At 45.3% G+C, this 144179-nt stretch overlaps 4 protein-coding genes, 1 long non-coding RNA gene, 1 other non-coding gene and 1 pseudogene across 9 annotated transcripts; 3 read left to right on the top strand and 4 right to left on the bottom strand.

The window, feature by feature from the left end:
- The first annotated feature begins 59102 nt into the window (after positions 1 to 59102).
- Positions 59103 to 64075, top strand: LOC125519484 (uncharacterized). 4 transcript variants are annotated; one of them, XR_015612173.1, is made up of 8 exons: positions 59103 to 59332; positions 59424 to 60208; positions 60318 to 61079; positions 61162 to 61314; positions 61526 to 61765; positions 61860 to 62058; positions 62167 to 62235; positions 62319 to 62603. XR_015612173.1 is itself a non-coding variant. In XM_048684277.2 (8 exons), exons 3-8 carry the CDS (start codon positions 62599 to 62601, stop codon positions 63896 to 63898), a joined length of 864 nt encoding a protein of 287 aa, XP_048540234.2. In that variant the 5' UTR covers positions 61860 to 62058; positions 62167 to 62235; positions 62319 to 62598; the 3' UTR covers positions 63899 to 64075. The 4 variants fall into 4 exon arrangements, 2 of the variants coding, with proteins under 2 accessions (XP_048540234.2, XP_048540233.2); XM_048684277.2 differs by lacking the exons at positions 59103 to 59332; positions 59424 to 60208; positions 60318 to 61079; positions 61162 to 61314; positions 61526 to 61765 and adding exons at positions 62771 to 62966; positions 63057 to 63155; positions 63245 to 63501; positions 63597 to 63672; positions 63758 to 64075 and having other exon boundaries at positions 62319 to 62693; XM_048684276.2 differs by lacking the exons at positions 59103 to 59332; positions 59424 to 60208; positions 60318 to 61079; positions 61162 to 61314; positions 61526 to 61765 and adding exons at positions 62771 to 62966; positions 63057 to 63155; positions 63245 to 63501; positions 63583 to 63672; positions 63758 to 64075 and having other exon boundaries at positions 62319 to 62693.
- Positions 64076 to 64554: 479 nt separating this feature from the next.
- Positions 64555 to 69510, bottom strand: LOC125519485 (uncharacterized). Its single transcript, XR_015610127.1, has 14 exons — positions 68581 to 69510; positions 68303 to 68499; positions 68109 to 68186; positions 67775 to 68036; positions 67439 to 67690; positions 67276 to 67350; positions 66548 to 66696; positions 66391 to 66444; positions 66221 to 66306; positions 65937 to 66119; positions 65647 to 65839; positions 65464 to 65568; positions 65122 to 65375; positions 64555 to 65023 (listed from the first exon to the last, which is right to left on the bottom strand). It is a non-coding gene; the product is annotated as an uncharacterized LOC125519485 (transcript).
- Positions 69511 to 71711: 2201 nt separating this feature from the next.
- On the bottom strand, positions 71712 to 80480 carry LOC125524744 (protein FAR1-RELATED SEQUENCE 11-like). Its single transcript, XM_048689778.2, has 8 exons — positions 80308 to 80480; positions 79957 to 80175; positions 79113 to 79377; positions 78754 to 79011; positions 73312 to 73744; positions 72752 to 73209; positions 72389 to 72676; positions 71712 to 72289 (listed from the first exon to the last, which is right to left on the bottom strand). The coding sequence occupies exons 1-8, from the start codon at positions 80403 to 80405 to the stop codon at positions 71846 to 71848; spliced, it is 2463 nt and encodes an 820-aa protein (XP_048545735.2). The 5' UTR covers positions 80406 to 80480; the 3' UTR covers positions 71712 to 71845.
- LOC147961146 (uncharacterized) lies at positions 74319 to 78424 on the bottom strand. The gene is made up of 3 exons (XM_087537567.1): positions 77379 to 78424; positions 75882 to 76048; positions 74319 to 75484 (listed from the first exon to the last, which is right to left on the bottom strand). Exons 1-3 carry the CDS (start codon positions 78422 to 78424, stop codon positions 74319 to 74321), a joined length of 2379 nt encoding a protein of 792 aa, XP_087393693.1.
- Positions 80481 to 84121: 3641 nt separating the features above from the next.
- LOC147961145 (uncharacterized) lies at positions 84122 to 85999 on the bottom strand (annotated as a pseudogene).
- A 3925-nt stretch (positions 86000 to 89924) lies between these two features.
- On the top strand, positions 89925 to 90627 carry LOC147961144 (uncharacterized). Its single transcript, XM_087533694.1, has 2 exons — positions 89925 to 90490; positions 90603 to 90627. Exons 1-2 carry the CDS (start codon positions 89928 to 89930, stop codon positions 90625 to 90627), a joined length of 588 nt encoding a protein of 195 aa, XP_087389820.1. The 5' UTR covers positions 89925 to 89927.
- Positions 90628 to 97228: 6601 nt separating this feature from the next.
- On the top strand, positions 97229 to 98019 carry LOC147961143 (uncharacterized). Its single transcript, XR_015612357.1, has 2 exons — positions 97229 to 97393; positions 97682 to 98019. It is a non-coding gene; the product is annotated as an uncharacterized LOC147961143 (long non-coding RNA).
- Positions 98020 to 144179: the final 46160 nt, after the last annotated feature.

The raw sequence follows: 144179 nt of genomic DNA, 5'->3' as shown, positions 1-144179 counted from the left end.
AGCTTATGAACCTATATTAAAGTTGTCACCAATTGTCAATTTGAATTGAGATAATTATCATGTACTCATCTAACTGTTATTGAGTTGAGATAGTATTTTTTGTCAAATGTGCTATAGATGAATGTAAAATTGTGAATAACTTGTTTATTATTTGATCTACCCGTTGGGTACCCAATGGGTATGGCTACCCATCGGGTATCGGTACAGGTAAAGGTTCATACCCATGGGTACGGGTATGGGTAGAATTTTATACCCATTGATTACATGGGTATGGGTATGATATTGCTCTACCCGCTCCATACCCTACCCATTGCCATCCTTAGAGCTTGCTTTCGATTGCTTACCCTTCATGCCGAATTGCCATTATTTCCTAAATGCACATTTATGTCTTTGTTTGAGGATAACATGGAGCAAGAACAACTAACACCTAGCTACATATACTTACACTATTGTAAAATATATTCTTACACTAAAAAACTTGCTATATATGAATGAGATTGAATAACCTGCTACCGGACCAACCTAGGGTTAAAATAGCAAAACAATTTCTGTAGCCACTAAAAATCAATATTACCCCACAAATGAGAGGTTTGACCAATTTCACCATTGATGCACGTGCATACCAATATTCATATTTGGTAAATATTGCTCAACAGTATCTCAAGTTTTTGAATCATGGCATGTTGGATAGCAAAATAATTGGGCATTCAGTTATTCACCATAATCACCACCAAAGTCTTCCATAAGCATTCAATCTGTGCTAAGATTGCTTTGAGGGAAATGTGATATTGATGAGATCAGATGCAAAACATGCATTCTAAAAGGTAATTAAACCAGACTCTGCATAATTACAATTTTTTTATGAGTGCTCCACCAACATTGTCCCACAAAATAGGGGAGGTTGTCCCCAAAGGGCCCCCCTCACTAGCCACATCACCTTGGGGGGACACCCCAAGCCCCCCCCTCTCCACCCAACACTTCACATATATAGGTGGGGGCAGCGCTCCATAGGCGCCCCCTACAACACAACCCAAAAAATAGGGAGGGGGTTGTACACTTTGTCCTTTTTAAAATTTTATTTTCCTAATATTTACATATACATTGTGATTTTTAAATTCTTAATTTCCTAATATTTACATTCTTGAATTGAGTCATTACCAAGCAAGCACAACACAAAGAACAAGAGGGCCGGGTGAATCGATTCGGTTTTTAGTGGGAGGGAGAAAAAACCAGCACAGAGAGGGGTGGTGGGAGGTATGGCGAAACTAAACCGATGAGGTGAGACTACCAAATCCAATTAATAGTAGAGACTCCTCCACACCCTCTTTAGGGTGAAATGATTTGCAGAGCAGGAGGGGCCCTGGGGCATATTTGTTTGTAAACAACACTCCTTTGGACCAACCTTCATTGAGTATCGACCTGCGGGCACTCGACAAACTCTTGTCCCTCGTAGAAAGTATTCCGTTTGCCGTCCGTCGAGCCACTTTATGCTGCCGAGCATTCTGTTTGGGCACCTAAAGGACCGATGAGAAAATTTTGTTTTTGCCACTCTTACTTTTGCCCACATTGATTATGTCATTCTAGAATTTGACATCTCATTTTTGCCACTCTTAACTTTTGACAATGTATCATAAATGCCATTATGTGGCAAAAGCAAAATGTTTTATTTCACCTTTTCTATTCTCAGCTTTTGACAATGTATCACAATTGCCATCCAAATATTTTGCTTTTGCCACAGAATCACAATTGTGATGTATTATCAAAAGCTAAGAGTAGCAAAAGTGAAGAGTTAATTGCAAGGAAGTACTACACTTGGAGCAGTTGTAACGGATCAATACCATTATTCAGATTTTTTGCAAGTCAGTACCATGTTTGAGGCTAATCATTACAAAACGGGCTAAGTGCCGTATAACGATGTATTGACGCTGTACCTGACAGCGCGGCCCCACCTGTCAGGTGACAGGTGGCATATTGTTTTTGCAGATAAGACCCCCGCATTGCACTTAATCACACAAATGCTTCCGCGACGTAAAAAAAAGGAAGTTGCAGGTGGCAGGGATTCGCGCCCTCCCGATTTTGAGGGAGAGGCCGTACCACTACGCTAGGCACAGTCAGTTGCTCAGTGAGGATACTATGTTCTTATATTATTAGACCGTTAAATAAATAAAACAAACAAAAAAGTAGCGATCCCACAGAGGGCGCGCCGCGGCCGGGATTCAAACCTGCGACGAGGGCGACGCAGCGCGCGCTCACTTCCTCTGTTTACGTAGCACACGTAAATGTTTTATACTATGCTTCATTCTCTTTTTCATACGGTAACAAAAAAGATAAATAGCGCACGCTGTACATAGTGTATGTATTGTATATTGATAAAAAATTACATTGTATACAAAAAATGTAATTTATAAATTTTAAAAAGTACATTGTATATTAAAAAAAGTTCAATGTATATAACAAAATTGTTCATGTATATTATACAATAATGTTCAATGTATTTTTATAGAATAATGTTCAGTGTGTATTTACAACCTTTTTTGCATACTAAACCTATATAAAAAACTGTAAAAAATTGAAAACATGAAAATCCGAAGAATACCAAAGATCTGAAAAAGATAAAAGAAATCAGAAACAAAAAAAACACGTACAAAAAAAGGAATTTATGCATTTTTTTCAAAAGTTCATCGTATATTTATGTTCAGTGTGTATAACAAAATTGTTCATAGTACATTTTACAAGAATGTTCAGTGTGTATTTATATAATAATGTTTAGTTTGTATTTACAAAAAATATTGCATACTAAGCCTATATAAAAAAGAAATGCGAAACAAAAAAACATAATAAAAAAATGAAAAAAAGACCAGGACGTGTCCAAACTAGATAAATGTAAGAATGCCACTAGTCTAACGTGGGCATCTCTCTAGTGTAGTGGCTGGCTCGTTCTTTCTTTCACTCCCAGACGCAGGTTCGAATCAGCCCAATCGCGAGTTTTTCCCGTTTGTTTTATTTATTTAACGGTCACATAGTATTACAACAGACAACATGAACGAGCGTAGTGGCAGTTTCTCTCTGTATAAACCGGGAGGGCGCGGGTTCCAATCCTGACTTTATGGGGGCATTTGCGTCATTAAGTGCAATGTTGGGGTCTTTTCTGCAAAAATAATATGCCACGTGCCACCTGACAGGTGGGGCTGCATGGTCAGATACAGCAAAGTGGGTAAAAGCTAGAATGACAAAAACAAAAAAAATTCTATGCCGACCCCCTTTGCCAAGTGCAACACCGGAAAAAGTCATTACCTAGTGCAAATGGACCTTCGCCGAGTGCACTAGGTACTCGTCAAAAATGTGGGCTCCGAGTGTTTGGGCCAGGGGAGGTAGTTCACTGGACAAACCTGTGTTGGGGGGATAACTCCTTGGAGCTACCGTGGAGCCCGATGAGGCACCTTGGTCATTGAAAGCACCTAGTCATGCCTCGGTCAAAATCATGGTGAGTTATGAGTTATGACCCCATCGAGATCAAGGTGATCCTGTGGCATTTTTTTTGAACAGTGATCTTATGGCAATTGGTTGGGCCATTTTCTATCGACTGGCTAAGGCCAACTCCAACTGAGAGACCCATTTGATCCGGTTGTGCCTGTTTGGGTCCACAAGGTCTAGTGCAAATATGGGCCTGGCTTGTGTCAAGATGCAAATGCCGCGCGTCCTCTCGTTCTCTGTCTTAGGCCCACCTGTTGGTCACTCAACAAACTCCCACCGGCCTCATTTAATGTCACGCATAAGTCAGGCCCCGCACGTCAGCCGCCCAGCCCTTCATGCCGACCCTTTTTAATGTCACATGTGCGAGTGAATGGTCAAGTCAAACTTCCCCTAGTCTTCTTCTCCTCCCTCTACCCCGTAGATTGTTGATAAGCCCTAGTCACCACCGCCCATCGCAGCCCGCCGACCAAGATAGTGTTTACTCCCGAGGAAGCATGACCACGAGGCCGACTCATCATCTGGGTCGTCAGGGCAGTGCAACCGCAACACGCCAAGCTTCACCATCACGCCGCACGTGGCACCGCGCCAACGAGTGTACACCAGCGTCGAGATCTGCGAGTGGTACTGGTAGGAGGGTGCACTACTACCATGGCCGGATGTGCACCTCCAAACGGGTGGCACCTGAACCCGGAGAGGGTGCTGGTGCTTGCCGTTTCGGCCTCTGGCCGACAGCCTGATGGAGATACACCGCTGATGAGAGTAGTTTCCCGAGGACCTCTATCGCGACCCTAGGTACGTCGTCAACTCGCCATTGTGGGACACCTGGTTCTGCAACGAGAACGACCTGAGGCACCGGTCCTTCTTCGCCGCTCAGGCGCGTGCTCCTAGCCCACCGCAGGAGCGTTGGCGTGGGTATGCACATCCGCCCTCGCCGCCCCGTCGCGCGCCACCAGCTCAGACCAACGAAGAGGAGGACGAGCACCTTCGCATGGCAATCGAGCAATCTGAGCTCGCCCATCTCATTGAATGGGACGGCTTGGCGGTGCAGCTAGCCTTATCGGCCGCAGGCGACATCCCCATCCCCGAGCGAGAGGAGACCGAGCCGGAGGAGTGGGAGATGGTGGAGGAGGTGCCATTTGCGGCGGCCATAGGGCAATAGTGGTCGTAGATGACCATAATGCCATGCATGTCGGAGATGGTGTCCGCGCCTGCCGTCTGGGTGGGCACGGAGATGTTGTCACCTCAGTGAAAGACGGTGGTGCAGCAGCAGCCCAAGCCAGAGCCGGTGCCGCTCGCTACAACAACATCACACACGTCGGCATGACTTGTTCCATGGCCGTTCTCATGGCAGCCTTCGCCCTTCGTCGACCTCACCTCGGATGACAACGATACCGGCTGCGACAACCAGGAGTAGATCTAGGGGTTCTGCTTTTTATAAAGGTTAAGTTAAAATGTTGAAATTCTGAGACTTTGGTTTAAGTTAAGTTATGTACTTTGGTGGCAATGTGAAACATTTGATGTTTCAAAATTTCTTTTAAATATCAAAATGTTGAAATGAGTCGGCTGCGTTGAGCGCATCTACGACCTAGCGGACCCAAACGGACGCTGGTGTCTGTCTTACCGACCTAAACAGACGAAGATGAGACAAAAAAACGTGTCCGTTTAGGTCCTTGTGTTGGAGTTGACCTAAACTCTCAAAAGGCAGAGGACACCCGACGAGAAATGCTGGCTTTTGTGGAGAACCATGATCACATATTTTTTTCTCCTGTCTGTCAGCTAAATTCGTGTGAGGCTGTGCTCGTGAACTTCTTCACTATGTGAGCGGAGCCCTTGTAGCTTTGGGCAAATTTCTGCGCTAATTCAGTGGCCTTCGCGGCGGCTGTGCCGAGCGGTTGGTTTTGCTTCGCAGCCCAGCCCATCGAGTTGGCATCGGCGAGGAGGGATCGATGAAGGACAAAACGCTATGACAAGCAAATGCATGTACGACTAGTCAACCCCAAAAGAAATAAGCTCAACAATTATACAAGCTCACGGCGATCTCACACATACACGAACTAAGCATGCATATCCAAACTGTGCCCCATAAGACTGATTGTAATGGGAGTATCATAACTAGTATCATGCATATCAACTAGGTAATTTAAATGATGTGACATAGAATTAAATGAAGAAAGGGAAGGTTGAGTATCATATTATGATACCGTATCATAATAAATGCTACACTACTATATGTCATGCATGGCAATAAATAAAATCATCTATGATACTACTATATAATACTATGCATTAACGAGGTAGTATTATACACTAGTATCATATGCATGATACTAACTTATGATACTACCCATTACAAGCAGCCTAACTATCTGCAGCACTTACTAATTGTCTCAAATCTAAGAACATTGGTTAGGTAGTACTTCTAATAATTGTCTCTCAAATCTAAGAATATAGGTTAGGTAGTACTACCTGTTCTGCTCCGGTGGGCCGGGCACTCACTGGATTAGGTTGTAGTAGTGACCTGCACCGCCATCTTCACCGGCCGGCTGCAGCTCCACGCCATTGTCGCCGGCGAGCCGCTCTACTCTCCGGCATGGTTGAGGACTCGAGGTGCGCTGGCTTCTTGCACGCCCGATACACCAGCGGCTGCGCCATGAGCGTGATGGCGAGCACCGCGCACAGAGCGACGGGCAGCTGGAAAGCGAGACCGAGCAGTGGCGGAGACAGGGGGTGCCAGCCAAGGCCCTGCCCCCCTAACATCAGTGATTTAAGCCTATAATGAATAGTAATAGTGATTTGCTTTTGCTAAAATTGGTGTTTTTTCATGGATTGGCCCTCTCTAATAAGATTTAACAGTAGTTGCCCTCCCTTGTCCGAATTTTCTGGCTCCGCCACTGAGACCGAGCCGCGGCACGTAGCCCCGCACCACAGCCCGCATGGCCACCCCAGACACGACGCAGGCATAGAGCGGGAAGAAGGTGAACACCGACCCCAAGAAGAAGAACATGGTGCAGGGGACGGGCACGCGGCCCCTCCACAGGCCACCGAGGAGCCCGGCGTCCTCGAGCACCCAGACCACGCAGGCCAGCTGGCACGCGACGGCGACGCACCCGGCGCTGGCGGCGTACAGGGCCCCGCCCAACAGCTGCAAATCCTCCCGAGCGTCGAGCTGCCGAAGCGTGATCCAGGCGGCGCAGGTGTAGGATGCGAGCACGGGGACCGCGAGGGACAAGAAGGCTCCGAGGAGCCGGGTGAGCGGGTCGGCTCAGGCGCGACGGGCGGCGCTGCCGCGGGGGGAATAGACCCTGCCGCAGTAGAGAAGGGCGACCAGGAAGATGTAGCCGTGGATGCAGTCGACCGTGAACTGGAGGGAGAGGACGACATAGACGAGGAAGTGGAGTGATGAGGAATCCCAGTTCGCGGCGAGACGGAGGAGAAGGGCGGTCACAAGCATGAAGGGCAGAGGGTGGCCAAAGGTGATGTCGCTGCAGGTGAGGATGGCGCGGAGGAGTCGGGAGCGGGTGCTCCTGGTGATGCCGGTCGGGGCAAGGGTGAGCTCGAGCTCGAGCTCGAGATCCTGCTGCTCCGGCTCCCACCACTCCATGGTTGGAGCACAGATGTGTGGTGGAGGTGTGTCACTAGTAGGAAAAGGGGCTTTCGTTCGGGCCTGGCCAGCCCATTAGTTCCGGTTCTTCCACGAACCGGGACCAATGGATGCATTCGTCTCGGTTCGTGAGCTCAGGGGGCTGGTCGGGGCCTCATGGGCATTGGTCCCGATTCGCATGGACCCATTTGTCCCGGTTCCGGGCACGAACCAGAACCAATGGGCCTCGCTCCTGGCCCACAAACATTGGTCCCGGTTCTTGGCTCGAACCGGGACAAAAGGCTGGGCTTTAGTCCCGGTTCTAGCCATGAACCGGGACAAATGAGTTGCCTACATATACCCCGTCGCTGCAGCAGAGCACTCCACAGTGCTTTGTTTTTTCTGGCCGGCGAGGAGAGGGCATTTCGGTGCTCTAGCTCACCTCCTATGCACACGAGGTGTTCGATGAAATGCCCAAGCCACGCTAGTTAAGCTTTCTCCTCTCGAAGCTCGACCTCCAAGCTCCATTTTCCCCGAGATTTGTCTAGGTTTAGCGGTCCGCCACGTCCCGTCCCCGTCTTCATCGCCGTCGATCGCCCGTGCCAATCTCGTCGCCTGCACAACTGTGGTGAGCCTGTTATCTTCTTCTGAAAGAAAAAAAATTCTTACTTTAGATAGATACTTGTCTAATTTTCTTACTTTTATTATTGCTTGTGCTTATATAGTGTGTTGGTTTTGGTATCCGTCCCCGTCGGCCCTCGTCCTAGCTATGATTCAAATGTGGTATATATTATCTTTTATAACTATTTGGTTCATTTATTGTTTATAACAATTATGCCCATCAAGTTGACATAGATTTTATTTATGTAGGAGGTAGTTGAACCGGAAATTCCAACTGACCCTATTGTCGAGAGGTTAAATTTAGTTGAAGAAGAAAACAATTACTTGAAGGAAAAAATAAAAAAATTGAGGAGGAGAAGATGATATTGGAGTTGCATGTTGCGGATGTCGTCGATGATCACAAGATCATGATGGATGCAATGCGGTTGAAGATGAGAAAGATTAGAAAATATGCTCCGCCCAGCAGCTGCAGATCCTCCCGAGCGTCGAGCTGCCGGAGCGCGACCAAGGCGGCGCAGGTGTAGGATGCGAGCACGGGGACCGCGAGGGACAGGAAGGCTCTGCGGAGCCGGGTGAGCGGGTCGGCTCGGGCGGCGCGGGGGGGGGGGGATAGACCCCGCCGCAGTAGAGAAGGGCGACCAGGGAGACGTAGTCATGGATGCAATCGACCGTGAACTGGAGGGAGAGGACTGTTGGGGAACGTAGTAATTTCAAAAAAATTCCTACGCACACGCAAGATCATGGTGATGCATAGCAACGAGAGGGGAGAGTATTGTCCACGTATCCTTGTAGACCGAAAGCGGAAGCGTTAGCACAACGCGGTTGATGTAGTCGTACGTCTTCACGATCCGACCGATCAAGTACCAAACGCACGGCACCTCCGAGTTCAGCACACATTCAGCCTGATGACGTCCCTCGAACTCCGATCCAGCCGAGTGTTGAGGGAGAGTTTTGTCAGCACGACGGCGTGGTGACAATGATGATGTTCTACCGACGCAGGGCTTCGCCTAAGCACCGCTACAGTATTATCGAGGTGGACTATGGTGGAGGGGGGCACCGCACACGGCTAAAAGATCAAACGGTCAATTGTTGTGTCTTTGGGTTCCCTGTAACACCCCGGTGTAATGATGCTACAGTAACTGTTGGGGTTAAGCTAATCATTTTGCTAAACAAGTGTTTGGTCATCATTGTCTTCTATCTCTTTCATTATTTCAGTTAAATTCAAATTCAAATTCTAAGTGAATTTCAAAATTGCTCAAACATGAAAACTAAAATGTTCGTCATGTGTAAAATATTCTTCTGGTAATATTGGTGGTGAACCAACATTTTCACAAAGTGTTTAAGTGCACTAAATTAGCTAACACAGTGCTTATAACATTTGTTTAAATGCTAACCTGTTTTATTTAAGTGCTAAACTAATTGTGGTAGTAGCCTAAAACATAATGATATTTTAGGTGTAAGTTTTATAATTTATAAAACTGATTTGGTTCTGAAAAGTTTGGAAAACAGAAAGTTTAAAAGGAAAAGAAAACGGTTAGAGAAAACAAAAGAGAGAGAGAGAGAGAGACATCAACCCCACCGTGGACCTAACCCACCTGGGCCGGCCCACCATTGCCCACCCGAGCCAGCCGAGATCCCCCCTGCCCATCCCCTTCCCTGTTCCCCCGACCGGGGTCGGAACAGGGGCGTAGCCCCGTCGAACCCACTCGCCGTCGCCGGCGAGAGAGGGATAAGACCCCCCCGACGCCTCGGGCTCCCTCCCCACTCGCCCACTTGCTCTCTCTGCCTCTCCCTCTCCCCACCAGAGCCCCCGCTCGCTTCCTCTCCCCCGGTTCCCCATCCACGCCCGAACGCGCCAGTCGTCGTCCACCTTGCTCCGACGTGGCCACCGGCCACCATGCGCGTCACCGCCATGACGTAGATCCTCGCCGTCATCCGCTTCACCCCCTGGTGCCATTCACATGAGCTCGGAGGCGCTAGAGCGCCGTCACGCCGTCATCTTCAACCTCCGTTCGCCTGGGATCACCGCCGCCGTACGTCGCCGTCGAGCTCCCTCCGGCTCCCTCGTCCGCTTCCCTATACCCGCAGTGAGCAGCCGCTTCGATCTCCCCTCTCCTCGGCCTCTCCTAGTAGCCGTAGCCGCCGTTCCCGCCGCCGCCCGAACACAGCTCCGCCGCGAGGCTCGCCGCCGACATTGTGGTCGTTGACCTGCTCGTCCAAGCACTCGAACATGCTCAGGTCCCCTCACTGCGGCCGCTCGTGCCGCTAGATCCCCTCCCCGTGCCCTCTGTCGCCATTGGCGGAGATGGCCGAACTCCGGCGTCCGCCTCGCCGCGTGTCGTCGTCGTTTTAGGTCTTCCCGAGGCCAACCGTTAGCGCCACGCGACGCGCCTCGCTCCCCTCTTTCGAACGCCACCTTGCGCGCGCAAAACGGTGGCCGGAGCGCTTTTTCTGACGAGTCCCGAGGCCTCCGCCGCATTCTGGCGTCGCCGCCGACGAGTCGCCGGCCCCGCTGATCTGGCGCCGTGTGGGACCCACCCACGATTGCTGACATGTGGGCCCCTGCGCCCTTTTGACCGTGTTGACCAAAGTCAACGCAGGGCACTGTTCATCCCTCTCGCTGACATGTGGACCCCCCTCTGTTATATTAGTCTAATAACGTTTTATAAATAAAAATGATTAGTTAACCTAAGTCACTCACTGACGCCCGGGGCCTACTCCCCTAATTAACCCTGTTAGTTTAGTTAATCCACTGTTAAGCCAGCAGAGGCTGACATGTGGGCCCCAGTGGCCCCATTGGTCAGCTTTGACCAGTCAACCGGACTGTTGACTGCTGACGTCACACCTATGTCATACTGATTTAGGGGGATCCCTAACACTATCCCATGATGGAAGTTTGCAAGCAGAAGTGAAATCCTCTAAGTCCATGGTATAAGATTTGTCATAGAGATCAAACATGATTGAAGGAGAATTACACGAAGATGAATACTCAAACCTCCTCACAAATGAACTTGTGAGATCATGATACTGGGGGCATTTGTTAGCCTCAAAATCCTCAAGACCGGCATTGCGCAAATATGCTTTGAATTCTTCTTTAATTCCCACACGGTCCATAAAATTTTCCGACGGCCATTCGCAAGGCCGTACTGGAGTGTCTCTTGGTGGATCCTCGTCAGCATCGCGCATAGCAATCCTGGGTCCTTGCTTCTTAGAAGAACCACCTTGGAACATCTTCCTAAGCATATTGTTTTTCTCTGAATAATTCTGAAATTTTTAGTAACTTCAAACAAAAGTGAACCAACTTCAATAAAACTGATAGCAACTACTCCTACAAGTGCCTAGGGCCTATATCATGCATCAAAACTACCTTTGACCATATAAATTTAACATGCAACTCAAGAACAGGGTCACCTGAGCAGCAAAAATTTGCAAAGAATAAAGCACTAGAACAAAAACTAATTGGACCAATGGAGGAGTCACATACCAAGGAACAATCTCCCCAAGCAGTTTTGCGAGAGGTGCTTTGAGCAAGGAGATCGAAAATCACAACAAAAGTGGGTGGAACTCGTGCTTGAGTTGGTTTTTCGGGTTTGTGTGAGACAGATGAAGAAGATGGGTGTTGGGATAAGTGGAGGAGGGCCACCATGGGCCCACGAGGCAGGGGGCACGCCCTAGAGGGGGGGGGCGCCCACCACCCTCGTGGCCAGGTGGCAGCTCCTCCCGCGGTAATTTTTGCACAGTAAATTCTCAAATATTCCTGAAAAAATCATATTAAATTGGCATGTCATTCTGAGGACTTTTATTTTTGGGATATTTTTATATTGCACGGATAAGTCAGGAAACAGACAGAAAAATACTATTTTTACTTTATTTCTACTAATTAACAGAAAGTATAGAGAGGGTACAGAAGGTTGTGCTTCTAGTTTCATCCATCTCATGCTCATCAAAAAGAATCCACTAACAAGGTTGATCAAGTCTTGTTAACAAACTCGTTCCGATAATCATGAAACCGGAGAAATTTCGAATAACACTAAGTTACCTCAACGGGGATATGCACATCCCCAATAATAAGTATATCATATTTCTTCTTGACGGTAGGAAGAGGAAATCCAAACCTCCAATTATAATCGATGGAATTTTTCCAATGGAGTTGATACTATGAACTTGAGGTTGTTTCCTCGGAAAGTGTACCGTATGCTCATTACCATTAACATGAAAAGTGACATTGCCTTTGTTGCAATCAATAACTGCCCCTGCGGTATTAAGAAAAGGTCTTCCAAGAATAATAGACATACTATCATCCTCGGGAATATCAAGAATAACAAAGTCCGTTAAAATAGTAACGTTTGCAACCACAATAGGCACATCCTCACAGATACCGACAGGTATAGCAGTTGATTTATCAGCCATTTGCAAAGATATTTCAGTAGGTGTCAGCTAATTCAAGTCAAGTCTACGATATAAAGAGAGAGGCATAACACTAACACCGGCTCCAAGATCACATAAAGCAGTTTTAATATAATTTCTTTTAATGGAGCAAGGTATAGTAGGTACTCCGGGATCTCCAAGTTTCTTTGGTATTCCACCCTTAAAAGTATAATTAGCAAGCATGGTGGAAATTTCAGCTTCCGGTATCTTTCTTTTATTAGTAATGATATCCTTCATATATTTAGCATAAGGATTTGTTTTGAGCACATCAGTTAATCTCATACGCAAGAAGATAGACCTAATCATTTCAGCAAAGCGCTCAAAATCCTCATCATCCTTTTTCTTGGATGGTTTCGGAGGAAAAGGCATGGGTTTCTGAACCCAAGGTTCCCTTTCTTTACCATGTTTCCTAGCAACAAAGTCTCTTTTATCATAACGTTGATTCTTTGATTGTGGGTTATCAAGATCAACAGCAGGTTCAATTTCTACATCATTATCATTACTAGGTTGAGCATCATCATGAACATCATTATTAATATTTTCATTAGGTTCATGTTCATTACCAGATTGTGTTTCAGCATCAGTCATAGAGATATCATTTGGATTATCAGGTGGTTCAGCAATAGGTTCACTAGAAGTTTGCACAGTTCTATCATTTTTCTTCTTCTTCGTTTTAGAAGAACTAGGAACATCAATATTATTTCTTTTAGAATCTTGCTCGATTCTCTTAGGGTGGCCTTCAGGATACAAAGGTTCCTGAGTCATTCTACCAGTTCTAGTAGCCACTCTAACAGCATAATCATTTTTCTTACTATTCATTTCATCAAGCACTTCTTTTTGAGCCTTAAGTACTTGTTCTACTTGAGTGGTAACCATAGAAGCATGTTTGCTAACAAGTTTAAGTTCACCTTTTAATATTAGCCATATAGTCACCCAAGCATCTAATCATATAAGCATTTTCTTTTAATTGTCTACCAAAATAAGCATTGAAGTCGTCTTGCTTAAACATAAAGTTATCAAACTCATCCAAGCACTGACTAGCAATTTTAGTAGGAGGGACTTCAGCTTTATCATATCTATAGAGAGAATTTACCTTTACTACCTGTGTCGGGATATCGGGATTAGGAGGTTCTTCAGTAAATAAAGAATTGAGATCATATGTTTCTTCAACAGGTGGTATATTGTGACCATGTATTTCTTCAATAGGAGGTAAATTCTTAACATCTTCAGCTTTAATACCTTTCTCTTTCATAGATTTCTTCGCCTCTTGCATATCTTCGGGACTGAGGAATAGAACACCTCTCTTCTTCGGAGTTGGTTTAAGAATAGGCTCAGTAATTGGAGCAGGAGCTGGCTCACGAGCTGGCTCAGGAGGTGCCCAATTATTTTCATTTGTCAACATATTATTCAATAGAATTTCAGCTTCATCCGGTGTTCTTTCCCTGAAAAGAGAACCAGCACAACTATCCAGGTAACTCTCTGGAAGCATCGGTTAGTTCATTATAAAAGATATCAAGTATTTCTGGTTTCTTAAGAGGATGATCAGGCAAAGCATTAAGTAACTTGAGAAGCCTCCCCCAAGCTTGTGGGAGACTCTCTTCTTTAATTTGCACGAAGTTGTATATTTTCCTCAAAGCAGCTTGTTTCTTATGAGCAGGGAAGTATTTAGCAGAGAAGTAATAAATCATATCTTGGGGACTACGCACACAACCAGGATCAAGAGAATTAAACCATATCTTAGCATCACCCTTTAATGAGAACGGAACTATTTTGAGTATATAAAAGTAACGCGATCTCTCATCATTAGTAAACAGGGCAGCTATATCATTTAACTTAGTAAGATGTGCCACAACAATTTCAGATTCATAGCCATAAAATGGATCAGATTCAACCAAAGTAATTATATCAGGATCAATAGAGAATTCATAATCCTTATCAGGAACACAAATAGGTGAAGTAGCAAAAGCAGGGTCGGGTTTCATTTTATCTCTAAGTGATTCTTTGTTCCATTTAACTAATAACCTCTTAAGCTCATACCTATCCCTACAAGCTAAAATAGCGGCAGAAGATTCCATATCAAAAAGATAGCCCTCAGGAATAACATGCATATTTTCATCATCACTATCATCATCGTATTCAGATTCAATAATTTCTTTTTCTCTAGCCCTAGCAATTTGGACATCAAGAAATTCACCAAGGGGCACAGTAGTATCAGGCATAGAAGTAGTTTCATCATAAGTATCATGCATAGTAGAAGTGGCATCATCAATAACATGCGACATATCAGAACGAATAGCAGAAGCAGGTGTAGGTGTCGCAAACTTACTCATAACAAAAGGTGAATCAAGTGCAGAGCTAGATGGCAGTTCCTTACCTCCCCTCGTAGTTGAGGGATAGATCTTTGTTTTTGGATCTCTCAAGTTCTTCATAGTGATAAGCAGATATAAATCCCAAGTGACTCAAAGAATAGAGCTATGCTCCCCGGCAATGGCGCCAGAAATTAGTCTTGATAACCCACAAGTATAGGGGATCACAACAGCTTTCGAGGGTAGAGTATTCAACCCAAATTTATTGATTCGACACAAGGGGAGCCAAAGAATATTCTCAAGTATTAGCAGCTGAGTTGTCAATTCAACCACACCTGGAAACTTAGTATCTGCAGCAAAGTGTTTAGTAGCAAAGTAATATGATAGTGGTGGTAGCAGCAACAAAAGTAAAGATAGCAAAAATAATGTTTTTGGTATTTTGTAGTGATTGTAACAGTAGCAGCGGGAAAGTAAATAAGCGTAAACCAGTTTATGGAAAACTCGTAGGCACCGGATCAGTGATGGATAATTATGCCGGATGCGGTTCATCATGTAACAGTCATAACATAGGGTGACACAGAACTAGCTCTAATTCATCAATGTAATGTAGGCATGTATTGCGTATATAGTCATATGTACTTATGGAAAAGAACTTGCATGACATCTTTTGTCCTACCCTCCCGTGGCAGCGGGGTCCTATTGGAAACTAAGGGATATTAAGGCCTCCTTTTAATAGAGAACCGGAACAAAGCATTAGCACATAGTGAATACATGAACTCCTCAAACTATGGTCATCACCGGGAGTGGTCCCGATTATTGTCACTTCGGGGTTGCCGGATCATAACACATAGTAGGTGACTATAGACTTGCAAGATCGGATCAAGAACTTACATATATTCATGAAAACATAATAGGTTCAGATCTAAAATCATGGCACTTGGGCCCTAGTGACAAGCATTAAGCATAGCAAAGTCATAGCAACATCAATCTCAGAACATAATGGATACTAGGGATCAAACCCTAACAAAACTAACTCGATTACATGATAAATCTCATCCAACCCATCACCGTCCAGCAAGCCTACGATGGAATTACTCACGCATGGCGGTGAGCATCATGAAATTGGTGATGGAGGATGGTTGATGATGACGACGACGACGAATCCCCCTCTCCGGAGCCCCGAATGGACTCTAGATCAGCCCTCCCGAGAGGTTTTAGGGCTTGGCGGCGGCTCCGTATCGTAAAACGCGATGATTTCTTCTCTCTGATTTTTCTCTCTCCGAAAGCAAATATATAGAGTTGGAGTTGGCGTCGGAGGGCATCCAGGGGGCCCACGAGGTAGGGGGGCACGCCCTAGGGGGGGCGCCCCCACCCTTATGAGAAGGGTGTGGGCCCCCTGGTCTTCATCTTTGGCAAGGATTTTTTTTTATTTTTTCTAAGATGTTCCGTGGAGTTTCAGGTCATTCCGAGAATATTTGTTTTCTGCACATAAAACAACACCATGGCAATTCTGCTGAAAATAGCGTCAGTCCGGGTTAGTTCCATTCAAATCATACAAGTTAGAGTCCAAAACAAGGGCAAAAGTGTTTGGAAAAGTAGATACGACGGAGATGTATCAACCTTCTGCATCCTTCAGATGAGATAGTAAGCTACCATGCTCAGATTGTTCAAAACGCTGAAGCACGACTTTATGCTTTGAATACGTTGAACGCAGCACCTCTTGAGGGAATTGAAAGGATTCCAGTTGTTCGCGACTTCCTAGATGTCTTTCCAGAAGAACTTCCAAGAATACCTCCTGCCCGGGCTGTCGAGTTCGTCATCGATTTGAATCCAGGCACCGTTCCTATTGCCAAACGACCCTACAAGATGCCGCCTCATGAACTCCATGAACTTAAGGAGGAAATCAACAAATCTCTTCGTAGTGGTTTCATTCGTCCAAGTTCCTCAGCTTGGGGAGCACCTTCTCTCTTTGTAAAGAAGAAGGATGGAACGAATCGTTTGGTCCAAGACTACTGTCCTATCAACCAAGCTACAATTCAGAACAAATATCCCCTTCCTCGGATCAATGATCTGTATGATCAACTGGCCGGTTCATCGATATTCTCTAAACTCGGCTTGAGGTTGGTTTACCACCAGATCCGTGTTCGTGAAGAGGATATTCCAAAGACCGCATTCGTCACTCGTTATGGTTCTTACAAGTACACTATCATGTCTTTTGGCTTGACCAATGCTCCAGCCACATTCTCTCGTCTGATGAACTACATATTCATGTATTACCTCGACAAGTTCGTCGTAGTCTATCTAGATGATATTCTGGTATATTCGAAGAACAAAGAAGAACATGCTGAACATCTTCGACTTGTTCTAGAGAAGCTTCGAGAACATCAACTTTATGCCAAGTATTCCAAGTGCGAATTTTGGTTACCCGAAGTCACCTACCTTGGTCATGTCATCTCCAAGGTTGGTATTGCTGTCAACCCAGAGCGCGTTCAGGCTATTCTTGATTGGACCCCTCCGAAGACTGTCAAGCAAGTCAGAAGCTTTCTTGGACTTGCCAGCTATTGTCGCCGCTTTGTCGAGAACTTCTCCAAGATCGCAAAGCCACTGACCAATCTGCTCCACAAAGGCATTAAGTTTGATTGGACAGATAAATGTCAGGAAAGTTTCCAGGCACTCAAAGACAAGCTGACATCTGCCCCAGTGCTTGCTCCCCCTGATTCTCGCAAGGACTTCGTCATCTATTGCGACGCTTCACGTCAAGGATTAGGCTGTGTCCTAATGCAAGAGCATAGAGTGATTGCTTATGCCTCTCGTCAAGTGCGTTCTCATGAAGAGAACTACCCAGTTCATGACCTTGAACTTGCTGCAGTTATCTATGCATTGAAGCTATGGTGACAGTACCTTCTCGATAATCGTTGCGAAATCTTCACTGATCATCAGAGTCTGAAGTATTTTTTTACTCAGCCAGATCTGAACCTCCATCAGCAGCGATGGATGGAAGCTATTGCTGACTACAACTGTGGTATATCTTATACACCTGGCAAGGCTAATGTAATGGCCGATGCCCTGAGCCATAAGTCTTATTGCAACAATCACATGGTCTTCAAAGCTCAACCCCGCCTTTATGAAGAGCTATGCAAGCTGAACCTTCAACTAGTTCCACAGGGTTCTCTGAATAACCTTGTCTTGGAACCAACTCTTTTGAAAGCAATCAAGTCTGCTCAAGACAAAGATGCTCATGTTGATTTGATGAAAAAGGATCTTGCCTTAGAGAAATCCAGAGATTTCTCACTTGGTGAAGATGGAACCTTATACTTCAGAGATTGCATTGTCGTACCCCGGTTCGAGCTTATGACAGAGAAGGTGATGAAATAAGCGCATGATACCCCTCTCTCTATTCATCCGGGAAGTACCAAGATGTATCTAGACATCCGTCAGAAGTACTGGTGGTCTAATATGAAGCAAGACATTGCTCGATATATTGAAGAATGTGACGTTTGTCGTCGTGTCAACGCAGAACATCAGAAACCGGCTGGGCTTCTACAACCTCTCCCTATTCCTGAATGGAAATGGGATAAGATTCAGATGGACTTAGTCACTGGCCTTCCAAAGTCTCAGAAAGGTAACGATGCTATCTTTGTCGTCATCGACCAATTCTCGAAGGTTGCTCACTTTCTGCCAGTCAAGGAGACTATCACTGCTAGTCAATTAGCAAACTTGTATATCTCCCGAATTGTGTCACTCCACGGCATCCCGAAGGAGATCAGTTCAGACCGTGGCAGTATATTCACTTCGAAGTTCTGGGATAGTTTCCAAGAGGCAATGGGAACTCATATTACCTGCAGCACTGCTTATCATCCCCAATCCCAAGGCCAAGTCGAGCGAGTCAATCAAATTCTTGAAGACATGCTTCGAGCTTGTGTTATTTCTTTTGGCAAGAAGTGGGAAGAATCTCTCCCTTATGCGGAGTTCTCTTATAACAACAGTTATCAAGCCAGCTTGAAGATGGCACCCTTTGAAGTGCTTTATGGACGTAAGTGTCGAACCCCTCTGAATTGGTCAGAAACTGGGGAACGGCCGCTCATTGGTCCAGACATTATTCAACAAGCTGAAGAGTAGGTTCACATTGTCCGGGATAATCTCAAGGCGGCCCAGTCCCGCCAGAAGAGCAACTATGACCGGAAACACTGGGTTCAACTTATCAACCTGGTGAACAAGCTTATCTGCGTGTCACCCCTTTGAGAGGCACTCATCGGTTCGGAGTCAAGGGCAAGCTAGCTCCGCGCTACATTGGTCCCTTCCGCATCCTCGCCCGTCGTGGACTGGTGGCTTATCAACTGGAGTTGCCACCTCAGTTCTCTCACGTCCATGATGTCTTCCATGTGTCGCAACTTCGTCGATGCTTCAAGGATCCGGAACGTGAAGTGGATCCAGAACTGATTGAAGTGCAAGATGATCTCACATACAAAGAGCATCCGATCTGCATTCTTGAAGAAGCGGAACGTCGAACACGCCAGAAGGTTACCAAGTTCCTCAAGGTGCAATGGTCAAATCATTCTAAAGATGAAGCCACTTGGGAACGCGAGGATAACCTCCGTGCTGAGTACCCCGACCTGTTCCCTTCTACCTCTTAATTCTCGGGACGAGAATTTCTTTTAGAGGAGGAGAGTTGTAACACCCCGGTGTAATGATGCTACAGTAACCCTTGGGGTTAAGCTAATCATTTTGCTAAACAAGTGTTTGGTCATCATTGTCTTCTATCTCTTTCATTATTTCAGTTGAATTCAAATTCAAATTCTAAGTGAATTTCAAAATTGCTCAAACATGAAAACTAAAATGTTCGTCATGTGTAAAATATTCTCCTGGTAATATTGGTGGTGAACCAAAATTTTCACAAAGTGTTTAAGTGCACTAAATTAGCTAACACAGTGCTTATAAAATTTGTTTAAATGCTAACCTGTTTTATTTAAGTGCTAAACTAATTGTGGCAGTAGCCTAAAACATGATGATATTTTAGGTGTAAGTTTTATAATTTATACAACTTTTTGGTTCTGAAAAGTTTGGAAAACAGAAAGTTTAAAAGGAAAAGAAAACGGTTAGAGAAAACAAAAGAGAAAGAGAGAGAGACAACAACCCCCTAGACCTAACCCACCTGGGCCGGACCACCATTGCCCACCCGAGCCAGTCCAGATCCCCCCTGCCCGTCCCATTTCCTGTTCCCCCGACAGGGTCGGAACAGGGCGTAGCCCCACCGAACCCACTCGCTGAAGGAAATATGCCCTAGAGGCAATAATAAAGTTATTATTTATTTCCTTATATCATGATAAATGTTTATAATTCATGCTAGAATTGTATTAACCGGAAACATAATACATGTGTGAATACATAGACAAACAAAGTGTCACTAGTATGCCTCTACTTGACTAGCTCGTTAATCAAAGATGGTTATGTTTCCTAACCATGAACACTGAGTTGTTATTTGATTAACGGGATCACATCATTAAGTGAATGATCTGATTGACATGACCCATTCCATTAGCTTAGCACCCGATCGTTTAGTATGTTGCTATTGCTTTCTTCATGACTTATACATGTTCCTATAACTATGAGATTATGCAACTCCCGTTTGCCGGAGGAACACTTTGTGTGCTACCAAACGTCACAACGTAACTGGGTGATTATAAAGGAGCTCTACAGGTGTCTCCAAAGGTACATGTTGGGTTGGCGTATTTCGAGATTAGGATTTGTCACTCCGATTGTCGGAGAGGTATCTCTGGGCCCTCTCGGTAATGCACATCACTTAAGCCTTGCAAGCATTGCAACTAATGAGTTAGTTGCGGGATGATGTATTACAGAACGAGTAAAGAGACTTTTCGGTAACGAGATTGAACTAGGTATTGGAATACCGACGATCGAATCTCGGGCAAGTAACATACCGATGACAAAGGGAACAACGTATGTTGTTATGCGGTCTGACCGATAAAGATCTTCGTAGAATATGTAGGAGCCAATATGGGCATCTAGGTCCCGCTATTGGTTATTGACCGGAGACATGTCTCGGTCATGTCTACATTGTTCTCGAACCCGTAGGGTCCGCACGCTTAAGGTTACGATGATAGTTTTATTATGAGTTTATGCATTTTGATGTACCGAAGGTTGTTCGGAGTCCCGGATGTGATCACGGACGTGACGAGGAGTCTCGAAATGGTCGAGACATAAAGATTGATATATTGGAAGCCTATGTTTGGATATCGTAAGTGTTCCGGGTGAAATCGGGATTTTACCGGAGTACCGGGAGGTTACCGGAACCCCCCGGGAGCTATATGGGCCATAGTGGGCCTTAGTGGAAAAGAGAAGAGGCAGCCCAACATGGGCCGCGCGCCCCTCCCCTCCCTTGGTCCGAATAGGACAAGGAGAGGGGGCCGGCCCCTCTCTCTCTTTTTCCCCCTCCGCGAATCCTATTCCAACTAGGATTGGGGGGGGGGATCCTACTCCCAGAGGGAGTAGGACTCTCCTGGCGCGCCTCTCCTAGGCCGGCCGGACCCCCCCTTTAGTCCTTTATATACGGAGGCAGGGGCACCCCAGAAACACACAAGTTGATCCACGTGATCTTATTCTTAGCCGTGTGCGGCGCCCCCAGCCACCATAGACCTCGATAATATTGTAGTGGTGCTTAGGCGAAGCCCTGCGGCAGTAGTACATCAAGATTGTCACCACACCATCGTGCTAACGGAACTCTTCCCCGACACTTTGCTGGATGGGAGTCCGGGGATCGTCATCGAGCTGAACGTGTGCTAAAACTCGAAGGTGTCGTAGTTTCGGTGCTTGATCGGTCGGGCCGTGAAGACGTACGACTACATCAACCAAACGCTTCCGTTGTCGATCTACCGGGTACGTAGATCACACTCTCCCCTCGTTGCTATGCATCACCATGATCTTGCGTGTGCGTATGAAATTTTTTGAAATTACTACGTTCCCCAACAGTGGCATCCGAGCCTAGGTTTTATATGTTGATGTTATATGCACGAGTAGAACACAAGTGAGTTGTGGGCGATATAAGTCATACTGCTTACCAGCATGTCATACTTTGGTTCGGCGGTATTGTTGGATGAAGCGGCCCAGACCGACATTACGCGTACGCTTACGCGAGACCGGTTCTCCCGACGTGCTTTGCACAGAGGTGGCTTGCGGGTGACAGTTTCTCCAACTTTAGTTGGACCAAGTGTGGCTACGCCCGGTCCTTGCGAAGGTTAAAACAGCACCAACTTGACAAACTATCGTTGTGGTTTTGATGCGTAGGTAAGATTAGTTCTTGCTTAAGCCCGTAGCAGCCACGTAAAACTTGCAACAACAAAGTAGAGGACGTCTAACTTGTTTTTGCAGGGCATGTTGTGATGTGATATGGTCAAGACATGATGCTGATTTTTATTGTATGAGATGATCATGTTTTGTAACCGAGTTATCGGCAACTGGCAGGAGCCATATGGTTGTCGCTTTATTGTATGCAATGCAATCACGATGTAATGCTTTACTTTATCACTAAGCGGCAGCGATAGTCGTGGAAGCACAAGCTTGGCGAGACGACAACGATGCTACGATGGAGATCAAGGTGTCACGCCGGTGACGATGGTGATCACGACGGTGCTTCGGAGATGGAGATCACAAGCACAAGATGATGATGGCCATATCATATCACTTATAATGATTGCATGTGATGTTTATCTTTTATGCATCTTATCTTGCTTTGATTGACGGTAGCATTATAAGATGATCTCTCACTAATTATCAAGAAGTGTTCTCCCTGAGTATGCACCGTTGCGAAAGTTCTTCGTGCTGAGACACCACGTGATGATCGGGTGTGATAGGCTCTACGTTCAAATACAACGGGTGCAAAACAGTTGCACACGCGGAATACTCAGGTTATACTTGACGAGCCAAGCATATACAGATATGGCCTCGGAACACGGAGACCGAAAGGTCGAGCGTGAATCATATAGTAGATATGATCAACATAGTGATGTTCACCAATGAAACTACTCCATCTCACGTGATGATCGGACATGGTTTAGTTGATTTGGATCACGTAATCACTTAGAGGATTAGAGGGATGTCTATCTAAGTGGGAGTTCTTTAAGTAAATTAACTAAACTTAAATTTATCATGAAACTTAGTACCTGATAAGTATCTTGCTTGTTTATGCTTGATTGTAGATAGATGGCTCGTGCTGTTGTTCCGTTGAATTTTGATGCGTTCCTTGAGAAAGCAAAGTTGAAAGATGATGGTAGCAATTACACGGACTGGGTCCGTAACTTGAGGATTATCCTCATTGCTGCACAGAAGAATTACGTCCTGGAAGCACCGCTGGGTGCCAGGCCTGCTGCTGGAGCAACACCGGATGTTATGAACGTCTGGCAGAGCAAAGCTGATGACTACTCAATAGTTCAGTGTGCCATGCTTTACGGCTTAGAATCGGGACTTCAACGACGTTTTGAACGTCATGGAGCATATGAGATGTTCCAGGAGTTGAAGTTAATATTTCAAGCAAATGCCCGGATTGAGAGATATGAAGTCTCCAATAAGTTCTATAGCTGTAAGATGGAGGAGAACAGTTCTGTTAGTGAGCATATACTCAAAATGTCTAGGTATAATAATCACTTGATTCAATTGGGAGTTAATCTTCCAGATGATTGCGTCATTGACAGAATTCTCCAATCACTGCCACCAAGCTACAAGAGCTTCGTGATGAACTATAATATGCAAGGGATGAATAAGACTATTCCCGAGCTCTTCGCAATGCTGAAAGCTGCGGAGGTAGAAATCAAGAAGGAGCATCAAGTGTTGATGGTCAACAAGACCACTAGTTTCAAGAAAAAGGGCAAAGGGAAGAAGAAGGGAAACTTCAAAAAGAACAGCAAGCAAGTTTCTACTTAAGAGAAGAAACCCAAACCTGGACCTAAGCCTGAAACTGAGTGCTTCTACTGCAAGCAAACTGGTCACTGGAAGCGGAACTGCCCCAAGTATTTGGCGGATAAGAAGGATGGCAAGGTGAAAAAAGGTATATGTGATATACATGTTATTGATGTGTACCTTACTAATGCTCGCAGTAGCACCTGGGTATTTGATACTGGTTCTGTTGCTAATATTTGCAACTCGAAACAGGGACTACGGATTAAGCGAAGATTGGCTAAGGACGAGGTGACGATGCGCGTGGGAAACGGCTCCAAAGTCGATGTGATCGCAGTCGGCACACTACCTCTACATCTACCTTCGGGATTAGTATTAGACCGAAATAATTGTTATTTGGTGCCAGCGTTAAGCATGAACATTATATCTGGATCTTGTTTGATGCGAGACGGTTATTCATTTAAATCTGAGAATAATGGTTGTTCTATTTATATGAGTAATATCTTTTATGGTCATGCACCCTTGAAGAGTGGTCTATTCTTGTTGAATTTCGATAGTAGTAACACACATATTCATAATGTTGAAGCCAAAAGATGCAGAGTTGATAATGATAGTGCAACATATTTGTGGCACTGCCGTTTAGGTCATATCGGTATAAAGCGCATGAAGAAACTCCATACTGATGGACTTTTGGAACCACTTGATTATGAATCACTTGGTACTTGCGAACCGTGCCTCATGGGCAAGATGACCAAAACACCGTTCTCCGGTACTATGGAGAGAGCAACAGATTTGTTGGAAATCATACATACAGATGTATGTGGTCCGATGAATATTGAGGCTCGTGGCGGATATCGTTATTTTCTCACCTTCACAGATGACTTAAGCAGATATGGGTATATCTACTTAATGAAACATAAGTCTGAAACATTTGAAAAGTTCAAAGAATTTCAGAGTGAAGTTGAAAATCATCATAACAAGAAAATAAAGTTTCTACGATCTGATCGTGGAGGAGAATATTTGAGTTACGAGTTTGGTGTACATTTGAAAAATTGTGGAATAGTTTCGCAACTCACGCCACCCGAAACACCACAGCGTAATGGTGTGTCCGAACGTCGTAATCGTACTTTACTAGATATGGTGCGATCTATGATGTCTCTTACTGATTTACCGCTATCATTTTGGGGATGCGCTCTAGAGACGGCCGCATTCACGTTAAATAGGGCACCATCAAAATTCGTTGAGATGACGCCTTATGAACCGTGGTTTGGCAAGAAACCAAAGTTGTCGTTTCTGAAAGTTTGGGGCTGCGATGCTAATGTGAAAAAGCTTCAACCTGATAAGCTCGAACCCAAATCGGAGAAATGTGTCTTCATAGGATATCCAAAGGAGACTATTGGATACACCTTCTATCACAGATCCGAAGGCAAGACTTTTGTTGCTAAGTTCGGAAACTTTCTGGAGAAGGAGTTTCTCTCGGAAGAAGTGAGTGGGAGGAAAGTAGAATATGAAAGATGTTCCCTATGCTTCAGCCATAGGCTCTATCATGTATGCAATGCTGTGTACCAGACCTAATGTGTGCCTTGCTATAAGTCTAGCAGGGAGGTACCAAAGTAATCCAGGAGTGGATCACTGGACAGCGGTCAAGAACATCCTGAAGTACCTGAAAAGGACTAAGGATATGTTTCTCGTATATGGAGGTGACAAAGACCTCATCGTAAAAGGTTACGCTGATGCAAGCTTTGACACTGATCCGGACGATTCTAAATCGCAAACCAGATACGTGTTTACATTAAACGGTGGAGCTGTCAGTTGGTGCAGTTCTAAACAAAGCGCTGTAGCGGGATCTACATGTGAAGCGGAGTACATAGCTGCTTCAGAAGCAGCAAATGAAGGAGTCTGGATGAAGGAGTTCATATCCGATCTAGGTGTCATACCTAGTGCATCGGGTCCAATGAAAATCTTTTGTGACAATACTGGTGCAATTGCCTTGGCAAAGGAATCCAGATTTCACAAGAGAACCAAGCACATCAAGAGACGCTTCAATTCCATCCGGGATCTAGTCCAGGTGGGAGACATAGAGATTTGCAAGATACATACGGATCTGAATGTTGCAGACCCGTTGACTAAGCCTCTTCCACGAGCAAAACATGATCAGCACCAAGGCTCCATGGGTGTAAGAATCATTACTGTGTAATCTAGATTATTGACTCTAGTGCAAGTGGGAGACTGAAGGAAATATGCCCTAGAGGCAATAATAAAGTTATTATTTATTTCCTTATATCATGATAAATGTTTATTATTCATTCTAGAATTGTATTAACCGGAAACATAATACATGTGTGAATACATAGACAAACAAAGTGTCACTAGTATGCCTCTACTTGACTAGCTCGTTAATCAAAGATGGTTATGTTTCCTAACCATGAACAATGAGTTGTTATTTGATTAATGGGATCACATCATTAAGTGAATGATCTGATTGACATGACCCATTCCATTAGCTTAGCACCCGATCGTTTAGTATGTTGCTATTGCTTTCTTCATGACTTATACATGTTCCTATAACTATGAGATTATGCAACTCCCGTTTGCCGGAGGAACACTTTGTGTGCTACCAAACGTCACAACGTAACTGGGTGATTATAAAGGAGCTCTACAGGTGTCTCCAAAGGTACATGTTGGGTTGGCGTATTTCGAGATTAGGATTTGTCACTCCGATTGTCGGAGAGGTATCTCTGGGCCCTCTCGGTAATGCACATCACTTAAGCCTTGCAAGCATTGCAACTAATGAGTTAGTTGCGGGATGATGTATTACAGAACGAGTAAAGAGACTTTTCGGTAACGAGATTGAACTAGGTATTGGAATACCGACGATCGAATCTCGGGCAAGTAACATACCGATGACAAAGGGAACAACGTATGTTGTTATGCGGTCTGACCGATAAAGATCTTCGTAGAATATGTAGGAGCCAATATGGGCATCCAGGTCCCGCTATTGGTTATTGACCGGAGACATGTCTCGGTCATGTCTACATTGTTCTCGAACCCGTAGGGTCCGCACGCTTAAGGTTACGATGACAGTTTTATTATGAGTTTATGCATTTTGATGTACCGAAGGTTGTTCGGAGTCCCGGATGTGATCACGGACGTGACGAGGAGTCTCAAAATGGTCGAGACATAAAGATTGATATATTGGAAGCCTATGTTTGGATATCGGAAGTGTTCCGGGTGAAATCGGGATTTTACCGGAGTATCGGGAGGTTACCGGAACCCCCCGGGAGCTATATGGGCCATAGTGGGCCTTAGTGGAAAAGAGAAGAGGCAGCCCAACATGGGCCGCGCGCCCCTCCCCTCCCTTGGTCCGAATAGGACAAGGAGAGGGGGCCGGCCCCTCTCTCTCTTTTCCCCCCTCCGCGAATCCTATTCCAACTAGGATTGGGGGGGGGGGATCCTACTCCCAGAGGGAGTAGGACTCTCCTGGCGCGCCTCTCCTAGGCCGGCCGCACCCCCCCCCTTTAGTCCTTTATATACGGAGGCAGGGGCACCCCAGAAACACACAAGTTGATCCACGTGATCTTATTCTTAGCCGTGTGCGGCGCCCCCAGCCACCATAGACCTCGATAATATTGTAGCGGTGCTTAGGCGAAGCCCTGCGGCAGTAGTACATCAAGATTGTCACCACACCGTCGTGCTGACGGAACTCTTCCCCGACACTTTGCTGGATCGGAGTCCGGGGATCGTCATCGAGCTGAACGTGTGCTAAAACTCGGAGGTGCCGTAGTTTCGGTGCTTGATCGGTCGGGCCGTGAAGACGTACGACTACATCAACCAAACGCTTCCGTTGTCGATCTACCGGGTACGTAGATCACACTCTCCCCTCGTTGCTATGCATCACCATGATCTTGCGTGTGCGTAGGAAATTTTTTGAAATTACTACGTTCCCCAACAATCTTCACGTGAGTCCTTGATCTTGATCGTACACATTTGCGTGTATGATTAGTGTACGATTGAATCGAGGGCGTCACATGCCCCCTGCCCCCGTATATAAAGGAGCAAGGGGGGTGCGGCCGGCCTAGAGAGGGGCGCTCCAGGAGGAGTCCTACTCCTACCGGGAGTAGGACTCCCCCCTTTTCCTTGTTGGACTAGGAGAGGGAGGGGAAATAGGTGGAGTAGAAGAAGGAAGGGGGGCGCCGCCCCCCTCTCCTTGTCCTATTCGGACTAGGGGGGAGGGGCACGCGGCCCTTGCCCTGGCCGCCTCTCCTCTCTTCCACTAAGGCCCACTATGGCCAATTAACTTCCCAGGGGGTTTCGGTAACCTCCCGGTACTCCGGTAAAATCCTGATTTCACCCGAAACACTTCCAATATCCAAACATAGGCTTCCAATATATCAATCTTCATGTCTCGACCATTTCTAGACTCCTCGTCATGTCCGTGATCACATCCGGGACTCCTAACAACCTTCGGTACATCAAAACATATAAACTCATAATATAACTATCATCGAAATGTTAAGCGTGCGGACCCTACGTGTTCGAGAACTATGTAGACATGACCGAGACACGTCTCCGGTCAATAACCAATAGCGGAACCTGGATGCTCATATTGGATCCCACATATTCTACGAAGATCTTTATTGGTCAGACCACATAACAACATACGTTGTTCCTTTTGTCATCGGTATGTTACTTGCCCGAGATTCGATCGTCAGTATCTCAATACCTAGTTCAATCTCGTTACCGGCAAGTCTCTTTACTCGTTCCGTAATACATCATCCCGCAACTAACTCATTAGTTGCAATGCTTGCAAGGCTTAAGTGATGTGCATTACCGAGAGGGCCCAAAGATACCTCTCCGACAATCGGAGTGACAAATCCTAATCTCGAAATATGCCAACCCAACAAGTACCTTCGGAGACACCTGTAGAGCACCTTTATAATCACCCAGTTATGTTGTGACGTTTGGTAGCACACAAAGTGTTCCTCCGGTAAACGGGAGTTGCATAATCTCATAGTCATAGGAACATGTATAAGTCATGAAGAAAGCAATAGCAACATACTAAACGATCGGGTGCTAAGCTAACAGAATGGGTCAAGTCAATCACATCATTCTCCTAATGATGTGATCCCGTTAATCAAATGACAACTCATGTCTATGGTTAGGAAACATAACCATCTTTAATTAACGAGCTAGTCAAGTAGAGGCATACTAGTGACACTTTGTTTGTCTATGTATTCACACATGTATCATGTTTCCGGTTAATACAATTCTAGCATGAATAATAAACATTTATCATGATATAAGGAAATAAATAATAACTTTATTATTGCCTCTAGGGCATATTTCCTTCAAGGACAACGTAGACGAGGAAGTGGAGTGATGAGGAATTCTAGTTCGCGGCGAGATGGAGGAGAAGGGCAGTCACGAGCATGAAGGGCAGAGGGTGGCCAAAGGTGATGTCGCTGCAGGTGAGGATGGCGCGGAGGAGTCGGGACCGGATGTCGGCGGGGGCGAGCTCGAGCCCGAGATCCTGCTGCTCCGGTTCCCACCACTCCATGGTTGGAGAACAGATGTGTGGTGGAGGTGCGTGTGAGCAGTAAACTTGTGAAGGCGATAGGGCTAGGGTTCCGGGCGCGACGCGGGAGGTGGAGGTCGGGCACGGCGGTCGGCTAGGGGATGGAAGGAGGAAGGTGCGGTGGCGGTGGGAGGACTCCTCTGCCCTTGTGTGGTTGCCGCGGTCTGAGAAAAGGAGGAGAGTGTGGTGGTGGGCGGAGGGCGGTTGGCCGCCGGTGGGGTTGTGGGAGACGAGATCGGCGGCGGCTGGTTGGGGGACTCGAGGGGAGAGGATGACAGAAGCGGCGGGGGTGGGCTCGTTGGGTTGGCTTGTGGGTAGAGGGGGGTTGGTTGGTTGGATTTCCAAGGATATGGAGCGAAAAGTCCATTTGGAGCACGGGCATTATTATCCTATAAATTTTTAAGTTCAATTTTTTTACAACTCAATTTTTTCAAAAATTTGTGTACATATACATATAGAAGTGTAGTATAGCTATGCAGAATGTCATCAATACACACGTTTATATGTGAGATATACAAAAAGACAAATACATATAAAAAATAGGTTTTTTTTGTTGATTTCGGGCCAGAATTATATATTTTTTGTGTAGCATATAACATAACATATTACTGAACAGAAATCAATAGAGCATACATATTTGTGTAGAAAAATATTTTTTGTTGAAAGTTTTAACCATCATTCTTTAGCTCTTTCAAAAACCGTGCTCCAATGCCCCCGGCCTGTGCGCTGAAATCCACTTTGCATGGACTTGTTCACATGGCTTGGCAAGGAAACAAATGGTACAGCTAGTGTAGACAAATGAGGTCAATATAAATGGGAGGTACAAAATGTACTCGATGCCTGCCATAGAAAGATACTCTAGTTAAGATGAGTTAGAAAAGGTGGTTGAGAAACGATATTTGTCGTACTTGGGGCTGACTTTCTTCCTTACCTTTTCACTCGTCTATTTGTTTTCAACAATTTTGCCCTCTGCACAACTAGTATCTTCTGTCGTGGTACGTACAGAGCTTGGTATATACATATATGCGACATGAATTTTAATGATCAAACCGATGTTTTAGAGCCCGAGCCCGTGTTGGCGTGGAAAATGACAGCTTTGGAAAACTGATTGGGGAATGTATTTTACGCGTTATCTATATCTATACCTACTAATAAAGCAAAGTGTATTTCTTCAATATTTTTATTCGTTCACCACGAAAAATAATTTTTTGCTATCCGAGGTGGTACTAAATTTTTGTGTGTCTCTCACAGGAAAAGACAAAAAGTTTGTCCAGGATACCGCAACTGGGCCAGGCGCAATCCAGTCCAACAAAGCCAGCCCAATAATTATCCTCCCCATGCGTTGGTTGGACCTTATCTGTCGCATGTGGCGACAAATAGTTGAATGTAAGCACAGGTTGCCCAGGACTGAGCTGGCCCGTTTTTGTTTTTCAGTGTTTGGTTTCTGTTTCGTTTTCATTTTCTCTGTATTTTTATTTTTTCGTGAAATAAAAATAAACAAAATATATTCAGAATTTCAATTTTTGTTCTAATATTTAAAAATTAGCATAAAATTTTTTTATTCCTGTTTTGAAAAATATTAGAAACTTTTTTAAAAAATTGGTTTCGGAATTTCGTCAACATTTAAAAAATTTTGCAATTTAAAAATATATTTTAGAATTGTTCGCGATAATTTATAAAATTAATATTTAATAAAATGTTCCATATTCAAAAAAATATTCCTATTTTAGTGAAAAGTTCACAAAAATAAAATAATGTTTGCATCTAAGAAAACATTTTTAACAAATGTTCGGAGTGTTCCCCTTTTCAACAAAAATGTTAATGTTGTGTTGTATAAATGGTTTATGTTTTCAAAATATTGTTTTTCAATTTCAATTACTATTCCCGTTTCTAATTTTGTTAGTGTTTTTCCAAAGTTTTATGGAATTTTCAAAATAAACATGTTCATATTTTTTAGAACTCTTCGGTCTTTCAAAAAAATTAACGTCCAAGAATATTCGGAAGTTCATATTTCTTTGAATGTTCAAAATAGTAAATAAATAAATCAAATCTGAAGCTATGGTATCTTCATAAATATTCGTGTTGGCCATTGGTTAGAGCGCGCGTTTGTTCTATCTTGGTTGGATATAAATTTAAAAAATTATGGACATGTGCCAATAAAAGAGAATATGTTGTTTGACTCTAATTAGAAAAAAAAATCGTGGATACATGAGTGCTAAAATAATGAAAGAGAATAAACCATCGTAATGAAGGGACATCCATGCCTGATTATGCTTATGCAACAGGATTTATGCGCTGCAATTAGTAATCCATCCGGTTACGCCATTGTAATAGAGTGGTCGACGCAACCATGTCCCGAAGATCGTCACACACCCACCAAATGAGGAGGCATGCACAACCTCGAGATGGAGGCGGACGTGAAAGAAAAATGCATGAGTTGGGTGCTCGCCACCACGCTTATCAACCCCACCACTATTAAGATTTCATGGGCCAAACACGTCCAGTGAGAAGACCGCAACTCCTTACTCTGTCGCCTATCGTTGTGGAGACCTTTTTTATGGACACATTGATTATCTTTCCCATTGCTTGTCGTAAATAAAATATCTCTCCCATTACATTGCACGGGCATTTGTGCTATTGATTCTCAAATTAATTAGCACGGAAAAGTACGCATGGTACTTTACTTTCATCGTGTCAAGTCATCCTGGCCATATATATAATATACCTTTTGGTACTCTAATTGTCATCTCAAATTTGTGTTTCTTTACGTAAGGCATGCATCGTCTCAAGATTGTGTTGCAGCAACAACTAGGCCACCTAGCTTGACACTTATTTTGCTGCACGCCTTCCACTGCACGCATACTGTTCTTTCAGACCAAGGCATCAATTGTTGCACCGGAATGGACTAGCATTCATCTGCATGCATGATGCCGTGACCACAAAAGCAGTCACGTAAGTAGTAGTAAAAGGACAGCATCGATAGAGACGGAGACGATGGAGACGTGAGGGTGGTGGCACTGTCTGCCTCACCCATGCGTGAAGCTTCCTCGAAACGAGTCTTCACTCCGCGTGTGGAGAGTCGATTGAAAGCGCGTCTACCGGGCCGATGTGCTTGTCATCGGTGCCGTTACCCGTTAGTGTGGGAACCAAAAACAGAATAAAGGAGAAAGCGTGTCATCGCCCGTAAGTGCCCGGGGTGCTGTACAAGTACCACCGGGAAATACCCCTTGATTCCTGGTTGTATCTGCACTTCATATGGATTTTTTTTCTTTTACAAAAGAGTCAATATAATTCAGAACTTTTTTAGAGTAAATTTTGACTTTGTTTTGCGCTAGTATATAAATTCCAAGTCGATGATGATGGTCAGCATCCAATCTAAACTTCAGTGGTTTGATCGAAGGGAGGTGAGTTCTAAATTGGGATAAGGTCGCTAGTGCACGAGTGTTGTACAAGGACCACTTCCAACCCGGATCAACATTCCCTGAAATATATGTTTGTCGACGCTTTTGTATGTTGTATGGCATTGAGTATGGCCGACTAAAAGCCGACATGTTCAACGGTTAGATGTGGCGAAGATGCGCATGTAAAGATGGATGTGTGGCCACACAAAGAAGGACTGAGTCTGAAATAAGAGCATCTCCACTCGTTCGGCCCGCCAGCGCACCCGGCGATTGCGTTTTGGCCTATGCGCCGGCAGTTTTTTCGCCCTGGGGGCGATCCAGTTCCCAGCCCCCCCCCCCCCCCCCCCCCCGGGTTTCGGTCCCGAGACGCACATAAATTCAAACTTGTCTTTCCCGCTGCCAAAAAAGCGTCACAAGTTCGGCGATCACCATGCCACAGTTTGGTGATCAAACATACACGAAAATTTGGCGTTCAAAAGGAAGGACTCGTAGACAAAGGAATGCATCAAACGACGGGCTCCTCCGGCGTTGGACTGGCCGCCGTCGGCGTGCTCGGTGTCGGTGTGGCTTCTGTGCTCGGGCTGGTCGGCGTCGGCGTGGCTTCTGTGCGCGGGCTGGTCGGCGTCGGCATGGCTTCTGTGCTCAGTCTGGACGACGTCGGCATGGCGACCGAGCCGCTCGTGATGATCTCGTCCATGTCGGCGTCGATCGCGTCGGGGTTGCCGAAATGTGTCGCCGAGGCTTGTGAGAAGGGTAGGGCGCCCTAGCACAGAGGTGGCGTCAGCGGGGCTGTGTACGCTGGTCGGGGTTCAGACCGAAGGGTGAGGCACGTGGCGGCGCGCCATGTGGGAAGGTGATGTTGCGGTTGAATCCACCATGCATGTCGCCGTCTCAGTAGCCAAGCGAGGGTGTGTACCCCCAGGGCGGCGGTGGCTGCGAGAAGTTGGCCGGCGACGCGACGCTCTGTTGGCTCCACGTAGCTTGCGGCCCGTGGCCGGGCGGGTTCATCATCCCCGCGTGAGACGCCTCTGCCTGCTCCGCCGCCGCCGCCGCGTCCCTGGCCTTCTTGGCGTTGAGCCTGTTCCGCCGGTCGGTGGTGACAGCCTCCCGGTGCTGAACCTCCGCCCTCCACTCGGTGTTGGACACGCCCAGTGGTTTTGCCATTGGCGCCCCCGGCTTCCTCTACTTCGGCTGGGTGGAATTTGCGGTGGCAGTGGAGCGAGGGGCCGAATACTTCTTTGGCGGCATGGCTGCCGGATGGCGGGGAGCGACAGGAGAATGGCGGGAGTGACGGGGCATAAGGGCGGAAGCAATGAGAAAATGGAGGGAAAGGGGAAAACAACGGGAAAAGACCTGTCTATCGCTGACAAAGCGGGCCCAAGCGCCTTTTCGCTTCAACCGGCGCCCCAGGCGCCCCTCGGGGGCTAGGTTCAGCTCGGGTTCGCCGGCTGTTATTTTGACCCAAACCGGCGATAAACAAGGACCTGGGGGCGCGACTGGGCCGACTTTTCGTTGCCGGTGCTAAAAAACACCCCGGAGGGCCTGTTGGGGGGGGGGGGGGGGGTGAGTGGAGATGCTCTAATGATACTCCCTTCGTTTTTATTTACTTCGCATATTAGAGTTGACTGAAGTCAAACATCTTAAAGTTTGATCAAATTTATAGAAAAATATATATATATATATATTTATCATAACAAATCTATATAATGTGGAAGTACATTTGATAATGAATCTAATGGTGTTGGTTTGTTATTGCATATGTTAATATTTTTGTCTATAAACTTTGTTAAAGTATACAAAATTTAACTTTGATCAAAACTAATACATGGAGTAAATAAAAACGGAGAGAGTATTATAAAGTTGAAGTAGCATCGATTGAGAAGGATGCTGTCCACCATCATTTAAGATGGTTTAGACATGCATGCATGGGGCGATGGCAAACATGGAAGCAAAGCAAGCACGTACTCCTGCCCTGCTACTACCATCTAGCCTAGCACGTAGCTGTGGCCGGCCAGCCTCCAAGGATAATACATCGCCGATGGCCGCGTCGTGACGTTCCTCGCCTCACCTTTTTGTCAATCGCATCGATGCTAGTGCGGCCCTGATGGGTGCTTACCGGAAACGGAGACCAGCTGACTGTCGATTGAGCAGCAGGACGAGGCCGACTGGGTCGTTCAAATTAGAAGCTCGGTTGATCGGGACGAGGTACCAGCTTATCTTCCGTGCTTGTGGTGCTATCGGTGCATCCAACTCATATTACACATTTTAAGATGCTGAGAACAAACTGAAAAAATTTAGCGCATTCACACAACATTAATATAAATTATCATAAAATTTCAAGCTAAATTTGAAATAGAACTCAGAAAATAAAAATGACAAATTCAGCATTAAATAGTACATAACATAAGTTGGGTTTTAGATTTGGCCATTACCACATTCATGTCAACCTTTCCATTTTTGTATAGCAAGAAATGTTTCAATTTTTGATACAAAATTTTGTGATAACATACATTGATCTTGTGTCAGTGTGATGGATTTTTCTTTAGATTTTTAAAAATGTTCCATGGCATCTGGTGCATCGGTAGCACAAGTGTGGGTGCACCGATACAAAAATATTTAGCTCTATGTAAAGCGTCTTTTTCCCCTAAGCCAAGGCTAGGGTTTTCTTCCTCCCAGACGACTGAGATCGCCCTCGAGAGTCCTACCAAGTTCGGCCGCCCTAGTGTCCCTCCCTTCCCTTCTCTTGACGGGTGACGATGCTCCTCCCGTTCCTAGTCCAATGGTGACGCCCTCCGACACGCAGTCAATTTCCAATGGTGGCGCTTGAGGGAGTCCTGGACTAAGGGGTCCTCGGGCGTCCTGCCTGTTATCCATGGGCCGGACTGATGGGCTGTGAAGACATGAAGGCCGAAGACTATACCTGAGTCCGGATTGGACTCTCCTTGGCGTGGAAGGCAAGCTTGGCGACCGACTATGAAGATTCCTTCTTATGTACCCGACTCTATGTAAACCCTAGATCCCCCCGGTGTCTATATAAACCAGAGGGGTTAGTCCGAAAAGGATACATTCATTACCATAGTCATACAAGTTAGACTCCTAGGGTTTAGCCATTACGATCTCGTGGTAGATCAACTCTTGTAACACCCATATTCATCAATATCAATCAAGTAGGACGTAGGGTATTACCTCCATAGAGAGGGCCCGAACCTGGGTAAACATTGTGTCCCCTGTCTCCCGTTACCATCGATCCTAGACGCACAGTTCGGGACCCCCTACCCGAGATCCGCCGGTTTTGACACCGACATTGGTGCTTTCATTGAGAGTTCCACTGTGCCGTCGACGAAAGGTTCGATGGCCCCTTCAATCGTCTATAGCGACGCTGTCCAAGGAGAAACCTTCCTCCCCGGACAGATTTTCATGTTCGGCGGTTTCGTACTGCGGGCCAACTCGCTCGGCCATCTGGAGCAGATCGATAGCCACGCCCCTGGCCACCAGGTCAGATTTGGAAGCTTGAACTACATCGCGGATATCCGTGGAGACTTGATCTTCAATGGATTTTAAACCGCAGCGATCGTTCCCCCTCGCTCCGAGGAACATGACTTAAATCTGTCATCGGATCACATCCAGGAGATGGTCCCTGTTGCTGCAACGGCCTTAGAATCAGAGCAGATCGTGCCATCCGAAGCCACAGAGTCCGCGGCGTTGAAGCCGCACACGGACTCGTCACCCCGCGATATCTGCGTCAATGGAACTCTGGATTCGTCTCCGGCAATATATTCCGGACCATATACGCTTGCGGACACCGAGCTAGATCGGTTATCGATCTTCGAATTCGGTGCCGCAGACGTCTTTCAGCACTCATCTTTGGGCGATGTGTTAAACTCTTTAAAGAACTTGTCATTCACGGGAGACTCGCAAACGAACTATGTCCGGTTCGAACTAGGGGCTGACGACGGGGAATTTTGTTTCCCACCCGTCACCCACTCCATAGCCACTATCGAGGACTTAACCGACATGCCCACTCCTGGCTCCGTAGACATTGACGGTCCAGATGACGATGCAGATAAGGAGCAAGGCCAAGATCCGCCGGTCTTCAGACGCAAGACGGCCACCCCTTCACATGACGTTTACATGATCGATACACTTAAAAAGCCTCGCGGCAAAGACAAGGGAGCTCCAGTTAAAACTCCTGAGTCACAGTCTAAGTTCCGGGGCCCCAAGTCACACCGCAACAACAATGGCACTGGAGAAAATAGTACTTCGGACGGTGCCGAAGGCAATGAAGACCCTGTGGGAGCAACATTCGAGCAGGAGGAACAGGAAAACGGGCAAGCCAGCCCTGACGAACAGGCCCTGCCCAGGAGGAAATAGTACTGAGTCACAGTCTAAGTTCCGGCGCCCCAAGTCACACCGCAACAACAATGGCACTGGAGAAAATAGTACTTCGGACGGTGCCGAAGGCAATGAAGACCCTGTGGGAGCAACATTCGAGCAGGAGGAACAGGAAAACGGGCAAGCCAGCCCTGACGAACAGGCCCTGCCCAGCGACGGATCGGAGGACGACAACTACCTCCCGCTCTCCGAAGATGAGGAAAGCCTCGGCGACGAAGACTTCATCGTACCCGAAGAGCCCCTCGAACAGGAGCGCTTCAAGCGCAGGCTGATAGCTACGGCAAGGAGCTTGAAAAAGAAGCAGCAGCAGCTTCAAGCTGACCAATACCTACTCAATGACAGATGGACCGAAGTCCTGATCGCTGAAGAATATGGCCTCAGTGGCCCAACCAAAAGCTACCCAAAGCACATATCGCTCTGCCAATCCGATGACGGAGCGTTGGAGCCCATACCATCGTCACACAACACGGCAGGTCGTTGGCAACTCTTTCTGGATAAAAAGGCAACTCAAGCCGAACACCAGACCGCCCCACCTCGCCGTAAAGGCAAGAATAACGCAGGCCACGATTACCCAGACAACCTGCAGAGGGACTGGGACAATAGAGCAGGAAGCGCAAGACCGATCTAGGGATCACGAAAACATGCTTCGACACGCAACGACGGCTACCTATTCGGACGTGTCACACCTCGCCGCAACCAGGCCGAAAACCGCAATGGGACTCCTTCGGAGTTACGCCGCAGTGTGGCCCAACATAGAGGCACCACACACCCTCTTTGCTTCACTGATGAAGTAATGGATCATGAATTCCCCGAAGGATTCAAACCCGTCAGTATTGAATCATACGAAGGGACAACCGATCCCGCAGTATGGATAGAAGATTTCATCCTCCTCATCCATATGGCCCGTGGAGACGACCTCCACGCCATTAAATACCTCCCACTAAAACTAAAAGGACCAGCTCGGTACTGGTTAAACAGCCTGCCTGAAAATTCCATAGGCAGCTAGAAGGACTTGGAAGAGGCCTTCCTCGATAACTTCCGAGGAACACATGTCCGGCCACCGGATGCCGATGACCCAAGTCACATTGTCCAACAGCCCGGCGAATCAGCCAGGGAGCTCTAGACCCGGTTCTTAGTCAAAAAGAACCAAATCGTCGACTGTCCGGACGCGGAAGCCCTCGCGGCTTTCAGACACAGCGTCCGGGACGAATGGCTTGCACGCCACCACATCCAAGAAGGACCTAAATCCATGACAGCTCTCACTGCTCTGATGACTCGCTTTTGCACGGGAGAAGATAGCTGGCTCGCTCGTAGAAGCAATAGCGCCAGCAACCAGGGCACCTCCGAAATCCAAGACGCCAACGGCAAGCCACGGGGAAGCAAAAACAACAGTCACAATGACAATGAAAGATCAGGCGACACAACGGTCAACGCCAGATTCAGCAACCCCAAGCCCGAATAGCGGAAGAAGCCATCCAAGGAGAATCGAGATGAACCATCCAACCTGGACAGGATTTTGGACCGACCCTGCCAGATTCACGACCACCCCGATAAACCAGCTAGTCATACCAACAGAAACTGCTGGGTCTTTAAACATGCCGGCAAGCTCAACGCCAAACAGAGGGGAAGGAAGCCGCCAACCAACAGGGATGACCGAACGGTTCTCCAACGAAAAACCGGGGGTCTGAAGCAGTCTCCACCCGAGGATCAACTACCCCTAGAACAGAAATAGCAGCCCGGCTTCCGCCGCCCACTCCATACACCTACAAAGTGTGTACCGCACATACATCATTACGCACTCAAGATACCATGGGCATCGGCGGAAGAACAATACGGACAAACCTGCGAGCACTCCAGTAACTTTTTCTATATATAATTATTTATTTTCTTTTTTATTTCATCTTTCGATATCGTTTAAAAAACAGGCGACGAACAGTTTAAAAATCAGAAACTGGCTCTATCGGAGTTTGGATCCGTACACTCACCTAAAGGGGCTACGTTCATCAAGGATTCCCCATCGAGGACTGGCGGCGCAGACGTGCGACAGGAGGTCCAAAATAACTTTTTGTAGACCACATTCCCCATTTTTCGAGCCTGTACTATGCTTGTTCCTCCGCCTCCAACCCCGAGCATGTCAAATAGCCGGGGGGATGGTTTTTATATAATCATAAGTAATCATTGGCATATCGCTCAGTTACAAGTAAACAATATCCGAACTAATCATCCGTATGGTTTTCCCGACAAATATGTCTCCTACGGTTATTTCACAGAAATACCTTGGCCTAATCTGCCAGGGGCTCAGTGTGGGAACAAATGAGCTGCCAGTAAAGTTCGAACAACTCTATAGTATACTTCAGCGTCGCAAGTTTGGCCTTATATGCATCAGTTCTGAATCATTGTCTTGGGTCAATAGTTGGGTTGCCCGGCTCCTGTGCTTGCTACCCTACGTTCCGCTCTATCGGCTAGGGTAGTAAAGGGAGAACTACTGCGATTGTGCCCTGGTCTAAACCGGATGAGCACCTCAGCAGAGAAAGCCGAAAACTGAATGTCATGATGAGGTGTGAGCTGGTCAACCACTTGACGACTTATTGGAATCTTTAGCGATTCTCCGTGTCACACGAGGGATCTTTTTCAGGTCAAACATGTAAGGCACCACACGCCGCATACATACCAGGGGCTATGTCGTAGCCCCACCATAAAACTCCTATGGCTAAGTGAAAGTGTTAACACCTTATAGTCCGATTGCCTGTTTCGCCGCATTATCACCTCCTTTATGGACCAAGACGTTCGATAAACAGTGATTAAATGCTTTTCCGAACACCCCCATACTTCCTACGAGGGGGCTGAAGCCGACGACTGGAAAACTTTTAGACTATATCAAAACGGCCGCACAGGAGGAATTCAAGCTTTCAAGCAAAAAACATAAATAGATTAATTATAAAATTGTCTTTTACAAATTTCACCCAAACATTATGTCTTTCGAGCACTGACCCTCTACAAAGCGAGCCGCCTCTAGGACGTCCTCAAAATAATGTTCCGGTCCCGGACGGTCCATGCCTTTGGGTGGACCCTTCGTCGCAACATCGATGGCTTTCATCTTCCCCCAGAACGTCCTGACTCGGGCGAAAGCCATCCGTGCACCCTCAATGCACGTTGACCGCTTCACAACGTCGATACGCGGCACCACGTCAACAAGCCTTTGCACTAAACCGAAATAGCTGTTCGGAACAGGCTCGGTTGGCCACAGCCGGACTACGACGTCCTTCATGGCAGCGCCGGACATCCTATGAAGTTCGGCCCATTGGGACATCTGTTCATTAAGCAACAAGGGGCGCTTTGACGCGCCAAATTGTGACCAAAAAAGCTTCTCCATTGCATATCCATCCCGCGCTTGGTAATACTGCGTTGCATCGACAGAACTCTTCGGCAAGTCCAAGAACTCGTCCGGAGAACTCCATACTTGGTTGAGCTGGACATAGTTCGGGTCGCCGAACTTACTTTGCAGCAGAAAGGGCTTTCCAGCCACAATCTCCCTCGCCTGTCGAACCTCCTCACGGGCCACTCTGCATTCCGACCGCGCTCCTCTTACCTCTTGCAAGGCCTTCTCCAGATCAGCCGTTAAGGCTTCACTCTCCTTCTCCAGAAATTCACAACGGCCGGTAGCATTCTCCAGATCGAGCGTCATCGTGGATATCTTCTCCGCATCTTGGTGTCGTACAGCTCGTTCAGCTTCTAATTCAGCGGATGCCTTTTCGGCAGCATCATTGCTACACCGGGCCTGCTCCTTGGCCCGGGCCAGCTCTGCTCGAAGAACTTCAACAGCGGCAGCACCATCTGCAGCCAAATTTCAGCATCACGCTTATACCACAAAAATGTATGAGGGTTGCCCCGAATACATACCTTGCGATTCGTCAATACGCATATTGATTAAAGCAAGATCATCCCCTGCCACATCAAGCTTCCGCTCCAAATCGGCAATATCCATAGTCCAGGAAGTAGCCAAAGGGGAAGCAGCCTGCATTCAAGGTTTATCAGGTTAGTCCTCAAACGATCCTTTTTTGATCCTCCGTTTTGCTTCCCAGTGGAAGCCAACCCGAGTATCAGGGGCTACTACCTATACACAGGCGTATCTTCGCAAATGAAACATAGCTGAAAACATTATGTTACAAACCTCGAAGCCCTTCAGTAGGCTCATGAAGGCTTCATTTAATCCTCTCTTCGCGGACGAAATCTTCTCAATCACTGTACCCATCAAGGTACGCTGTTCCCCTGAGACAGATGCTTTCCGCAACATGTCTCGCAATATATCCGGAGTCTTCGGGCTTCCGGAAACTGCTCCAGCAGCACGATCATCCTTTGAAGGAATCTGCTCACCCGTCTCCAAAATCGTTGTCGGCTGTGAACCGGACAGTCCGGGGCCCTTGTTACCATCAGCCCCGGAATCCCGGATGGTCGGAGGCCCACCTTGGGGTACCGCCTCTTCTGTCCCCTGGTCTAAAGGGACCCTCCGCGATGACACTTCAGAGTCATCCGCCTTGTTGGGTGAGGAGGTTGGAGGAGGCGTCTCGCTCTCCATCATCTCTGGAAGGAGACTCCCCGAAGAAGAGGATCGGCTAGAAAAACTCTGTGCCGACCTATAAAAATGCATGAATGCGTTACAGTAACAGCAACGGAACATGATGCTATCAAGGTACTCCGAATTTTCTTACGATTTGGCCGAGGGTTTGTCCCCTTGTTGGAGCTTCTCAACGGCGTCACCTTCCAAACCCAAGCCGGTCAACAGTGGAATCTTGCCCATCTTGGAAGATCGCCCCTCCCCATCTTCGGAGGCGGCCCTTTTCCTCCTGTTTGGAGAAGGAACACTGGGTCCTTTCCCGCCTCCATCTTCAGGCGAGGAAAGGTCGATTTCTCCAGACCCAGTGTCTGACTTACCTCCAGAACTAAAGGTCATCTTGGGTCTTCTCGCCCTCCCCTGCTGATGCCTGGTACAGCGCCGAGACCAGCATCCTTGTTAACACAGGAGTAGCCGAGTCTTCGGGAAGGGGAGCCGGACACCTAATCAATTCTACCTTCTTTATCCAGCCCTGAAAAAGGATGATACCGTTGGTTTCTTGCCACTGGATATCTGACTGTAAGGTATTCGGTAAACGTTTACTTACCGGGGTGTTCGGATGGTTGCAATCTAGGACGACATCTCTGGCGGTGTCCGGCCATGGCCTTCGTTTTCCGAAGACTAATCTCCACATTCCTTCGTGCGTTGCGTCGAAGAAGTTCTGAAGAGTCCACGACACTTTTGGATTGAACTCCCATAGGCGGAGAGGCCATCGCTGGCACAGCAGGGTCCGACGAACTAGCATTATATGAACGACGCTGGCTATGTCGATGTCCCTCTCAATGAGGCTCCGGATGCGACTTTGCAGAGTTTGCACATCATTCGTTGATCCCCAATCTAGCCCCTTATTAGTCCACGATGCAAGTTGAGTTGGAGGGCTGGGTCGAAATACGGGCGCAGTCGCCCGCTTGGAGCTGCGGGGCTCGGTGATATAGAACCACCCCTACTGCCATAGATCGGAAGATTTGGCGGAGGATCCTTTCAGCCAAACGGCGCTAGCAAGCTTGCTCACTGCAGCACCGCCACACTCGGCCTGCTCGCCCTCTACCACTTGTGGCTTCACATCGAAGGTCTTGAGCCACAAGCCAAAGTGCGGAGGAGTTCGAAGGAGGGCTTCGCACGTGACGATAAATGTCGAGATAAGAAGAATAGAGTCCGGGGCCAAATCGTGGAAGTCTATCCCGTAATAATACATGAGCCCTCGGACGAAGGGGTTAAGTGCAAACCCCAACCCACGGAGGAAGTGGGACACGCACACGACCCTCTCGCTGGATCCGGGGGTAGGAATGACCTACCCCTCGGCGGGAAGCCGATGATGGATTTCAGCGGTCAGGTACCGCGTTGCCCGAAGCTTTGCAATGTCTTCCTCCGTGACAGAAGAGGCTACCCACCGGCCTTGACGGCTAGATCCGGACATGATTGGGGCTGGTGGCGACTGAAGCCCGGGAGTTGGAGCTCGGGGTAGCAGGAGTTGAGGAAGAGGCAAGCATGGAATAAAAAGACGTGTCTGTAACCCTATATAAAGGCTGCAAATATCAAACGTCTCCTCTCGGTCCTAAAAAACTTGCTTGTTTCCAAGGAGTTGTACCCAAGCGACGGTTGGGTTACCCACGTTCGGGTCGACAGGAATCCCTTAAAAAAGGGAGGCACGACCTCCATTTGGATAAAATACGCCAATAATGCCACGTCCTGGGACATGGGGCGACGGGACGGCTAAAACGGTTCACAGGCAAAGGCCGGGCAGGCGTGGTGTCATATTACCAAAAAGTGGTCAGTGGATTGAACCCATGAAATACTATATCCTCTACGGTTGTGCATACAAGTCCGGATACAATCATTACATCCGAAGATCAACTAGGAGTTCGGAAGAGGGAACCCACCTTGCAATGCTGAAGATAATCTGCGTGCCGGACTCCTCGTCATTGAAGCCAGGTGTAGGGGCTACTGAGGGAGTCCTGGACTAAGGGGTCCTCGGGCGTCCGGCCTATTATCCATGGGCCAGACTGATGGGCTGTGAAGACATGAAGGCCGAAGACTATACCTGACTCCAGATTGGACTCTCCTTGGCGTGGAAGGCAAGCTTGGCGACCGACTATGAAGATTCCTTCTTATGTAACCGACTCTATGTAAACCCTAGATCACCCCGGTGTCTATATAAACCGGATGGGTTAGTCCGGAAAGGATACATTCATTACCATAGTCATACAGGTTAGACTCCTAGGGTTTAGCCATTACGATCTCATGGTAGATCAACTCTTGTAACACCCATATTCATCAATATCAATCAAGCAGGACGTAGGATATTACCTCCATAGAGAGGGCCCAAACCTGGGTAAACATTGTGTCCCCTGTCTCCTGTTACCATCGATCCTAGACGCAAAGTTTGGGTCCCCCTACCCGAGATCCGCCGGTTTTGACACCGACAGCGCTAGGGTTGGTGATCCATGTGACCTAGGAGATTTCTTCAACCAGCTTGATCTGGATGGTGAAGAATTTGATGATCCGGAAATCGATGTAGATGATCCAGAGTTGAATGATAATGTGTGTTGGCTAGCTCTTGATAGGGTGCACACTCAGAAAAGCTTCTGCCAAGCCGCTTTCTTCAAGGAGAGGCTTTCGACTTGGAATCCTACATAGTAGGTGCGATTCCGGGCGTTTTGTCCTAATCTGATCATCATGCAAGCTTCGTGCCTTGGTGATTGGGAACGTATCATGGAGACAGAACCTTGGTTATTGAGGTACTGGGTAGCCCTTCTTAGTCCTTATGATGTTTTTAAAAAAGCTAAAGAGGTTGAGATAGTTCACACACGATTTGGATGCAAATCAATAAACTCCTAGGCGGTTACTGCAAGAAAGAGTTGGTGGAAAAACTAATCAAGAAAGTTGGTAAAGGCTGGTGATAAGGCTTCATGGAAATTTCCGGGGTGACTACATACAGGTTCGTGTTCATCATGGTATCAGGGAGCCCTTGAAATTTTTTGTGATATAATCTGGGGAAGGAAAACATTTATTGTTGTTCATTATGAAAAACTAGCTAGATTTTGCAAGTTCTGTGGGCGAGTTGGTCATGAATATAAAGAATGTGGCGCTAGTTTACACCAACTGAAAGACCCGAAGTTTGGGCACTGGCTCCACGTAGATCCCCCGGTGTGAAGTAGGCCTGGTTTTGATGCGAATCGCAGTTCCAACGTTGTTGTTTCAATGTTAGGTCAACCATAGGGTGACGAAGAGGATGATCATGTTACAGATACTGGCACAACTCCAAAGATAGTGGATGCGGTCATGACTAACTGTGACATATTGGCTCGTAAAAGTTTAGCATTGGATGCTAATCTGATAGGCGTACATGCGGACCTCCAGTCAAAGTCATCAGCACAACCTCTATTGATCACTGATGGTACTGATGGAGGTGGTGGTGTCCCTGTGTCACCGACAAGCAGTCAAAGTAGCAAGAAAGAAAAGTTGGCAGAGGATGGAGGGAATTGAGATAGTAGATCGGCGGGCCCCCAGCCGAACTGTCGTCGGGATCAATGAGTTGCCTAATCTGGAACTGCCAGGGGGCGTCGAACCACCGAAAGTTCATGAAGTTGTGGCTCTTACAAAACCCAATTCCCCAAAGTCTGTCTTCCTGTCAGAAACAAGACAAACTTCTGTTAATATTGAGAGACTGAAGCTGAGATTAAGCTTAAAGGGTTTTTGTGGTGTGGACTGTGATGGCCGAGGAGGGGGGGGGTTGGCCTTGTTTTGGGATGATTCCCTCAAGTAACAATGATGAACATAGGACGCATGCAAGCGACATATTGTTGTTAGTGTGTATGATCATGATTCTGGTAAATCATGGAGATGTACTTTTGTTTATGGAGAACCATGTGTTGAGAATCGTTATCCTATGTGGGAACACCCGTCCAGACTTAAAGGTTGTTCTGATCTGTCGTGGGTGGTTTGTGGTGACTTTAATGAAGTTACACTGGTAGAAAAAGGGCCTGTTGTCCCGGTTCGTAAGGGCCTTTAGTCCCGGTTCGTAAGGGCCTTTAGTCCCGGTTCCTGAACCGGGACTAAAGTGTCGATACTAATGCCCTGTCCCTTTAGTCCCGGTTCAATCCAGAATCGGGACTGATGGGCCTCCATGTGGCCTGTGCGCGGAGCCCAGGCAGGAGACCCTTTGGTCCCGGTTGGTGGCACCAACCGGGACCAATAGGCATCCACGCGTCAGCATTTCTGTGGCTGGGGTTTTTGTTTTTTTTTTTGAAGGGGGGGGTTTGGGGGTTTGGGGGGGTTAATTTAGGTGTTTCATATATTGTGTTAGCTAGCTATAATTAATAGAGAGAAGTGTCCTCTCTTATGTCCGTGCTTGGTCGACGCTACGTACTATTCATACGTATAGAGAGGACTAGACACGCTAGCTAGCTAGTAAGCAAACGAAGGAAACAGAAGATCGTCATGAACATATATGCATACACAGAGAAGTGATATCGACCACCTCTCCTCCGAGAGATTGGTCGAACAACAAGTTCTCGTATATCTATCCGACACTACCGGCTACATATATACAATAATTATCTCTTACAAATATAATCATACGGACTCATGGTCCACATAGTATTCTCCGTCTTCAGCGATCACGTGGTCAAGAAAGAATGCCGCCAATTCCTCTTGAATTGCTCGCATGCGAGCTGGTGCTAGGAGTTCATCCCGCTTCCGAAACATCTAATTTGAAGAAGGGGGTCAATACATATATATATGAATGAATGAAACTCAATACAAATGATGGTAATAAAATAAAATTGTGAATGTTGTTATTTACGTACTTCATATTGTTCGTCAGAGTACCCGCCCCGCTCACAGGTCGTGTGGCGGATGGACTCGCAGACGTAGTATCCACAGAAATCATTCCCTTGTTCCTGCCACAACCACTTTACAAGAAATAGAGGTCAATCAAACTGATAAGCAAGAATGCTAAATGGTATTGATGAAACTAGTGCTTGAATCACTAGGAGATGCGCGGAACATGCTACTATAGTACTTACTTTCGGGTGTCTAAATTCCAGCTCCTTCGGCAGTCCCGAAACTTTTCTGGTGAATTTTCTCCAAACCCTGCCGGACAAAGAAAACAATTACTTGATATCAGGAAATGAACAAAGTTGTTGATATGGTGGATAATGATCGATTTAACTTATTTTTGAGGATTTCAGTCATGTCCGCATACTCCTGGGGATCTTTTCGTTTAGAGTCCAAGACGGTTACTACTCCCTGCTCAAGCCTAATCTCTAGGAGAATATAGTGGAAACTGCACACGCATGCATAACTCATCAATTACATTACTATAACCTGGACTAATATATAAGGGAAACCGAATATGCACAAGACAGTAACACTCACCTGAAGTTGTAAGGAAAGAATATTATATCTTTGTTTTGATTTATTACGAACGATCGTAGCAAGTTGGCCTCGGTAGCTGCGGCATGAAGTTTAACCTTAGTTGCATCTATGAGATATGTGTTAACGAACCCAATATCACCGATTTGTCTTTTCTTCAATTCGGCGATCTTCATTCTGCATAATATAGTGAGGATAATTATAAATACATGCAATGAAAGAGATTAGCTATATAGAGAGACTTAATGACAGAAGTAGTAGTACTTACAGACAGTAGCAGGTGATCGTTGTTTTATCGAGGGCCAATTGATTGAAAAACTGATAGAACTCCTCAAATGGAATAGGCAACAGTTCAATTCCAACGAGGTCATGCTCTGGTTTAACTCTCGCATACAAAGTACTCCTCCCCCAGACTCTCTGCAGATTTTCAAGTACCAATCATGTAATCTTCGCATCATCGTTGTTAAAGATTTTTCATCTTTGACGAGAGGCTTCCCATACTCGTATCTGTGTATCTGCACCTCCATGGGATCATAATGTACATCGTCGAGCAGGTAATCGTCAACATTGCCATAACCGGGCACCATCCTCGGATCAACAATGTCGCTAGGCACCTTGAGGGGGGGGGCACGATTGCTTCGCTTGTTCACCAAGCTGGGCAATTTGTTTGCCAGCTGCTCGTCGTTCTTTCAGCCTTTGATCACTAACTGTACTTCCCGACCGCTCCGCTTCGGCCCATGTCTTTGCAATAATGCGCTCATAGTTGCCTTTCGGCGGAGACTTGGGTGGTTTTGCCAGGGCAGCCAGAGTGCGCTTCACTTTCACCGGATCTACCTTCTCCTCTGGAGGTGGATGTCTCTTTGCTCTCAACCCTTGAAACCAGTCATCCACTTCGGTTCGCGCAATCTTCGCGTTCTCCTCCGGGGTCCTCTCGTATGGTAACTTCTGTGGACTCTTCAGAGAAGGACCGAATCTGTATGTCCTCCCGCCTCTGGTTGTACTGCTAGACGCCGGCCGAGCAGACGAAGCGGTTGTCCTCTTTACTTGCTTACGAGGCGGAGGAGAAGGACTACGACACGCCGGAGCAGCTGCTGGAGCGGCGGCGGGTCTCTTCCGCCCTTGCTGACGAGGCGGAGAAGGAGGAGGCTGGCTGCTCGGGCGCGCCGACGCAGGCAGAGTGCCACCACGCGCCGGAGAAGGAGCCGGCCGAGGGCCCTGATCATCACTCGCCGGAGGAGGAGGCGGTGGAGGAGGCGGAGTGCCCTGACTCACCGGAGGAGGAGGAGGAGGCGGAGGCGTCCAGTTCGGAAGGTTGATGAGCTCCTTCCGCCTTAGGCATGGAGTCTTCAGAGCAGACCCCAGCCGAGTCTCCCCTTCACCGGTAGGGTGGTCAAGCTGGAGGTCCTCAAATCCCTCCGTTATTTCATCCACCATCACCCTAGCATATCCTTATGGAATCGGCCGGCAGTGAAAAGTTGCGCCGGGTTCAGTAGGATAAACAGAGCCAACAGCCGCCTTGACCTTCAAATTCATCCATTGCGTCATAAGGTGGCAATTTTGAGACTCCGTGATAGCATCCATGGGATAGCTGGCAGGAGCCATCAAGGCATGCTCCGGCTGAAGCAGCTCGGTGGAAGCCACGCTGCTTCTGCGCTGAGATGGCGGGGTAGCTTCGGGGGAAGCTTCGGCAGTACGTTTGCTGCGATTTGCTTCTCGTTCCTCTATCGCGTCTACCCTTGCTTGCAGCGCCTGCATTTGGGTCTGCTGCACTTTTTTCCTCCTCTCATGGGATTTGTAACCGCCTGCGTCTGGAAACCCAACCTTCCATGGAATGGAGCCTGGCGTGCCTCGTGTCCGTCCAGGGTGCTCAGGATTCCCGAGGGCCATTGTGAGCTCGTCGGTCTATCTGTCTGGAAAGAACTTCCCTTGCTGTGCTGCTTCGATATACTGCTTAAGCTTCCTGACTGGTATGTCCATTTGATCGTTTGTCCAAATGCACTTCCCTGTTACAGGGTCCAAGGTTCCGCCAGCCCCGAAGAACCAAGTCCGGCAACAGTCTGGCCAGCTAATTGTCTCTGGTTTGATCCCTTTATCAACCAGATCATTCTCAGTCTTGGCCCACTTAGGCCGGGCTACGAGGTAGCCACCTGACCCCGTGCGATGGTGAAGCATCTTCTTTGCAGCATTTTTCTTGTTTGTCGCCGACATCTTCTTACTCTTTTCCGATGTCTTGTGGGCCACAAATGCGGGCCAGTGATCTCTGATCTTCTCATATCTGCCCTTGAATTATGGTGTCTCATTATTTTTGACAAACTTATTCAGCTCTTTCTTCCACCTCCTGAATAGTTCTGCCATCCTCTTAAGAGCAAAAGACTTGATTAATTGCTCTTTAACTGGGTTCTCTGGATTATCCTCTGGCTGTAGGGTGAAATTTGACTTCAGCTCAGTCCAAAGATCATTTTTCTGCATATCATTGACATAAGACACCTCAGGGTCTTCTGTAGCCGGCTTAAACCATTGCTGCATGCTTATCGGGATCTTGTCCCTAACCAGAACCCCGCACTGAGCAACAAATGCGCTCCTTGTCCGGAGGGGTTCAATCGGTTGGCCGTCGGGCGCGATTGCTATGATCTCAAACTTTTCATCCGAGCTCAACTTTTTCTTCGGGCCTCGTCTCTTTACCGAAGTTGTGCTCGATCCGGAGGGCTAGAAAAAAGAACAAAGACTTAATTAATATGTGTACATACCAAAACAATGAATGCATCAATCAGCTAGTCAGCACAGGCTTAACTAATATATATACCTGGCCGGACTCGGTTCGGTCACCGGAGCCGTCATCACGGTCTCCTTCTTGCACCGGCATTGGGTCACCGGAGCCGTCCTCATGTTCTTCTTCTTGCACCGGCATTAGGTCACCGTAGCCAGCTTCTTCACCCTCTCCTTCCAGATCATCGGTGTCGTTGAGAAACAACGAGACGGCATCACTTCCTTCTGCGATTATGTCCCTCAACAACGCTTCTTTTGCTTCGTCTCGGGCGGTGTCCATAGTTTCTACAAATATTTACAACATGGCACTTATTATTCAAACATGACAGATGGATATATTAGTGCCAAACGTAGAACTAGCTACCTAATCATAGTAAGGAATAATATATATTAATTAGTGGCCTCAACCCCCTCCCCCCCCACGTGTTGAAGCTATCGGGAGGGGGTATATATCGACAATGACGACACTACATCTATATGTCCCTCGACGACCCTCGTTCCCGATAAAAAAAGAGGAAGAAGAAGAAAAAAAAGAGGAGAAGAAAGAATAGAGGAGAGGAACTCCTCTATTCTTTCTTCTCCTCCTTTTTTTTCTTCTTCCTCTTCTTTTTTTATCCTCTTCTTCCTCTCATGTTCGAGAGGATCGCCGAGGGGTCGGAAGGTTGCCTAGTGTCAAAGGATTCAACAAAACCATGTCTTCATCATTAGGCGAAAGTAACAGGTGCATGATGGTACGAAGCTCTCCAAAGTTATTTTGGAACGGAGTCCTAGATAGGATAATTCGCCTTTTGGTACAAAGTTCAGCAAGAACCTTCCAAATATCGTGATTTGGAAGGCCTTTGCTGAAATTCATACAAAAAGGCAAATTATCCTATCCAGGACACCATTCCAAAATAACTTTGGAGGACTTCGCCATGCCCTGGTTACTTCCGGCTAATGATGAAGCCATGGATTTCTTCAATACTTTGACACTAGGAAACCTCTCTCGACCCCTCGGCGATCCTCGACCCCTCGAACCCTCGACAACCCTGGAACCCTCGACCCCTAGACGACCCTGAAATAAAAAGAGGAGAAGAAGAAAGGAATATCTAGAGGAGAAGATCGAAGAAAAAAAAGAAAAAAAAGAAGAGGAGAAGAAGAAAGGAATAGAGGAGAAGAAGAGAAAAAAGTGTTTATTCTTCTCCTCTATTCCTTTCTTCTTCTCCTCTTCTTTTTTTTCTTTTTCTTATTTATTTTTCCCCTTCTTCCTCTCCTCTTCTTCTCCTTTCTTCCTCTTCTTATTTTCCTTTTTCCTCTCATTCTTTTTCTTCTTCTTCCTTCTTTCTAGCTAGATATATAAAACTTTTCTAAAAATGTAACTTTTGCATATATACATGGAAAAAATTGTTACCGGGGAGGGAATATATTCTATTTTCTCTTCTTCTCCTCTATTCCTTTCTTCTTCTCCTCTTCTTTTTTTTCTTTTTCTTATTTATTTTCCCCTTCTTCCTTTCCTCTTCTTCTCCTTTCTTCCTCTTCTTATTTTCCTTTTTCCTCTCCTTCTTTTTCTTCTTCTTCCTTCTTTCTAGCTAGATATATAAAACTTTTCTAAAAATGTAACTTTTGCATATATACATGGAAAAAATTATTATCGGGGAGGGAGTATATCGACCCCCCCTCGACCCTCTTTTACTTCTTCTTCCTTCTTCCTTCTTCCTCTTTTCTTCTCCAACACAAAACACATCTCATCTCATCTCATTTCATCCAAAAATAATTCTTTGCATATGAACATACATACATTTACTTTTTTTCTTAAATGTTACATATGAACATTTTCTTAAATGAGCATATGAACATTTTTTTAAATATTAATGAGCATATGAACATACATATCAACAAAAAATAGACCTTTTTCTTGGTAACAAAAAAATGCAAAAACGAGCATTATATATATAGCATATACAGAGCATTATACAGTGAACATACATACATGCATACATACATACATACATACATACATACAGTGAGCATATACATGAGCATTATACGGCGACGGCGACGATGGTTGGCGGTGGCGCGCGCTTACGGATGACGTGCGGGGACGACAATGAGAAGGAAAAGGGGAGGAGGCAGGGGCTCACAGTGCGGGGAGGGGTCGAGGTCGCCGGCCGGAATCGGTGCGGGCGACGATGACGGTGTCGGCGGGGGCAGCGGGCGGCTTCGGGGCAGCCTGGCGGCGACGGGGCAGGGGCGACGACGGGGGCGCGCGGACGGCGTCGGGGCGGCGCGCGGACGGCATCTGGGCGGCGGGCGGCGTTGGGGCAGCGGATCAGCGTCGATGAGCTCGGCGTCGTCGGGCGGGCCGGGGGGCAACTGGCGATGAGTTCGTCAATTTTTCCCAAGTGCTACTTATATACCCAGGCCTTTGGTCCCGGTTCGTGGCACAAATCGGGACTAAAGGGGGCATTGGTCTCGGCTGGTGGCACCAACCGGGACCATAGGTCTCTTTTCAGCAGCCGAAAGGGCGGGAAGCAGAGGCCTATGGTCCCGGTTGGTGGCACCAACCGGGACTAAAGGGGGGCATTGGTCACGGTTGGTGACACGAACCGTGACCAATGCCCCCTTTAGTCCCGGTTGGTGCCACCAACCGGGACCAATGGCCTTGTGCTGCCCCGCGCCCAAAAGTTTAGTCCCACCTCACTAGTTGAGAGGGCTCGAGAGTGGTTTATAAGCGCTGCTGCGCCCACCCTCCCGAGCTCCTCTCAACTGCAGGCTTTCGGGCCTAATCTGTCACTGCAATGCCTGTGGGCCTACTGGGCCTGCTGCGGGCGATTATTTATTTTGCCTACTGAATCCTGGCCCATGGTAGGGTTTCTAGTCGTATTCAGGCCGTGGTGGCCCAGTAGGTGGCGGGCGATTATTTGATTTGTTTTTTGCATTATTTATTTGCTTTAATTTTTAATTCTATTTGCTTTTAGGTTAGCAAAATTATAAACTTTCTGTTAGTGCCATTAGTTTTAGAAAAATTATAAACTTTCTGTTAGTGCCATTAGTTTTCAAATTTGAAAACACTTTTTTAGTTTTTTGTTTTCTTTGTTGCTTTATTTATTTTATTTTGTGATTAACTTTACTATAAAAATAGTTTTTTCCTGTTTTTTTGATTTGTTTTTTGCATTATTTATTTTCTTTTGTTTTTTGCTTTAATTTTTAATTCTGTTTGCTTTTAGGTTAGCAAAATTATAAACTTTCTGTTAGTGCCATTAGTTTTAGAAAAATTATAAACTTTCTGTTAGTGCCATTAGTTGAAAGTTGGCATGGGCCAGGGACTAATGGTCATGGTATTACGAGGGCCGAACCATAAGACATGAAAGCATTTAAAATGAACTCTGAAAAAGTTGAAAGTTGGGATGGTATCATAATTTCACCCACATAGCATGTGCATGTACAAAACGGACAATGGTAGCATGTTCGTGTGTTACAAAGTTGTGGGAGAAAGTCTTCACTTTTTCTTCGCTTGTGTCATTTGCTTATTGCGCCGTAACCATGGATAATCTTCATTGTTTATCAGGATGCTTGGGTCAGCCTTGACATTGAAGGGAGGAATTTCATGAAACTTTTCATAATCTTCAGACATGTCTGTCTTGCCGTCCACTCCCAGGATGTCCCTTTTTCCTGAAAGAACTATGTGGCGCTTTGGCTCATCGTATGATGTATTCGCTTCCTTATCTTTTCTTTTTCTCGATTTGGTAGACATGTCCTTCACATAGATAACCTGTGCCACATCATTGGCTAGGACGAACGGTTCGTCAGTGTACCCAAGATTTTTTAGATCCACTATTGTCATTCCGTACTGTGGGTCTACCTGTACCCCGCCGCCTAACAGGTTGACCCATTTGCACTTAAACAAAGGGACCTTAAAATCAGGTCCGTAGTCAAGTTCCCATATGTCCACTATGTAACCATAATATGTATCCTTTCCGCTCTCGGTTGCTGCATCAAAGCGGACACCGCTGTTTTGGTTGGTGCTCTTTTGATCTTGGGCGATTGTGTAAAATGTATTCCTATTTATCTCGTATCCTTTGTAAGTCAATACAGTCAAAGATGGTCCCCTGGACAACAAGTACAACTCATCACAAACAGTGTTGTCACCTCTGAGACGTGTTTCCAACCAACTGCTGAAAGTCCTGATGTGTTCACATGTAATCCAGTCGTCGCACTGCTCCGGGTGTTTGGAGCGCAGACTGTTCTTGTGTTCATCGACATACGGGGTCACCAAGGTAGAGTTCTGTAGAACTGTGTAGTGTGCTTGAGACCAAGAATATCCGTCCCTGCATATTATTGAGTCTCTTCCAAGAGTGCCTTTTCCAGTCAGTCTCCCCTCATACCGCGATTTAGGAAGACCTATCTTGTTAAGGCCAGGAATGAAGTCAACACAAAACCCGATAACATCCTCTGTTTGATGGCCCATGGAGATGCTTCCTTCTGGCCTAGCGCGATTACGGACATATTTCTTTAGGACTCCCATAAACCTCTCAAAGGGGAACATATTGTGTAGAAATACGGGCCCCAGGATGACAATCTCGTCGACTAGATGAACTAGGACGTGCGTCATGATATTGAAGAAGGATGGTGGGAACACCAGCTCGAAACTGACAAGACATTGCGCCACATCACTCCTTAGCCTTGGTACGATTTCTGGATCGATCACCTTCTAAGAGATTGCATTGAGGAATGCACATAGCTTCACAATGGCTAATCGGACGTTTTCCGGTAGAAGCCCCCTCAATGCAACCGGAAGCAGTTGCGTCATAATCATGTGGCAGTCATGAGACTTTAGGTTCTGAAACTTTTTCTCTGGCATATTTATTATTCCCTTTATATTCGACGAGAAGCCAGTCGTGACCTTCATACTGAGCAGGCATTCAAAGAAGATTTCTTTCTCTTCTTTCGTAAGAGTGTAGCTGGCAGGACCTTTATACTGCTTCGGAGGCATGCCTTCTTTTTCGTGCAAACGTTGCAGGTCCTCCCGTGCCTCAGGTGTATCTTTTGTCTTCCCATACACGCCCAAGAAGCCTAGCAGGTTCACGCAAAGGTTCTTCGTCACGTGCATCACATCGATTGAGGAGCGGACTTCTAGGTCTTTCCAGTAGGGTAGGTCCCAAAATATAGATTTCTTCTTCCACATGGGTGCGTGTCCCTCAACATCATTCGGAATAGCTAGTCCACCGGGACCCTTTCCAAAGATTACGTAGTGTAAATCATTGACCATAGCAAGCACGTGATCACCGGTGCGCATGGCGGGCTTCTTCCGGTGATCTGCCTCGCCTTTGAAATGCTTGCCTTTCTTTCGACATTGATGGTTGGTCGGAAGAAATCGACGATGGCCCAGGTACACATTCTTCCTGCATTTGTCCAGGTATATACTTTCAGTGTCATCTAAACAGTGCGTGCATGCGTGGTATCCTTTGTTTGTCTGTCCTGAAAGGTTACTGAGAGCGGGCCAATCGTTGATGGTCACGAACAGCAACGCCTTAAGGTTAAATTCCTCCTGTCTGTGCTCATCCCACGTACGTACACCATTTTCATTCCACAGCTGTAAAAGTTCTTCAACTAATGGCCTTAGGTACACATCAATTTCGTTGCTAGGTTGCTTAGGGCCTTGGATGAGAACTGGCATCATAATGAACTTCCGCTTCATGCACATCCAAGGAGGAAGGTTATACATACATAGAGTCACGGGCCAGGTGCTGTGATTGCTGCTCTGCTCCCCTAAAGGATTAATGCCATCCGCGCTTAAAGCAAACCATACATTCCTTGGGTCCTTTGCAAACTCATCCCAGTACTTTCTCTCGATTTTTCTCCACCGCGACCCGTCAGCGGGTGCTCTCAACTTCCCATCTTTCTTTCAGTTCTCACTGTGCCATCGCATCAACTTGGCATGCTCTTCGTTTTTGAACAGACGTTTCAACCGTGGTATTATAGGAGCATACCACATCACCTTCGCAGGAACCCTCTTCCTGGGGGGCTCGCCGTCAACATCACCAGGGTCATCTCGTCTGATCTTATACCGCAATGCACCGCATACCGGGCATGCGTTCAGATCCTTGTATGCACCGCGGTAGAGGATGCAGTCATTAGGGCATGCATGTATCTTCTCCACCTCCAATCCTAGAGGGCATACGACCTTCTTTGCTGCGTATGTACTGTCGGGCAATTCGTTATCCTTTGGAAGCTTCTTCTTCAATATTTTCAGTAGCTTCTCAAATCCTTTGTCAGCCACAGCATTCTCTGCCTTCCACTGCAGCAATTCCAGTACGGTACCGAGCTTTGTGTTGCCATCTTCGCAATTGGGGTATTACCCTTTTTTGTGATCCTCTAACATGCGATCGAACTTCAGCTTCTCCTTTTGACTAATGCATTGCGTCCTTGCATCGACAATGACCCGGCGGAGATCATCATCATCGGGCACATCGTCTGGTTCCTCTTGATCGTCAGCAGCTTCACCCGTTACAGCATCATTGGGCACATCGTCTGGTTCTTCTTGATCTTCACCAGCTCCCCCCGTTGCAGCATCACCGTATTCAGGGGGCACATAGTTGTCATCGTACTCTTCTTCTTCGCCGTCTTCCATCATAACCCCTATTTCTCCGTGCCTCGTCCAAACATTATAGTGTGGCATGAAACCCTTGTAAAGCAGGTGGGAGTGAAGGATTTTCCGGTTAGAGTAAGACCTCGTATTCCCACATTCAGTGCATGGACAACACATAAAACCATTCTGCTTGTTTGCCTCAGCTGCATCGAGAAACTCATGCACGCCCTTAATGTACTCGCGGGTGTGTCTGTCACCGTACATCCATTGCCGGTTCATCTGCGTGCATTATATATAATTAAGTGTCCAAATTAATAGAAGTTCATCATCACATTAAAACCAAAGTGCATACATAGTTCTCATCTAACAACATATAGCTCTCGAGAGCATCTAATTAATTAAACCATACATTGAAACTATGTAAAACATTTCAATGCGAAAACAAATGCGATCATAATCGCAACCAAGGTAACAATTGATCTAACGACATAATGATACCAAGCCTCGGTATGAATGGCATATTTTCTAATCTTTCTAATCTTCAAGCGCATTGCATCCATCTTGATCTTGTGATCATCGACGACATCCGCAACATGCAACTCCAATATCATCTTCTCCTCCTCAATTTTTTTTATTTTTTTCCTTCAACAAATTGTTTTCTTCTTCAACTAAATTTAACCTCTCGACAATAGGGTCGGTTGGCATTTCCGATTCACATACATCCTAGATAAATAAAATCTATGTCACGTTGGTCGGCATAATTTTCATAAACAATAAATGAACCAATAGTTATAAAGATAATATACATACCACATCCGAATCATAGACAGGACGAGGGCCGACGGGGGCGGATACCAAAACCATCGCACTATATAAGATGCAATAATAAATGTAAGAAAATGATACAAGTACCTATCTTAACATACAAGTAAGAATATTTTTCCTTTCAGAAAGAAGATAAGAACAAGAGGCTCACCAGGGTGGTGTCGGTGATGAGATCGGCGCGGGTGATCGGCGGCGGTGAAGACGGGGACGGGGCGTGACAGACCGCTAAATCTAGACAAATCTCGAGGAAAATGGAGCTTGGAGGTCGAGCTTCGAGAGGAGAAAGCTTAAGTAGTGTGCCTCGGGCATTCCATCGAACACCTCATGTGCATAGGAGGTGAGCTAGAGCACCACAAAGCCCTCTCCCCCTTGGCCAGAGAAAAATAGAGCACTGGGGTGCTCTGCTCGCGGTATATATAGGCACCTCATTGGTCCCGGTTGGTGACATGAGCCGGGACTAAAGGGGAGCCTTTGGTCCCGGTTCAAGCCACCAACCGGGACCAATGGTGGTGGGCCAGGAGTGAGGCCCATTGGTCCCGGTTCATCCCACCAACCGGGACCAAAAGGTCCAGATGAACCAGGACCAATGGCCCACGTGGCCCGGCAGGCCCCCTGGGCTCACGAACCGGGACCAATGCCCACATTGGTCCTGGTTCTGGACTGAACCGGGACTAATGGGCTGACCCGGCCTGGACCAAAGCCCTGTTTTCTACTAGTGTTATGTGGCAACATGAGCATTTTTTGAGATCTTTGCGAGGGGAGATTCAGATGGAGGTGTTTAGAGATGTTCTTATTGATTGCGAGTTGGTTGATCTAGGCTTCTTTGGCGCCCCTTATACATATGATAATGGCCACCAAAGCCAGAGCAATGTACGTGTCCGGTTGGACCCGGCCTGTGCGGACGAAGCATGAAATAGATTTTTCCTTTTGCATGGGTGCAACATCTAGTGTCACCTGAGATCGGACCGTTGTCCTTATTACCGCATATGGAGGAGTTCGGGGATCGGCGACGGAAAAGTCACCCACGACATGAGATTATGTGGGAATAGGATCTGCGGCTTCCGACAATTATCTGTAATGCCTGGGATCATTCTTGGCCGGCGGGAAGCCTGGGAAACGTTGCTGAGTCTTAGAGCTCAGTTATGACAGAACTTCAAAAGTGGAGTAAACCAGCCCAGTCCACGATGAGACGGGGGAGCCTCAAACCGTCGTCTTGGTCAAGGTCGATGTGGGAGCAAAGGGCCATCAAGGTGGCGGGATTGATGAGCATGAGCAAGGTGAGCAAAGAGTGGCCAAAGGTAGGGGGCTGGTGAGGATGGCATGAAGGACTTGGGACCAGGTGGTCCAGATGCCGACAAGGGCGAAACATGGATCCTGCTACTCTGGTTCCCATTCCATAGATCGAGAAGTTGTGTGATGGAGATGCTGGTGGGGAATGAAGAGAACTCGACTACTGAGTAGCAAGGGCATCTCCAACGCTATCTCTTAAGATGATGAACACACTATCATTCCACGGGCCGTCTCCAGACGCGTCCGTGTCCGCATATATGTTACGGGAACCGGTCATCTGGCTATATATACCTTAAATGTTCATCTCTATTAACTTAAAAAATAGTAGCGGCAATAATGTTCAGCCAAATAGTGACTGCCTTCCATCAACCTTTCGTCAAATAGCAGCGGACACATACTAAGCACTTGAGTATGCAAACATAGCATATCAGTAGTAGCTTCCAAAAAAAGTGCATATCATTAGCATTGTATTAGTAGCTTGTGCAACAACGTGCATTAGTAGCTTCCGCCAAATATCATGCGTGCTAGCTATCGTTAGTAGCTTCCTCTAAATATAATGCTAATTAGTAGCTTCCGGTAAATGCTACTATTTGTCTTCCATCAAATTTCTAATCACCTTCCACCAAACAGAAAATTTTAGGGGCGGCCTTCAACTATTCGGACATAAAGGAGGAACGCATAGCGAAAATTCAATATGGGTCGTACTGGCATATGGTCACATTATCCAGGACGTTCGTCCTCCTAGAGATGCCCGCTCATGCAGGTATATGCCATTGTATCTCGTTAGCCCAGCATTTTTAGAACAATGCTCCTCTTGGTTGTCTGTAGTCAATTATGAGGCCCAGCTAATTTGGTCCACTACGGTCCTATCGTTACTGAGATTATTTGGGCTGTTTGTCGTGGTCATGGGCCGTTTTCCCTGAACTCCTGGTTGCGTGGCCCACTTTGTGAGCTCACGGGCGGCCAGCAGGTTCCCCCATGAGATATATGTCTTCAGATCCCATCCTCCACTACCATCGTCACTAGATCCCCATTGTCACTAGATCCCATCCTCCACCACCATGTCTGCTTCTTCTTCCTCCGGTCCGCAGGATCCCGACACGGAGTTGCTCCCGCTGATTCCATGCCCTAGATGTCTTCGGGAAGTTGTCAGCGACATCACTGTCAGCGGCAAAAGGCCTGGAAATTGCTACTACTGGTGTGTCCTGTGGACAGTGAGTTCCTCAATCCTAATATCAGATCTGGCTCAACAATATTTTTTCCAGTTTTCGAGTTCTTGATCTGTTCTTCCTTTGGTTTTTTCAGTCTAGGCAGTGCGAATTCTTTGAGTGGCAAGAGAACTATCATTTGATCCTAAGGTCCGGTAGATCCCGATCGCTGGCGCCCCCACCAAGCTCATCTGTTCATGGTTTGCAGCACCGCCCTGCTCGTATGGATGTCATCTAGGAGACTACCGGGTTTCCTCTGGCGAATGGATCAGAGCAGGACAGGAATACCAAGGCGCGTGGTGGTCCAGATTTCGGCAGGGCCATGGTGCTTATGCTGGGCGCCGCATTGATTCTTCTCATGTTCTTGCTTGGCATCTCTGTCCTCATACTGGCAGTGGTGTATTTTAAGTGAGGCGGCCATTAGGCATAGTTCCGATAGTTTAGGTGCTGGCAGTAGATGCATCAGGTGTTCTCCTGTGCTTGTACCGGGTGCATGTCAGCTAGTTTCAGTTATGTGTGTCATTATGTATGGCTGATGTGATTTCGACCACGGACTATCAGTTTAGGATCTCACAAATGACCCTATGTTATGTTATGCCTGTGTGTTAATCAGCTTAAAATGGCAGAATGAGTAGTTAATGCTTTCGTTTTTTTTGTCTCTTTATTATCGTCCGGTTTTCACAAATACAAACGAGCAGCATGCTGGCCATGCGATCAGCATTACAACTGTAAAATACGCGCCATGGGCTCATTTATTTTACCTTGACTCCGCCTCAACTACCCCAGCACCCACCATGTACCACCCCACCCCTGTCCCAACTACTAGTCATTTACCATCATTGTAGCTTCTCCACATGGGTCCGCTGCTCTTCCTCTCCGAAGGTAACCCTCTCTCAACCTCCATGCCGGTGTTCGTAACTATCTTCTCTTATTTATCACGAATCTATGGTTGATTTCTTGCATGCCTGCACCTTCTTTTTTGATTGAGCAGATGTCTCGCTCTGGGAACTGCGATGATGACGAACTAGAAGTTGAGCAGATCCCCATGCCGCAGGGTCGGACCTCAGACACAGATCCAAATCTGGAGCAAGCACCCAACTACACTTCCAGGATGTCAGTGAAGCAAGTTGTCGCAGTTATCAAGGATTTTAGCGAGTACAAGAAGTGGCTTGTGACTGAGATCGGTTTTGGAGGTATGCTTGACCTCCCAACGCACCAGAAATTTAATCTCAGGCTTAGTGCATGGCTAATGAGCAACGTGGGAGTACACCGGTGTGCGATTCACATCACTGAGAAGAAGGTGTTAAAATTTTGGGCAGAGGATGTTGGAAAAGTTTTCGGCATACCATGTGGCAGCCGAGATGTCAAGGGCCGGGATGCGGATGTAAATCCTAATTCTGTTGATTTTATCAAACGCACCTTGAGGATGGATCAAGTTGGAGCTCACAGCCTTCGAGCTGCAGAGGAATTCCTGAAGCGGGACATAACAGAGGATTCTGGCAAGCTGGAGAAGGATTGTTTCCAGATTGCTTTTGTTATCGTCATGATGGGACATATTCTGGTGCCGTCCACGAAGCACAATTATGCCACCATAGATTTTTGGGGAGCACTTGCAAATCCGGAGAACATTCAACAATTTAATTGGTGTGAGTATGTACTCAGCTGTCTGACGGATTCGGTTACCAAATTGCAAAAAGATTTGGTGATGAATGTTCAGACTATCAACCTCACTGGCTGTCACTTGTTTCTTCAGGTGTGTTTAAATTTTTGTTGGGATATATGCCATCTATTTCAACAGAAATATTGTTGATCGGTCGTTATATTTTCTGTGGCAGGTTTTCTTCCTTGATAACCTTGAACTTGGTATTTTCACGACAAAACATGATATTTTCCCGAGGATCAGTGCCTTTGACAGGGCCACACTTAGACGAATGATCACCATGGCCACGGACATTGGCAAGTCGCCAAGCACCTACACTAGTGCCATGGTATGTTTTGCCAAGCTACTAATGTTTTTATGGTGTCAGCACATTTGTGTGTGTGTGTGTGGGGGGGGGGGGGGGGTAGGTGGTGTTTTTGGGTGGTTCCTGTTGTGTGGTGTTGTTTTGGCGCGGTGTCTGGGTGTTGTTGTTGTGTTCCAGTGGCCGGTTCGCGTTGTGCGGTTGGTGCGGTTACTGATACTTAATTTCTGTGTTTCAGCTTAGGGATCCTCATGGGCTTTGCTACACGAGATCAAATTTTATGTCCTCGGTTGGTAACTTACGAGACGTGCCATACGGGCCTAATTGGAGTACACCACCTCAATGTTCCGCTAGGGCTGCAATCGGTCAGCCAACGAGCATTCGATGTTCGCCTCACACGCCGAGCTCTTAATTCCCTCCAGGGCAATTTTCTGCGTCAGACTTCTCCAATTTCATTAGACTCAACTACCCTCAGTTGGTATGCCAACAATTTTTTGTTCTTGCGATAGCTTACAGATCACACTCTCAAAATACAACCTACTTATTGGTTTTGCATCTCCCATTGCCCGCAGTTTGGTGATCCACTCGCAATCGTGTTGAGGCAACAATACGCGAGGGTGGTACTCCACATGAACACTGCGATGCAGAATATCCAGGAAGACATGCACTCATTCGCCCAAAAAATGTTCTTTAACTTGTAGAGCCGTTGCATGTGCTGCTCTATTAGAGGTTATCTGGATTGTCCAATGCGTGATCGTTCATCAACTCCAGGTACTGACTTTCATCCTCCAACCACATTCATGTTTGTATTTGCATATACAGTTTTCGTAGATGAATTTTGTCTAATGGCACGCCATGGATTTTTCCTTGTTTTCATAGACCCTTCGATGCGGACCCCTGCTGCACTGAGCATTCCTGGTCGACGTCTAGATATGACAGCCATGGCAGGTACATTTTTTCATCACTTAGGGTGTAAATCAAACCTTACCACATGGGATATCTTACTTATGGCTGCAATTTATATTTCGCAGATACGAACCCCTCCCCAAGCCCTAACTACCGATCCAAGCGCGCCGCTAGTGATCCACTTCTCGTTGATTCATGTAGACCAAAGAGGGACCATGGTTCTAGCACAACTTATTCAGTTCGCCTTTCTGAGTACGCTTCGTCAGTTAGCAGCGTTGTCTTGGAGGTGTAAATCCGCCTTAACTGCGATGACCCTGATGCCCCCGTGTTTGCCCATTCACTGAGGCCGTTGCCTCAGAGGAAATACATCACATCGTCTGGCTTTGCAAAAAAAAATATCCTTGGATGGCAGGCTATTGTCCTGCTCCCCCGCAGTCTACTGTTCTTATGGAGCAGCTCCAAGATTTCATTCGCAATGCTAGCGCGGAATGTTTGAACAGGTCGTCTCCCTTATTTCAATCTTTTCTGTCACCTTGTCCCCCCTATCGTACTGACGAAAACAATCCTTTATTTGCAGCAACTGGACAGTCCACAACACTCCTCGTCACCTCTCCGTGTCTGGTCTGCAAATCAGGAATCAGTTCCTTGCCCCTGTCGATCTCCAGCATGAAATGGCTACTCTCCTGTTTCGACGCTGCATTAAGATTTTCATGGAAGAAAACCCAGATCGTCCATACATGAGCTTTCCTCACATATTGGACAATGACTTGGCGGTTAGTTCAGTTATTTTTTATGTTTATGACTGTTTTTAAATAAAAGTTTTGCTAACATCTGTTCTTATTTGATATATCTTTTAATATCAGGTGTTATTTCTTGCTGGTATGGATTTCATCCACCTGATCCAAATACAAGAGCAGTTTGTTGGACAACACATTCTCTACCCCCTGCACACTTGCCAGAACGTATGTGTGTACTGGTTTTCTGTAAATCCATGTCAGCAGTTCTCCGTTTCATGTTTTGAACTAATGAGGCTGTTTTTTCCGTGCCCAAGTTTTATGTTCCAGTGCCAACACCACATGGCTGGTCACTCTATTTATGGGACATGGTTGCAACTGAAGTACATATACTAGACCCTCTCTCTAGTCCTAGTGGGTGCACTCCCGAAGTTCGAGCTATGCACGAAGCTGCAGTCTCCATATTGCACGACGGTTTGTTCAAGTGTATATCAGAGTTTTTCTCGGGATGGCCTGTGAGTAAAGAAAATTGGACCACTAAGTACCCTCGAGTGGCTGACACTCTTTTCTCTAGGTAATACAGCTTTTTAGGTCAATGTCGCTACATTTCCCTTTTGACAACTGCCCCCAAATAAAGTTTGTCTTCTCATTTCAGATTTCATACTGTAGGGAAGATTCGGCAGTATGTGTCCTTCATCTTCTTCGATTCTACAATGGCAGCAAGGCAACCGTGCCACTAACTAAGGTTTGTATGCAAGCGGTACTGAACCATAACATCACAACCTGTCATTTTATTTGATCTAGCTAATGTCCTTTTGTTTTTTTTTCAGAACAATATTGACAGAATGCGCCTTCATTTATTCCATGAAACCTTCAAGTTACAAGGCAACAAATCTTCTGTGCCACCAGACGTGATGTGGAACATCTTAGCGCCTGATGACATAGCTGATGAAACATCCGTAGTAACTTAATGAGAGCTCTTATGCGATGTTGTTGATTTCTTATGTCAAACTTGTACCATGACTTACTGCAAGTTTGTAATCATCATGTGTTTCGGTGCATGAGTCCTCCTGTGTCTGGACATGTAACCATGGATAGAGTTTTACTATGTACTTTGGTCAACCCTGCAGCTCCATTCGTTTTCCTTATGTTCTACAATTTTTCCAAGTAATCCAGCTATGTTAATGCTTGCATCCATGACCTCACTTTTCACAACTTTCTAAAAACTGTGCACACTATCTCACAAACTAGTTCTCTTCTTTTTCCATTCCACTGCAAATGAAGGTTCACAAATGTGTTCCAGTCATGTATATTCCTGATTTTTTCCCTATGTTCTTTGCAGAATCATTTAAAAACTTTTCCAGTCTATCTCCACAGCCAAGGCTATGCTTCCTACATCAATTACAGCCAAGTTAAGAACATGATCCCTTCTATTTTTCTGTATTTGGAAAGCATGAACGACCCTACTAACTAAATGTCATTGCAGCAGATGTTTTTGGAACTTAAAAGCCATGAGATTATGAGTCCACACAAACCGTTGGCGCTGTAAGGAGATGCGGACACGGCATGCATGCCATATGAAGTCTTCCATTACATGAAACCAGCTGCGGCGACTGCAGGCATGATTTTTGAAGTCTTACATTGCATGAAACCAGATAATGACGTAGTCTTAAGCAGCACAGCCATTCCAAACGTAGTCTTATGTTCATACATAACCACTGACTGATATCCATAGGTATTATCACATTTTATTGCTAGAGCGGAGTTTTTGCTTCATCACGGTTGTTGCAATTTGAGATAATCAATATGCACAACCTTGGTCTGATCAACAGCTCGTCGAGCTCTCATCATCTCTATCTTCTCTGGCAGCTCCCGCCTCTTTGCCCCCATAGTGCACATCTGGTATGGTAGGCTCTTCCGTAGGTATTTTGCAGCCCCCTGCAGTATCAAAATGGAAGCAAGAAAGCCGTCATCCACTGCAATTCATACATGTTCTTCTTCTTTTTTGGTTATAGTTCAAACAGAGATTACCTTTGTCACTGGGCTAGCGAGACTGTCGCCATCGAACTCTCTCAGTATGTGGATGCAGTAGTAGCCTGTTTCCTCGTTGTTGCCACATTCCAGAACAATAACTAGATTGAACTAGATTACTAGGTCCATAAAATAGGTGGAGATAAGATAACATGTACTTTACCTGGAGCAACGTTCATGTAGATCATATTTGTACTCCGCTTGCCAGCCCTGCCTTGTCATTTCCCACCCCGGGAAGCATTCGTTGATGCAATGAATCAACCCCTTCAGAAATTTACTTAAATTACGCCAGTGCCTATCTTTTGTTGTAGAGTCATCAGCATTGCAATCAGATGGATCCATGATGACCACCTTCTTCATCTTCAAGTTCACAGCATATACTGACCAGCTCTCCATGTCGTTCATCAACATTAGTAGCTGTTCATCATTAGTTGAGCTTATGTAATTAGTCAACTTATAACTTTTCTTCTTAATGCCTCTCTTTCAATGGAAAACTTCAGCTAACCTGCTCCACATTTCGAAGGTTGTACCCAGTGTACTCTTCACAAAGCATTCTCCTCACACACTCAAAGTCTATCATGTTGTGGTGGTCCTTCATCATAATCTCCACCTGCAGCAAATATCGTAAAATGTCTTAATTCTTTTCAATATGCAAAGCTTGCAAGCCACTTAATGGAATCCGGCTTACCATCAAGTTTGGGTCCGGAATAGCTCTCCATCGATTCTTCCCTCCTCTATACATCTTGTTCTCTAGCCAATTTAGCGCTCTCCAAATCCCTGTCATGCCTAGCCTGTCTAGCTCCCCCCAGGGTCCGAATTGATCCACAAAATCTTCCCCTCTCAGCACCATCCATTGTGGATGCTCGTGCATAAACCATCTCCTGCAAAAATTTATGTATACTTAGTTCGTCTGCACCCACGCCTACCATGAACTAAGTTCAAAAAAAACTTGCAGTCACTAAACTAAGTAGAACCTACTTTGCTAGATCAATTTCATCGTCACATTTCTTCAACAAATCATAGAAAAGGATCACACTCTTCGGCCGTGGCTGCTCATTATAGAGTCCTAGTTTCCCAGGGAAGTCTGCCTCCATTTCCAACTTCACTACGTGCAAAAAAAATGAACCAATGCTCCCTTGGCAAATGTAGAAACATCTTGTCCTGCCGTAGTACAAAAGAAATGTCACTACCTACTTTCCATTCCAAGATCCTGTTTTTTACTACCAGTAAATGAAAGTCAACAGGCATGTAGCATTTTTTACCTGCCCCCCTGAAGTTTGACCTTCAACCAGCGTGCAGTCATCGGTGTTCTTAATCTGTACATTCTCAACTTCAATCTGGTTAACCCCTGCATAGTCAGGCATGATGTTCAGATCAAAGTTTGAAATACACAAATGTCTTTCCACCCTCCTATCTAAGCACTTCATTTTACCTGCTCCCTTCTCCGGGATAGCCAAATTAGCTTCGGAGCTGTGGAGGAAACCAACTAACATTGCTGCATCAGAAAACATTTTCCAATCAATTAGCCGTTGTCTAACCTCACCAGCAAAAAATTAGTTTACTAGCTCAAAAATACCTGTTGAACAAACATCTTCAGCTCTTGTTGTTTGGGTGTCGCATGTATTTTTACCCACAGAGGAAATCCCATGGACTGCAGCTTCAACATAGTTCTCCAATTCCTGAACTGGCCCGTCCTCACAAAATGGCAAAGCCAGCACCACGCCACCTCCCTCTGATGCTGGAAGTGATGCCTTATAGTAAGTCAAACCCGAACTGGCTTCTTGTTCTCCATCTTGTCCCACCTCTTCATCTTGTCATGTAGCATCTTCTTGCTTCACCACCATAAGGGCCTTACAGTCAGTCGCACCTGGACCGGCTACTTGATCTCCACCTTGTCCCATCTCTTCATCTTGACATGTAGCATTTTCTTGGTTCACCACCATATGGGCCATGCCCCCTGTTCCTGAGTGAAGCACTTCATACTAATGAATCGATGTACCAAAATGCAGGAATTTAAAAAACAAAACTTTGCCGACTCACCTTCAGCTTTGTTGTCCAAGTCCGCTATGTGGGGGATTATGTCAGCTATCTCTGAGACAAAGCGCACTTTCTTTTTGGTCGCCTAGGTTCTAATCTCTTTAGCAAGGTCGCCATTTTCTTTCCTCCCTTCATCTCCTTGTGCCCTACGTCTTGACTTTTATCTACTGCAGATACATTGTCCCCTCGATCTGCCAGATCAACAATTATAGTTATTTCGACCAATTTCCCAGCAGTAGTGACCCTGCACTACCATGCGATGCTTCTTCTTACAGTTTACCTCTGATTTCAACAATGTCCTCTTCCATCCTTGCATTTGACATGAAATCACTTGCCGTCACCAATCCATAGCTCTCTGAATATTCAAAATGATATCAGGCACACACAATTCATTTTTGATATCAGGCACACACAATTCATTTTTGTTTTATTTCTCTACTGACCTGATGTATGGTGTTCCACCGCAGGAGGCGATTCTCCATCATTGTCTGCATCCTCAGGCTCCGTCCCCGTTTTCAGCGTCTCATCTCTCACTCGGATAAGTGATAATGCCGCATCTTCTGAGTTTGTCCCGTATGAAACCGCTGCAGCGTCATCCGCTACACCACATGGCTCGAGCACCCTGGTTGCCCCCGTCTGCGCCCCCGTTGCAGGACCGTCACTTTGGGGAGCCACTTCCACATGATGCATTTCATCTACAGATCCAGGAAATAGTTTGTACCTGCACAATTAGTAACCAAATGTGACACATGGCATGAATGCAAATTAATTTCAAATGCTTTCAAATTTATTAGGCAACTTGCATGCCTTCTCATTTTCTGTCATATTTACATATCCCATCTCCTTTAGTAGTAGCTCAAGTATGTTTGACTTCATGCCCTCCACCGTTAGCAGAGCTTCATCCACTAGCGATGTCTTCCTGTTGTCACTAAGTTTTTTTCCGCCTTCTGATCCGCTCAGTTCAGTTGCAAGTTGTAAAATTATATTCTTGAACTTATCCACCACCTCTTGATCAAGTATTCCTCCAACCCCAGTTTTCCTCTGCACAGAGAGCAACATATTAGTGTTGAATGTCAATTAAATGGTGTACTGTCCTCACATCATGCAACACACCTCTGCTAAGGTAGCAAAGCTAGCAATTACAGGATGCTGGATTTCCCCCCTATGCCTCATGCTGTCCTCTGATCTTGTCTGCAGGAAAACCATTTCACACTTTGTTAGAATTAATGTTTTTTATCCACGCTGAACAACTATGTCATCTCAAAAATTGCATTTTTGACATGTGGCCTACAGAGATAAGGAAATACCTTCAACAAAGGGATTGGGTGTCCTCTGTCCTCAACGTCCATCTTGATCAACTCATTCATTTTTTCAGAGGTGTACGCACCAATTTTGGGAACCAACTCCGTCGACATACTGTGGACACCAAAATCCACCCACTCCAGGTAGTAAAGCTGCAAAATGAGAGTCAGATGGATTAGTACTCGCAAAGCAGCATACATGTCTTAAAAATTTCATGACCTCAGTTAACATCCAACGTACCTGAATGAAGAGATGTGAACCCCCTGGGGTGAAACAGTAGTACCCTGGTTCAGTTCATGTTGGTATTTATCAGCGCTTGATCACAGGACGTCTAGTATGTACCCAGCCCAGTCGTACTCACATATTTCTTTTGGTTTTGCCACGCAAGCGAGCAGCTCATCTGGCACATTTGCGTTCGGTGGACGTGGGGATACTAAAGTTGAGCAAGACAACAACGTGTATGCTGCCAAAATCGGCCCACTTGTCTCCTTGTTCACGCCGTAAGCATCACAAATCTGAAGAGTTTTCTTCAGATCTGATATGCTAATGCCTCTCTTACCGTTCATCCGTAGATTCAACAACTTCTGTACCGCCTCAACTTTTTCCCCCTTATCTTTTGGTGTCCCTAGCTTAATCTTCCTACTACCAGACTTAACCCCCATGATTCTCTCTACGTCCCGCCTTGTTATCTCACGGATTTCACCATCACGGAAGTGGAATTTCAATGTATACTTCTCCGACGTGTCCACACGCTCTAGGCACTACCTGTAAAAGTTCTTGCCAAACGGACTAGAGCACCTCACCGTAAGCAAAGATCCAAGCCCTGTCTTGTGCACAAGCGGGTAGCACATCGTGCCTACTCCCAGGAGAGGCGCCCCAGAGAACACACCCCGCATGGTTCCGGTCTTCTCCAGGTCAACTCCATGCGTCACCTTGAACGGCTCGCCTCCAAGGCATCCCCATGCGCTGCTTCTCCTCGTAGCCAACGGTGACCGATGTCGCCTGGACGACGACGACCCCACGGACAGCTCCGCCATTGGCGGCTGCGCAAGCATGGCCAGCAGCAGATTAGGAACCCAGCGCTCCAGCCAATGAGTAATAGCGAGGGGAATACGAAGCTTACCTCCGCATGCGCCGGTTTAGGATCTCCTCCCACCGTTGTTCCTCCACGGTCGCCGGATTAGACCCAACCCTAGTGGACTCTGCTCTTGGCTCTACTACTTTGCTCTGCTTCTATCCCCTATTACCCTCTTCTCCACAGTGAGCACTGTTCTCTACACCCTCCCCGGCAGCTTCTTCTAGTCCGCATGTATTACATCTCATTTTATTTTTTTTACTACTGTCATTTACTATCGCCAGCTACCGCGCGCCTACCCTCCAAAACGAGCCCGCCATACAAACTCCAGAGTGCAACATGCATTTTTCGCTTGTACCGGCAGCTTACCTTTTATTCCTACGCTACACGTACAGTGCCGACGGCTTTTATCTCCATCTCGTGCACGTACGTGCATATGGTACCTTTGGAACATTCCAAAAAAAGTTAGGCATGAAGGGTTCACTGGTAAGTGTATCTATATGGTCCCATCTGCAGTTGGCTCGACGTTGAAGGACCGGTCCCTCCGCAAGGGTTGTTTCCGACATCTCCGCTGCCTTTTGTACCATCTTTTTGCTACGCTACGTCTGACGTACTGTTCATCCGACACAGACTACATTTACTCCACCACTTTAAGCTTAGATCCACGGAAACTCCCTGACAAAGATTTTCTCACACCAGATCCCTTGGGTTTGGATTGGCATGCATGGACTGCTTCTTACTTCCACATGCAGTGGGCCACAGATGCAGCGACTCATCTGCATGCATGCAAACTCCTGCTATCCACGCTCCTACCATTTTTAATTCTAATTATTCAAGGCATGCATGCCACTTACCAAGAGACCAGGTGTTTCTAAATAAACAACTCCCCACTTCCGTATAGCCCGCACGCTAGTTCGCTTAACTATTTTTAACAACTACTGCTAACCACTGCATTAATTATAAGCACTCTACAAATTTCGTTTTGCGCAAAGCACTACATCGGATCCATATTACATAGTGATTGCATCATGGCAATCAGTTCGACACTACTCCCTAAACCGGCAACCATGCATCTTATCATTAGCGATCACCCACTCCTTCTGACGGAGCCATACGGTGGACTGCATGCATGCAACCCCCACTGCCCCACTGACCTAACTACGGCCGCCACTTATTCAACAGGCTGCCGCTTGGACACATGGCTGGTTGCATCGTCTTCTTCCTCGGTCTCATGCCCTTCTTGCGCGCGGTTTCCTGACTCCTCTCCCTCCTCTAGCACGGCCGCGGGCACGTGCTCAACAGTGTCGGGATCGTAATCGCCCACGGCTTCCTCCATGTTCCCCATCTGCATCACCTCCTGACCAAAAAAAGAGACACCGGTTTTGTCAACAACCATAGAACTGACAAGATCCCTTCCCAAATTGTGCAGTGATTACCTCTGCATCTTCATCCCTCGCACCCCCTCGCCCTCATTTTCTACATCTAGCTACCCCTCCACGGATTGATGCCAGTACCAATAGCCCAAAGCATTATACATCTGAATCTTCCTAGCAGTTGTAACTCGCGAAAACACGCCAATAAAAAAACTCTACATCTTACCTCGTCATCGATATGGCCCTGGAACTCATGCTCTCCAGATGCTCCGTCGTCCAAGTGCTTCCCGCCCCCAGAAAGACTCGCAAAGTACTGTCAAAATCGATCAAGCAGGAGATTAAAACTGACTGCAGAACTAAATGGAATAGATTGGCAAACCAACTTGCATACCTCATCCCCAATATAGTCTGGCGGTGACCAAGCTAGACTGGAGATCACCACACCAGAGCTGGGCCAGCTGAAGGAGGCAGCCATGTTCACCTTGGGCACTTGTTTGTGAGCTTTTGTTTCTGCTATGAGCCTTCCTACCGGCTCAGAGTGCTTTATGTACTAGTACTTCGCCAGCTCATATCCCGCCAGCGGTAGTTCAAATTTCGAACATTTAAACCCGGGGGGTTCGTAGGGCATGGCCACGCGTTAGGATCTGTCCATGAATGCAAGCCTATTGGCAACCATACATGCCACTGCCTAAATATTCTGTATCTCATCAGCCTGCACTGCCCATACTTGCTACGTGCAAAAACATATGTCTACACACCAGCAGCTCTTCAGCACTTCCACCGCACTCTATTTAATTAAAAGTTCAAATACTCAAATTTCGGTTGAGGGTGCATAACTTATTACAACGTTACAAATATTTGCTACATCAGAATTCCTAAGGAAACCCTAGACCACATCACGAACTATTCAATCGCCGGTAACTCTGCCACAAGTGTTTTTCCTATGTCCAACTACTCCACAGTTACTGCACTTCGCTTCCTTCCTTGGAATTTTCGGAGCATCCCCATGTTCGGGGCAAGTCGTGTGTTTGTACCCCTTACCTTTGCAGATGCTATAGAACCTGCTCCTCTTTGTCATTCCTTCATATGGCGCTTTGTCCCTAGCATTTGTTGGCCTGCCTAATTTTAACTTCTTTCATGGGAGGTGCCAACCCGGCCAGCGTGTTGCTCTCAACGGAATTCCTATCTTCCTCTTCTGCAATGCCATTGACCCGAACAGCACTTTGAGTTATTCTCCCCTTGCCTGTAGCACGGTCCTCCAGTCCCAAGCCATCTCTTGCCATATCGAAAGGTTTCATGACCACCAGAGCTTGATTGAATAAAGCCATCAGTGTGTCATAAGCTTCAACACTAGCATCCCCTAGTCTTACCAACTCGAGAGCTTGCACATACATTCTGTTATGCCTGAAAGTCAATGTCGTCGTCCCAATCTTGTCTCGCTGGTAGTGTTGCAGGTGTTCTGGAAGTACATCCCGCGCATCCTTTGTCCACCTTTTCACTATGTGCTTTTTCGGAATCTCAGTCATCCCTAGGCAATCCATCACCTGACGAAAGATAGGAAATACTATGTTGTTAGCAAAGCGCAAACTGTTTTTTGGCCACAAAAAAGTTCTTGCTTGTACGAGAAAGTCAAGTGATTTAACCTTTAGTATATGTGCGCAAATCATCCCCATGTGTTCAAAAAGCCCGCACTCGCACTCGAAGTGCTCACCTCTGTCGTGCATCTTCACCATGAACACTACCATGCTCCACTTCTCTCGTTTGTCTGGTCTCGTGTGCGTAGCCCTGTACAAGGCATCTTGTTCTATCTCCTGGACACGGTACCCCCCTGCCTCGTACAGTATCAGCTGGAACTGCTCAAACATGGATCTGGTGTAGATCTTGCTTGCATCCATCTCAATGGATGAGTTTGTTCGCAACACAACTCCTCCCTGAAAAGTAAGCTGGTCAGCGATTCCATTCAAGTCTGCCAATAGATTAGCAACAAGAGAAATAGAACTCCTTACAATTTTACTCCTTTTTTCCTCGTAGCTCTCGTCGGATGACTTGTCGAACTGCAGCCTCATGTACTGCCTCACGAACATATGCATTGGAGATTCAGGTGGTACATAGCTCTTCAGCATATGGTTCGCACTCTCGCTACACTGGGTACTTGTCATCTTAGCACATAATACTCCTTTGAAGTACGGCTTAGCCCATTTTTCTCGGATCTCAAACAGTTGAGTCATGTACCCATGGTTCCGCAGATTGTGTTTCTCCAGCAAATGAGCCCACGCTTCTTCAAACTCATCAACAGTTAACATGTGATTCACAACTTTGTGGAACTCCTGCCTGAATTCATTCCTCTTCCCGTAATGTGATCCAAGACTCTCCTTTGCTTTCTTCAGTACATGCCACTTGCACCAGCGATGCACCGTGTCTGGGAGAGTCTTCTTGATTGCAATCTCCATAGCTCCGCACCGATCTGAGACAACCAAATGAAACCACACACACATCACTTTTTTTGTTCAATCACCTAGGAGCAGCGAGGGACAAAATATTCAGAAAGAAAGTTTGAAACACAAACCTGTTAGTATGGTCCAAGGTGCTACCCCACCCATCATCCTAACAAACTCCGTGAAGACCCACTCAAAACTTTCCACCTGCTCGTCTCTGATCAGCACTCCGGCAAGTAATATACTCTGGAAATGGTTGTTTACTCCGACAAACAGCCCGAATGGCATGTTGTACACGTTTGTCCGATAGGTTGTATCAAACGTGACTGCATCACCAAAGAATTTGTACTTCATCCTGCTGTCTCCCGTTGCCCACATTAAATTCCTGATCCTGCCCTCGCCATCAGGTTGTACCCTAAACAAGAACTCAGGGTCCTTTGCACCTAGTTCATCGAAAACTTCGATCGTCTTCCTAACGTCATCCTCTGCCTCGTCCCGACTTATTTGCACACACAGGTTCCGTAGAGACCTTTTCGTGAACGGAACATTCTCCATAGTGCCAAATATTAGATTGATTGTTGGAAGCGTTCCTACTCTCCAAGGGGAGAGCCGCGTTGCTATATATTGATGCGGACAGAAGACCTGTCGTAGGTTACAAGATAGAACGATCGCTAGGATTCATCCCGTTACAAGAGAAAGAGACAGATAAGGATACGGGATAGAGGGAGAGATAGTTAGGATTACATGGCGTATAGCATTCAAACTTCTAACACCCTCCCTTAATCTAAACTATCCTATGTTCAGGTTTCTCTTGAACTCTACAAAAGGCTTAACTGACAAAGCTTTAGTGAACCCATCTGCTACCTGATCCTTGGACGGAATGAATCTTATGTCCAATTTTTTTCTGCCACTCTTTCTCGTACAAAATGAAAATTAATTTCAATGTGTTTAGTTCTGCTATGAAAAACTGGATTAGCTGAGAGATAGGTGGCCCCCAAGTTATCACACCATAAACATGGAACACGACGTTGCTTGATTCCCAACTCATCAAGTAATGATTCCACCCAAATGATCTCAGCAGTAGCATTTGCCAATGACTTGTACTTGATCTTGACACTGTAGCTTGTTTCCTGGCACTTCAAGAAATAAGGTTTGGACCAAAGAACACTGCAAATCCTCCAGTTGATTTTCGGTCATCACTACATCCTGCCCAGTCGGCATCAGAAAAAGCACTAACCAGTGAAGAATTAGAGCGTTTGAACTGAAGCCCCAAACTCACAGTATGCTTAATGTGCCGCACAATCCTTTTGACAGCTATCCAATGGGTGGAAGTAGGAGCATGCAGATATTGACAAACCTTGTTCACGACAAAGGATATGTCTGGTCGTGTCAAAGTCAAGTACTGTAGAGCTCCAACAGTACTCCTATATTTTGTGCTTTCCTCTTCCTTAAGTGGTTCTCCTTCATGCGCTGAAAGTTGTTCTGAAGAAGACAAAGGTGTGGGCGAAGGCTTGCAGTCTTTCATTCCCATACGAGTTAGAAGTTCATAGGCATATTTTTCTTGACTCAACATTATGCCATCTTGAATCTTCTTAACTTCAACACCAAGGAAGAAATGTAAATCACCAAGATCCTTCAAGGCAAATTCGGAACTTAAATCATGCAAGAGAGCATTAGTGGCATTTTGTGAGGAGCTCGCAACTATGATGTCATCAACATAAATGAGCACAAACATGACAGTATTTGCCTTATTATAAATGAAGAGAGACGTATCAGCCTTGGACGCAACAAAACCAAGATGCTTCAATTGTGAGCTCAGCCATGAGAACCATGCTCTAGGAGACTGTTTCAGACCATAAAGAGATTTATCAAGTTTGCAAACATAATGAGGTGTTTGTTTATTTTCATACCCTGGTGGTTGCCTCATATAGACCTCCTCTTCCAGAACACCATGCAAAAACGCGTTCTGAACATCTAGCTGTCTAAGACTCCATCCTCTGGAAATAGCAATAGCCAGCACAAGTCTGATGGTGGCAGCTTTCACAACAGGACTAAAAGTGTCCTCATAATCAATACCATACCGTTGCTTGAAACCTTTTGCAACCAGACGTGCCTTGTACCTATCGATGGAGCCATCTGCTTTTCTTTTGATTCTGTAAACCCATTTGCAATCAATAATATTTTTACCTCTTTGACTTGGTACCAAGTGCCATGTTTTATTCCTCATGAGTGCACCATATTCTTCATCCATAGCCCTTTTCCACTTAGGATCTCCAAGTGCATCACTCAATCTTGTTGGTTCACCTGAAATACACAGCATGCCATACGGGATAGTACCATCTGTTCTTACTTTGGGATTTCTAATCCCTTTTTGCAATCGAGTCATAATCCTTGAAGTGGTGACAGGTTGTGGCTGTAGTTGCACAGAAGACTGCTCAATGTGACCAGCCGCAGAAGATCCAGAAGATCCTTCCAAATCTGTAGATTGAGTGGGCGCAGAAGATCCAGTGGCCAATGGTGTGGTCGAACCTGGAGTGAAGTCTTTCCTGAAGCTGTTGTTGCTGTCGGCTGCATGTGTGTAGTGCGCGCGCGCCCGCTACCGCGTGATGACGCGGCGCTCGTGGAGTGGCCCGCCGCTTGGCTAGACGCGGCCTGATCCACCCGAACGGGCTGTCGCCCCGGCGTGCGATCCAAAACAGACCTGCGCGCCTGATCCAAGGCCGGCTGACGCACTGGCGTGGCAGGCGCAGCCAGGTCCTCCTCGGGTTCCGCACCGGCTCCTCCTTCTCCATTGACATGAAATAATAGATCATTTTGAGCCAAATTTTCATGATTTTGATCATTTTCTCTGTTGTTTTCTTCAGGTACCTGCACAGGCATAATACAAGGGGCAAGTAGAATATTGTCAGATTGGTTAGTACAATTGTTATCACCCCCTTGATCAAAATCTGGAAGAAGAAGAATTTCTTTGCGAAGGAGAGCTCCGGCATTTGGATGGAGAGACTCAAAAGGGAAAACTGATTCGTCAAAGACAACATCTCTAGATATATAGACCCAGCCAGTGGAAACATCAAGGCACTTAACGCCTTTGTGCATAGGGCTATAGCCTATAAAAACACATCTTTTTGAACGAAACGCAAGTTTGCGTGTATTGTATGGCCTAAGATTTGGCCAACATGCACAACCAAATATACGAAGTGATGTGTAATCTGGAGTGACACCAAAGAGCGTGTTATAGGATTCTCAAATTTGATGACTTTGCTAGGACGAATATTGATAAGATAAGTGGCAGTAAGAAAAGCTTCGTCCCAGAATTTGAGAGGCATGGATGCATTAGCTAACAATGATAGTCCTACTTCAACAACATGACGGTGTTTTCGCTCAATCAGAACCATTCTGTTGGTGAGCATGCGGACAGGAAACATGATGAGAAATTCCAATCTTTTGAAAAAAAGAATTAAGTTTCTCATATTCACCACCTCAGTCAGTTTGCATTGCAAGAATTTTGGAGTTCAGTTGGCGTTCAACAAGACTTTGGAAATTGCCAAAAACTTGAAAAACATCATACCGTTTCTTTAGCAAATAAATCCAAGTAAACTTACTATAATCATCAATGAAGCTTACATAGTATGAAAATCTACCAACTGAAGTAGGGGCTGGCCCCCATACATCTGAAAAAATAAGTTGCAAAGGAGCAGTGGATACACTAGTAGAGATGGGATATGGCAATTGATGACTTTTAGCTTGTTGACATGCATCACAAACTGACTCAACACTAGACTCATAAGGAAGTTTATTTCTACTAAGAACATGTTGAACAATAGTTGAAGACGGATGACCTAAACGACTATGCCACTTTGCCGATGATGGTTTGGTGACACTCCAAGCTTGTTTATTTAACCATGATGAAGGGGATGATGATACGAGTGGATAAAGACCTCCCTCGCATCTTCCTCTAAAGATGACTCTCCTCGTTGCCAAGTCCTTGATAACAAAAGAGTAATGATAGAATATTATGAGAACATTGTTGTCAAGAGTGAAGCGATGAACTGAAACAAGATTTTTTGATGCATGAGGGACATGTAAGACACGATTTAGATGCAAATTTTCCCCGGGGGCTTTAACAATTGAGTTTCCAATATGAGCAATATCCATACCTATTCCACTTGCCGTGTGCACTTGATCACCTCCGTGGTACCTTTCTCGCGTTGTCAATTTGTCAAGTTCCCCCGTGATGTGCTTGGTGGCGCCAGAATCTGCATACCAATTAGTATCAATCCCATAGGAGTTGGTGATGAGATTGGCCTTCTTCTTTTCTCCATGATCCTCGTCATATCGGTGCCAACAGGCCCTTGCGCCGCCGGCATGAAACTTGTAACATATTTGGCACTCGGGATAATCTCCCTCATGTTGTTGTTGCTGCTGGTGTGGTGGCGGTTGTCGTTGGTGCTGTTGGTAGCTGCTGCCTCCACCACCGCGAGCAGGAGAGGGAGAGGCACGATCACGACTGCGCCCTCTGTTCCCTCGCCCGCGTCCTCCTCTCGCGCGTGATGGCCCGCGTCCTCTGTACACAGCATTTGCAGATGAGCGAAAACCGGACGGTCCATCGCCCAACATCTCCATCCTTTGGTTGAACGCTGAAATCTGCGAGAACAAGTCATCAACAGTGATGGAGTTTTTGATGGCGCCGACCGCTGCAACAATGGGATCGTAATCCCGATCGAGTCCGGCGAGGATGTAGTCGACCATCTCGCCGTCGGTCACTGGACGACCTGCGGCTGCAAGCTCATCTCCTAGACTCTTCATCTTGGCGATGAAGGAATTGCTTGACATGTTGCCCTTCTTGGTGTTGGAGATGGCGATTCTCAGATTTGTTATCCGAGATTGAGACTGCGCAGCGAATAGTGTGGTAAGAGCAGTCCATAAATCATGAGTGCTTTCCTTACCGATGACCTGCGCCAAGATTTCTGGAGTTAACGAGTTCAACAGGTAGCTCAGAACCTGTTGATCTTTCGCCAACCACGGACCATACAGCGGATTGGGCTCGATGGCCGTGGTTTTGTCCGCCTTGGGGACCTCCTCCGTTCTTGCCGGTGCGGCATCTGTGCCGTCAAGGAGGCCGGTTACTTGGGCACCTCGAAGCGCCGGCATTACCTGCGCTTTCCAGAGAAGATAGTTCCCTCTCGTAAGTTTTTCTGTTGGAGGGGCGCCCAGGTTGACGGCGACAGCGCTGGATCCTGCCATGGCGACGATAGGGCTTGGGCTTCTGCGTCGCTAGATGGGATCGGGGGGTTTGGGTTTCTGGCGCTGATTTTTGGGATCGCTAGACGATAGGGGAAAAGGCTAGGCTCTGTATACCATATTAGATTGATTGATAGAAGCGTTCCTACTCTCCAAAGGGAGAGCCGCGTTGCTATATATTGATGCGGACAGAAGACCTGTCGTAGGTTACAAGATAGAACGATCGCTAGGATTCATCCCGTTACAAGAGGAAGAGACAGATAAGGATACGGAATAGAGGGAGAGATAGTTGAGATTACATGGCTTATAGCATTCAAACTTCGAACACCAAAGAACCCTCCGATGATGTTGTACACCTTGCTCAGGTTGATGTTGTTCTTCCTTAGGTTCCTAACAAGGTCTCTAGTGTAGCCGTCGATGTGCTTGTGAGATGGCCAGTGCAGCATTTCACCACAATTCAGCGTCATCACATGGTTATGATTTACTTGATGCTCCGTGATGTACCACCCATTGTCAGATGTCCTCAACAGTCTAATCATTGCAGGGCACTCGCATCTACAAGATCTGGCATTCTCGCGGAGGGGTTTCCCCTGAAATGCAATATTTGTTTCATGTCATGAACTGATGAAAAAGGAAATGCACGTGCACATCATTTTTGCATATTGTGTAATTTGAAATATCCCTTCCTTACCGAGCACCCGCAGACAATCTCCTGCATAGTGTTTCTCTTATCAGGATTCAGCCGGCTTTTGCCGTATCTAATTCCGAAGCCATGTTCCCATGAATATAAATTGTAGAAATCATAGACCTCCGTCAGTGAGTCAAACGTTGTCCCTACCTTCAGCTTCACTACTTCATCACCCTCCCTTTCGACAAAGCCCCTGATAGTCTTCTCGAGTGCTCCCATCCTTCCAGGACAAGGTGGTCGCTCGATTGGATTTGCGCCTACTCGCACTCTGAGGAAAAAAAAAAGAGGTCAACAACAAAATGCATTTCATTTTTGCCTGCATTTCCCCCTACAATTGGCAGGTGAGGTTAGTAACGAGGGACCCCCAATCACTAATTTTACTGCTCAGTTATTTATCTTCACCGAATTCCATTATTCCACCCAGATTTCTGAGCTACAACAAATCCAACATTTTTTGTTTTGTGATCGTCATTTATAATTAGAAGCTACCATCTCCGTTCTACACATTCCCATGTAGTAACCTACCTAAATTGGCAACATCACTCTACAACTCATCTAACAATTAAACTAAGACGCCGTTGCACTTTTTTACCAGAATTATGTTCGTCACACTACTTCACATTATTTTCCATTTCTCACACCCCAGCGTACCGGTTGAGATGTGCCAAAAACGGGGCACACCCTGCCTTATCTGAACTTCTGAACATTTCAAATCCTAATGTCTTTTCAGTTTTTCACGGCTACGGGGTAACCAAATCTTTTTTGACTATCATCTACGCAGTGAGTTACAGTAGCAGAAATTACATTAGCAATCCAACAATACGCTCCCGCGAGCATCCCAGCGTACCTTCTTATCCAGCCTGAAGATTTGGGATCAGGTTTTACCGCCGATTCTCCCGACTCAGCGGGGCCGCTCTCTCCGCTGTAGTCGCCAGCAGCGACGGCGCAGCTGTCACGCCCAGCCACAGAAGAGGCCGTCACCCAACCTCTTCCCCATCCAGCCACCTCGCTCACCTCGTCTTGGACCGATCCCGGTGACGCGTCGACGCCGGGGAAGATTGGCAACCTACCCCCGCACAGGAAGAAGACAGATGCAGTCTAGTGAGGTGGGGGTGGCCAGACTAGATGTTTTGTGGGGAAAATCAACGGCGAGCTGTGGTGTTTGGGTGGTCGGAGCGAGGGGGAGTTGTGCCCTCACATGCACACTTGATCTACAGGAAAGCCGCCGTCTCCAACCGCCGCTCGGTCGCCCGCCGCCGCCGGCCATGTCGCCTCCGCATCCGCCTCCGCTTCCATGCAGAGCACCTTCTCCCCACCGATCTTCTCTGTTGAGCACCACTTTTTTTTACCAACACAGCAATAGTTCGCCACTCCGCCACAGCTGTTCTAGGATATACATCAACGAGCCCAACTTAGACCCTGTTTGGTTTCAAATAAGTCACCAACTTATAAGCGAAAAATGAAAAAAGTGACTTATTTTATCAAACGGACTCAATTTATAAGTCACCTCAACTTATAAGTCATAAGTTGCTCCATCCCAACTTAAAACTTATAAGTTACCTCCTTTTGCGTGGTTTCATCACCTTTACATAAAAAATAAGATGGAAAAGTATGGTCAGTTGACTTATAAGTCAGATGACAACCAAACGGACATAACTTATAAGTCATTGGTTTTAAGTCACCTGACTTATAAGTCAGGTGACTTATTGAAACTAAACAGACCCTTAGCCCCCAGCAGCCGCGGCCTCATAAGTGCGGTAGGTATAGGGAGTGAAAACTTTGTCGCCCCCTAGACACTACAGACTGGAACAGACTCGTCGAGAATTCTCCAGATGTGCCGACGTGGCACCCCTTTTTATCTTTTCATCGTTTTTTAACCTAGATTTTTATGAACCCGCGCACGGCGCACCGGACTCGACCCTAGTCAGCACCTAGATTTTCACGACCCCGACAAGACCGCACCCGACACGACCCCTCTCCCGCGAAACCCCGCTCAACTCCCGTTCGGTGCAGCGGGCGCTGGACGTGCCCGTGTATGTTGTTCGAACGGGAAATTCTGGACCATGGTCCAAGACGGGTGATTGCAATGGGGCCGATAGTACAATTCCGTCGCGCTCCATTAAACGTCCATCCAACCCTCCTGTATTCGTACCGTACATACGCCGCATACTCCGGGCCCGCACCATTTCCGCACTTCTCTGCGGGCGACGGCGCGCTTCATTTAAGGAGACCGCGGAGCGGATCTGTGCCAACCAATGGCTGAGATAATGCTACCATATAGTGGTATGAGTCATATCGCCGCTCTTGAACACATAGTGCCTTTTAGACTGCTCATAGTGGGGAATAACATAGAATAGTAACTTGCCGATGTTACTAGTCTATATTACTATCTTTATAGTGAGTAGTAACATATGAGTGGTATCATGAAAGAGTTCATTTATTAGCCTATGGACTCATTATGCCTTGAAATGTGTGATGTTACAATAACTAGCTAAGTTACCACAAATCCCTCTCTCTTCATTAATTAGCTGCCACATAAGCAATCTTATATTGAAATGTGTGATGTTACTAATTAAGTTACTCCCATTATGATTAGTCTTAATGTCGGGACTCCCGTAAAACCCTCAATTTTCTATTAGTGCATGTCTAGATATGTCCGCGAACATTGAAGGGATTACATTGGATAGCAAAAAGTGTGTGAACTCAAAAAAAAAACATATACTGACGATTTGATAACGAAGATGCCTTAAACTTGTGACGGCGAGAGCCCCTAAAGAAAAACTTGTGGCAGCGAGAGGGCTCACTTATGGAGGGGCGTTTCTCCCTCCTGCACGCACGCGGCGTCTCACGCTCTGCTTTCAGTTCAGGCCATGCCATTTATTCTTGCACCAATAGAGGGATGCAGCATTGCCCGGGCCTCGCCTCAACTTTTTGCCATTTGCGTCGAAGCTAGCGACGGGTGCTTAGAGGGTGTTTGGATACTCTCTAGTCATGTGACTAGTAGTAGTCAGACTAAAAGTTTTTAGTTAGGCCCTGTTTGGAAGGTGACTACTACTAGTCAGCATTAAATGTCTCAGTATTAAATTCTTCTCTCTCCCTTCCATTTATCTCTCTTCTCTCCCTTGTGCAACAGCAACTACCGCTATACTCCCGTGCAAGGAAGGAAAGCAGCAAAGTCCTGTTCCTTTTCTCCCTCACGCCATGCAACAGCAGCTCTCAATACCTTTTTTTTTCTCTCCTCACGCAAGCAACACAAGCACCAGACTATCCCTCACGAAATTGTCCCATAAGGAAATCAAAACTGTCCACACATAAGAAAACTAAAATTGTCCCATAACGTTACATGTTGGAAACGAAATAAATAACATCAGAAATTTCTCAATGCCTGTTGAACAAACCATCAGCAATCGTATCTCTCACTCGATTCATATCCACTGAATCTAGCTCCATTTCTTCACCCCTAGTGTTACGACGCCTCCTCCTCCTTGTTTCCTCAAGGAGAGGTTGATAACTCTCATCATTGTCACACCTATCGAATTCCTTGTCCGCCAAATGACTTTCACGAATAAAATTGTGCAAGGCCATGCATGCCACAATAATTTTTGTTTGCTTGCGTAGAGGATAACTTGGTACTTTGAAAAGAATCCTCCACTTATTTTTCAAGACTCCAAAACAACGCTCAATGACATTGCGTAGTCTAGAATGAGTATAATTGAAGTGCTCCTTTTTACCTCTCGGCATGGTGCCTTGATGGAACTCTTGAAAATGATACTTTTGGCCCCTATACGGTGCAAGATAACCCTGTTTGTTGGGGTAGCCCGAGTCAACAAGATAAAATTTCCCTGTTCATGGCAATGCATTTTAGCAAATGTCAATGTAAGGCATAAAACTATTGTACTGAGTATCAAGTTTCGTACCTGAAGGTGGATGTGGAAACTTGTGATCAAACCGGCTAAGAGCATCCTTGAATGGCCTCATATCATGGACCGATCCAGGCCACCCCGCAAGCACAAAAGTGAATCTCATGTCGAAGTCACACACAGCCATAACATTCTGACTACAGTAACCATGTCTGCTTAAATACTGTGGAACCTTGTTTGGTGGCACCACAACCGGCACATGAGTCCCATCTATTGCTCCAATGCAATCATTGAACCATGGGTACCACTGAGCACCTCTTAACCTTTCATGGACAACTCTAAATTCAGGATCTCGTGGCTTAATGATGTCAATGGAAAGCTTAACCATACATTCCAAAACTTTGTTAAACTTTCTACTGACTGTCTCCATGGACCTGATAAACCGATTCTCAGCATGTCTAATAGATTGGGGAGATCCAACTATATATAAAAAGAGAGCTAAACTCTCAACTGATGACATTTTCTTGGTTGACTTCAGTCCATAAGACTCCACTAGCAGATTATGTAGTTTATCAAACACCGGTGGGTACATCCTAAACATTTTGTAGCAATCTGTTCTGTTTCCTAGAGTTCTCACTACCCATTCATATCCAGACTCTTTAGCTTGTAAAATTCTCCTTTCCCCTTTAACCATGAAACGATCCATGTAGTACATACCAAACATGTGGGCGACCATACCTAGTTTGTTGAGCCTCTGCCGCCTCAACTGAAGTAGTGCTAGCACTCTATTGGTCCTTGTATATTCTTCTTCCTCATCACTAGAGTCATCATCTTCATCAGTCCTGTCCTCATCACTAGACTCATCATCTTGGTCTATACTGTCCTCATCACTAGATTCATCCTCATTCTGCAAGAAAAGCACAAACAAATAGAAATCATGAAGTCTACAGACATAATGAACATATCATCAACACATGCAAATACACAGATCGGTAGATAATAATTTGTCCAGAAACATAATGATTAAGGCCACATTAGTCCACAAATCATGTCATCCACGACTCAAGACACAAGAGGACACACATGACTCAAGACACAAGAGGACACACATGACTCAAGACACAAGACTAGCTGACACAGATCATTCTGCCTTCATATCTCGCCATCTGCTGCATACATGTTCTTTGCCCTGCACCATCTCTTCAACCATATCAACCTAGCTTCAGGGGTCTTCATGTTCTGGAAGACAATTCTGTTGTGTTTCTCCTTGAATAAATCACAAGCAACAAAGTACTCAACTGACTCTTCTGATGCTCCACACTCAATGGCAAGGTTCTGACAGTTTTTTACTGACTGAGCACGTTCCTCACTTCTCCTAACCTTTTCATTGCCTTGGTTCACAAGAGCCTGCAAAATAGAGTCTGTTTTCTCACTTTCCTTCTCCAACTTAGTTTCAATGTCCTTCATATATTTTACAAATGGACCCCGAGTTTTGCCTTGAGTACGAGGCATGTTGTCTAAAGTTTTGCTTCTCTTTGAAGGACTACTAGCTGTACTCCTTAACTCTGAGCGGCTCCCTCTCTTTTGAGTGTTGGTACTCATAGGGCTGGACACAAAGCCTTCATTGCCATCCAGGTCATCATCATTATTTAACTCCAAACAATCTTCTGTCCCAGGAACATAAGCAGATGAACCATCCACAGCGACCTCATGAAATATCTCATGTAACAGGGGCATATACTCAGGGTTACCATTTCTAAATTTCTTGAGATTTGGTCTGTCCTGAAAAGAAATAATAGAAAGAAATCAGCATATATATCTTCTGTCATTGGAACATAAGCAAAAATGAACACTTGAAGGAGAGGGAGCAAGAATATAAGCAAAAATACCTTGATTTCTTTCTCCCACCAATCTGCAGTTGCCGTCACTTCGCCATCTAAGCCGCGGCCGCAGCCGGTTTGCTGCTGCAACCATACCCAATCATTGTACAAGCCCTTCAAGTTAGTTATTTTGTTCTTGAACTCCCTGCCTGGATGCCACAGCTTTGCCCTTTCCCAATATTTCTCCCTCATATTCTTGTACGCCTGAGGGCTCCAAACTCTACCAGCGTAATTGCCAGCATCTATTTCCTCACAAGCTATTTCACATAAAGTCAATGTATTTCTGTCTGTCCAGTTAGCCTTGCTTTTTGGCCTCTATTAAAAAAATGTATGAGAAAACAGAACAAGTACTATTTCAGATACTGTACTATTTTTGATAAATATGACAGAACAAGTAGCATGAACAAGTATTTTCTTTCATTTGTCCAAACTGAACACCTTGCTGTAGTTTCTACTTTCTACTTTCCACTTAACAAGCTGTAGTTTCTACTTTCTACTTTCCACTTAACATACATTCATTCAAGCAAACACAACAATTGGACAAATATTGTACCTGGATATGCTGGTTCAGCATGCTGTCATCTTCCTCTGCCTGAACATCTTCTTCAGCTGGTTCATCTTCTTCCCCAACATCTTCTACCATGATCGGTGCTGCCTGCCGCTGCCTGCCGCTGCCTGAGCGACTTGAACCGGCACCACCTCGTCCCGACGTCGCGACGACCTGCTTGGCACGACGATCTGGGGCCCTCACTGGGGGGAGACCTTGGCGAGGTGGACGACCCTGCCGCTGCGCCACACCGTCCGATCTGGTCCGCTGGAGGGGCACACCATGGCCGGCCGCACTCCCGGGATGAAAAAGGTGCGTGTACATGCCCATGTTGGGGTAGGAGGCGGCGACGGCGGAGTTGCCGTTGAGGTCGATGTTCTCCAACCCGATGGGAGCGCGGAGCCCCTCGGCCACCGAGCCGCGGCCGAGCCCCCCGGCCACCGAGCCGCGGCCGAGCCCCCCTGCCACCAAGCCGCGGCCGGCGGATCCCCGGAGACGAGGGGGCGTCATCCCCCACCCGTCCTCGTCGATGTGGTGCACCGCAGCACCGGAAGACGCCGTCTGCGAGAAGAAATCGAAGGGGAGTTCGCCGTCGCCGTCCATGGTACGGACGCGGGAGCGCGGCGCGGCGGAGGGCTGCGGGCGCGGCGGGAGTACGGACGCGGGAGCGGCGCGGCGGAGTGCTGCCGCGGCGGCGGAGTGCGGCGGCGGCGGTGGAAAGGGAAGCGGCGGAGTGGAAAGGGGAGCGGCTGCCCCCTGCCTGCGTGCGAAGGGGATGGGGCTGCAGATGCGTCACCCGCAACAGGATGGGCCCGCCAATTAATTAGAGGAGAGACTTTAGTCACTTTTAGTTGGAGGTGGGGTGACTAGAGACTAAACTAGTTTTAGTCACCCATTAGTCAGGGGTGTTTGGAGGTTTACTGACTAAAAGTGACTACTACTAGTCTCTAGTCTCTAGTCACTAGTGATCCAAACACCCTCTTAGGCTAGCCATAGTGGGGTAACTTAAGTAGTAATTTAATACATCTCAAGATAATTTTGCTTATGTGGCAAGTATTTAATAAGAAAAGAGATGATTGAAGTAACATAATATATTACTATAATATAGCGCTTTCCGAAGTAAAATGAGTCTATAAGTCAATAAATAAAACAAACTATGACACTACTACTAAGATACTTTGCATTATGAGGATAGTAACTTAAACTAGGGTCATGCATATGACACTAGTTTAAATTACTCCTCACTATGACCAGTCTTACCGGGAACGGAGACCAGCTTCGTCATCTGTAGCGTATACGTGTCGACTGAGGGAGAGACAACCAGCCCGACGATTCAAAATTAAAAGCTCGATAGATCGGGACGACGTGTAGCTTGTCCGGCTGGCTGCTGCTGCTGTTTATTACGGCCGGCCGGACCTCACGCTCTTCTCCACTCTGGTGTGCGGTGCAAGGTGGACCCAATTACATGCCCTTCTTTTCTCTTTTTTTTTCTTTCAAACAACTCCTCTTCTTCCTTTTCTCCCCCTTTTGAAGCACAAAAGGTTTTTTTTTCAAATGCCACACAATATTTCTGGATACTTTATGTGCTTCAAAACTTCGTGCGAACATATGAGTTTTGAGCTTTTTTTTCCCAAAAAACCCTTGCTGTGAGCCATGGTTCCCTCACGAAACATCGCCGACATGCCAGATTTTGAAGTGTTTTTTTCTAATATAGGCATAGTTCAAATTTGAATTGCATCCAATTGAATACAAACATGTTAATAAAAAATCTAGAATATAACAAATAAGGAAACCTAGAAAGTTCAATCAATTTTTCATACAATACGAAGGTCATAAAAAACAACATACTAAAATTTGAAGCAAGTTAAAAAAAATGCTTGCATGTTTTAGAAGTGGCGAGCAATTGTAGGCTCCTGCCGCTGCTCACACAAATATTAGTGGCGGGAAATATATTGGCACCCTCACTGATAGTAGTGTCCCTTGGCTAACAAGGCTAAGAAAACCAGAGGTGGGCTGGAAAATTGGCTCGCCGCTTGTAACATAAACTAGTGCTGAGCTTCGTTACGTGCCCATCATAGATATCTTGCAAAAGTAGCAGTGGCGGGGTCCAGAATATGCCGCCACTAATGTGACCCTACCTATAAATGTTTTCCTAGTAATGTTTGGGACAAAAAACATTATAATATGTGGGAAGTTAGGGCCCGATTGGTTCTAATAAGTCACCTGACTTATAAGTCAGGTAACTTAAAACCAGTGACTTATAAGTCATACCTGTTTGGTTGTCATCTGACTTATAAGTCACCTGACCACACCTTCTCTTCTTGTTTTTTATGTAAAGGTGGTGGGACCAACGCAAAAAGGAATGACTTATAAGTTTTAAGTTGGGGTGGAGCAACTTATGACTTATAAGTTGGGTCTGTTTGGCAAAATAAGTCATTTTTTTTTTTTCACTTTTCGACTTATAAGTTGATGACTTATCTGAAACCAAACAGGCCCTTCATTATTTTAGTCCCGACGATTAGCTTGCTCGTCAACGGGGCAATTGGCTATTTCTGGCCAATAAACCGAACAAACTAATTAAGAACCTAGTAATTAGCTTGCTCAGCATAGATCAGTTAGCTTTTCTGCTCGAGCAGGTAGCATAATGTAGCAGTTTGGGTCAAAAAAAGACAAAAATGACGTTAGTTTTTTTTAAACTTCCCTTAAACAATAGGAAACCTTAAAAAGTGTTCTACAGAGAAAGTTCGGGCTAATCAATAGGTTTTCAATGATATATAAGTGTTCAAAGTTTGGGAAAATGTTTAACCTGAAGAAGTTTTGCCCCGTCAATAAATATCCAATGGTATTATCATTTGCGTCATTCTAATAAACAGTTTGAAAATTGTGATAAGAAACAGCGCGAAAAAATAGAGCCAAGAAAGTACGGTTTGCAGTCAGCTAGTATAGGACGTGCAACTAGCTTATCTTTTTTTTTTCTCCGACAATTAGAAAGTGGTGACAGAAGTTATTCTGCAATAGGTTGCAACATATCTACAATGTGTGTGTCAGAGAGGTGTGTGTGTGTGTGAGAGAGAGAGAGAGAGGTGTGTGTGCGCGCGCGCACGTTCTTTGGTCACCTTCTAAATTTGGTATCCAAATTTGGAAAATAGGCTAAATATGTGTGGCAGTTTAACATGATAAAGATTTCCTTATTAATATATGCTGGAATTTAGTCTATATTGAAGGCAGCCCAATAACTATTTCAAAAATTCATAATAAATCTTAGCGGCCCACTTAATTCATTTGTGCAAAGCAAGAGATACTACTAAAGTTTTGTCCCACATTGCTAGTTTAGTGGGAGTTGGACCTCCTTATAAGAGAGGTTCTTTCCCCACTTGTATGAGCATGAGAACAAGAGTGACATCCACACGCGCTCCTCCTCCGTCGCCCGCCTCGCCTCGCCACGACGCGGGTTGCGGGAATGAGCCGAGCCGATGTCTAAATTTTGAATACGAACGCTGCACCCTTCGGCTGTTGTCTGTTTGTTTCATCTCCCGCGTTCCCTTCAGCTCCCGGCGCAGCCTCTCGCCTCCTTCTCTTGCGCCTATAAAAGGGAGGTCGCTCCTCTCAGAGAGACGCACCAGAACTTCTCCTTCCTCTCGCCACCGGTTCCAATCTCTGAGTTGCTGCTGTCTTTTTCATCCCGGCTTGCGGCATGCACCGCAGGTCGAGACAGTAGGCCTCAGAAACCGCACCTCTTTGAGTCCTGTATGGGAGAAGGGTGATAAGGTTTTTGGGGAGCGCTCTGCGCGACTACTGACTGATTCCTTCGTCACGGACGCCCCGGACTCCGACGACTTCTTCCCCAACGTCGACAACCTCCTCGACGACATGGATGGCGAGGACACCGACCCCAAGTCCAGTGCTACTGCTGCTGCTATCCCGTATGTGTTCTTCTTTCTGTTAGATATCCTGCCACAATTTCTCGTACTAGTACTTGCCCTAAATATGTTAGGTTCTACCTCATATATGCAATTAGTTCTACTGTCTGCTATAGATATGATAGGCTACGGTTCATATATGCAGAAGCTATTTACCTTCTCTCTGTCAGAACGCATGACTTGTTTTTATCTCTACTATATTAGCCATGCTTTATCTAGTATTTCTGTTAATAAAATCATTTGGTAAATTGCTCATATTTCCAACAATTCAAAAACCTTATTATAGGCAATTTACCCCAAGTGGTTTTGCTTCTTCCATGAGACCTCCTATGTTTGAGGGTATCCACTATAAGAGGTGGCGCGTGAGGGCAGTCTTATGGTTTCAAACCATGAGTTGCTATGACGCCACTCTCGGCAAACCTGAAGGGGAGCTTGATGCTCAATAGGCACAAGCCTTTTAGAAAATGGATACTCTGTTTAAGCCTGCTCTCTTGAGTGTTCTTGGTGAGAACATAGTTGATACTTATGCGTCAGTTGATAATGGAAAAGATATGTGGGATGCATTCGAGGCCAAGTTTGGGGTCTCGGATGCTGGCACTGAGTTGTACATCATGGAGCAATTCTATGACTACAGGATGACTGAAGAGCGCTCCATGGTTGAGCAAGCTCATGAGATACAGTCATTTGCTAGAGAACTTGAGCACTCCGGTTGTATGCTACCGGACAAGTTTGTTGCCAGAGGTATCATCACTAAGCTTCCTCCTTCATGGAGGAACTTTGTTACCTTACTGAAGCATAAGAGACAAGAGTTTTCTGTCCCGGATCTCATTGGCACTCTTGATGTGGGAGAAAAGGTGAGAGCAAAGGACACACGTGCTCGAGGTATTGAAGGAGGATCTAGTGCCAATCTGGTACAGAAGAAGAACTTCCAGCCCCACAAGTTCAAGAACAAGGGCAAGTTTGATGGTAAAGCAAAGTTTGATGGGAAGAACAAGGCTGTGCAACACACGAACTTCAACAAGAAGAATGACAAGAAGAAAGGTGACTGTCATGTGTGTGGGGATCCTGATCATTGGGCTCCTAATTGCCCTAATCGCTATGACAAGCGTCACCCTGGGAAAGGCGGCAAGACCGCTAATGTTGTCATTGGAGACACTGACATGAAGGATGATGGGTATGATATATTTCCCACTATTCTTTCAGTATGTCATTCTCCCGATTGGTTGATTGACACGGGTGCTAATGTGCATGTATGCGGTGATATTTCCATGTTTTCATCTTATTAGACCGCAGGGACTTCAACTGTGCTGATGGGCAACGATTCAAGTGCTTCTGTTCGTGGTGTTGACACGGTCGATCTGAAGTTTACTTCGGGGAAGATCGTGTGGCTGAAGAACGTGCATTATGTCCCCTCCGTCAATAAAAATCTTGTCAGCGGATCTCTTTTGTGTAGAGATCACTAGTAGAAAAGGGGGCTTTGGTCCAGGCCGGGTAACCCCATTAGTCCCGGTTTAGTCCAGAACCGGGACCAATGCCCCCATTGGTCCCGGTTCGTGAGCCCAGGGGGCCGGCCGGGCCACGTGGGCCATTGGTCCCGGTTCATCTAGACCTTTTGGTCCCGGTTGGTGGGATGAACCGGGACCAATGGGCCTCGCTCCTGGCCCACAACCATTGGTCCCGGTTCGTGCCATAAACCGGGACTAAAGATTAGACCTTTAGTCCCGGTTTGAGGCACGAACCGGGACTAATGGGGATGAGACCTTTAGTCCCGGTTCGTGCCACGAACCGGTACTAAAGGTCCCATTTTCAAACTATACCCCCCCCCCCCCCCCGTGGATCGCCTTTTCAGTTTTAAAAAAATAAAAGAAAATGATGGAAATGTCAAAAAAAAAAAGAAAATAAGTTTCCCATGTGATATGTGGTCTAGTTGTTGGGAAAATTTGCAAATGTGAATTTTGACTTTATTTGCAAAATCTCTCTGAAATTTGTAAAAATGGGCATAACTTTTGCATACTAACTCGGATGAAAAAGTTTTTTATATGAAAAATCATCTACTCAAAAAGTTACATCCAAATTTAACGGGGGGAACCCCGTTAAACATTTTCAAAATCCTCAAAAACCTAATAGAAAAAAGTTACGGGACTTTTAAGATCTAGAGTGAAAAAAATCGAAAAAAATTCAAACAGTGGGCAAACTGTGGTCAAACAATGGTCAAACTAATTATTCTAGAATATTAATGTTACTAAATAATTATTTCAGTTATTTCAATTTTGGTCAAATCTGGTCAAACTGTGGTCAAACTGTGGTCAAACAATGGTCAAACTAATTATTCAAGAAATATTAGTGTTACTAAATAATTATTGTTTTTTAAAACAATAGTTTCAAAATAAAACTATGAAATGTGTCACTTCATGCTCAAGCAAAATTCCTGAAGGTTAATAGGATTGACATCTTAGTATTGTCAGGAAAACAACAAGTGCAGACTTGGAACGAGGGAGAAAGAACCCGGAAGTTAAGCGTGCTCAGGCTGGGGGAGTGGGAGGATGGGTGACCGTTCGGGAAGTTAGATGATTTGGAATGATGAGGGGTGATTAGAGGATAAATTGAGAAGTGATGAGGGGTGGTGATTAAAGACTAGAGGTTAAAATAATTCAGAAATTTGAAAATAAAAAAAATTCAAACTTTTTTTAAAAAAATCATAAAATTTCCTTTAGTCCCGGTTGGTGTTACCAACCGGGACTAAAGGTGGAGCTCCACGTGGCCGCGCCCTTTAGTCCCGGTTCTGGATTGAACCGGGACTAAAGGGAGAGGCATTAGTACCGACATTTTAGTCCCGGTTTCAGAACCGGGACTAAAGGCCCTTATGAACCGGGACTAAAGGCCCTTTTTATACTAGTGGATGGCTACAAGCTTGCCTTTGAGTCGAATAAATTTGTAATATCCAAGTATGGAACCTTTGTTGGTAAAGGCTATGAGTCAGGAGGTCTGTTTTGTTTATCCTTATCAGACGTTTGCAATAAAGTTGTTAATCATATTTGCAACAATAGTGAATCCAATGTGTGGCATTCACGTCTCCGTAATGTTAATTTTGGTTGCATGTCGCGACTAGCGAAGTTGAACTTAATTCCTAGTTTCACCACTGTCAAGGGATCTAAGTGTCAAGTTTGTGTGCAAGCTAAGCAACCTCGTAAGTCTCACACGACTGCGGAAACGAGAAATCTTGCACCACTAGAGCTCATACATTCAGATCTATGTGAAATGAATGGTGTTTTGACAAAAGGTGGAAAGAAATATTTCATGACGTTAATTGAAGACTCCACTAGATACTGCCGTGTGTATCTTCTGAAATCTAAGGATGAGGCTTTGGACTTTTTCAAGATCTATAAAGCTGAAGTGGAAAACCAACTTGATCGAAAAATCAAGAGGCTTAGGTCCGACCGTGGTGGAGAGTATTTTTCCAATGAATTTGATGCTTTTTGTGTGCAACATGGTATAATCCATGAGAGGACGCCTCCCTACTCACCTCAGTCAAATGGGATTGCCGAAAGAAAGAATCGTACTCTAACTGATTTGGTTAACGCCATGTTAGACACATCGGGTCTCTCCAAGGCATGGTGGGGGGAGGCGATATTGACCGCATGTCATGTCCTGAACCGAGTCCCCACAAAGAACAAAGAGATAACTCCATTCGAGGAATGGGAGAAGAAAAGGTTAAAACTCTCTTATCTGCAAACATGGGGTTGTTTGGCGAAAGTCAATGTTCCAATTCAAAAGAAGCGGAAACTTGGACCAAAGATTGTGGATTGTGTTTTCCTAGGATATGCTTTTCATAGCATTGGCTATAGATTCTTGGTTGTAAAATCTGAGGTACCTGACATGCATGTCGGTACGATCATGGAGTCGAATGATGCGAATTTCTTTGAAGATATCTTTCCCATGAAGGATGTGGCTACCTCATCTAATCAGGAGATGCCTAGTTCATCGAATCAGGAACCAGTTACAATTACCAAACCTGCCATTTCGATAGAACACTTTGAAAGTCCTGTGGAGGAAAACAATGAAGTTCCTACTAGGAGCAAGAGACAGAGGACTGCAAAGTCCTTTGGTGATGATTTTCTTGTGTATCTCATAGATCACACTCCCAGTTCTATTTCAGAGGCTTATGAATCTGAAGATGCTGACTACTGGAAGGAAGCGGTTCGTAGCGAGATGGATTCCATCTTAGCGAATGAAACTTGGGAGATAACTGATCGTCCTTATGGGTGCAAACTTATTGGATGCAAATGGGTATTGAAGAAGAAGCTTAGGCCTGATGGTACTATTGAAAAGTACAAGGCTCGGCTCGTGGCCAAGGGTTATACCCAAAAGGAAGGTGAAGACTTCTTTGATACTTACTCACCTGTGGCTCGACTGACCACTATTCGAGTTCTACTTTCACTAGCTGCCTCACATGGTCTTCTCGTTCATCAAATGGATGTTAAGACTGCTTTCCTAAATGGAGAGTTGGACGAGGAAATTTATATGGAACAACCAGATGGGTTTGTACTAGATGGTCATGAAGGAAAAGTGTGCAAGTTGCTGAAGTCTTTGTATGGACTCAAGCAAGCACCCAAACAGTGGCATGAGAAGTTTGAAAGAACTTTAACAGCTGTAGGCTTTGTTGTAAACGAAGCTGACAAATGTGTGTAGTATTGCCATGGTGGGGGCGAGGGAGTTATCCTTTGCTTGTATGTTGATGACATACTGATTTTCGGAACAAAACTGAATGTTATTAAGGAGGTCAAAAATTTCCTATCTCGTTGTTTTGAGATGAAGGATTTAGGAGTGGCTGATGTCATTCTGAACATCAAGTTGTTGAGAGACGATGATGGTGGGATTACATTGTTTCGATCTCACTACGTGGAAAAGATCTTGAGTCGCTTTGGCTACAGTGACAGCAAGCCCTCTCCAACACCATATGATGCTAGTGTGTTGCTTCGAAAGAATCGAAGAATTGCTAGAGACCAATTGAAGTATTCTCAGATTATTGGCTCGCTTATGTACTTAGCCAGTGCTACAAGACCTGGCATCTCTTTTGTTGTTAGCAAACTGAGTCGGTTTGTTTCAAAACCAGGAAATGTGCATTGGAAAGCTCTAGAGAAAGTTTTGCATTAGTTGAAAGGATATGCAAATTATGGAATTCGCTACACCGGGCACCCAAAGCTGCTTGAAGGGTATAGTGACTCAAACTGGATCTCAGATGCTGATGAGATAAAGGCCACAAGCGGATATGTATTCACTCATGGAGGTGGCGCTGTTTCTTGGAAGTCTTGCAAGCAGACCATCTTAACGAGGTCAACAATGGAAGCAGAACTCACAACACTAGATACAGCTACGGTCGAAGCAGATTGGCTTCGTCGGCTCTTGAATGACTTGCCGGTTGTTGAGAAACCTGTACCGGGTATTCTTATGAACTGCGACAATCAAACTGTGATCACGAAAGTGAGCTGCTCAAAGGATAACATGAAGTCATCAAGACACGTTCAGAGAAGGTTAAAGTCTGTCAGAAAAATGAGAAACTCTGGAGTTATTGCATTGGATTATATCCAAACGTCTAAAAATCTGGCAGATCCTTTTACTAAGGGTCTATCACGTAATGTGATAGATAATGCATCGAGGAAGATGGGTATGAGACCCTCAATATGAGTTGTTCACAGTGGTAACCTATTCTTTGTGATCGGAGATCCCGTGAATTAGATGTGGAAGACAAGCTGTTGGTCAACTGGGAGGATAGTACCCTTACTGTTAAAATACCACTCCATAAAGATGCAATACTCTCCTAATCTGCATGGCAGGTTGATGTATATCTTAATGTGTTCTAAGTGACTCTTTGAAGCAGAGATGTTGTCCTGCAGAACATCTTTTGAAGAACGCACCTATATGAGTCTGATTGTTAAACGTCGCAATCTATGAGAGTAGGGTTCTCTCTAGTAAACTCATGAAAGGTCTCGGAGTATGACGCATAAGCTCCACCCGCGAGGAAGACCCACAGTAGCCACGTATCGGTCAAGGCTTTATGTGAAACTAGATTTGCAGAAAACTTACAGTTCAAGACCCAGTCCACTATTCAAGTTACTTACTAGTGTAGCATAGAGTTCTACTCCCTCCGTTCCTAAATATTTGTCTTTTTTAGAGATTTCAAATGGACTATCACATACAGATGTATATAGACATATTTTAGAGTGTAGATTCACTCATTTTGCTCTGTATGTGGTCACTTGTAGAAATCTCCAAAAAGATAAATATTTAGGAACAGAGGGAGTAGGTGGAAGTTCAACTTAACAGTCTCCACTGCAGTACCGGTATATAAAATAATGTTTTGGAACCAAAGGCAAATCTCCGTGTGCCTCTGGGATCTGGTGGGGGATTGCTGGAATTTAGTCTATATTGGGGGTTAGCCCAATAACTATTTCAGAAATTCCAAATAAATCCTAGAGGCCCATTTAGCCCATTTGTGTAAAGCAAGGGATACTACTAAAGTTTTGTCCCACATTGCTAGTTTAGTGGGAGTTGGACCTCCTTATAAGGGAGGTTCATGAGCATGAGAACAAGAGGGACATCCACACGCGCTCCTCCTCCGCCGCCCGCCTCGCCACGCCACGCCACGCCATGCCTCGTCACGACGCGATGCGGGTTGCGGGAATGAGCCGAGCCGATGTCTAAATTTTTGCCACGCACTACGGGTATACGAAAGGTCACTCGGGAGCTGGAAAGTTTTTGCTGTAGTGAATATTGAATACGAACGCTGCACCCTTCGGCTGCTGTCTGTTCGTTTCATCTCCCGCGTTCCCTTCAGCTCCCGGCGTAGCCTCTCGCCTCCTTCTCTTGCGCCTATAAAAGGGAGATCGCTCCTCTCAGAGAGACGCACCAGAACTTATCCTTCCTCTCGCCACCGGTTCCAATCTCTGAGCTGCTGCTGTCTTTCTCATCCCGGCTTGCGGCGTGCACCGCAGGTCGGGACAGTAGGCCTCAGAAACCGCACCTCTTTGAGTCCTGTATAGGAGAAGGGTGATAAGGTTTTTGGGGAGCGCTCTGCGCGACTACTGACTGATTCCTTCGTCACGGACGCCCCGGACTCCGACGACTACTTCCCCGACGACGACTTCTTCCCCGACGTCGACAACCTCCTCGACGACATGGCTGGCGAGGACACCGACCCCAAGTCCAGTGCTACTGCTGCTGCTGTCCCGTATGTGTTCTTCTTTCTGTTAGATATCCTGCCACAGTTTCTCGTACTAGTACTTGCCCTAAATATGTTAGGTTCTACCTCATATATGCAACTAGTTCTACTGTCTGCTATAGATATGATAGGCTACGGTTCATATATGCAGAAGCTATTTACCTTCTCTCTGTCAGAACGCACGACTTGTTTTATCTCTACTATATTAGTCATGCTTTATCTAGTATTTCTGTTAATAAAATCATTTGGTAAATTGCTCATATTTCCAACAATATGTACGAAATCTGGAAGAATGTATCCCTATATATATTCTTCCAGATTTATATTCTCCCAGATATCGTATTCATTAATAAGGAAATCTTTATAAAATTTGGACATGAAAATCGTATTCATTAATAAGGAAATATTTACCAAATTTGGACATGGAAAAGTAATAATTAGAAGATAATTAAGGCTAGTTCTAGGAATCCATTAATTATTGTGATATATTCTTTCAGATTTTGTATTTCATTGGTAAGGAAATATTTACCATGTCAAATTGCCACCAATTAGATACCAAACTTGGAAGGTGGACCAAAGGATTATAATATCCACTCATATCTCCACTTTAAATGTTTTCATTTTTGTAGAGATCTTTATGTATATATATAGGGACGGTGTTAGGACACCCCAGACATCTTCCATTGTTATTGTTGAGAAGAGAAGAAGAAGAAAACGTACTTTACCTACCACGAGGAGCACTAAACAAGCACCTATCGTTGCATTGCACTAACTAGATGGAAAAGCACATGAATTCCTTTCCTGCAGGGACCATACTCCTGTGTGTGCTTCTCTTGTTCTCTACGATCCATGCAGAGTGTAAGTGGCTATAAACGCATCTCTCTCTCTCTCTCTCTCTCTCTCTCTCTCTCTCTCTCTCTCTCTCTCGTGTGTGTGTGTGATTTATATTTCTTTTGAATAATTTTCTATGATAAACATATATCAGCATGGGTTGTGCATAGTGTTTCACATCTAGAGGTGATTACGGAGGGACTACTATTGTGGATCGGAGGGACTACTATTTTTGTCTGTGCTTGTGGTCGTTTCTTTATAGCTCATCGAAGAATAGCTTTCTGAATATATTAATGATTTTCTTGTATTCCTTAGGCCAAATCATGCAGAGCCTAGCAAATGAGAAGATCAATTTCCCAACAGGATTGTGCATCCATAGACCAGAAAAAACGTGCCCAACTAAGCCATTTTGTTTCTGTTGTTTAGTGAACAGCGATTGCTATCTTGCAATGGATGGTTGCGTGAGTAACTGTGCAAAATCTGCTTCATCAGGAATAGAGGCTTCACAGAAATATGGTCTATCACCTTCCCATGTAATGCACCGATGAGTAGCACATTGCATCTTTGTCCCTGGTGGGAAGCCCCGCTGATCAACACTGCATGGTGCTTTCCCTTTTGGTGGCCCACATGAATAAAATATTTATTTTCATGCATTGCATGATGTAGCGCTGTAGTATCCCTAGTACTTAATAGTACAAGAATTTGGTGGTGCACATTGTACATCACATGCTTATGACTGTTGTGACAAATAGTTTTTGTCTATCTCTCGTTTTTCTCTAAATATCTTTCTCCAAGCGAAGAGCAGAGAAAGCGCGGACGGGCTCGCGTGCTCCTGTTACTTGGGCTAATGAAATATTGCGTGATCGGAGGTCGCGTTAATTGACCGTGAAATAAAATAGTTCACATACAGCCAAACAGTGCTGGATCCGTATAACAAAACTAGTGAGTGGTGAGTTATGTCAATGTTCGGTCAGAACAGGATGCCGACCTTCCTGGACCGTGGTGCGCAAACGGTGTTGGGGTGAGAAAAAAAAGTGGGACCAATTTCAGGCTATTCCTGACCGGTAGACTGGTCACTGGTGCCCATGCCGTAGCGGAGGTTTGAGAGGGAAAATAGGGGGTTAGGCATGCAAGATTTCATTAATTATTGTTTTTTTTGAGCGGTAAGAAACTGCTTTATTGATCAAAGGGGATGTTCAAAGGAATACAAATGGGATCATGCGGGTACCCTAGCCACAAATGGCGACCCGTACTAAGCGAAACTGAAAATTTTACCAAACTATGAGCTTCTTTGTTCGTGTCTCTACCTTCAAATATAATATTACACGCCTGAAAAAGCAATTTGTTCTTCCTGATCTCACGAATGATAGTGCCGTTCCTGCCACGAGCCTCATTTTTTATGTCGTCCACTAACCCTTTGTTGTCGCATGAAATAATGACTTTGCCTAGATTCAAATCCATTGAGCTTCTCGACATGCTAAGGCCTCCAAACAGGCAGGGTCTGTAACTCAAGGAAACACCATTGACGAGGATCCTAGGAACCGGCCTTCGTCATCCCTGCAAACAGCGGCAGAAGCACCAGTGGCGCCATCACGGGATAGCCCTCCGTCGACATTGATTTTGACCATACCTGCTACTGGAGGTTTCCACCTCTGGGGGTGCCTAGCCGGCGCCACACAAACATTGCTATTCGGAACTTTTTTGATTGCCTCCAACTCTGATATGAACCGCTGCACAAAGATATGAGTGGCATGTGGACTCTGGAAGTTTGATTCGTGGATCGCCTTCCGCCTGGCTGTCCATGTAGCCCAAAGAGTAACTGTCAACAACACAAATTTATCGTGTGATAGTGTCTCAATCATCGCAAACAGCCACTGCTTCGCCGATGGTTCTGTAGTGGCAACGAGGTGTTCAGCAAGATCCCCATCGGTCAAAGCCCATATACATCTCGAAGATGAGCACTCAAGAAAATAATGGCGCCAAGAGTCTCTAGCGCCACATAGCTGACAATTATCAGAGTGCGACATTTTCCTGCGTTTGCGAACATCTTCGGTAGGGATTGATTGTTTTGCTAACCTCCAAAGAAAATTTCGAATCTTTCCTGGGACATTAACATGCCAAAGCTTCTTCCATCCTCCTTCTTCTGCTGCTCTATTGGAAGCGCTCGCGCGGCCCTCGAGCCATGCTTCACGCCTCCGTTTGGTGCTTGCAAGCATACGATATGATGACTTCACAGAGAAGTGTCCGTTCCTCTCAAAATGCCAACTCCAGAAGTCAGTATCCTGCCTAGTAGAAAGCGGTATGCTCATGATGGCATCAACATCTGCCGGTAAGAATAATTGTTGCAGCAGTTCACGGTTCCATGAGGCCTCTGTATGGTTAATGAGCTCGGAAACAAAAGTGGGCCGGGCAGCCGACAAGCACACTATTGGCCTCATATTTTCATCTCTGGGGATCCGGTTATCTAGCCAGATGTTGGTGGATGAACCATCACCAATCCTCCTAATCAGCCCTTGGCGTAAGATATGTCTTCCCTCTATAAGTGCTCTCCAAATTTTTGATGGATGGTTACCAAGTTCAGCTGACAAGATTGTTCTAGTGGGGAAGTAAACAACTTTCATAATCCTAGCACCCAAGGTGTCAGGGGACTGTAGGATCCGCCATGCCTGTTTAGCCAATAAAGCTAAATTGAAAAGTTCAAAATCTCTGAATCCCAAGCCTCCCATAAACGTTGGTTGCGTCATGTCATTTCGGGAAACCCACGCAGGCTTCCGGTGACCATTCTTACTTCCCCACCAAAATTGACGTATGAGTTTATTCAGGTGCTCACAAAAGTCCCCTTGGAAGTTTGAAACAGGACATAGAATAGACCGGCACCGCTTGAGCCACTGACTTGATCAAAACTTCCTTACCCGCTCAAGAAAATAATTTTGCAATCCATCCTTTAACCTTGTTCCAAAGTCCATCCTTTAAATATTTGAAGGCTCCCGTTGCAGATGAGCCTACATCTGAGGGCATCCCCAAATACCTGACATTTAGAGTTTCATTAGGCACACGCAACAACCCCTTAATCTCTTCCTTAATATTAGCTGGGCAGCCTTTACTGAAAAATATAGAAGACTTGCTAGCATTGATACGCTGACCAGATGCCCTGCAATAACTATCCAACAGGTTTGATACTTCAGTCACCCCCAAACCATTCGCTTTGAAAAACAACAGGTTATCATCTGCAAACAAAAGGTGGTTAATAGGAGGCGCCGACGGCGCTACTTGGATTCCACCCATCTGCGATGACTGAACTCTGGAGTTAAGGAGGCACGAAAGGCCCTCTGCTGCCAACAAAAACAGATAAGGGGAGATAGGATCTCCCTGACGAATACCTTGTGAAGGTTTAAACTCATCCAATTTCTTTCCATTGAACAAAACTGCAAAAGAGACAGAGCTGACAAGGTTCATGACAATAGAGACCCACCTATCAGAGAATCCCAATTTGAGCATGATGGCCTTCAAATAGTCCCACTCAACCCTATCGTATGCTTTCATCATATCAAGCTTCAAAGCACAATGGCGATGCTTAACTGCCTTATTGCGTTTCATAAAGTGCAAACACTCATATGCCACAATGATGTTATCTGTTATCAGACGTCCTGGGACAAAGGCGGACTATTCCGCTGAAATAATATCTGGAAGGACCACTTTAAGACGATTTGCAACCACCTTAGAAGCAATTTTATATAACACATTGCACAAACTGATTGGCCGAAACTGTGATAAGAGCAACGGATTTTTTATCTTCGGGATCAGGACCAACACCGTCCGGTTAATGCTTTCGGCGCTTTCTTGCCCCTCCACTATTTTCAGAACTACCTTTGTCACTTCCGAACCACAAACATCCCAGTGTTTCTGAAAGAAGTGCGCAGGGAAGCCATCCGGACCAGGCGCTTTCGTCGGGAACATTTGGAACAAGGCAGTTTTCACCTCGTCCTCTCTATATGCATGGCGCGTCCAGAAGGGCTTGCATGTCGTTAGTGATTTTTCTAGGGACCGTGTCCAAGACTTCCTGCATGTTATTCACTCCTTCAGAAGTATAAAGATTCTGATAAAACTGGTTGGCCATACCTTCCATCTCATGTAAGTCATCGGTCACCTGGCCATCTTCTCTAGTCAGAGCCTTGATGAGATTTTTTCGTCGTCGGATCGAGGCCCGCAGCTGGAAGAAGCGTGTGTTCTTGTCCCCGTCGGTAAGCCAGTCCACCCTCGAACGCTGCCTCATAAGGATCTCCTCACGGCAGTAAAGTTCGACGAGGCGCTCTGTAATTTTTAACTCCCGATGACTTGGACCATCTCTGCCTGGAACGTTTTTGAGTACGTCTAACTCTAGCTGTAGCTTCTTTATTTCAGCACGGACATTACCAAAAGTGTAGCGGTCCCATCCCCACAAACTCTCGGATAAAGCCTGTAGCTTAGTACTAATCTCCTGGACCGAAGCACATGCATCATTTTTGCTCCATCGTTTTAGTTCCGGATGTCTGTCCCACATCACCTCATATTTGAAGTTTCTTGACGGGCATGCAGTACTAATTTCTCCCTTGAGCTGAATCACAATAGGGCCGTGGTCCGAGCATGCGGCGGTGGAGTTCAACACTTCAGCAGCCGGAAAAAGCGCGCACCACACTGGTTCTGCTATTGCTCGATCTAACCTCACCCGAGTGTAGGATCCGCCAGCTACCTTCTTTTCAAAAGTCCAAATTCTTCCCTTGTAGCCGAGATCGATAAGACCGCACACATCAAGGGCGTCTCTAAAACCGTCCATTTGAGCTTGGCTTCACTGAGAAACTCCATCGTGTTCTGACTGATGAGTAACTTCATTAAAATTGCCAATAGCTAACCATGGTAGTCTCGAGGAACCTGCAAGGGAACGCAAGGTGTCCCATGTTTTGTATCTTTCACTCACTTGGGCTTCGCCATACACGCTAGTCAGACGCCAAGGTACGTCTCCAAACTCTGAGATACTAGCATCTATGTGGTACTTAGAGTAGCCCAAGATCTCAAGTTTTATTTCACCATTCCAATATAACACAAGACCACCGCTCCTACCAGAGCTACTAACTACATAAGACTTATTAAAACCAAAAGACGCTGCTAATATTTCGGCGCGTGAGATAGGAATTTGAGTTTCGAGCAAGCATAGCACGGCCAGGGTAAATTTGGCCGTTAGCAAACGGACCTCTCGAACTGTCGCGGGATTGAGCAGTTTTAACATGGTCCCTCTTACCCCCTCTTTTCACATGAGAGGTAAGAGTATAAAATAGATCTTAGCCGTTGATCTCATCAATGAATGGCTTGATTGACTCTTACCTTCTTACCTCACATGTAAAAAAAGGAGGTAAGAGGGACCATGTTAAAATTTACCCGCGGGATTACCCAAACCGCGACAGTTCCAACTGAGAATACTCATTGCTTCCGGCGGTCCTCCTCGAGGGAGGCTGCCGATGTTGCTTCAGATGTGGTTGACTTTGCTGGTGAAGTACCCTTTCTGGCCTTCTTCCTTTCCTTCGGTGACAAATACGGAGCAGGAGGTGGTGGTATAAGGGGTTCAGAAGGGCCCCCCGAGGCTGCTGGAGCAGTCTCCTTAGTTTGCTTACTAGCTTCCCTCGTCACCGGATCATCCATGTTCAGCTTGCGCGCAACAGTTGCATCCCTCTTTGGCTCTCATGTATGATCATCATGCTTCAACGGGCTCTGAGCCGTGTCGTCCTCTTCGGCACCATCATCTAGGCCTGCCTCATTAGATGTCCTCTTCCTTGGTGCACCACGTCCACCACGACCCCTTCCACGGAACCTGCCACGGGGAAAGGCAGACCGGCGATCGTTCTCCTGATTACCCTTGATTGATCTCCGTTTGGTAATCATCCACTTTCCCCACTGAATACTTTCTGGTGGATGGACTCCGTCTCCACACTCCTCCATATCATGGCCAAGTAGGCCACAAACCTCACAAAAATAACCAATCTTTTCATACTTCACCTCAAGGAAGATCCTCTCTCCGGCCAGGTTCAGCGGAATCCATCGGATTAGAGGCTTGGCAACCTCTATACTTGCACGAACTCGGATATAGTTGCCTTCAAAGTAGCGGCTGGGATTGAACTCAACGCTGCGGACTGTTCCGATTCTCCTTGCTAGCTGATCAACAATAGGCTCCTTGCGGTAGAGGTCTGGAATTTTGTGGATTTGTGCCCAGACTGTTGATCTCTCTAACTTGACAGTTTCAGGTGCCCTCTTTCCGTCAAACTCTTCTATCACCACCATGAGCCCACGGAAAATCCATGGACCCTGGAACATCACTCGTTTCCAATCTCCCAATCAGAAAACTTGTATCACAAAAAGGTTGTCATCAACCTCTCTAATATCCGGATCATGGGCTAGGTTCCATATGAACTTTAGGGTTTCCTTCAAAGCCGTAATGCTGAAAGTTTTGGAGGTGTTCACCTTAGCAACAGCAAACAAACGGGCCTCCTTTGCAAGCTTTCCAATCTCCTCTTCACCAACATAGACCTCATCAAGCTCCCCCTCCTGCAAGCGCATGTTCTTCATGGCTGCCTCGAGCCCTGCATCGGGTTTCTCCTTCCCGTGGTTGGACGTCTGAGATCCTGATCCCGACGCCGCCATGTCGACAGAAAAAACTCCTCCCATCTGTCCGCTGAACCAATCTACTCACGTCGTTGTACGAAGCCCCAAGGCCGGGAGGCCCTAAGATCCCCGCAGGCGAACGGAGGAGGGGTGGCACACGGGGGAGGCAAAACAAAACTCGACGCCGGTGGTCCGGCGGAGTAAAGAAACCCTAATCGCCCTTGGCGGCTAGGGTACGTGACGGGATAGAAAGACAATCTTACTTGGGTTCGTTCATTAATTATTGTTGCCTTGATCTTACGCAATGAAAACTTTTCAGTGAACGGTAAATGTTTTTGAATTACACTATGTACACTTTTAAATGCACAATAAACGTTTTCCAGATACACGTTGAATGGTTGTCTAATTTGTGATGAACACTTTTTGAACGCACAATGAACATTTTCTAAATACACGATGAATGGTTGTCTAATGTGTGACGAACACCTTTTAAAAAGTGTTGAGGCAGTTTAAAAAATGTTCTTGTAAATGTAAAAAGTGTTAATGCACAATGATTTTTTTAATTACATGAACATTTTAAATATACAATGAATAATTTTATGAGTGGCATCTTTTTTTTGAAATACACAACAATTCTTTTAAAAAAATATTCACGTATGTTGCCATGTGAAGCAACGATTTGACATGTCTTAAAAAACGTGCATCTAAAAGTAGCATGGTCCGGCACTGCAATTGCCATGGATCGAAAGTTTGAATTTGCAAATGGATGCAATACTTGTCGTGGTCCAGGGGAAAAACTAAATTGCCATAGCTCTGAATATAATTTTTTCACGCCTCTGAAAATAAATTTTTCATGGTCTAGCGATACAATTTGTCATGGTAAAATATGCTTTCTTACATTTTGACTTTCTTTTGCCATTGATGTCAAACTAGCCATGGACCAGCAACGCAATTTGCCATTGCTCAAAAGATTGAATTCACGAAATGGATGTAAACTTGTTATGGTCAAGAAAAAGGTAAATTTCCATGGATTTACAAATAAATTTGCTGCAGATCTGATTTTTTTTTTGCAATGGTCCACCGATGCAATTTCTCATGGTAAAATGTGTTCCCACATTACAAACTCTATGTAATTTTCTTACATTTTGATTTTTTTCCATTGATGCAAAACTAGCCATGGACCAGCATGCAATTTGCCATCGCTCACAAGTTTGAATTCGCGAAATGGATGTAAACTTGTTATGGTCAAGATAAAAGGTAAATTTCCATGGCTTTAAAAATGAATTTGCCATAGATCTGTTTTTTTTCAATGGTCAAGCAAAATGATTTGTTATGTTCAAAGTGTTGCCATGCTACAAATTCTATGTTTTTTAGGTTTATTGTGTTTCTAAAATTTGACAAGAATTTTGTCGCCATGCTCCAAAACTAGCCATGGTCCAACACTGCAATTTGTCATGTCTCAAAAGTTGAATTTGCAAATTGATGTAAATCCTCCCATAGACCAGAAAAGGTAAATTCCCATGGCTACGAACATAAATTTTCCATGGTCCAACAATGATATTTCCCATGGCAAAAAATGTTGCCATGATACAAACTCTATGTGTTTTGTTTCTATTTTGTGCGTCCAAAATTTGATAGGAAGAATTTCCATGCTACACACAATTCTTTTTTGTTTTCAAATGACAAGTTCAATAATTTTGCCGTGATATAACAACGAATTTGCCGTGGTAAAAAATACAAAATAATTTAAACACATCAAAATTGCTATGGTGTTGTATGAGTAACATGCGACTTAAAATTTTCCTTTTTTGAGAGAGAAAATGTTCCATGGATCATGGAAAACATAGGAAAAGTCATTTCCTAAATCAAGGCAACTTAAGGGGAGGGTATTTTAATACGTGTAGCAAATTTAAGATTTTTGTTCTTTTGAAAAGATGGCAAATTTAGGAATTTTTAATGGGCACATGATAAATGTATGATTTTTTTCCTCAAAAAACATGGCAAATTTATTAATTTGCCATGCTACCGAAGAGAAATTTGCCACATGTTCAATAACTACAGGGAGGGGAAGTGGTGGCATATATAATCTACCAAGTAGAATCAAAAGAATTTAATCATGGCAAAAAAACAACTAGTAAATCACATATGTAAACAAGGAGACCTCTAGCAATTAATTTAATTGATTCTTCCTCTTACCAAGGGGTCATCTTAAAATATCTCAATAAAATGAGTGATCAAGGTGTGGCCCATCCCCCCATCTGCCGACGTGCACATGTCTAGCCGTTACGTAGAGTGTGGGGTCTGGGGTGTGAAGCATGACAATGGCACAGATCGGTCCTGGAGATCATCGCCACTTCCAGCAAACGTCTGTCCACTATGCACCTGGCTCCCATCACCCCATACGGCTCAAATATAATAAGGGTTTAGAAAGTAAAGAAAATTCCTTATTTGACACTATCTTAAAATCTGCTTCCTTATTTGATACTGAAAAAAAATTCTTCCTTATTTGACACAAGTTTTAAATTTTATTTCCTATATGACATTTCCATTCATTTTGAACCTAAATGACACCTGAAAAGACTCTTTTGCCCCTCATGTGGTATGTGTGTAGGGGGCAATAGCGCACACACGCAGCACCAGTGCAAGAACAGGAGCACACACAACAACATATACACATGCACCAACACACACGCACGCGCGCACACACGCAACAACACGCACGCGCACGTGCACACACACACACACACGCAGCAACACACATGCACGCGCACGCACACACGCAGCAACACACGCACGCAGCACACACACACATACACAAACACGCAGCAGCAGCACACACGCAGGCAACACATAGGCACGCAACAGCACACACACACGCACGTACACACGCAGCGGCACACATGCACACACACATGCAGCAGCATCACACATGTGCGTGTGCACCCACACACGCAACAGCACACACGCGCGCACACACATACCGCATGAGGGGCAAAATCGTCTTTTCAGGTGTCATTTAGGCTTAAAATGGACGAAAGTGTCGTATAGGAAATAAAATTTAGGACTAGTGTCAAATAGGGAAGAAATTTTTTTCCAGTGTCAAATAAAGAACCAGATTTTAAGACAGTGCCAAATAAGAAATTTTCTCTAGAAAGTACGTATACATCCGAACAAGTGGCTAACGATTCCGAGAGCATGCGAGCTCGTCCGCTCCTGTGAATTTTCGTCTCCAAGCGTGCATTTCAATTTCAGCACTCATCACATACTTAAACTAGGAATGATTCCCTGACCATAATGGAGAAGCACCCGAATGACTATTCTCCATCTGCGAGATGTGTGTACAGAATCAGTGAAATGGGTATAATATGATCATCAACGTGAGCAAGATTCAAGCAATTGGAATCACATTGGTAATGAAGCTTAACTGTTGACTGTGTGCATTCAAATGATCGAAGAGTATTATCACTCTTATATTGATCATGGAGCAACACTTTCAATTTATCACTTATCACTGAAACATAGAGAGTTTTCATCACTGCTGCAGCAAATGACCCCATTTTGCACTTACAGTGCCATGATCATTATAAGAGTGAAAAAACTCTTCGATCAATATATGTTCGAATGATCGAAGAGTACATCATTGCTCAGCTAATAATTTTATCTAAAATTAAGTGCCCCCCAAAGTTAAGTTTTCATCACAGTGCCATGATCAATAAGAGTACTTCTCGATCAAATTAAGTACCATGAATGTGTGCATTCAAATGATCATATATTGAACATTTAAGTGCTTTTTTGGGGGGGGGGGGGGGGGGGCACTTAATTTTAGCTACCAGATATTAGGGCATGTATGTTTCAGTGTAATTGGCAGTCTGGTAAATCCAGAACGAGCCAGAGCAATAGCCAACTACAACTAATTGAGACAGTATCAACATCGGCAGATACATATTTGCCAAATCCCAGCAAAATGAGAGAAAACATCGGTAGCATTCAAGAACATACAACAACAATCTCTTAAATGCTTTGTAATGAACTCTGAAAAGTCCCTCAAAAATATGCTTCCCAAGATCAAAAACAAACTGGGCAAGGTTTCCTTTCATACACAAATACATGAGTAGACGTAGAACATATGTGCTACAAAAAAACCCTGGGAAGCCTATTTCGAGGGTTAATGAACCGAATTGAAAGCAGAGATTCGCGACAGTCACATACCCCCCTTTTGGCGCTCATGGCAGTGTGCCGCTCCACCTAGTGGGTGACTTGGTCACCACCGGAATCCAGGCCGGCCAACCTTGTTGGTCGGCCCATCTTGTTTGTTCTGAGGGGAAACCCACGGGCAGGGTGCTCCACGGAGCCATTCCTTCATGCCAAAAACACACAAATAGTCAGTCAAAAACCTCAATAAGGAAAAAAATCGTCAGGCGGGGGAAGCTTAGGGTGATGTGAAGTTCCTTGCCTCACGACTGTACGTACTGCTCGAATATAACCTGAGAAATGCATCTTGTTCAAGTACAACATGGATAGAGGTTTCAGTGCGTCCCTTCATCCCAAATACAGGGGGAACGCAAACATGAATCCACTCCATACTTCTGATGAGAAATCTATATTGATCATGTTACAAGATATTTTAAACTTTCTTAACAAGCTGAATTTGTCTTTAGTTTTATCCAATTTACAAACCACGGTAAACTCAGGTATGTGAAATACATAGCACACGTGGATCAATGTCATAATCTAAAGCAACACACAACTCAAAACAGATAGCACACGAGCATGTATGGATCTATCATCTATGCCAAAACAGATAGCACAAGTAGATCAATCTTGTTAGGAATAAATTTATCACATGTATTATTATTAATTAGCACATGCTAATTAGTGAACCAACATTAGCAATTAGAAACCATCATTAGCAGTTGGATTTTGTCCAACACCTAACCGATATACCTCGTAACCGACCTACACCTTGTATAAATACTCAGATTCACCATCAATGACAAAAAGCTGTTGATTCATTCACCTATCTATCTCTCATTTTTACTTCTAAACACGTTATCATGCACTTTTCTCTCCAATTGAGCAATTTGTCCAGGCATGAAAAGAGAAGAACAAGGATGAACAGGGGCGTCAATCTACATCAATTCAAAGATCATCCTCAAACAGAACAGAGAGATCAAAACAAACAAAGAGACCAACTGATCATACTCCAAACAAGAACTTGAAATTGGGCAGATATTTCAATCAAGTAACCACAACGGATTGATCCTTGTTTTTCATCTTTATTAGTGGCGAGGAATTAGGTAATGTTGGCATCTTTTCAAGGGCGAAGACATCAGAAAAGAAATGGATGAACAGAAAAAGAAGAACAAAGCTTGTCGATCTGGCTTCAATCAAGAAAATAACAATAACAGGGATTACCTATTTAATCTTTGCCTATTTGATCTAGTATATATTCTTGTGATCAACCAATAATATAACAATGGATTGCATTTCCCACGTATGTATATACTCATGCAAATCACAAGAAGAAACGATCGATATCATGGTGTGGTGCGTCCTGACAGCAACAACTGATACGTCTCCAACGTCTATATTTTTTTATTGTTCCATGCTGTTATATTATCATTCTTGGATGTTTTATAATCATTTTATAGTCTTTTTTGGTACTAACCTATTGACATAGTGCCAAGTGCCAGTTGTTATTTTCTGCATGTTTTTTACATCGCAAGAAATCAATACCAAACGAATCCAAACGCAGCGAAACTTTTTGTAGATTTTTTAGACCATAAGACATCTAGTGGGTCGGAGAAGCACTTGAGGGGTGCTCCAAGGGGAGCACAACCCATCAGGGCGCGCCTGGAGGCCCAGGCGTGCCCAAGTGGGTTGTGCCCACCTCGGGTCCCCCTGAACAGAAGGAAATATGCCCTAGAGGCAATAATAAAGTTGTTATTTATATTTCCTTATATCATGATAAATGTTTATTATTCATGCTAGAATTGTATTAACCGGAAACTTAGTACATGTATGAATACATAGACAAACAGAGTATCCCTACTATGCCTCTACTTGACTAGCTCGTTAATCAAAGATGGTTAAGTTTCCTAGCCATAGACATGTGTTGTCATTTGATGAACGGGATCACATCATTAGAGAACGATGTGATGGACAAGACCCATCCGTTAGCTTGGCATAATGATGATTTAGTTTTTCTGCCATTGCTTTCTTCATGACTTATACATGTTCCTCAGACTATGAGATTATGCAACTCCCGAATACAGGAGGAACACCTTGTGTGCTATCAAACTTCATAATGTAACTGGGTGATTATAAAGATGCTCTACAGGTGTCTCTGATGGTGTTTGTTGAGTTGGCATAGATCAAGATTAGGATTTGTCACTCCGTGTATCGAAGAGGTATCTATGGGCCCTCTCGGTAATGCACATCACTATGAGCCATGCAAGTAATGTGTCTAATGAGTTAGCCACGAGATGATGCATTACGGAACGAGTGAAGAGACTTTCCAATGACGAGATTGAACTAGGTACGATGATACCGACGATCGAATCTCGGGCAAGTAACATACCTATGACAAAGGGAACAACGTATGTTGTTATGCGCTTTGACTGTTAAAGATCTTCGTAGAATATGTAGGAGCCAGAATGAGCATCCATGTTTCGCTATTGGTTATTGATCATAGATATGTCTCGGTCATGTCTGCATAGTTCTCGAACCCATAGGGTCCGCACGCTTAACGTTCGATGACGATTTGTATTATGAGTTTCGTGTTTTGATGAACCGAAGTTTGTTCGGAGTCCCGGATGAGATCACGGACATGACAAGGAGTCTTGAAATGGTCGAGACATAAATATTGATATATTGGAAGGTTATGTTTGGACACCGGAATTGTTTCTGATAGGTTCGGGCATTTTCCAGAGTATCGGGGGGTTACCGGAACCCCACGGGGGGTTAATGGGCCTTCATGGGCCCTAGTGGAAGAGAGGAGGCGGCGGCCAGGTGGAGGCGCGCCCCCCAAGCCCAATCCAAATTGGGTTAGGGTTGGGGGGCTTTCCTTTTCTCCTTCTCCTCTTTCCCCCCTTCTCCTTGTAGGAATAGGAAGGGGGGGGGCGAATCCTACTTGGACCGGGAGTCTAAGTAGGATTCTCCCCTTGGCACGCCACACCTTCGCCGGCCTCCTCCTCCTCCCCCCTTTATATACGTGGGGAGGGGGCACCCCAAAGACACACAAGTTGATCTTTTAGCCGTGTGCGGTGCCCTCCTCCACAGTTACACACCTCGGTCATATCGTTGTAGTGCTTAGGCGAAGCCCTGCGTCGGTAACTTCATCATCACCGTCACCATGCCGTCGTGCTGATGGAACTCTCCCTCGGCCTCGACTGGATCAATAGTTCGAGGGACGTCAGCAAGCTAAACGTGTGCTGATCGTGGAGGTGCCATGCGTTCGGTACATGGATCAGTTGAATCGCAAAGACGCTGGACTACATCAACCGCGTTACTAAACGCTTCTGCTTTCGGTCTATGAGGGTACATGGACACACTCTCCCCTCTCGTTGCTATGCATCTCCTAGATAGATCTTGCGTGATCGTAGGTAAATTTTTTGAAACACTAAGTTCCCCAACGTGAACCGCCTCTTTGCTCTATAAATACCCCAATATTTCAGAAACCCTAGGGGAGTCGACGAAAATTAATTCCAGCCGCTGCAAGTTACAGAACCACCAAATCCAATCTAGACACCATCATGGAGGGGTTCATCATGCCCATTGGTGCCTCTCCGATGATGCATGAGTAGTTCTTTGTAGACCTACGGGTCCATAGTTAGTAGCTAGATGGCTTCCTCTCTCTCTCTTTTGATTCTCAATATAATGGTCTCTTGGAGATCCATATGATGTAACTCTTTTTGCGGTGTGTTTGTTGGGATCCGATGAACTTTGAGTTTATGATCAGATCTATCATTTTATCCATGAAAGTTATTTGAGCCTTCTTCGATCTCTTATATGCATGATTGCTTATAGCCTCGTGTTTCTTCTCCGATATCTGGGTTTTGTTTGGCCAACTTGATCTATTTATCTTGCAATGGGAAGAGGTGCTTTGTAATGGGTTCGATCTTATGGTGCTTGATCCCAGTGACAGAAGGGGAACCGACACATATGTATCGTTGCTATTAAGGATAACAAGATGGGGTCTATTTCTACATAAAAAGTTCTTGTCTACATCATGTCATCATTCTTATTGCATTACTCCGTTTTTCCATGAACTTAATACACTAGATGCATGCTGGATAGTGGACGATGTGTGGAGTAGTAGTAGTAGATGCAGGCAGGAGTCGGTCTACTATTCTTGGACGTGATGCCTATATAATGATCATGCCTGGATATCGTCATGATTGTTTGAAGTTCTATCAACTGTCCAATAGTAATTTGTTCACCCACCGTTTGCTATTTTTCTCGAGAGAAGCCACTAGTGAAATCTACGGCCCCCGGGTCTCTTCTTTAATATATTTGCCTTTGCGATCTATTTTATTTGCTTTTATTTTTAGATCTATTAAACTAAAATTTCAAAAATACCTTGTCGCACTTTATTTTATTTGGTGTTTGATCTATCAATCTATTACAACTTTCTCCCGTCCACGTGCCAACTTCTGGCGTCGTTACCCGAAAGGGATTGACAACCCCATTAACACATCGGGTTGCGAGTGGTTGTTATTTGTGTGCAGGTGCTGTTTACGTAGTGTTTCTTGGTTCTCCTACAGGTTCGATAACCTTGGTCTCATCACTGAGGGAAATACCTACCGTCACTGTGCTACATCATCCCTTCCTCTTTGGGGAAATACCGACGTAGTTCTAGCAGACATCAAAAGGAATTTCTGGCGCCATTGCCGGGGAGACATCATCAACATCTATGAGGTTCTTAATCAGAAATCTCATCTCCTCGCAATTTACAATATTTGTCATTTTCCTCTCGTTTTCCTCTCCCTCCCTTCACAGAAATTTGCCGTTTTATTCGCCCTCTTTTTCGTTCATCATTTTTTTGTCGGATCTGTTTTTGAGTGCAATCTTGTTGCATAGTCACAATGACTCAAGAGAACACCAAGTTGTGTGATTTCTCAAATACCAACAACAATGATTTTATTGGCACTCCGATTGCTCCTCTCACCACTAGTGCGGAGTCTTGTGATATTAATACTACTTTGTTGAATCTTGTTACAAACGATCAATTTTCTAGTGCTCCTAATGAGCATGTCGCGTCCCATCTTAACACATTCGTGGTATTATGCGATATGCAAAAGAAAAAAATTTGGACAATGATGTTGTGAAGATGAAATTATTTCCGTTTTCTTTGCGAGATCATGCAAAAATTTGGTTTTCTTTTTTGCCTCGCAACAGTATCGATTCTTGGAATAAGTGCAAAGATGCTTTTATCACTAAGTATTTTTCGCTTGCAAAAAATATTTCCCTTAGAACCCAGATAAAAAATTATTTCCCTTTGGTCTAGGGTTTGACTTCTTCCCAGGTTGTGTAATAATGACATTCACAAGAAGCTTCTCAAGACAGCTTTTGGGGACCCAGATCTTCTTCAAAGGAGGTCCATTCCTGCAGTTAGTACCAATATACCTGGCAAACACTTCAGCATTCTGATTTTTGAATAGTTTATAATTTGCACCAAAGGATTCATCAATGATAATGGGGTTAGGACAAGTGAAGCCAGATAGGGTAGATGGATCTACTAAAGGTCCCTTTGCAACAACCCATGTGGTTTTGGGGTACTGCTCAGGCTTCTAGTATGAACCATCAACATTCATTTTCATCTCAAACCCAACGCCCTCTTTCCTAGGGTTTTGGTTCAGAATCTATTTCTTGAGTACATCACATAGTGTCTGATGCCCTTTGAGGCTTTTGTACATCCCCGTTTCAAGCAATGGATCCTAATACCACCCAATGGCGACGTGGGCCCGTAAGACACACAATCATGTTAGTGAAAGTTTTGTAGCGACTAGACTCGACTTCGGCCAAGGAGTGTGGAAGGGGGATTCCTACAGGCAGTCAGCTCTAATACCAACTTGTGACGCCCCCAATTCAATCGTACACTAATCATGCACGCAAACATGTATGATCAAGATCAGGTACTCACGGGAAGATATCACAACACAACTCTAAAAGTAAACAAGTCATACAAGCATCATAATACAAGCCAGGGGCCTCGAGGGCTTGAATACAAGTGCTCGATCATAGACGAGTCAGCGGAAGCAACAATATCTTAGTACAGACATAAGTTAAACAAGTTGCCATAAGATGGCTAGCACAAACTGGGATACAGATCGAAAGAGGCGTAGGCTGATACGTCTGCAACGTATCTATAATTTTTGATTGTTCCATGCTATATTATATTCTGTTTTGGACATTATTGGGCTTTATTATACACTTTTATATTATTTTTGGGACTAACCTATTAACCAGAGGCCCAACCCAGAATTCCTGTTTTTTGCCTATTTCAGAGTTTCACAGAAAAAGAATATCAAACGGAGTCCAAACGGAATGAAACCTTCGGGAACGTGATTTTTGGAACAAACGTGATCTAGAAGACTTGGACCCTACGTCAAGAAAGCAACCAGGAAGGCACAAGGTAGGGGGGCGCGCCTACCCCCCAGGCGCGCCCTCCACCCTCATGGGGCCCACGTTGCTCCACCGACGTACTCCTTCCTCCTATATATACCTACGTACCCCCAAACTACCAAATACAGAGCCAAAACCCTAATTCCACCGCCGCAACCTTATGTAACCGTGAGATCCCATCTTGGGGCCTTTTCCGGAGCTCCGCCGGAGGGGGCATCGATCTCGGAGGGCTTCTACATCAACACCATAGCCTCTCCGATGAAGTGTGAGTAGTTTACCTCAGACCTTCGGGTCCATAGTTATTAGCTAGATGGCTTCTTCTCTCTTTTTGGATCTCAATACAATGTTCTCCCCTTCTGTTGTGGAGATCTATTTGATGTAATCTTCTTATGCGGTGTGTTTGTTGAGACCGATGATTGTGGGTTCATGATTAAGTTTATCTATGAACAATATTTGAATCTTCTCTGAATTCTTTTATGTATGATTGGTTATCTTTGCAAGTCTCTTCGAATTATCAGTTTGGTTTGGCCTACTAGATTGATCTTTCTTGCAATGGGAGAAGTGCTTAGCTTTGGGTTCAATCTTGCGGTGTCCTTTCCCAGTGATAGTAGGGGCAGCAAGGCACGTATTGTATTGTTGCCATCGAGGATAACAAGATGGGGTTTATATCATATTGCATGAGTTTATCCCTCTACATCATGTCATCCTTCTTAAAGCGTTACTCTGTTCTTTTGAACATAATACTCTAGATGCATGCTGGATAGCGGTCGATGTGTGGACTAATAGTAGTAGATGCAGGTAGGAGTCGGTCTACTTGTCACGGACGTGATGCCTATATACATGATCATAACTAGATATTCTCATAACTATGCTCAATTCTGTCAATTGCTCAGCAGTAATTTGTTTACCCACCATAATACTTATGGTCTCGAGAGATGGCATTAGTGAAACCTATGGCCCCTGGGTCTATTTTCTATCATATTAATCTTCCGTCAACAAGCAATTTCTTGCACCTTTTTTATTTCACTTTATTTACTTTGCATCTTTATCATAAAAATACCAAAAATATTATCTTATCATATCTATCAGATCTCACTTTCGTAAGTGACCGTGAAGGGATTGACAACCCCTTTATTGCGTTGGTTGCGAGGATTTTATTTGTCTGTGTAGGTGCGAGGGACTTGTGCGTTGCCTCCTACTGGATTGATACCTTGGTTCTCAAAAACTGAGGGAAATACTTACGCTACTTTGCTGCATCACCATTTCCTCTTCAAGGGAAAACCAACGCATTGCTCAAGAGGTAGCACATGCCTCCTGCCTGGGATCCTCCTAAACTACTCCTAGTCATCGGCAGCCTGCACGTAGTAGTAGGCACTCCCGGTGCAGTAGAAGTCGTCATCAACAGTGGCGTCTGGCTCCTGGGCTCCAACATCTGGTTGCAACATCCGAGAAGAATGGAAAAGGGGGAAAAGAGGGAGCAAAGCAACCATGAGTACTCATCCAAAGTACTCTCAAGCAAGGATCTACACTACATATGCATTGGTATCAATGAAATGGGTAGTATCCGTGGACTGAACTACAAAATGCTAGAATAAGAGGGGGATATCTAGTCCTATCAAAGACTACGCTTCTTGGTAGCCTCCATCTTGAAGCATGTAGAAGAGAGTAGCATGAGCAGCATCAAGGAACACCGCATAGCATAATCCTACCTGGCAATCCTCCCCTCGTCGCCATGTGGGAAAGCGATCACCGGGTTGTATCTGGAACTTGTAAGAGGTGTGTTTTATTAAGTATCTAGTTCTAGTTGTCATAAGGTCAGAATACAACTCCGGGTCATCCTTTTACCGAGGGAAACGACTATTCGAATAGATAAACTTCCCTGCAGGGGTGCACCACATTACCCAACACGCTCGATCCCTCTGGTCGGACACACTTTCCTGGGTCATGCCCGGCCTCGAAAGATCAACACGTCACAACACTACCTAGGCACAATAGAGAGGTCAGCACACCGGTCAAAATCCTAAGCGCACAGGGGTCTGGGCCCATCGCCCGTTGCACACCTGCACGTTGCGTATGCGGCCGGTGAGCAGACCTGGCAACCTCCATTACAAAGGAAGTTGCATTACGCGGTCCAACCCGGCGCGCGCTGCTCAGTCACTGACGTCAAGAAGGCTTCGGCTGATACCACGACGTCGAGTGCCCATAACTGTCCCCGCGTAGTTTGTTAGTGCGTATAGGCCAGTGGCCAGACTCAGATCAAATATCCAGATCTCGTTAAGCATGTTATTTTAAAGTAACCGCGGACGCCGACTAGGGACCAGGCCCACCTGTCTCCGAGGTGGTCGCAACCTGCCCTGTCGCTCCGCTACAAAGTAACCATCAGGGGGCTGCCGGGAACCCAGGCCCATCACTACCTGGATGGAACCACCTGCCCCTTTAGCCCCCATCTCCGAATCATCAACATAAGTATGTAAAAGTATATAGTATATGTATCCATGATCACCTCCCGAAGTGATCACGGCCCAGTAGTATAGCATGGCAGACGGACAAGAGTGCAAGGCCACTGATGATAAACTAGCACCCTATACTAAGCATTTAGGATTGCAGGTAAAGGTAACAATAGAAGTAACAAGGACAGGCTATGCACCCGAATAGGTTCATCCGAGAGCAGTAACGACTACACTACTCTAATGCAAGCAGTAGAGGGAAAGAGTAGGCGATATCGGGATGAACAAGGGGGGCTTGCTTGGTTGCTCTGTCAAGAAGGGTCGACATCACCGTAGTCGAACTTGGGTCGCCGGCAGTCTCAGAGTCTACCGGAAAGAAGTAACGGAGGGGGAACACAATAAATAACAGAGCAATCAAAGCAAAACATGGCAATACGCGGTGCTAGGGTTGACCTAACATAGTAGTAGGCGATACCGGCGAAGGGGGGAAACATCCGGGAAAGTATTCCCGGTGTTTCACATTTTCGGACAGGTGGACCGGAGGGGTACGGTTGCAGGTTTGCTATGCTAGGGATGTGTGGCAAACGGACGGACTACATATTCAGACTCGTCTCATCCTTCTGAGCAAGTTTCATGTATAAAATATTTTCATCCGACGGACGGACTACATGTGTTGTCATTTGATGAACGGGATCACATCATTAGAGAATGATGTGATGGACAAGACCCATCCGTTAGCTTAGCATAATGATCGTTTAGTTTTTCTGCTATTGCTTTCTTCATGACTTATACATGTTCCTCAGACTATGAGATTATGCAACTACCGAATACCGGAGGAACACCTTGTGTGCTATCAAACGTCACAACATAACTGGGTGATTATAAAGATGCTCTACAGGTGTCTCCGATGGTGTTTGTTGAGTTATCATAGATCAAGATTAGGATTTGTCACTCCGTGTACCAGAGAGGTATCTCTGGGCCCTCTCGGTAATGCACATCACTATGAGCCTTGCAAGCAATGTGTCTAATGAGTTAGCCATGGGATGATGCATTACGAAATGAGTAAAGAGACTTGCCGGTGACGAGATTGAACTAGGTACGATGATACAGACGATCGAATCTCGGGCAAGTAACATACCGATGACAAAGGGAACAACGTATGTTGTTATGCGGTTTGACCGATAAAGATCTTCGTAGAATATGTAGGAGCCGATATGAGCATCCAGGTCCCGCTATTGGTTATTGATCGGAGATATGTCTCGGTCATGTCTACATAGTTCCTGAACCCGTAGGGTCCGCATGCTTAACATTTGATGACGATTTGTATTATGAGTTTCGTGTTTTGATGAACCGAAGTTTGTTCAGAGTCTCAGATGAGACCACAGACATGACGAGGAGTCTCAAAATGGTCGATACATAAAGATTGATATATTGGCAGGTTATGTTTGGACACCGGAATGGTTTCGGATAGGTTCGGGCATTTTCCGGAGTACCGGGGGGTTACCGGAACCCTCCGGGGGGTTAATGGGCCTTCATGGGCCCTAGTGGAACAGAGGAGGCAGCGGCGATGTGGAGGCGCGTGCCCCCAAGTCCAATACGAACTGGGTTAGGTTTGGGGGGAGGCGACCCCCCTTTCCTTCTCTCCTTCTCCTCTTTTCCCCCTTCTCCTTGTAGGAATAGGAAAGGGGGGGGGAATCCTGTTGGGTTTCGTAGTAATTTCAAAAAATTTCCTACGCACACGCAAGATCATGGTGATGCATAGCAACGAGAGGGGGAGAGTGTGATCTACGTACCCTTGTAGATCGACAACGGAAGCGTTAACTTGGTTGATGTAGTCGTACGTCTCCATGGCCCGACCGATCAAGCACCGAAACTACGACACCTCCGAGTTTTAGCACACGTTCAGCTCGATGACGATCCTCGGACTCTGATCCAGCAAATTGTCGGGGAAGAGTTCCGTCAGCATGACGGCGTGGTGACGATCTTGATGTACTACCGTCGCAGGGCTTCGCCTAAGCACCGCTACAATATTATCGAGGACTATGGTGGAAGGGGGCACCGCACACGGCTAAGAATATGATCACGTGGATCAACTTGTGTCCCTAGGGGTGCCCCGTGCCTCCGTATATAAAGGCTCAAAGGGGGAGGCTGGCCGGCCAAGAGGTGGCGCGCCAGGAGGAGTCCTACTCTTTTCGGGAGTAGGACTCCCCGCCTTTCCTAGTTGGAATAGGATTCGCGGAGGGGGGAAAAGAGGAGAGAGAGGAGGAAGGGGGGGCCGGCCCCCTCTCCTTGTCCTATTCGGACCAAAGGGGGGGAGGGACGCGCGGCCCATCTCTGGCCACCTCTCCTCTCTTCCACTAAGGCCCACTAAGGCCCATATACCTCCCGGGGGGTTCCGGTAACCTCCCGGTAATCCGGTAAAATCCTGATTTCACCCGGAACGCTTTCGATATCCAAATATAGGCTTCCAATATATCAATCTTTATGTCTCGACCATTTCGAGACTCCTCGTCATGTCCGTGATCACATCCGGGACTCCGAACAAACTTCGGTACATCAAAATGCATAAACTCGTAATATAACTGTCATCGTAACCTTAAGCGTGCGGACCCTACGGGTTCGAGAACAATGTAGACATGACCGAGACACGTCTCCGGTCAATAACCAATAGCGGAACCTGGATGCTCATATTGGCTCCTACATATTCTACGAAGATCTTTTATCGGTCAGACCGCATAACAACATACATTGTTCCCTTTGTCATCGGTATGTTACTTGCCCGAGATTCGATCGTCGGTATCCAATACCTAGTTCAATCTCGTTATCGGCAAGTCTCTTTACTTGTTTCGTAATACATCATCCCGCAACTAACTCATTAGTTGCAATGCTTGCAAGGCTTCAGTGATGTGCATTACCAAGAGGGCCCAGAGATACCTCTCCGACAATCGGAGTGACAAATCCTAATCTCAAAATACGCCAACCCAACATGTACCTTTGGAGACACCTGTAGAGCTCCTTTATAATCACCCAGTTACGTTGTGACGTTTGGTAGCACACAAAGTGTTCCTCCGGCAAACGGGAGTTGCATAATCTCATAGTCATAGGAACATGTATAAGTCATGAAGAAAGCAATAGCAATATACTAAATGATCGGGTGCTAAGCTAATGGAATGGGTCATGTCAATCAGATCATTCAACTAATGATGTGATCCCGTTAATCAAATGAAAACTCTTTGTCCATGGTTAGGAAACATAACCATCTTTGATTTACGAGCTAGTCAAGTAGAGGCATACTAGTGACACTCTGTTTGTCTATGTATTCACACATGTATTATGTTTCCAGTTAATACAATTCTAGCAAGAATAATAAACTTTTATCATGATATAAGGAAATAAATAATAACTTTATTATTGCATCTAGGGCATATTTCCTTAAGTCTCCCACTTGCACTAGAGTCAATAATCTAGATTATACTGTAATGATTCTAACACCCATGGAGCCTTGGTGCTGATCATGTTTTGCTCGTGGAAGAGGCTTAGTCAATGGGTCTGCTACATTCAGAGCCGTATGTATCTTGCAAATCTCTATGTCTCCCACCTGGACTAGATCCCGGATGGAATTGAAGCATCTCTTGATGTGCTTGGTTCTCTTGTGAAATCTGGATTCCTTCGCCAAGGCAATAGCACCAGTATTGTCACAAAAGATTTTCATTGGACCCGAAGCACTAGGTATGACACCTAGATCGGATATGAACTCCTTCATCCAGACTCCTTCGTTTCCTGCTTCCAAAGCAGCTATGTACTCCGCTTCACATGTAGATCCCGCCACGACGCTTTGTTTAGAACTGCACCAACTGACAGCTCCACCGTTTAATGTAAACACGTATCCGGCTTGCGATTTAGAATCGTCCAGATCAGTGTCAAAGCTTGCATCCATGTAACCGTTTATGATGAGCTCTTTGTCACCTCCATATACGAGAAACATATCCTTAGTCCTTTTAAGGTACTTCAGGATGTTCTTGACCGCTGTCAAGTGATCCACTCCTGGATTACTTTGGTACCTCCCTGCTAGACTTATAGCAAGGCACACATCAGGTCTGGTACACAGCATTGCATACATTATAGAGCCTATGGCTGAAGCATAGGGAACATCTTTCATTTTCTCTCTATCTTCTGCAGTGGTCGGGCATTGAGTCTGACTCAACTTCACACCTTGTAACACAGGCAATAACCCTTTCTTTGCTTGATCCATTTTGAACTTCTTCAAAACTTTGTCAAGGTATGTGCTTTGTGAAAGTCCAATTAAGCGTCTTGATCTATCTCTATAGATCTTAATGCCTAATATGTAAGCAGCTTCACCGAGGTCTTTCATTGAAAAACTCTTATTCAAGTATCCCTTTATGCTATCCAGAAATTCTATATCATTTCCAATCAGTAATATGTCATCCACATATAATATCAGAAATGCTACAGAGCTCCCACTCACTTTCTTGTAAATACAGGCTTCTCTGAAAGTCTGTATAAAACCAAATGCTTTGATCACACTATCAAAGCGTTTATTCCAACTCCGAGAGGCTTGCACCAGTCCATAAATGGACCGCTGGAGCTTGCACACTTTGTTAGCTCCCTTTGGATCGACAAAACCCTCTGGTTGCATCATATACAACTCTTCTTCCAGAAATCCATTCAGGAATGCAGTTTTGACATCCATCTGCCAAATTTCATAATCATAAAATGCGGCAATTGCTAACATGATTCGGACAGACTTAAGCATCACTACGGGTGAGAAGGTCTCATCGTAGTCAATCCCTTGAACTTTCCGAAACCCTTTTGTGATAAGTCGAGCTTTGTAGACAGTAATATTACCGTCGGCGTCAGTCTTCTTCTTGAATATCCATTTATTCTCAATTGCTTGCCGATCATTGGGCAAGTCAACCAAAGTCCACACTTTGTTCTCATACATGGATCCCATCTCAGATTTCATGGCTTCAAGCCATTTTGCGGAATCTGGGCTCACCATCGTTTCTTCATAGTTCGTAGGTTCATCATGATCTAATAGCATGACTTCCAGAACAGGATTACCATACCACTCTGGCGCGGATCTCACTCTGGTTGATCTACGAGGTTCAGTAGTGTATTGTTCTAAAGTTTCATGATCATTATCATTAGCTTCCTCACTAATTGGTGCAGGTGTCACAGAAACAGTTTTCTATGATGCACTACTTTCCAATAAGGGAGCAGGTACAGTTACCTCATCAAGTTCTACTTTCCTCCCACTCACTTCTTTCGAGAGAAACTCCTTCTCCAGAAAGTTTCCGAACTTAGCAACAAAAGTCTTGCCTTCGGATCTGTGATAGAAGGTGTATCCAATAGTCTCCTTTGGATATCCTATGAAGACACATTTCTCCGATTTGGGCTCGAGCTTATCAGGTTGAAGCTTTTTCACATAAGTATCGCAGCCCCAAACTTTCAGAAACGACAACTTTGGTTTCTTGCCAAACCTTAGTTCATAAGGCGTTGTCTCAACGGATTTTTATGGTGCCCTATTTAACGTGAATGCGGCCGTCTCCAAAGCATAACCCCAAAACGATAGCGGTAAATCAGTAAGAGACATCATATATCGCACCATATCTAGTAAAGTATGATTACGACGTTCGGACACACCATTACGCTGTGGTGTTCCGGGTGGCGTGAGTTGCGAAACTATTCCGCATTGTTTCAAATGTACACCAAACTCGTAACTCAAATATTCTCCTCCACGATCAGATCGTAGAAACTTTATTTTCTTGTTACGATGATTTTCAACTTCACTCTGAAATTCTTTGAACTTTTCAAACGTTTCAGACTTATGTTTCATTAAGTAGATATACCCATATCTGCTTAAGCCATTTGTGAAGGTGAGAAAATAACGATATACGCCACGAGCCTCAATATTCATCGGACCACATACATCTGTATGTATGATTTCCAACAAATCTGTTGCTCTCTCCATAGTACCGGAGAACGGCGTTTTAGTCATCTTGCCCATGAGGCACGGTTCGCAAGTACCAAGTGATTCATAATCAAGTGGTTCCAAAAGTCCATCAGTATGGAGTTTCTTCATGCGCTTTACATCGATATGACCTAAACGGCAGTGCCACAAATAAGTTGCACTATCATTATCAACTCTGCATCTTTTGGCTTCAACATTATGAATAGGTGTGTCACTACTATCGAGATTCAATAAGAATAGACCATTCTTCAAGGGTGCATGACCATAAAAGATATTACTCATATAAATAGAACAACCATTATTCTCTGATTTAAATGAATAACCGTCTCGCATCAAACAAGATCCAGATATAATGCTCATGCTTAACGCTGGCACCAAATAACAATTATTTAGGTCTAATATTAATCCCGAAGGTAGATGTAGAGGTAGTGCGCCGACTGCGATCACATCGACTTTGGAACCGTTTCCCACGCGCATCGTCACCTCGTCCTTAGCCAATCTTCGCTTAATCCGTAGTCCCTGTTTCTAGTTGCAAATATTAGCAACAGAACTAGTATCAAATACCCAGGTGCTACTGCGAGCATTAGTAAGGTACACATCAATAACATGTATATCACATATACCTTTGTTCACCTTTCCATCCTTCTTATCCGCCAAATACTTGGGGCAGTTCCGCTTCCAGTGGCCAGTCTGCTTGCAGTAGAAGCACTCAGTTTCAGGCTTAGGTCCAGACTTGGGTTTCTTCTCTTGAGCAGCAACTTGCTTGCTGTTCTTCTTGAAGTTCCCCTTCTTCTTCCCTTTGCCCTTTTTCGTGAAACTAGTGGTCTTGTTGACCATCAACACTTGATGCTCCTTCTTGATTTCTACCTCCGCAGCTTTCAGCATTGCGAAGAGCTCGGGAATAGTCTTATTCATCCCTTGCATATTATAGTTCATCACGAAGCTCTTGTAGCTTGGTGGAAGTGATTGGAGAATTCTGTCAATGACGCTATCATCCGGAAGATTAACTCCCAGTTGAATCAAGTGATTACAATACCCAGACATCTTGAGTATATGCTCACTGACAGAACTGTTCTCCTCCATCTTGCAGCTATAGAACTTATTGGAGACTTCATATCTCTCAATCCGGGCATTTGCTTGAAATATTAACTTCAACTCCTGGAACATCTCATATGCCCCATGATGTTCAAAACGTCATTGAAGTCCCGGTTCTATGCCGTAAAGCATGGCACATTGAACTATCGAGTAGTCATCAGCTTTGCTCTGCCAGACGTTCATAACATCTGGTGTTGCTCCAGCAGCAGGCCTGGCACCCAGCAGTGCTTCCAGGACGTAATTCTTCTGTGCAGCAATGAGGATAATCCTCAAGTTACAGACCCAGTCCGTGTAATTGCTACCATCATCTTTCAACTTTGCTTTCTCAAGGAACGCATTAAAATTCAATGGAACAACAGCACGGGCCATCTATCTACAATCAAACATACATAAGCAAGATACTATCAGGTACTAAGTTCATGATAAATTTAGGTTCAATTAATCATATTACTTAAAGAACTCCCACTTAGATAGACATCCCTCTAATCCTCTAAGTGATTACGTGATCCAAGTCAACTAAACCATGTACGATCATCACGTGAGATGGAGTAGTTTCATTGGTGAACATCACTATGTTGATCATATCTACTATATGATTCACGCTCGACCTTTCGATCTCCGTGTTCCGAGGCCATATCTGTATATGCTTGGCTCGTCAAGTATAACCTGAGTATTCTGCGTGTGCAACTGTTTTGCACCCGTTGTATTTGAATGTAGAGCCTATCACACCCGATCATCACGTGGTGTCTTAGCACGAAGAACTTTCACAACGGTGCATACTCAGGGAGAACACTTCTTGATAATTAGTGAGAGATCATCTTATAATGCTACCGTCAATCAAAGCAAGATAAGATGCATAAAAGATAAACATCACATGCAATCAATATAAGTGATATGATATGGCCATCATCATCTTGTGCTTGTGATCTCCATCCTCGAAGCACCATCGTGATCACCATCGTCACCGGCGCGACACCTTGATCTCCATCGTAGCATCATTGTCGTCTCGCCAATCTCATGCTTCCACGACTATCACTACTGCTTAGTGATAAAGTAAAGCATTACAGCGTGATTGCATTGCATACAATAAAGCGACAACCATATGGCTCCTGCCAGTTGCCGATAACTCGGTTACAAAACATGACATCTCATACAATAAAATTTAGCATCATGTCTTGACCATATCACATCACAACATGCCCTGCAAAAACAAGTTAGACGTCCTCTACTTTGTTGTTGCAAGTTTTACGTGGCTGCTACGGGCTTAAGCAAGAACCAATCTTACCTACGCATCAAAACCACAATGATAGTTTGTCAAGTTGGTGCTGTTTTAACCTTCGCAAGGACCGGGCGTAGCCACACTCGGTTCAACTAAAGTTGGAGAAATTGTCACCCGCTAGCCACCTTTGTGCAAAGCACGTCGGGAGAACCAGTCTCGCGTAAGCGTACGCGTAATGTCGGAACGGGCCGCTTCGTCCAACAATACCGCCGAACCAAAGTATGACATGCTGGTAAGCAGTATGACTTATATCGCCCACAACTCACTTGTGTTCTACTCGTGCATATAACATCAACACATAAAACCAAGGCTCGGATGCCACTGTTGGGTTTCGTAGTAATTTCAAAAAATTTCCTACGCACACGCAAGATCATGGTGATGCATAGCAACGAGAGGGGGAGAGTGTGATCTATGTACCCTTGTAGATCGACAACGGAAGCGTTAACTTGGTTGATGTACTCGTACGTCTCCACGGCCCGACCGATCAAGCACCGAAACTATGGCACCTCCGAGTTTTAGCACACGTTCAGCTCGATGACGATCCCCGGACTCCGATCCAGCAAAGTGTCGGGGAAGAGTTCTGTCAGCACGACGGCGTGGTGACGATCTTGATGTACTACCGTCGCAGGGCTTCGCCTAAGCACCGATACAATATTATCGAGGACTATGGTGGAAGGGGGCACCGCACACGGCTAAGAATATGATCACGTGGATCAACTTGTGTCCCTAGCGGTGCCCCGTGCCTCCGTATATAAAGGCTCAAAGGGGGGGGGGCTGGCCGGCCAAGAGGTGGCGCGCCAGGAGGAGTCCTACTCCTTCCGGGAGTACGACTCCCCCCTTTCCTAGTTGGAATAGGATTCGCGGAGGGGGGAAAAGAGGAGAGAGAGGAGGAAGGGGGGGCCGGCCCCCTCTCCTTGTCCTATTCGGACCAAAGAGGGGGAGGGGCGTGCGGCCCATCTCTGGCCACCTCTCCTCTCTTCCACTAAGGCCCACTAAGGCCCATATACCTCCCGGGGGGTTCCGGTAACCTCCCGGTAATCCGGTAAAATCCCGATTTCACCGGGAACGCTTCATATATCCAATTATAGGCTTCCAATATATCAATCTTTATTTCTCAACCATTTCGAGACTCCTCGTCATGTCCGTGATCACATCCGGGACTCCGAACAAACTTCGGTACATCAAAATGCATAAACTCATAATATAACTGTCATCGTAACCTTAAGCGTGCGGACCCTACGGGTTCGAGAACAATGTAGACATGACCGAGACACGTCTCCGTTCAATAACCAATAGCGGAACCTGGATGCTCATATTGGCTCCTACATATTCTACGAAGATCTTTTATCGGTCAGACCGCATAACAACATACGTTGTTCCCTTTGTCATCGGTATGTTACTTGCCCGAGATTCGATCGTCGGTATCCAATACCTAGTTCAATCTCGTTACCGGCAAGTCTCTTTACTTGTTCCGTAATACATCATCCCGCAACTAACTCATTAGTTGCAATGCTTGCAAGGCTTCAGTGATGTGCATTACCGAGAGGGCCCAGAGATACATCTCCGACAATCGGAGTGACAAATCCTAATCTCGAAATACGCCAACCCAACATGTACCTTTGGAGACACCTGTAGAGCTCCTTTATAATCACCTAGTTACGTTGTGACGTTTGGTAGCACACAAAGTGTTCCTCCGACAAACGGGAGTTGCATAATCTCATAGTCATAGGAACATGTATAAGTCATGAAGAAAGCAATAGCAACATACTAAACGGTCGGGTGCTAAGCTAATGGAATGGGTCATGTCAATCAGATCATTCAACTAATGATGTGATCCCTTTAATCAAATGACAACTCTTTGTCCATGGTTAGGAAACATAACCATCTTTGATTCACGAGCTAGTCAAGTAGAGGCATACTAGTGACACTCTGTTTGTCTATGTATTCACACATGTATTACGTTTCCGGTTAATACAATTCTAGCATGAATAATAAACTTTTATCATGATATAAGGAAATAAATAATAACTTTATTATTGCCTCTAGGGCATATTTCCTTCAAATCCTACTTGGACCTTGGCGCGCCACACCTTGGCTGGCCTCCTCCTCCTCCTCCTCCCCCCTTTATTTACGTGGGGAGGGGGCACCCCAAAGACACACAAGTTGATCTTTTAGCCATGTGCGGTGCCCCCCTCCATAGTTACACACCTCGGTCATATCATTGTAGTGCTTAGGCGAAGCCCTGCGTCGGTAAATTCATCATCACCATCACCACGCCGTCATGCTGACGGAACTCTCCCTCGGCCTCAACTGGATCAAGAGTTTGAGGGACGTCATCGAGCTGAACGTGTGCTGATCACGGAGGTGCCATGCGTTCGGTACTTGGATCGGCTGGATCGCGAAGACGTTCGACTACATCAACCGCGTTGCTAAACGCTTCTGCTTTCGTTCTACGAATGTACGTAGACATACTCTCCCCTCTCATTGCTATGCATCTCCTAGATAGATCTTGCGTGATCGTAGGTAATTTTTTTGAAATACTACGTTCCCAACAATGGCATCCGAGCCAGGTCTATGCGTAGATGTTATTTGCACGAGTAGAACACAAAGAGTTGTGGGCGATAATAGTCATACTCCTTACCAGCAACGTCTTACTTTGATTCGGCGGTATTGTTGGATGAAGTGTCCCGGACCGACATTACATGGCCGCGTTCATCAGACTGGTTCTACCGACGTGCTTCGCACACAAGTGGCTGGCGGGTGTCTGTTTCTCCAGCTTTAGTTGAATCGAGTTTGACATCTTTTCGCACACGACGAAAAATCGTTGTGGTTTTGATGCGTAGGTAAGAACGGTCTTGCTAGAAGCCCATAGCAGCCACGTAAAACTTGCAACAACAAAGTAGAGGACATCTACCTTGTTTTTGTAGGGCATGTTGTGATGTGATATGGTCAAGACATGATGATATAAATTGTTGTATGAGATGATCATGTTTTGTAACAGTTATCGGCAATTGGCAGGAGCCATATGGTTGTCGCTTTATTGTATGAAATGCAATCGCCATATAATTGCTTTACTTTATCACTAAGCGGTAGCGATAGTAGTAGAAGCAATAGTTGGCGAGACGACAATGATGGTACGATGGAGATCAAGGTGTCAAGCCGGTGACGATGGTGATCATGATGGTGCTTTGGAGATGGAGATCAAAGGCACAAGATGATGATGGCCATATCATATCACTTATTCTGATTGCATGTGATGTTTATCCTTTATGTATCTTATTTTGCTTAGTACGTCGGTAGCATTATAAGATGATCTCTCAGTAAATTTCAAGGTATAAGTGTTCTCCCTGAGTATGCACTATTGCTATAGTTCATCGTGCCGAGACACCACGTGATGACCAGGTGTGATAAGCTCTACGTTCACATACAACGAGTGCAAGCCAGTTTTGCACACGCAGAATACTCGGGTTAAACTTGACAAGCCTAGCATATGCAGATATGGCCTCGGAACACTGAGACCGAGAAGTCGAGCGTGAATCGTATAGTAGATATGATCAACATAGTGGTGTTCACCATTAAAAACTACTCCATCTCACGTGATGACCGAGCATGGTTTAGTTGATATGGATCACGTGATCATTTAGATGACTAGAGAGATGTCTATCTAAGTGGGAGTTCTTAAGTAATATGATTAATTGAACTTTAATTTATCATGAACTTAGCACCTGATAGTATTTTGCATGTCTATGTTGTTGTAGATAAATGGCCTGTGCTACCGTTCCTTTGAATTTTAATGCGTTCCTAGAGAAAGCTAAGTTGAAAGATGATGGTAGCAACTACACAGACTGGGTCCGTAACTTGAGGATTATCCTTATTGCTGCGCAGAAGAATTACGTCCTAGAAGAACCGCTAGGTGCAAAGCCCGCTGCAGGAGCAACACCAGATGTTATGAACGTCCGGCAGAGAAAAGCTGATGACTACTCGATAGTTCAGTGTGCCATGCTTTACGACTTAGAATCGGGACTTCAACGATGTTTTGAATGTCATGGAGCATATGAGATGTTCCAGGAGTTGAAGTTAATATTTCAAGCAAATGCCCGAATTGAGAGATATGAAGTCTTCAATAAGTTCTATAACTGCAAGATGGAGGAGAATAGTTCTGTCAGTGAACATATACTCAGAATGTCTGGGTACCACAACCACTTGACTCAACTAGGAGTTAATCTTCCTGATGATAGTGTCATTGACAGAGTTCTTCAATCACTGCCACCAAGCTACAAAAGCTTCGTGATGAACGATAATATGCAAGGGATGGATAAGACAATTCCCAAGCCCTTCGCAATGCTAAGGGCTGCGGAGGTAGAAATCAAGAAGGAGCATCAAGTGTTGATGGTCAACAAGACCACTAGTTTCAAGAAGAAGGGCAAAGGGAAGAAGGGGAACTTTAAGAAGAACGGCAAGCAAGTTTCTGCTCAAGTGAAGAAGCCCAAGTCTGGACCTAAGCCTGAGACTGAGTGCTTCTACTGCAAAGGGACCGGCCACTGGAAGGGGAACTGCCCCAAGTATTTGGCAGATAAGAAGGATGGCAAAGTGAAAGGTATATTTGATATACATGTTATTGATGTGTACCTTACTAATGCTCGCAGTAGCGCCTAGGTATTTGATACTGGTTTTGTTGCTCATATTTGCAACTCGAAACAGGGGCTACGGATTAAGCAAAGATTGGCTAAGGACGAGGTGACGATGTGCATGGTAAATGGTTCCATAGTCGATGTGATCGCGGTCGGCACGCTACCTCTACATCCAGAGGCGGAACTAGGATTTGTCAAATCCTAAGGCTAAACTAATTGACTAAATATAATGTCAAATACCACGCACATCAAGGTGCGTTATATGTATGCCACAAAATCACATTCAAAACAAAATATAAATTCACGAGAGGAAATTCCACTAAACAAATAGTTTAACAAAGTGTATCATTACAAAAATGGTTTGGTACCAAATTAGTGAAGACTTGCTTAATTCAAGGCCATCGTTTCTTCACCCACAATAGTAGAAGGATCTGAATCTGCAAACATAAAATGAAGTATTTAAAATCAAGACATTGGACATAGAATAAATCAATTGTTCATATGAAATTATGCAAAAAAAAAATTATACCATTAACACCAAGTGCACGAGGTAGTAGCCCCTTGTGTTTCCTCATTTTTTTTGATACAATTGTATAATCTTAATATCATCAATGCTTCAATTGTATGGGTCCACTTCATCTTGGATTTCTAATCTCCTTATAACAATGAAATAAAACTGAGTAAGCAATATAATTTAACACCACCTATTCACTGAGTTTGCCTGATATAAAGAAACTAGGGAAAAGAATTAGATGATACAGAGTTACAGATTACTTACTACCTATGCATGCACTGTAGTTTAGCAATAGTTTGAGAAGATCAGAAGAAGGAGACTAGGAGAGGCCGGTGGTCAGGACGCCGGATCCGACAGCCGGCGCGGTGGGGAATCGCAGCTTGACGACTGACAACAGTGGCGGCACAACCGCGCAGCGGCGCTCCATTTGAGAGAAGCGAGGGTTTCTCTGTTGCCTATCGGTAGAGGGATTTTTTTCTTGGTGAATGAGCGATAGATCGAAGTGTCATCGTGTTTTGATCGATAGATTTTCTGGCTACGCGATTGATTTTCTGTTTTGATCGATCCACTTGAGTTGGGCTAATGGGCTGAAGCCTTGCACATCTACGTGAAGTGTGGGGCTAATCATCTCTGTATCCCAAATTCTTAAATATTTGCTGCTTTTTGAGCAAAAAATATTTGCTGCTATATGTATAAGGGCTAGTTGGGCCACGCCTAGGGCTACAACACTAGTTGCCCCAGGCCTAATTTCGCCCCTGTCTACATTTACCTTCGGGGTTAGTTTTAGACCTGAATAATTATTATTTGGTGCCAGCGTTAAGCATGAACATTATATCTGGATCTTGTTTGATGCGAGACAGTTATTCATTTAAACCAGAGAATAATGATTGTTCTATTTATATGAGTAATATCTTTTATGGTCATGCACCCTTAATGAGTGGTCTATTTTTATTGAATCTCGATAGTAGTGATACACATATTCATCGTATTGAAGCCAAAAGATATAAGTTTAACCATGATAGTGCAACTTATTTGTGGCACTGCCGTTTAGGTCATATATTGGTGTAAAGCGCATGAAGAAACTCCATGCTGATGGGCTTTTGGAATCACTTGATTATGAATCACTTGATGCTTGTGAATTATGCCTCATGGGCAAGATGACTAAGACTCCATTCTCCGGAACAATGGAGCGAGCAACAGACTTATTGGAAATAATACATACTGATGTATGCGGTCCGACGAGTGTTGATGCTTGCGGCGGGTATTATTATTTTCTGACCTTCACAGATGATTTGAGCAGATATGGGTATATCTACTTGATGAAACATAAGTATGAAACATTTGAAAAGTTCAAAGAATTTCAGAGTGAAGTGGAAAATCATCGTAACAAGAAAATAAAATTTCTACGATCTGACCGTGGAGGTGAATATTTGAGTTATGAGTTTGGTCTTCATTTGAAACAATGTGGAATAGTTTCACAACTCACGCCACCTGGAACACCACAACGTAATGGTGTGTCCGAACGGTGTAACCACACTTGATTAGATATGGTGCGGTCTATGATGTCTCTTACTGATTTACCGCTATCGTTTTGGGGTTATGCTTTAGAGATGGCTACATTCACATTAAATAGGGCACCATCGAAATCCGTTGAGACGACACCATATGAACTGTGGTTTGGCAAGAAACCCAAGTTGTCGTTTCTTAAAGTTTGGGGCTGCGATGCTTATGTAAAAAAGCTTCAACCTGATAAGCTCGAACCCAAATTGAAGAAATGTGTCTTCATAAGATACCCAATGGAGACTGTTGGGTACACATTTTATCACAGATTCGAAGGCAAGATATTCATTGCTAAGAGTGGATCCTTTCTAGAGAAGGAGTTTCTCTCGAAAGAAGTGAGTGGGAGGAAAGTACAACTTCATGAGGTAATTGTACCTTCTCCCTTATTGGAAAGTAGTTCATCACAGGAATCAGTTCCAGTGATTCCTACACCAATTAGTGAGGAAGCTAATGATGATGATCATGAAACTTCCGATCAAGTTACTACCGAACCTCGTAGGTCAACTAGAGTAAGATCCGCACCAGAGTGGTACGGTAATCCTGTTCTGGAGCATGTTACTTTACCATGACGAACTTACGAACTATGAGGAAGCGATGATGAGCCCAGATTCCGCAAAATGGCTTGAGGCCATGAAATCTGAGATGGGATCCATGTATGAGAACAAAGTATGGACTTTGGTTGACTTGCCCGATAGCCGGCAAGCAATAGAGAATAAATGGATCTTCAAGAAGAAGACTGACGCTGATGGTAATGTTACTGTCTACATAGCTCGACTTGTTGCGAAAGGCTTTCGACAAGTTCAAGGAGTTGACTACGATGAGACCTTCTCACCCGTAGCGATGCTTAAGTCTATCCGAATCATGTTAGCAATTGCCGCATTTTATGATTATGAATTTGGCAAATGGATGTCAAAACTGCATTCCTTAATGGATATCTTAAAGAAGAGTTGTATATGATGCAACTAGAAGGTTGTGTCGATCCTGAAGGTGCTAACAAAGTGCTCAAGCTCCAGCGATCCATTTATGGACTGGTGCGAGCATCTCGGAGTAGGAATATACGCTTTGATAGTGTGATCAAAGCATATGGTTTTATACAGACTTTTGGAGAAGCCCGTATTTACAAGAAAGTGAGTGGGAGCTCCATAGCATTTCTGATATTATATGTGGATGACATATTGTTGATCGGAAATGATACTGAATTTATGAATAGCATAAAAGGATACTTGAATAAGAATTTTTCAATGAAATACCTCAATGAAGCTGCTTATATATTGGGCATCAAGATCTATAGAGATAGATCAAGACGCTTAATTGGACTTTCACAAAGCACATACCTTGATAAAGTTTTGAAGAAGTTCAAAATGGATCAGTCAAAGAAAGGGTTCTTGTCTGTGTTACAAGGTGTGAAGTTGAGTCAGACTCAATGCCCGACCACTTCAGAAGATAGAGAGAAAATTAAAGTCATTCCCTATGCCTCAGCCATAGGTTCTATCATGTATGCAATGCTATGTACCAGACCTGATGTGTGCCTTACTATTAGTTTAGGAGGGAGGTACCAAAGTAATCCAGGAGTGGATCACTGGACAGCGGCAAGAACATCCTGAAATACTTGAAAAGGACTAAGGATATGTTTCTCATTTATGGAGGCGACAAAGAGCTCGTCGTAAACGGTTACATGCAAGCTTTGACACTGATCCGGATGACTCTCAGTCACAAACCAGATACATATTTTTATTGAATGGTGGAGCTATCAGTTGGTGTCGTTCTAAGTAGAGCGTCATGGCGGGATCTACGTGTTAAGCGGAGTACATAGCTGCTTTGGAAGCAGCAAATGAAGGAGTCTGGATGAAGAAGTTCATATCCGATCTAGGTGTAATACCCAGTGCATCGGGTCCAATGAAAATATTTTGTGATAATACTGGTGCAATTGCCTTGGCAAAGGAATCCAGATTTCACAAGAGAACCAAGCACATCAAGAGACACTTCAATTCCATCCACGATCAAGTCAAGGAGGGAGACATAGAGATTTGCAAGATACATACAGATCTTAATGTTGCAGACCCGTTGACTAAGCCTCTCTCACGAGCAAAGCATGGTCAACACCAAGACTCCATGGGTGTTAGAATCATTACTATGTAATCTAGATTATTGACTCTAGTAGAAGTGGGAGACTGAAGAAAATATGCCCTAGAGGAACTAATAAAGTTGTTGTTTATATTTCCTTATATCATGATAAATGTTTATTATTCTTGCTAGAATTGTATTAACTAGAAACTTAGTATATGTGTGAATACATAGACAAACAGAGTATCCCTAGTATGCCTCTACTTGACTAGCTCGTTAATAAAAGATGGTTAAGTTTCCTAGCCATAGACATGTGTTGTCATTTGATGAACGGGATCACATCATTAGAGAACGATGTGATGGATAAGACCCATCCGTTAGCTTGGCATAATGATGATTTAGTTTTTCTGCTATTGCTTTCTTCATGACTTATACATGTTCCTCAGACTATGAGATTATGCAACTCCCGAATACAGGAGGAACACCTTGTGTGCTATCAAACTTCATAATGTAACTGGGTGATTATAAAGATGCTCTACAGGTGTCTCTGATGGTGTTTGTTGAGTTGGCATAGATCAAGATTAGGATTTGTCACTCCGTGTATCGAAGAGGTATCTATGGGCCCTCTCGGTAATGCACATCACTATGAGCCATGCAAGTAATGTGTCTAATGAGTTAGCCACGAGATGATGCATTACGGAACGAGTGAAGAGACTTTCCAATGACGAGATTGAACTAGGTACGATGATACCGACGATCGAATCTCGGGCAAGTAACATACCTATGACAAAGGGAACAACGTATGTTGTTATGCGCTTTGACTGTTAAAGATCTTCGTAGAATATGTAGGAGCCAGAATGAGCATCCATGTTTCGCTATTGGTTATTGATCATAGATATGTCTCGGTCATGTCTGCATAGTTCTCGAACCCATAGGGTCCGCACGCTTAACGTTCGATGACGATTTGTATTATGAGTTTCGTGTTTTGATGAACCGAAGTTTGTTCGGAGTCCCGGATGAGATCACGGACATGACAAGGAGTCTTGAAATGGTCGAGACATAAATATTGATATATTGGAAGGTTATGTTTGGACACCGGAATTGTTTCTGATAGGTTCGGGCATTTTCCAGAGTATCGGGGGGTTACCGGAACCCCACGGGGGGTTAATGGGCCTTCATGGGCCCTAGTGGAAGAGAGGAGGCGGCGGCCAGGTGGAGGCGCGCCCCCCAAGCCCAATCCAAATTGGGTTAGGGTTGGGGGGCTTTCCTTTTCTCCTTCTCCTCTTTCCCCCCTTCTCCTTGTAGGAATAGGAAGGGGGGGGGGGCGAATCCTACTTGGACCGGGAGTCTAAGTAGGATTCTCCCCTTGGCACGCCACACCTTCGCCGGCCTCCTCCTCCTCCCCCCTTTATATACGTGGGGAGGGGGCACCCCAAAGACACACAAGTTGATCTTTTAGCCGTGTGCGGTGCCCTCCTCCACAGTTACACACCTCGGTCATATCGTTGTAGTGCTTAGGCGAAGCCCTGCGTCGGTAACTTCATCATCACCGTCACCATGCCGTCGTGCTGATGGAACTCTCCCTCGGCCTCGACTGGATCAATAGTTCGAGGGACGTCAGCAAGCTAAACGTGTGCTGATCGTGGAGGTGCCATGCGTTCGGTACTTGGATCAGTTGAATCGCAAAGACGCTGGACTACATCAACCGCGTTACTAAACGCTTCTGCTTTCGGTCTATGAGGGTACATGGACACACTCTCCCCTCTCGTTGCTATGCATCTCCTAGATAGATCTTGCGTGATCGTAGGTAAATTTTTTGAAACACTAAGTTCCCCAACGTGAACCGCCTCTTTGCTCTATAAATACCCCAATATTTCAGAAACCCTAGGGGAGTCGACGAAAATTAATTCCAGCCGCTGCAAGTTACAGAACCACCAGATCCAATCTAGACACCATCATGGAGGGGTTCATCATGCCCATTGGTGCCTCTCCGATGATGCATGAGTAGTTCTTTGTAGACCTACGGGTCCATAGTTAGTAGCTAGATGGCTTCCTCTCTCTCTCTTTTGATTCTCAATATAATGGTCTCTTGGAGATCCATATGATGTAACTCTTTTTGCGGTGTGTTTGTTGGGATCCGATGAACTTTGAGTTTATGATCAGATCTATCATTTTATCCATGAAAGTTATTTGAGCCTTCTTCGATCTCTTATATGCATGATTGCTTATAGCCTCGTGTTTCTTCTCCGATATCTGGGTTTTGTTTGGCCAACTTGATCTATTTATCTTGCAATGGGAAGAGGTGCTTTGTAATGGGTTCGATCTTATGGTGCTTGATCCCAGTGACAGAAGGGGAACCGACACATATGTATCGTTGCTATTAAGGATAACAAGATGGGGTCTATTTCTACATAAAAAGTTCTTGTCTACATCATGTCATCATTCTTATTGCATTACTCCGTTTTTCCATGAACTTAATACACTAGATGCATGCTGGATAGTGGACGATGTGTGGAGTAGTAGTAGTAGATGCAGGCAGGAGTCGGTCTACTATTCTTGGATGTGATGCCTATATAATGATCATGCCTGGATATCGTCATGATTGTTTGAAGTTCTATCAACTGTCCAATAGTAATTTGTTCACCCACCGTTTGCTATTTTTCTCGAGAGAAGCCACTAGTGAAATCTACGGCCCCCGGGTCTCTTCTTTAATATATTTGCCTTTGCGATCTATTTTATTTGCTTTTATTTTTAGATCTATTAAACTAAAATTTCAAAAATACCTTGCCGCACTTTATTTTATTTGGTGTTTGATCTATCAATCTATTACAACTTTCTCCCGTCCACGTGCCAACTTCTGGCGTCGTTACCCGAAAGGGATTGACAACCCCATTAACACATCGGGTTGCGAGTGGTTGTTATTTGTGTGCAGGTGCTGTTTACGTAGTGTTTCTTGGTTCTCCTACAGGTTCGATAACCTTGGTCTCATCACTGAGGGAAATACCTACCGTCGCTGTGCTACATCATCCCTTCCTCTTTGGGGAAATACCGACGTAGTTCTAGCAGACATCAAAAGGAATTTCTGGCGCCATTGCCGGGGAGACATCATCAACATCTATGAGGTTCTTAATCAGAAATCTCATCTCCTCGCAATTTACAATATTTGTCATTTTCCTCTCGTTTTCCTCTCCCTCCCTTCACAGAAATTTGCCGTTTTATTCGCCCTCTTTTTCGTTCATCATTTTTTTGTCGGATCTGTTTTTGAGTGCAATCTTGTTGCATAGTCACAATGACTCAAGAGAACACCAAGTTGTGTGATTTCTCAAATACCAACAACAATGATTTTATTGGCACTCCGATTGCTCCTCTCACCACTAGTGCGGAGTCTTGTGATATTAATACTACTTTGTTGAATCTTGTTACAAACGATCAATTTTCTAGTGCTCCTAATGAGCATGTCGCGTCCCATCTTAACACATTCGTGGTATTATGCGATATGCAAAAGAAAAAAATTTGGACAATGATGTTGTGAAGATGAAATTATTTCCGTTTTCTTTGCGAGATCATGCAAAAATTTGGTTTTCTTTTTTGCCTCGCAACAGTATCGATTCTTGGAATAAGTGCAAAGATGCTTTTATCACTAAGTATTTTTCGCTTGCAAAAAATATTTCCCTTAGAACCCAGATAAAAAATTATTTCCCTTTGGTCTAGGGTTTGACTTCTTCCCAGGTTGTGTAATAATGACATTCACAAGAAGCTTCTCAAGACAGCTTTTGGGGACCCAGATCTTCTTCAAAGGAGGTCCATTCCTGCAGTTAGTACCAATATACCTGGCAAACACTTCAGCATTCTGATTTTTGAACAGTTTATAATTTGCACCAAAGGATTCATCAATGATAATGGGGTTAGGACAAGTGAAGCCAGATAGGGTAGATGGATCTACTAAAGGTCCCTTTGCAACAACCCATGTGGTTTTGGGGTACTGCTCAGGCTTCTAGTATGAACCATCAACATTCATTTTCATCTCAAACCCAACGCCCTCTTTCCTAGGGTTTTGGTTCAGAATCTATTTCTTGAGTACATCACATAGTGTCTGATGCCCTTTGAGGCTTTTGTACATCCCCGTTTCAAGCAATGGATCCTAATACCACCCAATGGCGACGTGGGCCCGTAAGACACACAATCATGTTAGTGAAAGTTTTGTAGCGACTAGACTCGACTTCGGCCAAGGAGTGTGGAAGGGGGATTCCTACAGGCAGTCAGCTCTAATACCAACTTGTGACGCCCCCAATTCAATCGTACACTAATCATGCACGCAAACATGTATGATCAAGATCAGGTACTCACGGGAAGATATCACAACACAACTCTAAAAGTAAACAAGTCATACAAGCATCATAATACAAGCCAGGGGCCTCGAGGGCTTGAATACAAGTGCTCGATCATAGACGAGTCAGCGGAAGCAACAATATCTTAGTACAGACATAAGTTAAACAAGTTGCCATAAGATGGCTAGCACAAACTGGGATACAGATCGAAAGAGGCGTAGGCTGATACGTCTGCAACGTATCTATAATTTTTGATTGTTCCATGCTATATTATATTCTGTTTTGGACATTATTGGGCTTTATTATACACTTTTATATTATTTTTGGGACTAACCTATTAACCAGAGGCCCAACCCAGAATTCCTGTTTTTTGCCTATTTCAGAGTTTCACAGAAAAAGAATATCAAACGGAGTCCAAACGGAATGAAACCTTCGGGAACGTGATTTTTGGAACAAACGTGATCTAGAAGACTTGGACCCTACGTCAAGAAAGCAACCAGGAAGGCACAAGGTAGGGGGGCGCGCCTACCCCCCAGGCGCGCCCTCCACCCTCATGGGGCCCACGTTGCTCCACCGACGTACTCCTTCCTCCTATATATACCTACGTACCCCCAAACTACCAAATACGGAGCCAAAACCCTAATTCCACCGCCGCAACCTTATGTAACCGTGAGATCCCATCTTGGGGCCTTTTCCGGAGCTCCGCCGGAGGGGGCATCGATCTCGGAGGGCTTCTACATCAACACCATAGCCTCTCCGATGAAGTGTGAGTAGTTTACCTCAGACCTTCGGGTCCATAGTTATTAGCTAGATGGCTTCTTCTCTCTTTTTGGATCTCAATACAATGTTCTCCCCTTCTGTTGTGGAGATCTATTTGATGTAATCTTCTTATGCGGTGTGTTTGTTGAGACCGATGATTGTGGGTTCATGATTAAGTTTATCTATGAACAATATTTGAATCTTCTCTGAATTCTTTTATGTATGATTGGTTATCTTTGCAAGTCTCTTCGAATTATCAGTTTGGTTTGGCCTACTAGATTGATCTTTCTTGCAATGGGAGAAGTGCTTAGCTTCGGGTTCAATCTTGCGGTGTCCTTTCCCAGTGATAGTAGGGGCAGCAAGGCACGTATTGTATTGTTGCCATCGAGGATAACAAGATGGGGTTTATATCATATTGCATGAGTTTATCCCTCTACATCATGTCATCCTTCTTAAAGCGTTACTCTGTTCTTTTGAACATAATACTCTAGATGCATGCTGGATAGCGGTCGATGTGTGGACTAATAGTAGTAGATGCAGGTAGGAGTCGGTCTACTTGTCACGGACGTGATGCCTATATACATGATCATAACTAGATATTCTCATAACTATGCTCAATTCTGTCAATTGCTCAGCAGTAATTTGTTTACCCACCATAATACTTATGGTCTCGAGAGATGGCATTAGTGAAACCTATGGCCCCTGGGTCTATTTTCTATCATATTAATCTTCCGTCAACAAGCAATTTCTTGCACCTTTTTTATTTCACTTTATTTACTTTGCATCTTTATCATAAAAATACCAAAAATATTATCTTATCATATCTATCAGATCTCACTTTCGTAAGTGACCGTGAAGGGATTGACAACCCCTTTATTGCGTTGGTTGCGAGGATTTTATTTGTCTGTGTAGGTGCGAGGGACTTGTGCGTTGCCTCCTACTGGATTGATACCTTGGTTCTCAAAAACTGAGGGAAATACTTACGCTACTTTGCTGCATCACCATTTCCTCTTCAAGGGAAAACCAACGCATTGCTCAAGAGGTAGCACATGCCTCCTGCCTGGGATCCTCCTAAACTACTCCTAGTCATCGGCAGCCTGCACGTAGTAGTAGGCACTCCCGGTGCAGTAGAAGTCGTCATCAACAGTGGCGTCTGGCTCCTGGGCTCCAACATCTGGTTGCAACATCCGAGAAGAATGGAAAAGGGGGAAAAGAGGGAGCAAAGCAACCATGAGTACTCATCCAAAGTACTCTCAAGCAAGGATCTACACTACATATGCATTGGTATCAATGAAATGGGTAGTATCCGTGGACTGAACTACAAAATGCTAGAATAAGAGGGGGATATCTAGTCCTATCAAAGACTACGCTTCTTGGTAGCCTCCATCTTGAAGCATGTAGAAGAGAGTAGCATGAGCAGCATCAAGGAACACCGCATAGCATAATCCTACCTGGCAATCCTCCCCTCGTCGCCATGTGGGAAAGCGATCACCGGGTTGTATCTGGAACTTGTAAGAGGTGTGTTTTATTAAGTATCTAGTTCTAGTTGTCATAAGGTCAGAATACAACTCCGGGTCATCCTTTTACCGAGGGAAACGACTATTCGAATAGATAAACTTCCCTGCAGGGGTGCACCACATTACCCAACACGCTCGATCCCTCTGGTCGGACACACTTTCCTGGGTCATGCCCGGCCTCGAAAGATCAACACGTCACAACACTACCTAGGCACAATAGAGAGGTCAGCACACCGGTCAAAATCCTAAGCGCACAGGGGTCTGGGCCCATCGCCCGTTGCACACCTGCACGTTGCGTATGCGGCCGGTGAGCAGACCTGGCAACCTCCATTACAAAGGAAGTTGCATTACGCGGTCCAACCCGGCGCGCGCTGCTCAGTCACTGACGTCAAGAAGGCTTCGGCTGATACCACGACGTCGAGTGCCCATAACTGTCCCCGCGTAGTTTGTTAGTGCGTATAGGCCAGTGGCCAGACTCAGATCAAATATCCAGATCTCGTTAAGCATGTTATTTTAAAGTAACCGTGGACGCCGACTAGGGACCAGGCCCACCTGTCTCCGAGGTGGTCGCAACCTGCCCTGTCGCTCCGCTACAAAGTAACCATCAGGGGGCTGCCGGGAACCCAGGCCCATCACTACCTGGATGGAACCACCTGCCCCTTTAGCCCCCATCTCCGAATCATCAACATAAGTATGTAAAAGTATATAGTATATGTATCCATGATCACCTCCCGAAGTGATCACGGCCCAGTAGTATAGCATGGCAGACGGACAAGAGTGCAAGGCCACTGATGATAAACTAGCACCCTATACTAAGCATTTAGGATTGCAGGTAAAGGTAACAATAGAAGTAACAAGGACAGGCTATGCACCCAAATAGGTTCATCCGAGAGCAGTAACGACTACACTACTCTAATGCAAGCAGTAGAGGGAAAGAGTAGGCGATATCGGGATGAACAAGGGGGGCTTGCTTGGTTGCTCTGTCAAGAAGGGTCGACATCACCGTAGTCGAACTTGGGTCGCCGGCAGTCTCAGAGTCTACCGGAAAGAAGTAACGGAGGGGGAACACAATAAATAACAGAGCAATCAAAGCAAAACATGGCAATACGCGGTGCTAGGGTTGACCTAACATAGTAGTAGGCGATACCGGCGAAGGGGGGAAACATCCGGGAAAGTATTCCCGGTGTTTCGCATTTTCGGACAGGTGGACCGGAGGGGTACGGTTGCAGGTTTGCTATGCTAGGGATGTGTGGCAAACGGACGGACTACATATTCAGACTCGTCTCATCCTTCTGAGCAAGTTTCATGTATAAAATATTTTCATCCGAGATACGGTTTATTTTATATTAATTTTCTAAGTTTTAATCATTTTCTAAAATTATAGTAATATTAATAAATCAAAAACATTTAAACGGAAAAGGCTGTGTGCACCCGGTGAAGTGCACCCAGCAGTGCTCAGAGGGACAGACTGGTGGGGCCAGTCAACTGCCTAGTCAGCAGTTGACTGGTCCATGTTGACTAGTCAATTGTCAGGATGGGTCCCGCATGTTAGTGTCACATGTATTAAACTAGTTAGTGGTGGGGTCCAATGTCAGTGGATAGTTAGTCTAGTTAATTAACCAATTAACTAGTCATTAATTAATTATTTCGTTAATTATGTCTTTTCCCTTTTTGCAACTAATCAAAACAAAGGGGGGGTCCCACTGGTAAGTGGCCCCGGCCGGCCCCATAGGTGGCTGGGCGAGCGAGCGCGCTGGAGCACACAGGGGCACGCCAGCCAAAGCAGGCATGAGCGCGTGGGGGGGGGGTGGGAGGGCGGCAGGGCACGCGGGAGCCGGGGTGAGGTCCCGGACGGCGACGGCCTTGGCGGGCACGACCAACCGCCGTGGGGCGGAGGTGGCAGCGGGCGTGCGACACCAGGGCGCGGGCTAAAATGCGGCGGCCGACAGCAGGGTGCGGGGGCTATAGGGGAGCTCCGGCGAGAGCGGGCGCGCGGGCAGGCGCGAGTGGCGCCCGGGCGTGGGCGAGCGCCGGTTGCTACGGGGCACTGGCGCGGCGAGGAGGAGGCAAGGGCGCAAGGCCATGGCGGGGCAGAGGCTCATGGTCCGGCACCGGCCGGCGCGGGCAGGCACACGGTCGGGCAGGCGGTTGCGGGCGGCAGCAGCGCATGCGGGCGGCGCTAGCTGCAGTGGTAGATGCAGCATCAGGCAGCGGCAGAAGCAGAGGAGCGGCAGCGGCAGCTACGAGCAGGGCAGTGGTGTAGCAAGCAACGCAGCAGTAACAATGCCTCAGCAAAAGCAATGGCTAAGCAGCGGCACTGGATACGTACGCGTACGCGGGAGCTCGGACGAGCTCGGTGACGTCGGCTTTAGCGACGAAACGAAAACAGGGAGAGGGAGTTTCGGAAGAGTGGCTCACAGCGGTGCCGGGGATGAGGTCAGGGAGGACAAGGATGGGCCGGAGACGAGGAAAACGACAACAGCGCCCGACGAAGTACGCGGTGAAGAAGAGCTCGATTGCGAGCGTACGAGACGTCCTGGCTCGATTCGGTGCTCTGTATGGACGAAGTAGACCGTGGCGATTCCCCTGGACATGCTTGCACGGCGAGGCCAGGTCGGAGGCCACAACAACGACGAGGCAGCGGCGACCATGTTCCCGGGCGCGAACAGATTTGAGAGGGAGAGGGGTGAGAGAGAGGAGGGACGTGCTAGGGTTCCAGGGGCTCCGGGGTGGTCTTTATGCACCGGGGTGGGCCTCTGGATGGCTGCCCCGTGGCCGATCCAAGCCATGGACGTCGTGGGCGCGTCCAGCACACCTCCTGTGAACAGGAGGTTGGAGAAACCTCCTCGTGGGCTGGGCCAGATTCACTTATGCACTAGGGGCCAGTACACAATAGTCCTCCTCTGTTTTCTTTCTTTCCTTTTCTTTTATCTGATAGAAATAGCTCCTATTTGTATTTATTTGAGCTATCTAATGATTTTTGTTAGCTGTGAAACTTTGCACATATATATGGTGCACCACCTTGAAGATGCACTCAACGTTTGGGGTCATTTGGAAGGTTTATACATTTTTGGAAAATGAAACAGTCAAGCTAATTGCTGTTGTTCCAATTATTAAATTCCTAAGAATTTATTTGTGAGTCAAATGAAGTTGGTTTATTCATCACAATTTCTTATTGAATATTTGCAACATAACGAACATTTTTATTTTACTGCTCTAAGGAATGATAATTTCACTTGCGAAATTTGAATTTGACTTACGTTTTAACCAGGAGAGAATAAGTTTAGCAAAATTTTAATTATGATGATGTGACATCATTAATAGGGGTTTACTGTAGCTTAACTATCGGGGTGTCATAGTAGTGGGTTATC

Source organism: Triticum urartu, chromosome 7A (assembly GCF_056163025.1).
Source record: "Triticum urartu cultivar PI428250 chromosome 7A, HENAU_Tu73, whole genome shotgun sequence".
In the NCBI taxonomy this organism is placed as follows: Eukaryota; Viridiplantae; Streptophyta; class Magnoliopsida; order Poales; family Poaceae; genus Triticum; species Triticum urartu.
This window is presented reverse-complemented; position numbering and strand designations above follow the sequence as displayed.

Excerpts from the sequence above, each read along its gene's own strand:
- LOC125519484 (XM_048684277.2), top strand. The coding sequence starts at position 62,599 with ATGGCAGGCTATTGTCCTGCTCCCCCGCAGTCTACTGTTCTTATGGAG. Across the intron at positions 62,694-62,770 it reads AGCGCGGAATGTTTGAACAG|CAACTGGACAGTCCACAACA; the intron begins GTCGTCTCCCTT and ends CTTTATTTGCAG. Across the intron at positions 63,502-63,596 it reads GCTGACACTCTTTTCTCTAG|GGAAGATTCGGCAGTATGTG; the intron begins GTAATACAGCTT and ends TTCATACTGTAG.
- LOC147961146 (XM_087537567.1), bottom strand. The coding sequence starts at position 78,424 with ATGGCAGGATCCAGCGCTGTCGCCGTCAACCTGGGCGCCCCTCCAACA. Across the intron at positions 76,049-77,378 it reads AAATTGACAACGCGAGAAAG|GTACCTGAAGAAAACAACAG; the intron begins GTACCACGGAGG and ends ATGCCTGTGCAG. Across the intron at positions 75,485-75,881 it reads GCCTTGGATCAGGCGCGCAG|GTGAACCAACAAGATTGAGT; the intron begins GTCTGTTTTGGA and ends TGTGTATTTCAG.
- LOC125524744 (XM_048689778.2), bottom strand. The coding sequence starts at position 80,405 with ATGGAAGCGGAGGCGGATGCGGAGGCGACATGGCCGGCGGCGGCGGGC. Across the intron at positions 79,378-79,956 it reads TCTTCAGGCTGGATAAGAAG|AGTGCGAGTAGGCGCAAATC; the intron begins GTACGCTGGGAT and ends TTTTTTCCTCAG. Across the intron at positions 73,210-73,311 it reads ACCTTGGACCATACTAACAG|ATCGGTGCGGAGCTATGGAG; the intron begins GTTTGTGTTTCA and ends TGGTTGTCTCAG.
- LOC147961144 (XM_087533694.1), top strand. The coding sequence starts at position 89,928 with ATGGAGCAATTCTATGACTACAGGATGACTGAAGAGCGCTCCATGGTT. Across the intron at positions 90,491-90,602 it reads ACTGACATGAAGGATGATGG|ACCGCAGGGACTTCAACTGT; the intron begins GTATGATATATT and ends TCATCTTATTAG.